General features: G+C 36.6%; 3 protein-coding genes across 9 annotated transcripts; 2 read left to right on the top strand and 1 right to left on the bottom strand.

Moving 5' to 3' along the window:
* The first annotated feature begins 12,238 nt into the window (after positions 1-12,238).
* LOC131956961 (uncharacterized) lies at positions 12,239-44,625 on the top strand. 2 transcript variants are annotated; one of them, XM_059321615.1, is made up of 7 exons: positions 12,239-12,455; positions 18,187-18,527; positions 29,778-32,160; positions 38,199-39,272; positions 40,698-40,858; positions 41,065-41,275; positions 44,292-44,625. In XM_059321615.1, the coding sequence occupies exons 2-7, from the start codon at positions 18,462-18,464 to the stop codon at positions 44,441-44,443; spliced, it is 4,047 nt and encodes a 1,348-aa protein (XP_059177598.1). In that variant the 5' UTR covers positions 12,239-12,455; positions 18,187-18,461; the 3' UTR covers positions 44,444-44,625. The 2 variants fall into 2 exon arrangements, with proteins under 2 accessions (XP_059177598.1, XP_059177597.1); XM_059321614.1 differs by lacking the exon at positions 12,239-12,455 and having other exon boundaries at positions 18,032-18,527.
* Positions 44,626-67,356: 22,731 nt separating this feature from the next.
* LOC131956966 (UV excision repair protein RAD23 homolog B) lies at positions 67,357-92,468 on the bottom strand. Of its 2 annotated transcripts, none has more exons than XM_059321629.1 (9): positions 92,241-92,468; positions 83,431-83,509; positions 82,242-82,321; positions 81,950-82,095; positions 76,130-76,349; positions 72,997-73,117; positions 69,813-69,940; positions 69,113-69,268; positions 67,357-68,395 (listed from the first exon to the last, which is right to left on the bottom strand). In XM_059321629.1, the coding sequence occupies exons 1-9, from the start codon at positions 92,304-92,306 to the stop codon at positions 68,270-68,272; spliced, it is 1,122 nt and encodes a 373-aa protein (XP_059177612.1). In that variant the 5' UTR covers positions 92,307-92,468; the 3' UTR covers positions 67,357-68,269. The 2 variants fall into 2 exon arrangements, with proteins under 2 accessions (XP_059177612.1, XP_059177613.1); XM_059321630.1 differs by having other exon boundaries at positions 69,813-69,937.
* Positions 92,469-93,444: 976 nt separating this feature from the next.
* On the top strand, positions 93,445-142,157 carry LOC131956965 (tRNA:m(4)X modification enzyme TRM13 homolog; the record flags this gene model as incomplete). 5 transcript variants are annotated; one of them, XM_059321623.1, is given in 14 exon segments in its annotated part: positions 93,448-93,649; positions 101,550-101,629; positions 102,281-102,413; positions 103,906-103,952; positions 115,421-115,499; positions 116,717-116,779; positions 116,890-116,959; positions 118,142-118,275; positions 124,477-124,555; positions 125,054-125,142; positions 132,950-133,028; positions 136,897-137,113; positions 140,885-141,042; positions 142,034-142,157. In XM_059321623.1, coding segments are annotated over 13 exon segments (1,274 nt in total), but the record flags the coding sequence as incomplete, so codon positions are not given.
* Positions 142,158-144,179: the final 2,022 nt, after the last annotated feature.

Genomic DNA, 144,179 nt, shown 5'->3' with positions numbered 1-144,179 from the left:
CATAATAAATATCCGATAATATATAAACGAATATGGGCATAATTGCTGTAATTATATAAATACAAACGTGAATACAAGTAAATTACTTTAAAGTTGCCCTGACGATATATAAAATGAATGCGGGCATAATTACTGTTTGGATGCCCTTCAAAAGTATTATGATGAATATAAGCAAATTACATTAAAGATGCTCCTACAGTGTGTAAATTATAATCATGGGCTTTAGTACTCTATGGATGACCACAAAGTATAAAATGATTATGGGCGTGTTCTCTAAAAGATGCCCCTACCGTGTGTAAATTATAATCATGTGCTTTAATACTCTATGGATGACCACAAGTGTATCAAATGATTATGGGCGTGTTCTCTAAAAGATGCCCCTACCGTGTGTAAATTATAATCATGGGCTTTAATACTCTATGGATGACCACAAGTGTATAAAATGATTATGGGCGTGTTCTCTAAAAGATGCCCCTACCTACACAAGTATCAGATACTCTATTAATTGAAAGACTGCATACATTTATTCGGGGAATATCAATGACTACTACACCACTACCCTTCACCGATGCCCCTTTCTCCCTGAAGGTTGTACGACACGAACAGTACGATGACTATATCAGTGCCATGTGTTGATTGTATATACACATTTCGGTGAATTCGGCAAATTGTGATAATTTGATAATTCTGCCTAGGTAGACAAACCTTAGTAGACATTTAGCTTTCCTAAAAAAAAAAAAAAAAAAAAAAAAAAAAAAAAAAAAAAAAATTAAAATTAAAAAAAAATTTGATGTGGCTGCCCGGGGCCTGGGCCCCCTCCGCCCCCCCCCCTCTGCACGCCACTGGGCGTAGCTAGGATTTTCGGGCCCCTATGCAAGAATTATCAGTGGGCCCTTCGTCAGTTGTTAGGCTACAACGGGGCAGCAAAGAAATCGACTGCTATGACGGGGGGGGGGGTAAATAATATAAATATTCTATACATTTTTGTATTTTGTACTTCCTGATTGTGTAGTTATACTACATTATTATGTAGACCTTCTACCCGGTAGTTTTATTTAAAACACAAAACAAAACAAATTAACTGTAAGCCTGTAAAATTTAAGGTGACCGGAAAGAAGCGCAACGGAAAAAAGCGCAAAGAGAAATAAGCGCAAACAGAAAAAAGCGCAAACGGAAAAAAGCGCAAAGAGAAAAAAAGCGCAAACGGAAAAAAGCGCAAACAGAAAAAAGCGCAAACAGAAAAATACGCAACCAGAAAAAACAGAACGAAAAATGTGCAAAAGAGAAATTTAGCACAAAGACCTATATTGAATAGATGACACATTTATACATGACTGTTAGGGCTGTGTAATATAGTGAGACTTGTGAAGTCAAGGGAACTCACTCTTCTTGTATTAGTATTATATTTGTACTGTTATCTTGAGTGATGTCCCTTATATGTATATAAATATTTGTCTCTCGTCACTTCCGTCCTCTCTCTCGTTTCCATCATGTCGTTGAGGCCAATAAACGTTTTATATACAGCCACATGCTTCTATCGTCAATCTATTACATCTGGCGACGAGGATAAATAATCCACTAGAAAGAGCATATGCTTACTTAAAAAGGAGCTTGCTAAAGCATATTGGCTAAGTATTTCTAGGATAATGGCGCTGTATGGCCAAATAAATGAATTTGATTCGAATGATGAAACCATTCATGATTATCTAGATAGGTTAAGCTTTTACCTTGAAGCTAACGACGTGATGATAGAAGCCAAAAAGAGAGCTGTTTTGTTAACAGTCATAGGGCCTCAACAATTTAGGCTACTAAAGAACTTATGCGCACCAGCTAGTCTAACTACCAAGAGCTTTAACGAGCTGAGCAAATTGCTAACAGACCACCATGCGCCTGTACCATCAAAGTTTCTATGTAGAGCTAGATTTGACGGTAGGACTCGTCAACCAAACGAGTCAATATCAGAATATGTTGCTGCTTTACGTCATTTAAGTGAATTTTGTGAATTCGGAGACACGCTGTCTGACAGACTATGTGAAAAGTTTGTGACAGGTGTAAACAGCCCTGATGTTCAAAGAAAGTTGCTGCTCGAGTCAGATCTAACATTAGAAAAAGCAATACAACTTGCGACTTCATTCCAGCAGTCATCCGATGCGGCGAGATCTCTAGCACCCTCAGGGATCCATGCAGTAAACAGCAGGTTAGTCAACAAACACCAACCCCATCAGAGCATTCCGACTTATGCTAAACAGCCTGCACGTTCAAATCTTAGATCTAAATCTAGTAATAATTATAAAAAATGTCATCGATGCAAAGGTCCCCATGCATCTCATCGATGCAAGTTCAAGTCTGCAACTTGTTATAAGTGCAGTAAGCAAGGTCACATTGCCAAGGCCTGCTTTGCAAAGTCTTCGTCTGTTGCTAAATCTAGCCAGTCAAGACAGTACCGCAACCAAAGGCAGTACTATGTTAACTCTCACCAAGACTACCTAACCCAACCAATGAACCACTCTACCTGTGAAAATGCTCAAACTGATTTGCAGCCGGAGTTCAACCTGTTCTCTGCGAAGTCAGCAAGTCATGCTCCCATCAATGTACTAGTTAATATCAACGGTAAGAGCATCAGCTTCCAACTTGACACTGGAGCATCTCTAACAGTTATCACAAAGAAGGACTTTGACGCTGTCACAGGAGGATCAGTGCCTCTACAACCATGTCACAAGTGTCTAACAACATACACTGGTGACTATGTTCCGGTGATAGGAGAGTGTATGGTTCATGTAAGTTATAATGGTCAAAGTGTTAAACTTCCTCTTCTTGTGGTTGAAGGAAATGGACCACCATTACTAGGTAGGAACTGGTTAAGTGATCTTAAGTTAAATTGGGAGAGTATATTTTCAGTGATCAAAGCAAGAGAATCTAGTTTTACTTCAATAGATAAAGTTATATCTGAAAATGAAAGTGTTTTTGGTAATTCAGGATTACTAAATGATAGAACAGTGAAGATAAGCATTAAAGACACAAATCCAAGATACTGCAAAGCTAGAGTTCCACCTTATGCAATGAGGAATAAAATTGAAAATGAGCTAAGTAGATTGGAATCTAATGGCATCATAAAGAAGGTAGACTATTCCGATTGGGCAACGCCAATTGTGCCAGTGTTAAAGAAGGATGGTTCTGTAAGAATTTGTGAAGACTATAAAGCCACACTGAATAAGCAAATAGAGCTAAATAGGTACCCTATTCCTAACATTGAGGAAATTTCTTTGAATTTGGCAGGAGGAGACAAATTCACTGAATTAGACTTTAGTCATGCTTACACTCAACTAGAACTGCATCCAGATTCAAAAGTCTATACGACAATAAACACACATAAAGGACTCTACCAATATGAAAGACTATGTTTTGGCATATCATCCAGCCCTGGAATTTTCCAAGCTGTCATGGACAGTATTTTTAAGGATATTCCAAATGTTTGTGTTTACTTTGACAATGTGTACATAACTGGTAAGAATGACACTGAACATCTTAAAACACTTGATAAAGTCTTGAAAATAGTTGGTGAAAAAGGTTTAAAGATAAACAAAGAGAAATGTCAATTCATGCTGACAGAAATTAGTTTTCTTGGTTATAATTTAAGCAAGCAAGGTATCAGACCTCAACCTGAGAAAACAAAAGCCATTAAAGAAGCACCCAAACCTGAAAATACCCAACAACTAAGAGCTTTTTTGGGCTTGATAAATTACTATGCAAAGTTCATAGGGAATCTGTCTGGTAAACTATCACCACTGTACAAGCTGCTACAGAAAAATGCAACTTGGCACTGGGGTAAACATCAAGATGCTGCTTTTAATGCAGCAAAAGAAGCTTTGTCTTCTGACACCTTACTAACTCACTATGACCCAGGGAAAAGACTTATATTAACATGTGATGCTTCACCAGATGGTGTAGGAGCAGTCTTGTCCCACATGGATGAAAAGGGTGACAGACCCATTGCTTTTGCCAGTAGATCTTTGAACCAGGCTGAGAAAAATTATTCTCAGTTAGACAGGGAAGGCTTAGGCATCATTTTTGGTGTTAAGAAATTTCATAAGTTTCTGTTTGGTAGGAAGTTCACCATCTTTACAGATCATAAACCATTGCTAGGTTTATTTGGAGAAAACAAACCCCTACCTGAGCATGCCTCACCAAGAATTCAAAGATGGGCTATCACACTAGCCGCATACAATTATGAATTGAGATACAAACCTGGATCTGAGAATAGTGCAGATAGTCTTAGTCGATTACCTTTAAAAAACCAAAGCCTTAATTATGTACCAGAGGATGTATTTGTTCTTTTCATTATCATGGATAACTCCAATATAAATGTGAATGATGTCAAGAGAGAAACACGAAAAGATGAGTGCTTAATAAAAGTATATGAGTACTGTAAGAATGGTTGGCCTGAAGAGTCTGTGAATGATGACTTAAGGCCATGTAAAATAAGAAAAATGGAATTAAGTCTAAAAGATGGAGAAGATGCAGTCCATTATCAGTCAGAGTTGCCTAAACAAAGTATTTGTAACTTAATAAATGATTATGGTGATATGGCAATTTCAAATGCTTTAAATAAGAAGGAATGTGATAATCAAATAACTTTCCTAACATCATTAGCACTTACAGAAACTAAAAGGGTAACATCAAAAGAAAAAAAGATTTTTGCCATTTAATACACCCACTTCAAATACTGGATCACAGTTGCAAAGTGATATGGTCCAGGATATTACTTTTAAACAGTATTTTTGGTTACTAAAAAGCACTATCGGATTACCTGAGAAAATTGATCAATCAAAGAAATCTATGTCAGTTAAGGATCTGAATAATAGCATAATACTTTCAGATGCCAATTCAAAAATAGTTCCATTAAATCATGACAAGACATCCATTAAAAGAGAATTTGGAGTTAATGAGAATGTGTATCTAAGAAATTATGGGAGAAGGGAAAAATGGATACCAGGTCAAATTGTTCAATGTACAGGACCTGTGTCTTATAAAGTAAAAACAAATGATGGACTTATTGTCCGTAGACACGCAGACCAGTTAAAAATAACTTGTGCAGATAATAAGTGTGAATCTATCAATCCCACCAAATCTGATCAGTTCACACCAACTCAGTTTGTTCCACAACCGAGTTCTGTTGATATGAGTGAACCAAGTTGTCTAGAGTCAGAAAATGTAAATTCTAGAATTAATGATTTAGATCCTAGACCTCCTGAGATAGAGAATCCATATGGTCAGAATCTTGAGTCACCAAATCAAAAGCCACTGAGAAGGTCAAGCAGGACAATCAAAGTCCCAAATAAGTTAGACCTATGATTTTAAAGGTCAAAAGGACTTTGACATCATTGTTTTGTATTTTAATTATGTTGTAACATATTGTGCATTGTTTGTAAGGATGTAATCTACCATAGTGTTCATGTTACAATATAATTGGTGATTTTAGGATACTGTAAATTGTTCTATTGAGAGATTGTTGTGTTTACTAAGGGTAAAGGGATGTAATATAGTGAGACTTGTGAAGTCAAGGGAACTCACTCTTCTTGTATTAGTATTATATTTGTACTGTTATCTTGAGTGATGTCCCTTATATGTATATAAATATTTGTCTCTCGTCACTTCCGTCCTCTCTCTCGTTTCCATCATGTCGTTGAGGCCAATAAACGTTTTATATACAGCCACATGCTTCTATCGTCAATCTATTACAGGCTCCTGTGAGAGTGTCGTGTTTGATCACGTGATCTACTACCATTTAAAGCGTACCACTACCATGTGCATTCCCATCACCACGATACAGGCGATAATCGCTTTACACAATGCCTATTATTTTCTTGGTCAATAATTATTCAACTACTATTCTCGTATAAATAAACATAAAACTATCGACATTACACGAAGTATCTTTCACATTCTCCTTAGTACGAACTACCTAGCTTGCATACCATAACAACCCGTTCCTATGGCAAAACTTCACTCTCTTTCATCCGTGTCATCAAACATGCATTCGTCATATCTCTCGTAACAACATTCATTCGCACCAAAATAAAAATTATGTAGGCCCTATTTAATATTTTTTTTCACATCATGATGCACCTACCTACCTACCTACTACCCACTTACCCACCTACCTACCTACCCACCTACACACTTACCTATCTACCCACCTACCCACCTACCTACCCACCTACCCACTTACCCACCTACCCGCCTAGCCACTTACCCACCAAAAAAGTATCGGCGAAGTTCGTTAGTTTCGTTAACTGTACTAGACATCTTTTTTTTTTAAATGGAAATTTATTGACATCATTGACATTTGTTACATATATGTTACATTTTGCGACAGCCATAATTAGTGCGTTGGGCTTGTATGAAAACTCACTTCGAACTAACTCAATTACATGCTATTTATTTTAACATTACACGGTAAGCGTCACCCAACTGTTGTGATGTGAGGTGAGGACAGGTTCGACAATAAACCAACACGAAAGTACGAAAGAGACATAGACTGCCTATTAGAGAATGGACCCCTTAACTTTCCTAACCCCACCATTTATTATACCCTACCTAACCTCTAAATTTCCTGCGCTAAATGTCACTTCCCTCCCAATCGTTCCTATTCTACAGAATTGTGTGTACTATTTATTTACATTCTTTAATCTCAATATAACTAAAATAGACTTTTGTTTGAAGGGTAATGAAAACATGTAAACAAAAGGGACGCTACTCTAAATCTATGCGAATACTTAAATGTAACAAGTTACAATCCTAACCCCAACCAAAACATGTACTGAACAGCATAATGGGTTGCATGTAGCCAGGGGCGGAACTAGAGTGCCGCCAGACCCCGCATTGCGGGGGGGGGGGGGGGGCACGCCATTTAGGGGCCCACAGCCGACAATAATATTTTTTTATAGTTAAAAAAATATATAATTTTCTTGCATTTTTATCTTGATGGTTGTTTTGTAAAAAAAAGATTACTGTAGCTGCGATTGGATTATCTGTATTCTATAGACACCACCCCACGCTCTTGTATATTCTTTTTACCTTTGATTTTAAACCATTGTGAAAGCCGAGTCCTCTTTCTCCTACAATCAAACTTATCAAAGATAAGCAGACTTTCAAACAACTTCCATGACTTATTTCCCTTTTTTAAATAGTCAAATCGGGGTGCTCAAAAGCTACTTTTAATAGATTTATACTAAACATATTAAAAAAAGCAATGACTTCTCTGATTTTTTTTTAAAGTACTTACTAAAGAATAGCATTGAATAAAAAGGAAAAGTATTTAAAAATTTATAATATAAATACAAACAAACATAAAAATAAACATAGCACGAGACACCATTACTTATACAAAGCTTTCATGGTTTATATTCTTTTGACCGACCAGAGGTTTTAAGGTCTTAAAGTAGAGATAAAGACTGACGACAGACAGAATGACGAGGAAGTGAGTTAAATAAAAGCTTGTAAAAAGAAACTGATTTTCACAAAACACACAAAAGCGCTAACACACATGACATGATGTTGTAATTTGTTTTAATTTTAAAAAAACAAACATTTTTTTTGTTCATAACCCGAACAGGCCAGCAATGAGTATCATATGTTCGGATTTCGTGTTTGTATATATATATATATATATATATATATATATATATATATATATATATATATATATATATATATATATATATATATATATAATATATATATATATATATATATACATATATATATATATATATATACAAACACGAAATCCGTTTGTATATATATATATATATATATATATATATATATATATATATATATATATATATATATATATATATATATATGTACATTTAGAAATATAGGCCTATATATATGTATATAGGGGGGGCTAAAAATTTTTTTTGCGGGGTGGTCCTGTTTTTCTAGTTCCGCCACTGCATGTAGCCAGAGTTTCTTCCAGGCATCTCACCGCACCCCCCCCCCCCCGAACGAACGAAATGGAATTTATAAAGTAAACATACACTTTTACTAGTGTCCCCCCCCCCCCGAAAAAAATGTTGACCCCCCACCGAAAATCCCCCCCCCCTCTCCCCCGGAAAAAAGTCTGGAAGAAACACTGCATGTAGCCTATATAACCGAACAGCTATGGTTGTTTATATCATTTTGCATTCGGTTAAATTTTCAGTAAAATACCTTAAATAAACCGGGAGTGATCTCCCCTAAAGTTTCTCGAATATTCTTATATAAAATAACAGGGAATGGGAACTCGGGCTATAGACATGATTTTTAATCCATTTTAAATACTTAAAGTTTTAAAAATAGAATAAAATCTCGTAGACAAATTAATTGCACACCAAGTGAACGCGAAATAAAAAAGCGCATAATAGTGCGCAATATTATTATTACTTTTAAAATTTACATTAGTTTTTTGAGAAATCGGAAGTAGCGTAAAGTACTACTTCCAGTCAACGGAAATGACTCAAAATTTAATAGAAGGTAGAGAATTAGATCTTTTACTTACGTATGAAATTTCATTTATCTATCTGAAATAGTACTCAAGTTATAGGCTTTTGAAAAATTCAAAGTAGAAAAAGTACCACTTCCGGTTATCGGAAATCGCTCAAAAGTTGATACGGATCTACGATTTTGATTAAATACTTATATATGAAATTTCATCAACCTAGCTGTAACGGTACTCAAGTTATCGTGTTTACACACGGACACACACACACACACAGACACACAGACATACGGACAAGATTGCAAAATTATGTTTTTCCGTATCAGTGAGATGCAAAACGTCGAGATTTGCAAAAATCTCGATTTTTTTTTTTTGCACGATTACAAGACTTTCTCTATACTTCGTATATACGAGAAAGTAAAAACATTCCATAACCTTTTTGTAAAGAAACATAGAGAGATGAAGTTATATAATAACATCAGGCTTTGACTTACACCTACTCCAATGGCATCTACATTGTTAAACTGATTAACTATGTAATGTAGGGCTCAACAGGATCAATGAACTAACTTTACGCCAAACCAGTTTGAAATTTCGAGGTTTGTAACACTGTTACTAAGCTAGAAAAATGGAAATGTGCATAATCTATATCATCTACACAAATACCCAACCACCTACCTAACTACCCACCAGACAGGCAGGCAGGTAGGCAAACAGGTAGGCAGGTAGGTAGGCAGGTAGGCAGGTAGGTAGGTAGGCAGGTAGACAGGTAGGTAGGCAGGTAGGTAGGTAGGTAGGTAGGTTGGTTGGTAGGTAGGTAGGTTGGTAGATAGGTAGGTAGGTAGGTTTTTTTCTGGTTGCGCATTTTTCTGTTTGCGCTTTATTCTGTTTGCGCTTTTTTCTGTATGCTCTTTTTTCTGTTTGCGCTTTTTTCCGTTTGCGCTTTTTTTCTGTTTGCGCTTTTTTCTGTGTGTGCTTTTTTCTGTTTGCGCTTTTTTCCGTGTGCGCTTTTTTCTCTTTGCGCTTTTTTCTGTTTGCGCTTATTTCTCTTTGCGCTTTTCTGTTTGCGCTTTTTTTCTCTTTGCGCTTATTTCCGTTTGCACTTTTTTTCCGTTGCGCTTTTTTTCCGTGTGCCCTTTTTTTTTGTTTGCGCTTTTTTTCCGTTGCGCTTTTTGTTTTGCGCTTTTTTCCGTTGCGCTTTTTTCCGTTGCGGTTCTTTCTGGGAACTAAAATTTAAGTAACCAAGCGCAGTAGTGTCACAAGGCGGGGGGGGGGGGGCAGTCCGCATCTCATGACAACATTTAGGCGTGACACAATGACGAAACATTGTAAAATTAACTTTCAAAACTATGTTTTATCCTGTTAAAATAAAAAAAAAAGATTAGGGAGCGAGGGGTGACACCCCACCAAATTGCAAAAAAAGAGATTTCTGGATTGTTTTTTTTTTTCATGATTTCGATTTTGAAAAATGATTATTAAGTTTCTTTTAAATCCATTTTAGCTGCATCTGTATGTTCGATACTTAGGATGGTCAAGTAACTGACCTAAATAGCATATCTACAATTTGTTTTATAACATATTGACATCATCATAATGATAACATCAAACAATGAGATTTTAAAAATCCATCATATACATCAATATCTCCTCCCCGATCACGTAAACAACGCCGCTGCTATTTGTTCGGAACTTTGTTGCTGGGGCGCGGGTTTGTCTACCCTACCGCTCAGACACTCTTGGGGGTACTGTATGAAAGCATTAAGTGTACGTTAATCTACCTCCATAACAGTGAGGTTGAACACCTTTCGGCGACCGCCTAGATGTCAGGGGCGATTACACGGTGCAAACCCCTAGTTCGGTTTTAATCATCGAACGTAGAGGTCTGTGTCCCCAGTGTAGAATACTCTTGTGTGTCGGTGTCATTCTTACGTCGAAAGCCGCCCCTTTTGCTGTTTGATCGTTAAATAAGTAGTACCCCTGACTGCAGGGCGCGCAATAAACGGATCCTTTGACTCTGGAAGGCCACTGAGTATCACGTGCCGGCCAACCGTTACTACTGCTGATGCGCTGGAGGACACCCCTTATTCGATTTAGTAATCGATTTTAGTAACCCTCCGTATCCGTAGTGTATGGCGCTCATTAAAACGAATATAGTTTGTTTATAGGCTAATTTTCTCAACGTTTTGCACGACAATGTAATCACGCATGTTATGACAGTAATGTTCCCAAGCTAATACGATGGGCTCTGTTCTGTTTTTTTCCCCTGGGCCCCCATGCCTTGCTTACGCTAGGTTTACGGTAGCTACGCCACTGGATATAGCCCGAAACACCACATTTCAAACTTGTTTACTTTATTATTAAGTATATAAGAATATTGGCCATTATTATTATTTCTGTTTCAACGCTAATTGAATTTTACACTATTTTTTTTTAGAAAAGCCTACATATTTAATATTTTTCACATTCTATGGAAGAAATGCGGGCTACATCTCCCGTATCCGCTTCTCTAACGCCCATCTCCCATAGGTAAGAAGGCCAGCAACCTAGATAATGACCAAAAGTAAGATTTTCGAATTACTTGTTTAAAAAAAAAAGGATTATAGATACTCGCACTCTCAGAAAGCAGTGTTAACATGCTATTACGTATGCTATTGGGCTGCTGATTTCTAATCCGGTGTGAACTCACAGTGAACCTTGAACTAAGCCGGAATTCCCCCCCCCCCCCAACTAGAAAACCTGAGTGGGTGATCATTGGAGCAAGGACATTTAGATCTTAATCTACATTTAAAAACAAAGGCCTGCCACACTCGTGATCGATCTATACAAGTTTAGTTGAAAACTTTTCTTCTTGCAAATCTAGAAAAACAAAAAGAACCAAAAAAGAATTAAACGAAAATTTGTATCGCAAATTGGGTCTCACTGTTTGTCGCATTTTTCTCAGCACCATTTCGCGTTTCGCGTATCGCATTTTACGAAGATTGCATGGCCGTCTTAAAAAAAATTTTTAGTGGAGATCTCAATGTTAAAAAAATAATTTAATAAAAAACGTTTTAATAACAAGCTCTTATGTAATAATGCACTAAAAAGTAGAAAATAAATTATACTCTACTATTTAAATTACTATAAAGAAAAGAGTGGATCTCTTCCTAAATATTAGTAAAGGTATCCGATAGATACTAAAGTGACCAACGCTCTTCTTTATAGTTATTTACATAGTAGTGTATAATTAATTTTCTCTTTCTTAGTGCAATATTACATAAAAACTAGTTATTAAAACGTTTTTATTGAAAAAAAAAATATGAATTTTTTTTTACAAGCTTTTATTTAACTTGCTTCCTCTGTCATCAGTCTAGATCGAAACGCCTAAGCGAAATTACGGGCACTTCTAAATGACAGGAACGGTTTTTAATGAATTTTTTTCTCAGTACTTTAGTTTTTAATTACAATAGAGTTTCATGACTAAAAATTATTGTGCACCAAAATAAACATGATAATGCGCGTATAATAGTGCGTAACAAAAGTATAAAAACGGCCTAATAATTTCAGAAAATGTTAATTAATTCATAAAAAAATTTGCTGCTTGTAGCGTGTGTGCTGGGTTAGAGTTAGGTGTGTTGCTTAGCGCGCGTGTATTGGAACCAACCAGTCGCCTGTCGCAGAATATTGTCGCAGCCCTCACTGTTTGCGTTCGATCCGATCCTCACGGCCTAGTTTAGATAGAACTCTCTCCCAGTGTGTCGCCCTCTCCCAGTGTGTCGCTCTCTCCCAGTGTGCTCCCAGGATCATTCGATGGGAGAAGGGAGAGAGCCAGAGAGAAGTGACATATATCGGGTTGTCAAGTTGACTGGGTTATCAGGTTGGTGGGCTGAATGTCAAGCCTGAACTGCTAGCTGCAGGAATTCACATTCATCAACATTCGTCATTTTCAAGTGGATAATTTGCTGAGATCTGAAAGTCATCCCCGATTCAGGTAATTCTAACAGGCTTTCATGGCTTAACCAACTCTTGAAAGTGTGTAGCCTTGTGCCAGAGCTAATGGAACATTCAACCCATGGATGTAACAGAAGCAATTTTCGCAGCTGTTCACAGACTGTCAACCACAGGTTCGAATTATGTGACAACCGTTACATATTACAGGGCAAGTACTAGCTTAAACATTCACATATGATGACGTAATTACAGCAGGGGTTCATGCTTTTGTTAATTAACATTCAGAGAGTCCTGTGAAAGTAATCATTTTGTTGCATTTTTGTTGTGAAATGACATCTGATTCGACATGTGATGAGATAAATGATGGCACATGTAATATCACATGTTACGTGTTGTGACATGTGATGTCACATGTGATTTGATAAGTGATGTGACGTATTATGTGAGATGTGTTTTGATTTGTGCTGTATCAAGTGATGTATCATGTGATGTGTCATGTGATGTATCATGTGATGTCACATGTGATTTGATAAGTGATGTGACGTATTATGTGACATGTGTTTTGATTTGTGATGTATCATGTGATGTATCATGTGATGTGTCATGTGATGTATCGTGTGATGTATCGTGTGATGTATCATATGATGTATCATGTGATGTATCATGTGATGTATCATGTGATGTATCATGTGATGTATCATGTGATGTATCATGTGATATATCGTGTGATGTATCGTGTGATGCATCATGTGATGTATCATGTGATGTATCATGAGATGTATCATGTGATGTATCATGTGTTGTATCGTGTGATGTATCGTATGATGTATCATGTGATGTGAAGTATGATTAAATAGATGTGTGACTTACCTGACCACCTTACTTAGCCACTCCAACCCACCAGAGGCGTAGCGATGCGGGGGGGGGGAGGGGGCACGGGGGACATATGTCCCGTGGCGCCGACATTAGGGGGCGCCAAAATAGGTTGGAAAATCGAAAGTTTGAAGGGGGGGTGCAAATCTAAAGTTTGTCACCGGGCGCCCGGAAGGGTCGCTATGCCTCTGCAACCCACCTGACCACCTCACTTAGCCAACCCAACCCACCCCACGTGACCACCTCACTTAGCCACCCCACCTGACCACCTCACTTAGCCACCTCAACTCACCTGACCACCTCACTTTGCCACCCCACCTGACAACCTCACTTAGCCACCCCACCCCAACCCACCTGAACCACCTCACTTAGCCAACCCAACCCACCCCACGTGACCACCTCACTTAGCCACCCCACCTGACCACCCCACTTAGCCACCTCAACTCAACTGACCACCTCACTTAGCCACCCCACCTGACCACCTCACTTAGCCACCCCACCTGACCACCTCACTTAGCCACCCCACCTGACCACCTCACTTAGCCACCAGAACCCACCTGACCACCTCACTTAGCCACCCCAACTCACCTGACCACCTCACTTAGCCACCTCAACTCACCTGACCACCTCACTTAGCCACCTCAACTCAACTGACCACCTCACTTAGCCACCTCAACTCACCTGACCACCTCACTTAGCCACCCCAACTCAACTGACCACCTCACTTAGCCACCTCAACTCACCTGACCACCTCACTTAGCTACCCCAACCCAACTGACCACCTCACTTAGCCACCTCAACTCAACTGACCACCTCACTTAGCCACCAGAACCCACCTGACCACCTCACTTAGCCACCCCACCTGACACCTCACTTAGCCACCCCACCTGACCACCTCACTTAGCCACCCCACCTGACCACCTCACTTAGCCACCTCAACTCAACTGACCACCTCACTTAGCCACCTCAACTCACCTGACCACCTCACTTAGCCACCCCAACCCAACTGACCACCTCACTTAGCCACCCCAACCCAACTGACCACCTCACTTAGCCACCTCAACTCAACTGACCACCTCACTTAGCCACCTCAACTCACCTGACCACCTCACTTAGCCACCCCAACCCAACTGACCACCTCACTTAGCCACCCCAACCCACCTGACCACCTCACTTAGCCACCCCACCTGACCACCTCACTTAGCCACCCCAACCCATCTGACCACCACACTTAGCCAACACACCCCAACCCACCTGACCACCTCACTTAGCCACCTCAACTCAACTGACCACATCACTTAGCCACCTCAACTCAACTGACCACCTCACTTAGCCACCTCAACTCAACTGACCACCTCACTTAGCCACATCAACTCAACTGACCACCTCACTTAGCCACCAGAACCCACCTGACCACCTCACTTAGCCACCCCATCTGACCACCTCACTTAGCCACCCCAACTCACCTGACCACCTCACTTAGCCACCCCACCTGACCACCTCACTTAGCCACCTCAACTCAACTGACCACCTCACTTAGCCACCCCACCTGACCACCTCACTTAGCCACCTCAACTCACCTGACCACCTCACTTAGCCACCAGAACCCACCTGACCACCTCACTTAGCCACCTCAACTCAACTGACCACCTCACTTAGCCACCTCAACTCAACTGACCACCTCACTTAGCCACCTCAAGTCAACTGACCACCTCACTTAGCCACCTCAACTCAACTGACCACCTCACTTAGCCACCAGAACCCACCTGACCACCTGACTTAGCCACCCCACCTGACCACCTCACTTAGCCACCCCACCTGACCACCTCACTTAGCCAACCCACCTGACCACCTCAATTAGCCACCAGAACCCACCTGACCACCTCACTTAGCCACCCCACCTGACCACCTCACTTAGCCACCCCACCTGACCACCTCACTTAGCCACCCCACCTGACCACCTCACTTAGCCACCCCAACTCACCTGACCACCTCACTTAGCCACCCCATCTGACCACCTCACTTAGCCAACCCACCTGACCACCTCACTTAGCCACCCCACCTGACCACCTCACTTAGCCAACCCACCTGACCACCTCACTTAGCCACCCCACCTGACCACCTCACTTAGCCACCAGAACCCACCTGACCACCTCACTTAGCCACCAGAACCCACCTGACCACCTCACTTAGCCAACCCACCTGACCACCTCACTTAGCCACCCCACCTGACCACCTCACTTAGCCACCCCAACCCACCTGACCACCTCACTTAGCCACCAGAACCCACCTGACCACCTCACTTAGCCACCTCAACTCAACTGACCACCTCACTTAGCCACCTCAACCCAACTGACCACCTCACTTAGCCACCTCAACTCAACTGACCACCTCACTTAGCCACCTCAACCCAACTGACCACCTCACTTAGCCACCTCAACTCAACTGACCACCTCACTTAGCCACCTCAACCCAACTGACCACCTCACTTAGCCACCTCAACCCAACTGACCACCTCACTTAGCCACCTCAACCCAACTGACCACCTCACTTAGCCACCTCAACCCAACTGACCACCTCACTTAGCCACCTCAACTCAACTGACCACCTCACTTAGCCACCTCAACCCAACTGACCACCTCACTTAGCCACCTCAACCCAACTGACCACCTCACTTAGCCACCTCAACTCAACTGACCACCTCACTTAGCCACCTCAACTCAACTGACCACCTCACTTAGCCACCTCAACCCAACTGACCACCTCACTTAGCCACCTCAACTCAACTGACCAACTCACTTAGCCACCCCACCTGACCACCTCACTTAGCCACCCCACCTGACTACCTCACTTAGCCACCTCAACTCAACTGACCACCTCACTTAGCCACCTCAACTCACCTGACCACCTCACTTAGCCACCTCAACCCAACTGACCACCTCACTTAGCCACCTCAACCCAACTGACCACCTCACTTAGCCACCTCAACTCAACTGACCACCTCACTTAGCCACCCCACCTGACCACCTCACTTAGCCACCTCAACTCACCTGACCACCTCACTTAGTCACCCACCCCACCTGACCACCTCACTTAGCCACCCCAACCCACTTGAACCCCTCACTTAGCCACCCCATCTGACCACCTCACTTAGCCACCCCAACTCACCTGACCACCTCACTTAGCCACCCCAACTCACCTGACCACCTCACTTAGCCACCCCACCTGACCACCTCACTTAGCCACCCCACCTGACCACCTCACTTAGCCACCTCAACTCACCTCACCACCTCACTTAGCCACCCCACCTGACCACCTCACTTAGCCACCTCAACTCACCTCACTTAGCCACCTCAACTCACCTCACCACCTCACTTAGCCACCCCACCTGACCACCTCACTTAGCCACCCCAACCCACCTGACCACCTCACTTAGCCACCCCACCTGACCACCTCACTTAGCCACCCCACCTGACCACCTCACTTAGCCACCCCAACTCACCTCACCAACTCACTTAGCCACCCCACCTGACCACCTCACTTAGCCACCTCAACTCACCTCACCAACTCACTTAGCCACCCCAACTCACTTAGCCACCCCACCTCACCAACTCACTTAGCAACCCCACCTCACCAACTCACTTAGCCACCTCAACTCACCTCACCAACTCACTTAGCCACCCCACCTCACCAACTCACTTAGCCACCCCACCTCACCAACTCACTTAGCCACCCCACCTCACCAACTCACTTAGCCACCCCACCTCACCAACTCACTTAGCCACACAATCTGCCACTTTAAATTACCACATTCATTTTTACCCTCAGATATGGTTCACAAGGTTAGAGCTGGTGACACAAGGTTAGAGCTGGTGACACAAAGTTGTAGCTGGTGATACAAATTTGTAGCTGGTGATACAAATTTGTAGCTGGTGACACAAGGTTAGAGCTGGTGATACAAGGTTAGAGCTGGTGACACAAAGTTGTAGCTGGTGATACAAATTTGTAGCTGGTGACACAAAGTTGTAGCTGGTGATACAAAGTTGTAGCTGGTGATACAAATTTGTAGCTGGTGATACAAATTTGTAGCTGGTGACACAAGGTTAGAGCTGGTGACACAAGGTTAAAGCTGGTGACACAAAGTTGTAGCTGGTGACACAAGGTTAGAGCTGGTGACACAAGGTTAGAGCTGGTGACACAAGGTTAGAGCTGGTGACACAAGGTTAGAGCTGGTGACACAAAGTTGTAGCTGGTGACACAAGGTTAGAGCTGGTGACACAAAGTTGTAGCTGGTGACACAAGGTTAGAGCTGGTGACACAAAGTTGTAGCTGGTGACACAAGGTTAGAGCTGGTGACACAAAGTTAGAGCTGGTGACACAAAGTTGTAGCTGGTGACACAAGGTTAGAGCTGGTGACACAAGGTTAGAGCTGGTGACACAAAGTTAGAGCTGGTGACACAAAGTTGTAGCTGGTGACACAAGGTTAGAGCTGGTGACACAAGGTTAGAGCTGGTGACACAAAGAGCTCGTGATACAAGGTTAGAATTGGTGACACAAGGTTAGAGCTGGTGACACAAAGAGCTGGTGATACAAGGTTAGAACTGGTGACACAAGGTTAGAGCTGGTGACACAAAGTTAGAGCTGGTGACACAAAGTTAGAGCTGGTGATACAAGTTTTAAGCTGGTGACACAAAGTTGTAGCTGGTGACACAAAGTTGTAGCTGGTGACACAAAGAGCTGGTGACACAAAGTTAGAGCTGGTGATACAAGTTTTAAGCTGGTGACACAAGGTTGTAGCTTGTGACACAAGTTTTAAGCTGGTGACACAAGGTTAGAGCTGGTGATACAAAGTTAAAGTTATGATACATCTTTAAACCATCTTTTTCCTTTTTTCTCAGATCCTATGAGTATATGATTCAATTTTGTATCAGTTATCGTTTATTTTGAAATTTAATTTCATTATAAAATCAAGACAATGGAAACCCTTTTCAATTTAAGATGAATTTTGTTGGCGACTTGTTAGTGTTGGATCAAACTCGGACAGTTCTCTCATAGTTGCCAGTGAGCAGCGACATGGACCATCTGAGAAACCTATGGCCTCCATATTGGTTTGGAGTAAATAACGCAATGCTCAATTCTAAACTATGTAGACACCCTACATCTACGTAGTCCCATGCACTGGCGGATCTACCTCAAATTTCTAGCGCAAACCGGAATGTTCTGTTGTGGAAGATTAAAGGTAAGTAAATAAGATGACAGCCAGTCTGTACCGTGCTGTACCGTACCTACCGTACTGTACCGTACTGTACTGTTTTTATGTGCTATCATATAACGCTAGTTTCATCTATCACCAGTGTTTCTTTCAGACTTTTTTCTCTGGGGGCACTTGAAATTTTCGGTGGGGGGGGGGGGGGGGGCGGACACTATTAAAAATATATTTTCTATATAAATTTCATTTCGTTCGGGGGAGGGGGGGAGGGCGGTAGACTTTCTTGGGCGGGGGCTAAGTTCCCCCCCCCCCCCCCCCCCGAAGAGATGCCTGGAAGAAACTCTGTCGATCACTGTGTGTCATACATTGTTTGGTGTCATACGTTAATGGCATTCGATATAGATTTTTTCTATTACAAGCGTTTATTTAACTTTTTTCCTCGTCATCTCTCTCTCTATCTTTCTAACTGTCGGGATAGAAACGGGCGAGCGAAATTTCAGCACTTATAACAGACGAATTTCTCTGAAATTGGGCACGTGGGTTAAGACCTGATGAAAATGCAATTTTGTCATCTAATTTGATTTAATGGGATGAATAATATTTTTTTATGAATGAGTTAAAATTTTCTGAGGGTTGTCTTATACTATTCCGCACTATTATACGCGTATTATCATGTTCATTTGGTGCGCTATTGTTTTTAATCATGAAACACTATTGTGTTAAAAAATTTAAAGTATTGAACAAATGCATAAAAATGCTTTAATATCAATGTTTAATATATAATTATGCACTACAAAGGAGATAAAAATGATTGTCTTTAAAGAAATAATAATACACTACTATTTAAAATATAGCTCTAAAGAATAGCGTGAGTCACTATGTTATCTATTAGATACCTTCAGTAATATTTAGGAATAGACCAACGCTTTTCTTTATAATTATTTAAATAGTAGTCTATAATTATATATTTAAAGAAAATCATTTATGTCCTACTTTTTAATGCATTATTACATAAAAGCTTGTTATTAAAACGTTTTTATGTATTGTTTTTTCCTTGAAAACTTCTCAAATTAAACGTTGACATGACGTGTGAAGCTCAATCTTTCAGCCCGCTACAAACTCAGACATCCTTGTTTCTTTCAATCCACCATTTTGTCTGCAGGAACCCTGGCCTCTCGTAATGCCTAATAGATCCCTAGATTGTTCTCTACCTGATCCCTAGATTGTTCTCTACCTAATAGATCCCTAGATTGTTTTCTGCCTGATCCCTAGATTGTTCTCTACCTGATCCCTAGATTGTTCTCTACCTAATAGATCCCTAGATTGTTCTCTGCCTAATAGATCCCTAGATTGTTCTCTACCTAATAGATCCCTAGATTGTTTTCTACCTGATCCCTAGATTGTTCTCTGCCTGATCCCTAGATTGTTCTCTGCCTGATCCCTAGATTGTTCTCTACCTAATAGATCCCTAGATTGTTCTCTGCCTGATCCCTAGATTGTTCTCTGCCTGATCCCTAGATTGTTCTCTACCTAATAGATCCCTAGATTGTTCTCTGCCTGATCCCTAGATTGTTCTCTACCTGATCCCTAGATTGTTCTCTGCCTGATCCCTAGATTGTTCTCTACCTGATCCCTAGATTGTTTTCTGCCTGATCCCTAGATTGTTCTCTGCCTGATCCCTAGATTGTTCTCTGCCTGATCCCTAGATTGTTTTCTGCCTGATCCCTAGATTGTTCTCTACCCGATCCCTAGATTGTTTTCTGCCTGATCCCTAGATTGTTCTCTACCTGATCCCTAGATTGTTCTCTGCCTGATAGATCCCTAGATTGTTCTCTACCTAATAGATCCCTAGATTGTTTTCTGCCTGATCCCTAGATTGTTTTCTGCCTGATAGATCCCTAGATTGTTCTCTGCCTGATCCCTAGATTGTTCTCTACCCGATCCCTAGATTGTTTTCTGCCTGATAGATCCCTAGATTGTTCTCTGCCTAATAGATCCCTAGATTGTTCTCTACCTAATAGATCCCTAGATTGTTTTCTGCCTGATCCCTAGATTGTTCTCTACCTGATCCCTAGATTGTTTTCTGCCTGATCCCTAGATTGTTCTCTGCCCGATCCCTAGATTGTTTTCTGCCTGATCCCTAGATTGTTCTCTACCTGATCCCTAGATTGTTCTCTACCCGATCCCTAGATTGTTTTCTGCCTGATCCCTAGATTGTTCTCTGCCTGATCCCTAGATTGTTCTCTACCCGATCCCTAGATTGTTTTCTGCCTGATCCCTAGATTGTTCTCTGCCTGATAGATCACTAGATTGTTCTCTGCCTGATCCCTAGATTGTTCTCTGCCTAATAGATCCCTAGATCGTTCTCTGTCCGATCCCTAGATTGTTCTCTGTCTGATCCCGCCTCCATTTTTTTCTCTGCTAGACCCCTGGTCCCTATTCAGCTGCGCATGCGCCATGCCATAGCCGGTAGAAACACCTTCCTGGCCGTATTGATTAGCTGTTCTGTCTGATTCAAAATATCTGACCTTGTTAACGGTGTGCTTTCTAGAGTTTGGATGTTCATACAATACGGAGATTGTGTACTAAAGGCCGACTTAGAGATTGTGTACTAGAGGCCGACTTAGAGATTGTGTACTAGAGGCCGACTTAGAGATTGTGTACTGGAGGCTGAGTTAGAGATTGTGTACTAGAGGCTGAGTTAGATATGCGTTTACTAAGAAATACGTCACATAGACGTAATTACTACAGACCAAAATATATTCTAGTTGATGTTGAGTAGACATACTACTTCTACTACAGAACAATTAAACTCTAGATATCTCATCCAGTCCATAAAGTAAGTTTGTGTTTAAATTTGAGAATTTTTCCCCCGTTATAAGTTTTGTTTTTCCTATTCTAACCTGCGTGTTTAATTAAAGCATAACACCAAATCTAGTCTATTCGATGTGACAACCCACCATACAACGTGACAACCCACCATACAACGTGACAACCCACCATACAACGTGACAACCCACCATACAACGTGACAACCCGCCATACAACGTGACAACACGCGCCACAAACTTGTAGGTCGGGTTATCTGTGTACCATACGAGGAGCTGTCTTATGTTGCATTCGATGAGTCATCAGCCACACGCACACACACCTAGCACTCAGTGGGCCATTCAATCGCTCACTCCGGCAAAATATCGATCCTCTATCAGTTCTTGCTCTGAGCGTGTCACTGCCCCCCCCCCCCCCTTCTCCTCGCCAAGTTATCTCTCACATTTGAGTGGTTATTTTATCTGTTGGACAAACGTAAACCCTACACAATCAGTTTTACGTTTGGACAAACGTAAACCATACACCATCATTTTTACGTTTGGACAAACGTAAACCATACACCATCAGTTTTACGTTTGGACAAACGTAAACCATACAACATCATTTTTACGTTTGGACAAAAGTAAACCATACACCATCATTTTTACGCTTGGACAAACGTAAACCATACAACATCATTTTTACGTTTGGACAAAAGTAAACCATACACCATCAGTTTTACGTTTGGACAAACATAAACCCAACACCATCAGTTTTACTATTAGATCGTTATACTATTCACTTCTTTGTCAAGGCTAGACTGTGTTTTTGAATTGAACATAAATCTATCCAAGAAAAATAATATACAAAATTTGAAAACATTTGAATGCTGCTTAAACCTTAAGAACAATGTATGACATTTTTTTTATCTTTTATCTGTACATTCTGAATACAAGGACAGAGTTCTAACATGTACTCACACACACGCTGATAGAGTTCTGGCTTCTATTCACTAACATTGTTCTAACCACACTCTCACCTCACTCTCACCACACTCCCACCACACTCCCACCACACTCCCAAATACCTTCGTGCGGGTGTCGCAGAGGAAAATTACAATAAATTCTAAAAATAGACTTACTACGAGCATTGTACGATTTAAGCGTATCGATTAGTTGCCAACACAACACGATTGTGACGTAAATACAAGCTGTTCTCCATATATATATATATATATATATATATATATATATATATATATATATATATATATATATATATATATATATATATATATATATATATATATATATATATATATATATAATAGTTTCGCTGTCTATCTATCTATCTGTCAATCTATCTATCTATCTGTCAAGAACGCTATAGAGAAAACACAAGCAGAGAAAAAACATGCATAGTAATTCGAAAAATGAAACGTGACGTCACATGTAGCATATAGTAGAAAATAGTCTACAGCCGGAGAGTGCACACAGTAATATGACGTCATTGATTCTCGAGTAAACATTGATTTAACAAGCCAATTTTGTCTAATCTTAAAAGCGGTTTGCGTGCAGAGTTTCTTTCATGCTATTCTTCGGGTAAGGGGAGAAGCCCCCGCCCGCCGGCAAGTGCGAATAGTGTTTCTTTCAGACTTTTTCCTCCCCTGAGGAAGGGTACTTGAAGCTTTCTATTCTAAAAAGTGTTTTACGTGCACAGTTTCTTTCATGCATCTCTTCGGCGGATAGGGGCGAAGCCCCTCCCAAGCTCTAACTTTAGTTTGTATGATCTACTAATGCGACCAGTGTTTCTTTCAGACATTTTCCTCTCCGGAGAGGGAGTTCCCAACCCACAAGTAGAGTCGCCTGAAGGAAACTCTAAATGCGACTTTTGTCATGATTTAGATTAGGTGCACGGTTTAGGGTATGGCTACGACAATATTCAGTATCAATTTGCGGTAACTACGTGTAGATTAAGCTTAAATCCGATTAAAATGCCGACTCTGAATTAAAATCCGTTTTCAATGTAATTTTTCGTCTTCGGTTCAATTTGAAATTAAGGTGGTGATTTTGGATTTGGTTTTAGTTTAGAGAAAAGAGACAACTCTACCAACCTAGCGCCCGTTGTATCCTTCCTCAACGGGCCATTTATCTCGTATAAAATACTTTCGCTGTCTATGTATGTATCTATCTGACAAGAACGCTATAGAGAAAACACAAGCGAAATAAAAACTTTCATAGTAAAACGAAAACGAAACATGATGTCACATTGAGCATATAGTAGGAAATAGTCAAAAGCCGGGAGAGTGCACACAATAAATCTGACGTCATTGCTTCTCGAGTAAACATTGAAATAAAAAAAACATTTTTTTCTAATCTTAAAAGTGGTTTGCGTGAAGAGTTTCTTTCATATAATTCTTCGGGTAGGGGCGAAGCCCATTCCCCGCGTAAGAGCGTCTAAGCCGCCCCCCCCCCAACTCAAAAGAAATATCGTCATTGATACTCTATAATAAAATTACCGCCTAATTAATGTGTCTAATCTGAAAAGTGGTTTGCTTGCTGAGTTTCTTTCATGCGAAGCCCATTTAACCCACCACCCCCCCCCCCCCCCCCGGTAGAACGGATAATTCCTCCCCCTAAAAAAACGAATTATAATTTATATAGGAAATCTATATATATAATTCTCTTCTGGGAGACGCTAGAAAACAAGCTGTAAACGCGCTCCCTACCACCCCTACATGGTCTGGTGAGCTGTGGTTCACTCTAACTGTTTACAAACAGAGCCGGGTTTAGTGACGACTATTAGGGGCAGATAATTTCGTTTGAAACGATTTTAAACGTAGGGGGGGGGGGGTAACTAGAGTTTACTTTAACGGAGGGGGGGAAGGAGGGGGGGGGGTTAGGGCTACTTATAATGTTTTAGAGCTACTTATAATGTTTTAAAGAAATATTTTCAGTGGCAGCGTTGGTAGTGTCGAATTCACAAATTATGAATAGTGTCTCTCCCGACCCGTACAAGTTTATTCACCCCTGCAAAAATTCTAGTGCCCCACCCCCGGGGGAAAAAAAAGCCTGAAACGAACACTGCGAAGAGCCGCAACGGGTGATACCCGACCTATTGTCGCCACTGGGGCGATAGACGTTCTTCTGGTGGATCCCCACCCTTTCCCTGAAGAGACGCCTGAAAGAAATTGTGAATGCGACTTTTATTAAGTTTGAGCGTAGGTGCAAGGTTTAGAGGTATGATCTACGACTATATTTAGTAGTGAATGTAGTGAACGTGTAGATCAAGGTTACCAGTAAAGTATTGTGGTAAAGTCTACATTTAAAAGGACAGCACTTTCCACCTAACGTCCGTTGTATTTCTTCATACACGGGCCATTTATCTAGTATATATATAATTATAAATAGAGATAATAATAAATTAAAATATGTCTGTGGCTGGCTGACTTCCTTTTTTTTGTTTTTGTTTTTATTTATTGAAACACAAAAGCCTGAACGGATCGGCTTCATTTTGGGACAGCAGGACTATTTAAATCGTTTTCAGTTTTTCAACTGTTTGTCCAGGGGTCGGCAACCTGCGGCTCGCGAGCCGCATGCGGCTCTTTTGATATCAAGATGAGGCTCTCCAGCTCCTTGAACAAATACTAATAATCTTAATAAAAAAATAAAATATTTTAAATTAAAAAATGTCAGTGGCTCTTTAAAACCAGGGAAATTTTGAAAATTGTAACTTTTGGCTCTTCAGCTTCAAAAGGTTGCCGACCCCTGGTATAGACCATATAGCCGTTCTCATTTTCGCGATTTTTAGATCTTCATGTATAATAATAGTTTCGCTGTATGTATTTGTTTGTATTTAGAGAGTGTATGTATCTACTTAAAGACCAAAATGCAGAACAGTTTTCCGACTCAGGGAGTTAAAAACGTCCAGATTACAATACTCTATATACACTTTGTAAGCAAGAAAGTAATAAACCCCCAAAAAAATACAACCACCTAAATTTTAGAAGTATATAGATAGATGGACGATCTTTACTTAATGTCTATTTTAGCAAGGGGTTACACCACCAGCAGTCTACATGTACACACCACCAGCAGTCTACATGTACACACCACCACCAGTCTACATGTACACACCACCATCAGTCTACATGTACACACCACCACCAATCTACATGTACACACCAGCACCAGTCTAACTGTACACACCACCACTAGTCTACATGTACACACCACCACCAATCTACATGTACACACCACCATCACTCTACATGTACACACCACCACCAGTCTACATGTACACACCACCACCAGTCTACATGTACACACCACCATCAGTCTACATGTACACACCACCACCAGTCTACATGTACACACCACCATCAGTCTACATGTACACACCACCACCAGTCTACATGTACACACCACCAGCAGTCTACATGTACACACCACCACCAATCTACATGTACACACCAGCACCAGTCTACATGTACACACCACCACCAGTCTAACTGTACACACCACCACTAGTCTACATGTACACACCACCACCAGTCTACATGTACACACCACCACTAGTCTACATGTACACACCACCACCAATCTACATGTACACACCACCATCAGTCTACATGTACACACCACCACCAATCTACATGTACACACCACCATCACTCTACATGTACACACCACCACCAGTCTACATGTACACACCACCACCAATCTACATGTACACACCACCACCAATCTACATGTACACACCACCATGACTCTACATGTACACACCACCACCAGTCTACATGTACACACCACCACCAGTCTACATGTACACACCACCACCAGTCTACATGTACACACCACCACCAATCTACATGTACACACCACCGCTAGTCTACATGTACACACCACCACCAGTCTACATGTACACACCACCACTAGTCTACATGTACACACCACCATCAGTCTACATGTACACACCACCACTAGTCTACATGTACACACCACCACCAATCTACATGTACACACCACCAATCTACATGTACACACCACCACCAATCTACATGTACACACCACCGCTAGTCTACATGTACACACCACCACCAGTCTACATGTACACACCACCACCAGTCTACATGTACACACCACCACTAGTCTACATGTACACACCACCATCAGTCTAACTGTACACACCACCAGCAGTCTACATGTACACACCACCATCAGTCTAACTGTACACACCACCACCAATCTACATGACTGTACACACCACCAGTCTACATGTACACACCACCACCAATCTATACGTACACACAACGACACAAGTATTTATGTATCCTCAGTTTTAATCAGAACCCCTGCCTTTCCCTTTAAGTGTTCCTATGAAAGAAATGACATAATCATTTCATTTACATACTACTCCCATCTGTGCTCACAACTTGTCGGTCCGTGGAACTTGTAGTCGGTAAAGATTAAAAGTCTAAAAAAAACTCTTTATACCCATGTTTTCATAACATACATTTTTTGCAGAGTAGCTATTGAGGACAGATGGCTATGGCATGTACGGTTAGGCTATATTGAAATCTTCTCATCTCAGTCTTAGCGAATGAGTTCCATTCCACAACATAGACACTCGGCCTCAAAGGCGTCGCGAGGCGGGGTCGGGGGTTGCGGACCGCACCGAGTGACACCATTTAGGGGGATGACACCAAGACAAAATAAACCGGGAGTGATCTCCCCTAAACTTTCTCGAATATTCTTATATGACTTGGAATATAGACATGATTTTTAATTACTTAAACTTTTAAAAATAGAATAGAATCTCATAGAAAAAGGTATTGCACACCAAGCGAACGCCAAAACAAAATGTGCATAATAGTGCGCAATATTATTAGTACTTTATAAATTTACATGCGTTTTTTGAGAAATCGGAAATAGCGTAAATTAGTACTTCGGGTCAACGGAAACTACTCAAAATTTGACAGAAGGTAGAGAATTAGATCTTTTACTTACGTGTAAAATTTCATTTATCTATCCGAAATAGTACTCAAGTTATAGGCTTTTGATAAATTCAAAGTAAAAAAAGTACCACTTCCGGTTATCGGAAATCGCTCAAAAGTTGATCAGGATCTACGATTTTGATAAAATACTTAGATATGAAATTTCATCAACCTAGCTGTAATGGTACTCAAGTTATCGTGTTTACAAACAGACAGACACACAGACAGACACACAGACATACGGACAAGATTGCAAAATTATGTTTTTCCGTTCAGTGAGGTGTAAAACGTCCAGATTTGTAAAATTCTCGATTTTTTTTTGCACGATTACAAGACTTTCTCTATACTTCGTATATACGAGAAAGTAAAAAGTTGATAAATATATAGAATAAATAAGCTTTTTGCTAGTTCAATGAAAGGCTAATTAGCGGTAAAAAAATTTTAAGTTAAAATTGACGATCCATGCAACATTTTTAGGTGGATTAAAATAATGTGTGCACAAATTGCCAACATTTGGCAAAATCGGAGGGAGTTGTCACCAACTGCATATATATATATATATATATATATATATATATATATATATATATATATATATATATATATATATATATATATATATATATATATATATATATATATATATATACATATATATATATATACATATATATATATACATATATATATATATACATATATATATATATACATGTATATATATATACATGTATATATATATATATATATATATATATATATATATATATATATATATATATATATATATATATATATATATATAGCCTATACTTTTTTCCTTTGGCGGTTGGGGTATAGGGGGGGTGGCTACACCATTAGGTGCCGCACCTGGTGACACCTGACCTAGCGACGCCACTGCTCGGCCTAACGTTTTAAATATTTGTTACTGTTTATGACAGTCTCTCTATTCACTCGATCTAATGAATAGCCTGGTTTTGTTTTGAAACGTGTTCAATCAAAGACTCATGTGTCAGAATAGCGTTTTTGTATGTGTTATTTTTTTTAACTAGCTTATACAAGTAACACACAGACGTATGTTCAGGCTGTATTATTTTAGGGAGCGTCGGTTTTTGGTAAAAAAAACTAGATACCCGTTATTTTTTAATAACTGTGACGTCTGTTTGATAATTTTCATCTTTCCCCTTCCATTACCACTGTCACACATCTTCACAAAAAGCCAACCCCCACTCGGCTGAGTGAGGGTATGACCACACTATCTCTTCATATGCTGAGCTCACAGAAACTGGTGAACTCTACTTGCCACTTGTCTCGGAAAGTCCCGATAGGCAACTTTATCATTCATATCTAAAAAGAAATTGAACATTGGCATGATTTGCCTCGAACCAGTACCACCTGCATCTTAACTGTTAAACTATCACCTCAGCCAGCTGGGCACTTACAATTGAGTGTAAATTGACTGGGGTAATATATTTAGCATCGTACATTATTAATAAAGTTAAATCACGCATAGATTATTTAATAATAATTAATTATGTCATAATTTAGCCAATTCCATTGTTTAACAAAGATTTAAATAAAATTATTATGGCCTAAAAAATTAAAAAAACTCATTATTGATATATATCTAGAATCTACATAGAGCTTGATCTAGATCAAGATTATATATCTAGATTATAGATCTACAATCTATGGCTTTGTTTATTTTTAATAAAGCGTTAAACGTTTGAATGGGCAACATGGTCTTCCATGGAAGCCGCCATCTTTCATTGTTTATTGTGAAATGTAAGTAAATGAATCAAGTGACGTCACTATAAAGTAATTGTTCCGAAATTTTATAATTAAAGTGGTGTTTTTTACCAATGAATATATCAATAAATTAATTAACGTCTTTAAATAAATTTGTTCTTAAAAGTTTGATTAAAAAGAATATTATTCTCTACATATATACATATTTTAGAGTTCTACACATAGTTCAGATTCAATGAGAACAAACTTTAAAATATTGTTTGTTTTTAACAGTAAAACATTCACTTTTCTAGTAAAACTGACTGTCTGCGAAAAAGCGCAATTACGAAAATTTATGGTATTTAGAGTAAATTCAGTAAATCGGGAACTGCGGGCCGCTTTTATATCACCCCTTCCCTAGAAGCACTATCCATAAGTTAACATTTATCGTAGATCTACACAGCCAATATTTTAAAATTTGAAATTCTTATTTTGATCTATTTAAAAATGGTGAATTATATACTTTAATTTGAGCAAATTAACTACCTCATTTCATTTTAATAAATTAATTACCATGTTAATGACATGCTTTCACTTCTGCAAAACCCTGGCTTTCATTTACACACTCTCGAATATCATAATTTTTTAACTGTATGAGTTGATAGCATCAAATTTATTTCATTCATGCTCTGCTGTATTTTGTCTTGTTTTTTTAATTATCTGAGGTTACCATTATATTTTTATCTTAGGGAGAAGAAGACCCACGGACTTTGGATGACCGCACCCAATCTAATATTCGCCCTAACGAAGAGAGTCCAGATTGCCTTAATAGTCGTAGCAAGCTTCTTAAAAAGATTGACAAAAGAAACTCACCCCAACTCGAACAAGAAACCCGTCTGCTAACTAAACCAGAAGAAGAATTCATTGGCGCTTCAGAACAGAATTCTAAAGACGATAAGCGACAGTCAGGGTCGGGTGGGGGACTGTTGACAGCAGGCACAAGAGAAACTGTTGTAACGGAAAAAGAGAATTTTGAGAAGAACTGCATAGGATCGTCTGTTGAAACTAGACAGCACTTACCATGTGATGAAATAGGAGATAGTCCAGTCAAGTCAGATGTCAAAATAACCAGCAAGTCTGTGAATTACGATGAAGTGCTGAAGGATCTTGTGCTTCACCCTCGTTTGCAATCATCTGAACAACGAATTCAGTTTCATTCTCAAATATCGCATGAACCGCGTTTGCATCAGCAATATCCAACTTCTCGTCAACAAACTAGTCAAAAGATTCAATGTCATGAACCTGTGTCTAGCCAATGCGCAGATCAGTCGCTTCAAGTTTACCGTCATTTTGTTAGCCTACCACAGCAAACGTCATTAGTGCAGTTTCCTCTTCAGCACCTTCAACAACAACAGCAGCACCACCAACGTAAACACGAACATCAGCAGCATATCAATTCACAGCAGGAGCAACAACTTCACCTTCAGCAGCAATTTATAGTACAACAGCAAAGAAATCTAGAATCTCATCGAGGTCATGAACCTAACCATAACCTTAATATACAGGAAAGGATTCCCAATCGGCAGCAGGGTGGCTGCCAGCGGGCAGCGCCCTATTCAGTATTTTCTTCAACTTCTCCAAGCGCAGCCATTAGTTTAACTAGTCATGTCTATGCAAACGTGCGCGGGCCAAACGGTGGTGCGGGTCTGGAGATGGGCATAAAGAGCATGGAGGTTGAAGACGACAGCTTTGTAGTCGAGACTGTTGAGATCATTAAACGACCAGGCCAGACTCTGGGTTTTTATATTCGTGAGGGCAATGGCTTTGACCGCTCAGATGGAGTCTTTATTTCCCGTATACAGATGGGAACAGTCGCTCAAAGCAACGGACTCCTTCATGTCGGTGATGAGATAGTAACAGTAAATAATGTCAAGGTGGGAAATATGTCTCTCGACGATGTGGTCATCCTTATGTCAATCCCGAAAAAGCTTGTACTGACCATTAGGACTCGTAGAAATAGCAGCAAAAATAAATCATGCCCTTCGCTGCCCATGGCAGAACAGCCCGACCCTCCTGTTGTTGTGCTCAAGAAAGGAAGGTCATCGTCTGCCTCAGCGTTGGAGATGACAGAGAAATGCCCAGACATGTACGAGCCTGGTCAGACCTACGCTCAATATCCCTTCCAGACTGCTGACTACATACCACGACAAGAACGGCCTGCGTCCAGATATGCCAGTATTTTTATAAGCCCCCACCGAGCAGAGGCCAAGCTGATCAGCGATGACGGCATGGAAAGCAGCAACTCCAGTGAAGGCTCCTTGCCACGAAGCGTCGATTCTAAAGACAGAACATATTTAGGTCACGAAGTTCTGGAGTCGCCTCATAGTAGCTATATAAGTGTAACAAATCCGATTTACGATCACTTTTCTAGTTTGCCTGATTACAAACTTCATATGGTGGCCGACACGCTGGGCAGAAAGTCGTCTGTACTACCAAAATCTCCATCTAAGCAAAGTCCGCTCGGAACGCATCTATACAGAAACAGACCCAACTCTGATGCCAGTCCAGGCTTTCCAGAACCTCCTTATATGAACGTTGGTGCTTTAAGAGACGGAGGAATGCAGCCTCAATCGTCGCACTATCATCACACATCTCCTCATTTTCACCAACCCCCACTTCCAACGCAGCAGTTTTCTAGCCACTACCAGTACCAGTCCTCCTATCCCTTATCCACATCAAGTCAGGGGCCATATGCGGCCCCTGGACAGCAGTACAGAGGCGCCGTATCTCAGGAGGACAGACGGCGGCAAGAGAGAATTCGAAGTCTTCTCAATTCAAAATCCAAATACGGCAGGCTGTTACGTAGCAGATCCCCGGAGTGCTACAACTCGGACTCGGAGATCGTCTTTACTCACCAGGCCCATACCGATGGGAGAGGATTCGCCTCAGATTACGAGGCTTATGGAGGGGCGTTTAGTGACGATGAGCCGGTGTACTCCATACCCAGAATACCATCCAGTTCCTCTTCTGAACTTGAAATGCTTCTTAAAAAATTTACCACACTCTCACAGGAACTCCAACAAGAGCAGAGCAAGCTCCAGAGACAGCTCAGCACCAGAGACAAAGTTCCACGTAAGTTTTTATCTGACCTTCAGGTTATGGCTAGTCACGTGTCAATTTAAAATCAGTCAGGAATTGAACGCAGGTTTGTCCACACTTCGGTTTAGATCCCCCCCCCCTCTTACTGGGCGTACTGTATGGTAGCCTTGAGTGTGCGTTTATTACCCTCCATTTAATGAGGTAGAACGCATCTCAGCGCAGGTCTCAGTTACACTACCGTAACGGCGCCGAGTACTGCCCGTGGTTCGGTTTAATCATCCAATTTTGTTTGCCGCCTTGTCACTATTGTAGGGTGCTCTTTAAAACGAAGTCTGAGGCACCAAAACGCACACCGACGAAGCGCCTTAGGACACACTTGATTTGATTTAGACAACGATTACAGTGGCCGATTTTATCCATAGTGTATAGAAGTCTTCAAAACGAACACTGGCGCCAGTTCCATAGCAATCGGATAAAGTTGTAATAAGACATACTTTATATATATATATATATATATATATATATATATATATATATATATATATATATATATATATATATATATATATAAGGCCCTATATATATATATATATATATATATATATATATATATATATATATATATATATATAAAGTATGTCGCTGGTAGTGTGTCAGCGCCTGGCGATTGCGTGACCCGAAGCACCCCGTGCTTTCATATTAGCACTATGGCGCCTACATTCATTTTTAAAAAAGGCTATGCACTACTAAAGACACAAAAGGCAACAATAATCGTTGAATATATTGAATCAGGCATGTTCTGTGGCCCCCCCCGGTAGGGGAGATTTGGCACCCCAGGCTCACCCGTAGCACTATGGGGCCTACGTTAGTTTTAAAGAGTGCAATAGGCTATGGATACAATGGGTTGCTATAGTCGCTCACTAAATCGAACCGGGCGCGTTTTCAGACGACCTAAAGGATGTTCTATGATTCCCCGGGTTACCCCGTGAGCGTCATGGCGCATTCTTTTGTTTTAAAGAATACTATAGAATATGGATTAGATGGGGTTTTATAGTTGTTCACTAAATTGAATCAGGTGCGTCCACTAGCATCCCGGCGGGGTACTATTTGACGCCCGGGGCTATCCTGTGTCCAAGATAGGATTGGTAACACATTAATGAAACGCTTTAAAAATAATTAATCCGATTTTCTTCTGAGACCCCTGCAAAATTGTAACCTTAGGTTTTTCCGACGGGGGTATGTGTAAAGTGTCGAGGTTTGTCAAAATGACTACAATACTTCGCCCATGCTCCCTATACAAGAATTAACACAAAGCTACTTTCTTTAATAAAAACTATGCTGAAGGAATATTCGCCCCAAATACAGGTAAACTCTAAGGTAATATCCATATCCACACCGTGGCGAAGCACGGGTATACGCGCAGCGCGGTGCGCTGAAGGAATAAAACTGCTACCGACACCCGCGCGCAGCGCGGTGCGCTGAAGATATTCCGTCCCAATAAGGGGTAATACCCTTAGCTTCATTTTCGTGAATATCCATATTCACACCAAAGTGTTACCGATACCGATACCCGCGCGCAGCGTGGTGCGCTGAAGGAATATCCGCCCCAATAAGTTTAGCTTAAGTGCAAGGTTTAGAGGTATGACTACGACTATATTTAGTATGAATGTGCAGTAACTACGTGCTGATCAAGGTTAAATCCGGTTAAAATGCCGATTACGGATAAAAATCCGATTTCAATTACATATATGTTTCCGGTTAAATTTTAAGATGAAGTGGTGATTTTGGTTTCGGTTTAGAGAAAAAGAAAACACTAATTTTGTGAATATCCATATTCGAAATAGGGTCGAAAAAAAATAATTAATCAAAATATTTGATAATTCTGCCAGGGGAGGTAATTTAAAAAGAAATTCGACTCACGCTAATTTTTAAACAAATGTGACTGCAAATTAGTTTTTTCGACCCTACTGATATTAAAATTTATCCATTTTTTAGGAATATAAGCAGTAATATTATTTGACATCGATCTGTTTAATATTTTTTACGAAAGAGTAGAAACTGTGACAACTATAAAATAAATTTAAGTCGTTTTATAAACGAATTCTACCATAATACTTATGATATGACAATGCGATGCAGTTTAAACGCACTGCATGTTTCGTTGTTTACTTTTATGGCTGCAACATCTGCCACGGTAAATCATTTTTAAATGTACCAACTTGGGAACAGAACAAAACTAAACACAAATACAAAAGAAAACACAAACACAAACACAAAAGAAAACACAAACACAACACAAACACAACACAAACACAACACAAACACAACACAAACACAACACAAACACAACACAAACACAACACAAACACAACACAAACACAACACAAACACAACACAAACACAACACGAACACAACACAAACACAACACAAACACGAACACAACACGAACACAACACGAACACAACACAACACAAACGCAACACAAATGCAACACAAACACAACACAAACACAACACAAACACAACACAAACACAACACAAACACAACACAAACACAACACAAACACAACACAAACACAACACAAACACAACACAAACACAACACACAAGAAAACGCAAACACAAAAACAAAAGAAAAAACAAGCACAACATAAACACAATGCAAACGCAAACGCCAAAAACACACAAACGCAACACGCAAACACAAAAGGAAAAAAAACCACAAACACAATGCAAACACAAATGCAAATAAAAAAACGCAAACGCATAACACGAACACAACTTAAATTAAAACATAAGCACATAGTGCTCACAGTCTAGCCCGGGGGTAAATCGCACCCGGCTGGGGCGCCGGCGGAACCGCCTGATTAAACTTAGTATACGACTAACAGAACACAACTGGGAACAGAACAGAACAAAACTAAACACAACACAAACACAACACAACGCAAATACAACACAAACACAACACAAACACAACACAACACAAACACAACACAAACAACACAAACACAACACAAACACAACATAAACACCACATTAACCCAACACAACACAAACACATCATAAACACAACATAAATACAACACAAACACAACACAAACAAAACACAAACTCAGCACAAACACAAAAGAAAACATACCGCCGGCGGACGCTCTTGATTCAGTAAATGTCTATAAAACCCCCAGCTGGTCCGCAAACCCAAAGATAGAATAATAATTAGTAAACAGTACGTTCAGTGTATAAAATAAATAGAAGCAGTATTAAAAATATCTGTGTTGTACCTACCATATAGCACTTTATCAATTCATTTTGTTTTCAGTTCTTTAAATTAAAAAAAAAAATACAATAGAGTTTCATGACTTAAACCATTGCGCACCTAATGAACGTGATGACGCGTGTTTAATGATGCGGAATAGTTGATAAAAAATTATCATTAGTAAACAGTACGTTCAGTGAATAAAATAAAGAAAAGATAGCCTTTAATCAATCCATGCTAGTTATAATATTCCAACAATAATGTCCTCTTACACATCTACAGAACATTCACATTTTGCTTATTAGATAATTCCAACAATAATTTACTCTTGGAGATTTTTTTATTAGCGTGAGTTGAATTTATTTTTAAATTATCTCCTTTGGCAAAATTACAAAACAGATTAATAAATTAGCTTTTTTGACCCTATTATTATTAAAATGTATCCATTTTTTCTAGGAATCAAAACAAAAATTGTATTTGACATTGATCCGTTCAATATGTTTTAGCAATTTCCGTGTATTTAATATTTTCTTTATGTTGTCGAAAGAGTAAAAACAGTAGCAACAATAAAATAAAGTTAAGTCGTTAAAAAAAAATTCATAAAAAACGTTTTAATAACAAGCTTTTATGTAATAATGCACTAAAAAGTAGAAAAAATTAAATTATACACTATTATTTAAATTACTATAAAGAAAAGCGTGGGTCACTTTAGTACCGATTGGATACCTTTACTAATATTTGAGAAGAGACCCACGCTTTTCTTTATAGTAATTTAAATAATAGTGTATAATTTATTTTCTACTTTTTAGTGCATTATTACATAAAAGCTTGTTATTAAAACGTTTTTTATGAATTTTTTTTCAGTACTTTACATGTTTTATTTACAATAGAGTTACATGACTAAAAACCATTTCGCGCCTACTGAACGTGATGACGCAGCTATTGAACGTACCGTGATGGCGCAGCTATTGAACGTGATGACGCGTGTGGTGTGGTTGGCAAGACATGTCTACTAATTCGGTCCAAATTTTAATTAATTCATAAAAAATTAATTAGGCATCCAATTAAGTCAAATTTAATTTCAGATTGCATTGTCTTCATGTCTTGACCCACGTGTCAAATGTGAAACGTATCGGTCAAGTAGAAGTTTCCGAATTTTCACTCCTGCGTTTCGGTCTAGACAGACTGACGACTGACGACTGACGAGGAAGTGAGTTAAATAAAAGCTTGTAATAAAAACAAACCCTACTCTATTACTTATAATAAGACACTGCATATCAAGTAAAAAAACACGACACGTGGTGTGTTTACTTTTATTGCGCGATGACGGAAGGAAGGAAGGACTGACACACTACCAGCAGCGTTATATTATAGATTTAAAGTAATTATAGATCAGGATGAATTTTATAATCTATATACTACTAAAACTAAAGTTTGTTTACATGTTTGAATATTTATTTTTTGTGTTTGTTTGTCCGTTTGGTTACAGGAGAGAATCTGCACTATATGTAAAATAGTAATTAGGTAGAGAACAATTTTTGTTTTTAGACAGACTGTTAATCACGAATTAATCTAAAGACGTTATTAAATTTATTGACTTATTCATTGGTAGATTAAGCTCATTAATTATAAAAGTTGAGAACAATGACTTTACTTATAGTGAATAGTGACGTCACATTATTAATTTACTTTTACAACAACAATGGCGGCTTCCATCGAAGATTTTGTTGCCTCTATTCAGAAGTGTAACGCATTACATAGCTAATTTTCTGTCGGCTATAGCTTTAACGATACGTCCGTTTGCTATTTTTATTACGTTCCAACACTTATAATCAATTTCCAACAGTCCTTTTCATTTAAGTATACAATACATTTCTCTAGAGCTAAATATCAGCTGTCGAAGAAAGTTATTTATAGAACTAGAATCTAGGTCAAACCAAAATTAATTAGTTAAAATTAAAATCCATTTTTAAATTAAAATAAAATATTGAGTTTCTTTATTAAACTATCCTAGTCCTTAAATATTTGATATAAATCTTTGCTTTTTAGCTTCACGGATCATCTAATTCAAGAATACAAGTGCTTTATCTATCTAGGTTCTAGAGTTACGGCGATAAGTCGGCTTAACCAACCCCGTCGTAGAATCTAGATAATTCTATCTAGATCTAGATAATAATGAGTTTCTATACTAAACTATTTCAGACCTTAAGTAATAATTAAACAGCAAAAAAGTTTTGAAAACAATTTGGGTTGTTATGGAAACCCAAAAAAAACCTACGCCATTTTGAATTTTTCGGTAGTTTTAAAAACGCAAAGGCGTTTTTATTTATGCACTTATAACAATCTAATTTAAACGGCTTATATTTCATTATATATTTAAACTTTTATCTGGACAACTTTTCAAAAGAGCCAGTTGTCACGTTTCCGTTGAACGTGATTCTGGTCACCGTATGCTGGTCGTTCATTGATAACCGTCAAAAATTCTTTGAGATCAATTTTTGTCTGTTGGTGATTTCCTTTGACTTGTTTCAATACATTTATTTCAATATAAGCACCCTTTTAATACCCACTATTTACCAGAAGGAAAAAAAATACATTATTTAATTAAGATGAAAGTCCTAGAATTTTTGTGAATCCAAAACGGTTCAGGTAGGCGCTTCTTAATTTATATGGGCCCAGACGTACTATTCGTTTAACAGGCCTAGACGGTGCTGTTAGTTTTACATGCCCATACGAGGCTGTTAAACACTTCTAAATAGGTTTACAGATTGGCATACAATGAAAAAGTATTCAATAATTCTTTCTTTTACAGGCCCAGGACAAATTCCTCTCTCAAGAGCAGAGAGTTTGTCCGGAGACGAATATGGATGCCAGCCTTTGTCCGGTCAAGCCTCACCTGTGCCGGTCCGTAGGGCAGCTTCCACTCAAACTCCGGCGCTTCCACCCCGTCTGTCCCGGCTCCCTAGCGCCGACACGCCTCCTTTCCTTTACAGCACATATCAGCACGAGTCTCATCCGGATCTATCCGGCCGATCAGGGTCTGCTGGTGTAGGAGGAGCGATGTCAATAGCGGGTGGTTTGCCCATGTCCAGCTCCCAGACCTCCATTCAGCTGGCCAAAGATCCGGCACGTCATACTGCATCCCGACTGCGAGACCTACAGCTAACCAGAAAACCTCTGCATATTCCCTACAGTGAGTTTGAACCCTACAAAGCAGACATGCGTAAGCGAGTTGAATTGACCCGATCTGGCGGTCTAGATGGCTTATTAAGTATTCATATCATGTCGGGCCAAGGACTTAAATCCTCTAAAACAAGCTTACGCGATTTGTATTGTGTAGTGGCCGTAGACTCCCTCAACAAAGCCAGGACAATGATTAGGACAGGGGCGATTAACTTCGACTGGGATGAAGCATTTGATATTGATTTGGAAGACTCGAAAGAAGTTTCTTTTCTCGTGTACCACTGGGACCCAAACTACAAGCACCGTCTGTGTTTTCATGGCTCCCTTCTGCTCCCCAGCTACGTGCACAGCGGCACCAAGCGGTACGTGGCCATCAAGCTGGAACCAAAGGGGATCCTGTTCGTCACCTTGTTGTACAAAGAGCCCGCAGTCTCTCTGCAGCGTTTACCTTCCATCAAGAAAAACGCTCTGTTTGGGGCGGAACTGGAGACAATTATATTGAGAGAAAACTCGGGCTTAAATGTCCCTTTGTTGGTGAGTAAATGTGTCCATGAAGTGGAGAGGCGAGGTCTAGAGACTGTCGGCATTTACCGTCTATGTGGGAGTGCTAGGCGTAAGGCAATGCTGAGAGAAGCGTTTGAGAGCAATGCCCAAGCCGTGGATTTATCACCTGAAAATGTTTCCGATATCCACGTCATAACAGGTAAGACGACCATCAGATTCTTTCAGTTTCTCTATCTTAAAGTGCTGTCCCATTTCCAAATCAAACACTTTGCCGCATGTTTATGAGAATTTATTTGCTATAATAATACAAACGATAACCCTTGGTCGTAGTCTTTATTTGTCTTCGTCTGCCAAGCCAGCAATTGTATGGCTCCGTCGTTTAAAGGAGCATTGGATGATTTCGCATTGGAAATCCAATCAATTATTATAGCGTAAACGACACACCACAAATGGTAGTGTAAACTACACACCGCATACGGTAGCGTAAACTTCACACTACTGTAACGGACGCCGTCTGTCAGACGCAGAATCGGCGAACGTCCCCAGGTTCGTTTAAAGTAGTCAGACAGAAACCTTCTGGACAGTATGAGCACACCTACATCTACGTGGGCTTGTATCAAAAGTCTAGGGGTATTGACACGTAGGATAGATGAAACTCAACTTAGGTTAAACTGACAACTACTATTTTAATTTATGCACAAGTATGTACAATAGTCATTAAGTCAACTCCAAAGTAAACTTCATTAACAGCAATAAATAAACCATAAAAATATCACTCACAGATAACTCAATGATACTGAAATATCTCTAACAATTAGATATTAAAGTTCACAGGAAAAGCCTTGGTGTAATACCACGCCTAAATACAATATCATAAACCTGGAATGACCATACAACTTGGTGAAATAACACACCTAAGCAACATCTCATAATCATTTGAATAATCACACAACTTGGTGAAATATCACACTTAAACAATATCATAAGTACTGGAATGACCATATACTTGGTGAAATAACACACCTAAGCAATAGCTCATAAACACTGGAATAATCACACAACTTGGTGAAATATGACACCTAAACAATGTATCTTAAACACTGGAGTGATAAACAACTCCTATGGTGAGGAACTAATATATATCACCACGAACTGAAACATTCAAATAAAACCACACACACACACACACACCGCACTGTTGCCTCCCCGAGTCTAGGTCAAAAAAGTCTTCTATAGAAGTCGTGTCTCGACCTTTTATCTGAGACCAAACCCAAGGGAGGCTACTATAATGTTGCAAGGCCATTGGTCGAGGATCGGTTAAGGATCTTCAATACTAAACAACCATTGGCCGAGGTTCTGATAAGGATTAAAATCCAAGTCACATGCCGTGACTGAGTTCAGTTGACCGATGCGTACCAGGGAACTGACAATTCTCCCAAGGTCAATAATAAAACTCAGGAGACTAAATAATAAAAAGAAATAAAAAGACCTAAGTAGGTCACACTACTTTGGTCTACTGATGTTGACCACCTGATGTTGGCCACCTTATGTTGGCCACATCATTAACTAAAAACTCCACAAGTTTCTCCCGTAACCTATGGCTACTGTTGATCTCATCAACCAGGTGTTTTGAAAGATTACCTACGGGAGCTACCAGAACCATTGTTTACTAATTCCCTCTATCAGATGCTATTGGACGCTTTAAGTGTCAGGCTACCGTGTGACCCAGAAGGCAGTGCCAAACTTATGCTGAGTATTCTAGAGTGCCTTCCTTCGGCCAATCAGGTAGAAACTGAAACTTTACAATTTTCGTTAGAACAATTAACTCAATTCATAACTTTAACAATTAACTCAATTCATAACTTTAACAATTAACTCAATTCATAACTTTAACAATTAACTCAATTCATAACTTTAACAATTAACTCAATTCATAACTTTAACAATTAACTCAATTCATAACTTGAACCAAAACAATTCTCGTCGCCTAGGATACAATGGCCCTACTCTTGAATCATCTACGCCGTGTGGCCTCTCACTGTGATAAAAATAAGATGCCCATAGACAACCTGGCCATTTGTTTTGGACCTGTTCTGCTTTGTCCGGCCCCAAGCTCCACCCCCGATCCACTCCTTGATTTTAGAAAACACATCGAAGTCCTGCGCTATCTTCTTGAGATATGGGACTATGAAGGTAGTAACAGTAAGTAGACTTGTTTTTTTTTTTAAATCAAAACTTGTTTGCTATCATTTGTCACAGTATGTTTGAAAACCGAAGCAATAAAAAACAGACAACACTAAAGTAGGCACATTTGTAATTCTTAATTATCGTCTTTTAGTGGTTGGCATAGTGTTAGGGCTGTTTCCATACATACACACACACACAAACACACACATACACACACAAACACACACGCACGCGCGCACATATGTCAGGGTGGGTAGTGAGCTAAATCTGTATGTCAGTTTAAATTTACCCATAGCTATACACTAACAATATTTTAGCAACAAATGCATATTGCATCTAGAAAAAAAACCTAGACCTAAAATGGACGTCAATGATCCTCCGCGAGGGTGAGGTAGAACATCTCGCTTCGGCCACCCTATTGAGTAAGGTAGAACACCTCGACAGGTGAAGTAGAACACCTGTACATGAGAGGTAGAACACCTCGACAGGTGAGGTACAATACTCGAGAGGTTTTAGCTAGAACACCTAGACAGGTGAGGTAGTACACCTCGACAGGTTTTTTAAAAAATGACAGACTAAATTCAGTTGAGATTCTTTGTGGACAATTGTCAACTCATCACTTGTTTTATCAAAAGAAGGGGCAGCAGATGTGTCAAAAAATTGTGTCTCATGTAATAATCGTCATGTCAACAGTTCAACAATATTGCATTTGCACTATTATATATATATATATATATATATATATATATATATATATATATATATATATATATATATATATATATATATATATATATATATATATATATATATATATATAATCATGACTTAGTAAAAAAAACAATTTTTGCAACTTTTTACTTTCTCGTATACGAAATATAGAAGAAGTATTGTAATCGTACAAAAATAAACCGGGAGTGATCTCCCCTTAACTTTATCGAATATTCTTATATAAAACAACAGGGGATGGGAACTAGGAATAAAGACATGATTTTTAATACATTTTAAATACTTAAACTTTTTAAAACAGAATAAAATCTCGTGGAAAAAGAGTTGCACACTAAGTGAACGCCAAATGAAATGTGCATAATTGCGCGGAATATTATAAGTACTTTACAAATTTACATTAGTTTTTTGAGAAATCGGAAATAACGTAAATTACTACTTCCGGTCAACGGAAATTACTCAAAATTTGACAGAAAGTAGAGAATTACATCTTTTACTTACATTTGAAATTTCATTTATCTATCTGAAATAGTACTCAAGTTTTAGGTTTTTGAAAAATTCAAAGTAGAAAAAGTACCACTTCCGGTTATCGGAAACCGCTCAAAAGCTGATACGGATCTACGATTTTGATAAAATACTTATATATGAAATTTCCTCAACCTAGCTGTAACGGTACTCAAGTTATCGTGTTTACACACACACATACACACACACACACACACATACGGACAAGATTGCAAAACTATGTTTTTCCGACTCAAGGAGGTGTAAAACGTCGAGATTTGCAAAAATCACGATTTTTTTTTTTGCACAATTTCAAGACTTTCTCTACTCTTTGATTATACGAGAAAGTAAAAATCGAGACTTTAACAGATCTCGACGTTTTACACTTCCCTGAGTCGGAAAAACATAGTTCTAAAATTTAGTCCGTATGTCTCTCTCTCTCTCTCTCCCTCAGTGTGTCTGTAAACAAGATAACTTGAATACCATTAAAGCTAGGTTGATGGAAATTCTTATATAAGTATTCTATCAAGTTTGTAGTTCTGGATCATCTTTTCAGCGATTTCCGATAACCGGAAGTGGAACTTATTCTACTTTCAATTTTCAAAAGCCTATAACTTGAGCACCGTTTCAAATAGGTAAACGAAATTTCACATAAAATTAAAATTTTGATTAATTTCCGATGACCGGAAGTGGTACTTTACGCTATTTCCGATTTCTCAAAAAACGCATATGAATTTATAAAGTACTATTAATATTCCGCACTATAATACACATATTGTTTGTCGTTCACTTGGTGTGCAATTCTTTTTCCTCGAGATTCTATTCTATTTTTAACAGTTTACGTAATTAATAAACCGGGAGTGATCTCCCCTAAAATTTCTCGGATATTCTTATATGAAACAACAGGGGAGGGTAACTCGGGATATAGACAATATTTTAAATCAATTTTAAATACTTAAACTTTTTAAAATAGAATAAAATCTTTTAGAATAAACCGGGAGTGATCTCCCCTAAACTTTCTCGAATATTCTTATATAACACTACGGGGATGGCAACTCGGGATATAGACAGTATTTTAAACCATTTTAAATTACTTAAACGTTTTAAAATAGAATAGAATCTCGTAGAAAAAAGAATTGCACACCAAGTGAACACCAAACAAAATTATAAATTCACATGTATTTTGAGAAATCGGAAATAGCGTAAATTACTACATCCGGTCAACAGAAATAACTCAAAATTTGATAGGACAGAGAATTACATCTTTTACTTGTATGTGAAATTTCATATATCTATCTGAAAAAGTACTCAAGTTATAAGTTTTTGAAAAATTCAAAGTAGAAAAAGTTCCATTTTCGGTTATTGGAAATCGCTGAAAAGTTGATACAGATCTACAAATTTGATATAATAATTATATATGAAATTTCATCAACGGTTCTCAAGTTATCGTGTTTACACACAGAGACACACATCCACACATCCACACATCCGGACAGAATTGCAAAGTCCAGTTTTTCAGACTCAATTACGCGTAAAACGCCGATATTTTAATAAATCTGGATTTAGAATTTTTGCCCTATTAAAATAAGTCCCCTATACTCCGTTTATGATGAAGTACTGAGAAGTAAAACGGTGAAAACTAAAAATTTCACGTGATTTTTTTTGCACGATTACAATACTTTCTCTATACTCTGTACAGGAGAAAGTAAAAATGGATTAAAAATCATGTCTGAATCCCGAGTTGCCTCCCCGTAGTGTTATATAAGACTAGGTAACTATGAAAATTTCCATTTTATTCAAGGTACAGGGACATCCAAATCTCCTACGGCAGAAACAATTATTTCTGCAGGCACAGGGGACTCGCCCAACCCAGCTGGTCCCGTGGATCAGGCTCGTAGCTCAAGGGATGAAGTGACTGGTCACAACACGGATGGGCCATCCAACAGGCAATGACGCTGGTTGATCACTAGATTCTTATCCAATTTTTAGTTGCACCGTTTCATCTCATTATCTCTAACTATATTCACACTCTAAATCTAGTTTTTAACTGCAATTTTTTATAACATGAATTTTTTGTGTGTAAATATAGCATTATGTAAATATTTGTCATTTTAAAGAAATGTATAACATTTATAAATTATAGGCCTTTATATATATATATATATATATATATATATATATATATATATATATATATATATATATATATATATGTAAAAACTGACATTCTATAGGATACCTAGGTAATGTATATAAGACGGATCGTCTAAGTTTGAAAAACATCATATTTCTATCACATTTCATACATTTCCTAGTCATTATGTAGAATATTAAATAATGTAGGCCTACAGGCAGGGTGTAGGATACGCTTTCTCACCAGAACCTTCCTTTATCTTTGTTGGTTGAGGGTAAAAAAAAGAAAATTACAATTTAAAATGTCATTCTAGCCTTCCGTCCTGCAGCAAGTAGTAAGTGATAGCACTCACTTCTCATTTCTTACTTCTCTCAGTGAAGATTTCCTGTTGTTCATTTGTATTTTTTCTTTCATTTTTTTACTCTTGTTACTAAACACGTTTACAATCTGGGCATCTGACACTTCGCCTGAACAGTGCTTGTCATCTATATATATATATATATATATATATATATATATATATATATATATATATATATATATATATATATATATATATATATCTTCTTGGATACCATAGAAAACACCAAGCTGTAAGCGCTCTTAGCAGGCCCCTCTCTTCCTCTCTAGGCATATCCCTACCACCCACACCCCCACATGGTCTGGTGAGCTGTGGTTCACGCTGAATGTTTACAATCGTAGAGCCGGGTTTAGTGACGGCTATTAGGGGCAGATAATTTAGTTTGAAATGATTTTAAAGTTAGGGGAGGTAGCTAAGAGGAGGCTGCTTTCAAGGGGGGGGGGTGTAGGGTAGGGGTTGGGGGAAAGGAGGGTGGGGGTATCTCTTTAACACCTACTGATAGTGTTTTAAAGCAAATATTTTCACTGGAAGCATTGGTACTGTCGAATTCACAAATTATGAATTACTGAAAAGTAGAAAATAATACAACTAAATAGCAGCGTATGACACGCCGCGGGTCGGCTTATTCTTTATAAATCCTTGGTATTTTGTTATATTTGATACCTTACCTGAAAACGTTATCTAGGTATTCTGTAGAATGTAGGTTTTTCCTACATTGCTAGTAATATATATACACAAACACACACACACACTCACACACACACATATATATATATATATATATATATATATATATATATATATATATATATATATATATATATATATATATATATATATATATATATATATATATATATATATATATATATATATATATATATATATTATATATGGTGTATGTATTGAGCGTCAATATAACTTCCAAAAAACATAAACCTGTCATTTGAATCCCAATAAAAAGGTTATCAACTAAGAGCTCCAGCCATTAGGGCTGTCGACAAAAGGGCCCCATTAATACGACTTCTTACTATAAGTTTCCTCACAAAACGACCTCAAAGGAACCCTTCAAAGCTTAGCGAACACCCTTTAAAAAAGATGTATGTAGTCGACATGTTTTTTTTACAAGGTTTTTTTAGTTCTTATATATCTATATAGCAGTGCTTTATTTTTAAAATTATTTATTATTTCTTGTTTTAACTGTATAATTTTATAGAAATATTTTTAAATTAACCATTTACATAATTTTACCTTTTATAAGAAAAAGTTGTTTATTTTTTGTTTTTTAAATAATCACCGGTTATGATGTCTTAGGGGTTGGGTAAAACAACAAAGTGTATAGTCTAGGATTAAGGTAAAACAAAGTGTATAGTCTAGGATTAAGGTAAAACAAAGTGTATAGTCTAGTATTAAGGTAAAACAAAGTGTATAGTCTAGTATTAAGGTAAAACAAAGTGTGCAGATTACATCAAACCTTTTGTGCTATGGTTAAAGCAAGGTTTTACCGGTGTTGATATTACATTATCCGATTTCTAGGGATTTTGCTTTTTGCTCGATTTGGCCAAATTGTCCACTAATTGCCGTTGGTTTATGAAACAGTTCTTTTTTAAATTTTAATATTAGCATTTGAGTGTTTATGTTTTAGATAATATATTAACAAACTAATCGGCATTATATGTGTATAGCTTGGACATTTTATCGTTTTAATAAACTAATGTGTATGAGAATTCAATTTTTCACAACTTTATTGTTTATATCATTTAGTTAACAGAAAGATGTTATGGTGGTAGTAGGGTAGTAACTACGTGTGGCTGGTCGGCAAATTGGTTGCAGCTGTGTGGCTGGTCGGCAAATTGGTTGCAGCTGTGTGGCTGGTCGGCAAATTGGTTGCAGCTGTGTGGCTGGTCGGCAAATTGGTTGCAGCTGTGTGGCTGGTCGGCAAATTGGTTGCAGCTGTGTGGCTGGTCGGCAAATTGGTTGCAGCTGTGTGGCTGGTCGGCAAATTGGCTGCAGCCGTGTGGCTGGTCGGCAAATTGGTTGCAGCTGTGTGGCTGGTCGGCAAATTGGTTGCAGCTGTGTGGCTGGTCGGCAAATTGGCTGCAGCCGTGTGGCTGGTCGGCAAATTGGCTGCAGCCGTGTGGCTGGTCGGCAAATTGGCTGCAGCCGTGTGGCTGGTCGGCAAATTGGCTGCAGCCGTGTGGCTGGTCGGCAAATTGGTTGCAGCCGTGTGGCTGGTCGGCAAATTGGTTGCAGCTGCACTGAAAGTAGTCAGGAACCGAAGCGTCGGGAATTTTATTTTGTCGTGAGCCCATTTGTCTGGAGCTAATACGGGGGGGGGGGTGCTATTTGTTGGGACCGTTTAGACGGTGCACCACACACACACACACACACACACATATATATATATATATATATATATATATATATATATATATATATATATATATATATATATATAAGTGGTCCTTTAAAGCTAAATACATAATTTTTTATTCAATTATCAAGCAAACATCCATATTTTTTATTGTCTTAGTGTAAAAACTTGTTATTATTATGAAACAAATTATACAACGGGTACAGTTCTTCTAGTTTAGTGTTTTTTAAGTGAAAGTAAGATATTCAAAACACAGTTTAAGTATAGCTGATAACAAATTAGGACATCTCTTATAGTGCCCATTCTGCTGATATCGATCTACCGAAGAGATTGATTTGGTTCAAAATTTCAATTTTTTACAATATTGTTTGCATCCGTTATTTATAATTTATAACCAATAACACTAGCACAATTATAACCCATCATATTTGCAGATAGTTTTTTTTTCAAAACTAGTTCACTTATAGCAGCAAAATTTGTGGTATGAACGCTGCATGATTCAACGTTTTTTATTTTTTTTATTTTGAGGTTTAAAGCGCTAGTTGTGCGTGGACAGGCTAAGTTCTTCATTTCAAATGTACCAAATATGTCTAAAATATTTACAATGAAATCTTTTAGCCAGCTTATTTTTTTAAGTTCACAGTGTCTGTTTGTTGTTGTTATTGTTGTTTACAGTATCTGTTTGTTGTTGTTATTGTTGTTTACAGTGTCTGTCTGTTGTTGTTATTGTTGTTCACAGTGTCTGTTTGTTGTTGTTATTGTTGTGTTTGTTTGATCGTGGGTTGTGGCAAATTTTGTAACGCAATTTAAACCCACCTTTACAACGAACGAAGGGGAGGGAGCGGGGTTTAACGTAAACATATTTTTAGTCCTAGCGTATGTAGTGTGAAATTTATTTAGTAGGAATTACATTTTTAAAAAGATTAAAAATAAACTCTTTATGATAATAAGCTTTTTTTAAAAAAATTCAATGATAATAAGAAAATGAAAGAAAATTGCATCGTTTAATGGAAGCTCTACTCACTACAACATGTAGGAGATCTCATGAGCATTCAAGAAAGAAAGTATTTTCTTTTCTTTCTTTCAGTTAATTAAAAAGCGGATTATTATTCTTGTGTTTTATATTTATTTTTTGTTAGTTTTTTTTTTGTTAATTTTTTTTTCTTCTTTTTTTGTTTCTTTGAAGGCTGTGTTAAATCCTATATCTCAGTCATGACCTACTTCTGATGCAGGCTTTCGTTCAAACTTTCCAGATAATTCCCGATAACAAAGTAAAATTATATAAATTTTAATATAATTAGCCATTAGGTTAGTCATTAAAATCTAATTTAGAAATAAGAAAATTCGATATTAAAAGGGAGGGTATAGAGATTAGATACTAGTGTTCGCTTCATCATACTAACAACAGTGACATTTTTCTCACGGTTCGTTGACTTCTTGCTCTAGAGTCAACAGTGGACTAAAAAGTTGCAGATGTCCTTTAGGGATTGTCATCTACTGGTTGGCTTTGAAGGCAATCATTTTTAGACAAACGACAGCGATCTGCCCCATCTTATTTATCGACCGAAGCTCAGGCAACTGGGCATAGCCGATTTCAACAATAATCTTTTAATAAATCAGACTGCAAGAGGATCGTGAATGTTTATTGCACCTGCGGTTCACCCCATTGTATTTTGTCTGTTTCCATCAGGATTTTCTTTTCTTACCGCTGCGGGTCATACAAAGCTTCCAGCCCTGGGCCAACTTAACGGATTCTTTTCAAAATGCTGACCAACGCTTCAACCATTAGAGTAGATTCACTTTCTAAAAGCACGACAACCCTAACAAAACAACATTTATACAAGAATAGTTGTCTATGCTTTGTCTTGTACAATTTTAAAATAGTTTTTAATGTTATGTTTCGATTTTCTTTCTTTTGGCGCCATAGTGTTTTACTCATTTACTTCCCATTTTAACTTATTTCTACAACTTTCGCTACAAAAAAAAAGTTTTTGGGTTCCGCCTTTAGCCGAATAATGATCATGGACAATAATGGCATATAAAATGTTGTTTGACAATGGCTGTCCTAGCAGTTGCTTGTAAATAATAACATGAGTATAAAACTAACGGTGTTGAACAAAAATATTATTTGGCTATAGTAATTAGCAAGAAAATGTATTTCTTCTCTGCTTGTAAGTTTTGAAAATGAAAAGCGAAAATCGTAAATGTTAAAAAATAAGTTAGAGTTAGAAATGAAAATGCCATTCAGGTAGAATAAAAAGAAATTCATAGTATTTTTACCTTTTATTTCTAAAAATAGAATTTGACATAAAACTAGCTAAGCATGTTTTTGGTCTACATTTAGTCTTGTTTTATTATTTTATACTACCCTTATGTTTTCATTCTAACTTAGCGGTGTTAAAAAAATAAATGAGTTGATCTGCATGTTTTATAATACTATAAGAAAAATCTTATAAAAGATTTTGTTTTTATAGCGGGTAATAATTTTTTGTTTTGTTTTATTAATTTTTCTCTGTAGCGACCCATAATCAGAACTTGATCTGAGAAATATTTTTAATGCATTTTTTTTTCAATTCAAAGCTCATTTGTGGTAACTCCGTTGAAGAATATATAATAAATTCGAGAAATATATATATATATATATATATATATATATATATATATATATATATATATATATATATATATATATATATGCCTATCCTTAACAAATGTGGAAGACTTATTAATTTATTATAAAATATTTAGTGTTTTTTAAATTAAAAATAAATGTGTACCTTATACCCTACTGCTACACATTAAGCTTTGTGTGAAAGTTGTTTATTAAATGCAGTATTGGCAAAATGTTATGTTACCCGAATAAAATAGCAAAGAGGAATCCACGTGCTCAGTGGTTTGTCAGAATATTCTGTTGCATTATTATCTTCAGTAGACTTGTCATCTGGTAATACATTTTTTATAATAGTTGTTTATAAACTACGGAAATGTACTTTTGTGTATCCAAAAAAAAACTTTGTGGGGAGAAGATTCACCCTTAAATAAAGTTCAATACATTTGAATATATTATTAGTACTATGTTTATAGTTTTAGTTTTTTTGATATATGTTACTATAGTAAATTAATTATATTCCCACAAACCCCCCTCTCCCCACACCCTGCTAACCATTATCCGTTACTGTATAAAATTGGTCTTTATATTTGGTTGAATAAACTATAAAAAGTTTTTTTCTTCTTTAAGGGCAAACTTCTCTCATTGTATTAATTATGGACACCGTTAATTAGTTAACGTTTAATAAACAGCAAGAAAATGAAACCATATTCAATTTGTTTTTGCAATATTTCTTGAGATATTTACTTGGGTGAGTTCAAATAGAAAACCAATTGGTAGAAAAGTAGGCTAGAATAATGAGTTCTTGGGCATATTCAAAGATGCCATTCTTACATCTTGTTAACGCTGTGTGACTTATTTCACCACACTTTAAAATGCCTTTTTATTTCTTTTGAAATATTAATGCATTGATGTCTCAAGGCTATTTACTAATCATATTTTATAATGTGTTTTGACATTTATTCTTTCTTATGTAGGCAGAAAACAATCTAGACTCATTTTTTATTTTGCTCAATAAATCCGAAAATTTTAAAACAATTTAGAATATGTTCTTATACACTAAATTATTATTTTTTATATTTGTATTGCTATAATTGTGCAAAGAAAATCCATTACATAGCTCACACGGCATAGGAAGTTCATTTAAAAGTTGAATTAGGTTTTAGGTAGAACAAAACCTTGGGCAGTCCACATATATAATTATATATCCAGAGTATTTACAATTATGAATTAAATTATTATCTGCAGTTAAGAGTTGTTTATTCAAATGCAGATGAAATTTCTTTAGAAATATGACTTGAATATAAAACTGGTATGTAAATATTAGAATAAAATATCAATGTTTTCTTTATCTAAATAAATCTTTTCATAGTGCTGAATCTGTTTTCTTGAAGTATGTGTGTTGTGATATCACACATTCAGACAAGTCATTACTGCTTTAATTGTTAGAAAACTATAGATGTGTTGTTATTTTATTTTAGTTGTACAATTTGTCTCATTGCTTTCTATATCAAAGAAGAGTTGTGACTTCCTGACTGTGATTTAATTTCCTTAATCTCTTTGTCTAATTCACCTGATATCAATATCAATTGTTTCCAACATTATATATTTTTAAAAAAGGTTACATATTTCTATGTTACAAGATGGATATTATTCTATTTAAATGGATATGTTTGCATTATTTTGTGTTTTTTTTTGTTTACATTTGCAACTTGAATATTTTTTTAAAAAATGAACAGCTTAAATTATAGAGTATTCGTATATACTCTGCATAGGTATCATATTCATTAACAAAAAAAGTTTTGCACACAAGCTAATAAGAACCTAATGGATCGTGTACATATTATATAACATTTATACAACACCATGTGAAACATATATCAACATAATATAAAACATATTCTATAACACAACATAAAAGCGTGTTATATAACATTTATAACAACATATTAATAACAAAATATTATATAGCATTGTATAACAAAAATATGTAACATTGTATAACAATATATTATTTAACTTAAAATAGGATGGGAAAAAGCGTCGATCTCCACATAAACGACCTCCCCTGATGTACCCACTGTTTTATATTGGGTCCAAATACGTTAGGGTTAGGTTAAGGCCAGAATAGGCTAGGATGAGACCCCATACACCCCATACAGCCCATACTAAGAATCACCCCCACTCTCACATGTACACGCACACCACACACACACATACACATCACTGTCCTAAAATGTTTTTCTGTGATAGCAAAAATCATAGATTAACGTTTTGCCTAAATTCAACAATGCAATATAAATCTATTAATAATAAGGTACATTACAAGTGGAAGCCTTAACCTAACCCTAACATATACGGTCAAATAAGCTTTTAGTTAAAGCTACCAACGCCTTACATCATAGAATAAAATGCTGATGTTGGAATTTTAAAAATATAAAAGTAAGTTGATGTTTACCATGTTAATCTATTTTATCATATTTATTCTCTCCGTTCCGAATTTTCTTAACTAAGTAATTTTAAAGCTTGCGATTTGTGATGTATAATTATTTTATGTATATTTATTTACTTAATTTTTGTAATTATTTTTGCATCTTTAAATTAATTTGTGATGAATAATTTAACATCAAATTTGATGAAAATTTAGACATTCATCAAAAATACTTGAATATATATACAAAATACGAAAGAGATTGCTGTAGGCATATATGTAGTTGATAAAAATGGAATTACAATGAAAATGGAATTACAATGAACGCAAACTAACAGACTTTGTGGCTGAAGAAAAAACTTGCTAATATTATAAATACTCGAAATCCTCATTGCGTTATATATTATGTGCACGATCCCTGATAATATTTCACATTTCTATATTTAAAAAAAAAGCACATTTACTGTTAAAGGGTCATCCATAAATGGCGGCACGTTTCTTTTAAAGACTTTTACCCCCCCCCCCCCCCCCACACACACACACGCAACTGCACATCCTTGAAAATAGCTTTAACTGAGCTGGGTTATTATTTAGGTTAGGGACGGCTGGGCATAGAGTTCACAACACTATCCCTTCATATGCCTAGTTCATATTCGCAGGTGACATCTACTGCTACCTTATCTGCTCTATAGACTAACGGCTTCTAAAGGATAAATTTTGATAAAAAGTCAGGCATATTATTAAAAGATTAACAAACCCCGTTTGAAAATTTACTTTCAAATGCAAAACTGTGACATCAATCTTTATAAACCTCCAACTTACCCCCACCCCACCCCCATACTTTTTATGCAATAGTCCGAACTCGTATTTCTAACAGTTGAGTGTGACGTCATTTATGGACAACGCCTTACATATTATGTCTATAATTGTACATTTCGTAATTCAACTGGATAAAACGCCTCGAGTACATGGACACCTGCTTAAGAATTAAAACAGTGTCCTATTTCTATTGACATTTTGTTCTCTTGTCCTTTGTGATTTTTGAACGGTTGTGACCATGTATAGTATTTGTAACATATTATCTTTTTAATGATTTACGAAAAAATTTAATATTTGCTTAGATTTATAAAATGAGTAGTTTTTTTTTCTATTACAATTTTTATCAATGTACACACTATCAAACTCTCTTTTTTACCATTTGCATATCTAAAATCTTATAGAATTGAATTGTGATCGATATTCATTGTACTAGATTTAGACCTATACCAATTTTTTTACTCAGAGACACATATTATTCATGCTCGTAGATCAAAGGGTACCAACCTAAAAACGTTGGTTTTAAAATGTTGATTTCGTAGAGCCAATGTAATTCGATTTTCAATAAGCATTAAATAGTGGTGAAGGTTCAACTTGTTTTACAATTAGTACTATGAGTATTCTAAAGGGTTTTGTGGCATATTTTTTAAAATATTGTCTTTTAATATAGATCTATTCCTGCCCCGGCCCATGACTAAAGTTGACAATTTCAAAATACAAACTTACAATTTTTTTTTCTGCCTGCAGTAACTAGATTTCAACAATAACAATGTGACCTAAAATATCAGTCTTAGTATCGACCAAAAATTATAAAGAGGTGGCAACTTTGCATTGTCAATTTAGCTTGATGAAGAAATCAACATCTTGAAAACGCACTGCGACCATTATTTGTCACGCAAATATGACAGCTTTTAGTGACCATTATTTAATTTTGTATCAGGAATCTGCAATGTTTTGTGACAATTATTTGTATCGCGAATCACACACCTTGGAGGAGTGGCTCCTGACTTTGGTAAAGATCTGTAACAAGGGGTAAGGTGGGGAGCGGAGGGGATAAGAAAGTTCGATCAAACTTTTAAAATGAAGTTTTAAAAATGAAAACATGTTCATTTTCACTAAAACTGTATTTATTTTAGGGAGGATGTGCATAGGTTTATGGGGGAGGGGGGGGGGGGGGAGAGGGATGAAAATTTGTGTTTTAGTTTGAGAGAAAAATTTCTCTCATTTTATGGCGACGTGTGGCGATAGGGGTGGGGTAAACTTTGCTTTGCAGTATGATGTCATTTACCGACGACCCTTAAATTAACGTAACAACCGCGCCCCCTATACAAAATAAGAGTAAAACAATAACTATCAGTCAAACGATATATAATATATACTGTATCATTTAGTAAAGCCATAAACCTCAGCCCACCCTATACTTATTGACTACACAGGGGTAGTTCTTGATTAAAACGTCAAACTGCACCAGGCGCATCCACTTTATCCCGGTCTTCCCCTTTAGCACTATGGGCTCACACCAAACGCTCCTCATGTAGTGTAACCGGTGGCTCCAGATACCGCCCCACGACGCTCCTAACGCTTTCACCGAGGAAATTTCTAAAAACCATCCCCCCTCCCCCCCCTCCCCCCCCCCTCTCCCCTCCCCCCCCCCCAAGAAAAAAACACATTTTATGAAACAAATCCCCAACTAAGTTACATTTTGGTACATCAACCCCTACCCCTCCAACATGCGATTATGCTAACCCCGCCCCCCTCCCCCCACCTCCCAGGTACAATTTAATAATTCAAAGTAGCGAATAATTCGAGCACTAAATAGAAATAAAGACAACAAGAGGAAATGTTTTATGGTTACCACTCAGCACTCAAATTATCGACTTCTTCTTTCTTTTATGTATGAATAGTTGTATAATAATAATAATAATAATAATAATAATAATAATAATAATAATAATAATAATAGTAATAATAATAACAATAGTAATAATAATAATAATAATAATAATAGTAATAATAATAATAATAATAATAATAATAATAATAATAATAATAATAATAATAATAATAGTAATAGTAATAATAATACCAATATTAATGCAGGTAACATTGGTTTTATCACTATTGTTTTTCTAGTTGTCTAGCATCATTCAATATATTATGCAAGTTTTAATAATGAATAATATTATGACATTTATTTACATCAAGATATTTTGTATTGTTTATAATAGGATGTAGATATGTAAAAAAAAATCTTGGTCATTGTTTTGTGTTCAGTTTTTATTTTTATTTTTAATAATACATAAAATTACATCATTAGGATGCATAATAAATAGCAAAACATGTGTTTGAATTGTACATGAACAGAAGTGTCTCGCCCGAACATAACAGTAGATCAACTGCTTTTATGAACGATGACTGGTTTTTGCTTTATGTACATGATTTGTGTAGGTCAACTATTATTTGTGTAGATTATCTCTTATTTGATAATATAAAGCCTAATACGGGTGTGGGTAGGGTTAACTAATCTACCTATTAAAACTATGGTAACTCCTAGCCTTATGTAATATTTTTGAAAAGATAATCAACTAATCATAAATTGTATTATTTTTAAAAATACCAACAAGTTCACAAATCTAATCTGCACCTTATAAAACAAGCTTACTAAACATAACAACACAACGCTCAGTCAAGTTACAACGTAATCTGAGAGAGAGAAAAAAGGAATTTTTTTTTAAAGTGTGGGCAATCTTACGATATAGTCGATATAGCGTCAGTTATTATTCCGGAATAGTACAGCAGTAAAAAAAAAACAGTAAAGACATGGCGTAGTCTGTCAAACGGTCATGGAAACTGAAGTGGATTGAGATCTTATAATTCTAGACAGATAATACAACAGACGAGGAAGCCATTTTATGTACGCCTTGTTTATTCTGTATCGGAAACAACATGCAAGGGACATCACTCAACATTATAAGACTAATACAAGAAGAATGAGTTCCCCCCAACATAAAGCTTAATATATTACATCCCTTTACCCTTAGTAAATAATAACATAGCTTTCAAGAGAATAAATGATAGTATCTTAAAATCACCTTGCTATTTCCTTCTTTAGTTTAAAACATTAGAATTGCCAAGCAATAATAAAAGAAAGATTGAACAATGATCCCTTTTCAATTTATAACACTTCAAAAGTCAATACAAAACATATGCATTCCTTCCGAAATGTTAAACAATTTAATAAATCACTAAATATATTGTAACATGAACATTATATGATTTGAATCATTTGGTAGATTAAATCCTTACAAACAAATGCAAAATATGCTACAAACATAATTAAAATACAAAACAATGATGTCAAAGTACTCTTAAGCTTTAAAATCAAAGGTCTAACTTATCTGGGACTTTGATTGTCCTGTTTGACCTTCTCAGTGGCTGTTGATTTGGTGACTCAAGATTCTGACCATCTGGACTCTCTAGCTCAGGAAGTCCAGGATCTAAATCATTAATTCCAGAATTTACATTTTCTGACTCTAGAATACTTGGTTCACTCATATCAACAGACTTTGGTTGTGGAACAAACTGAATTGGTGTGAACCGGTCAGATCTGGCGGGATTGATAGACTCACACTTATTATCTGCACAAGTTATTTTTAACTGGTCTGCATGTCTACGGACAATAAGTCCATTATTTGTTTTTACTTTATAAGACACAGGTCCTGTACATTGAACAATTTGACCTGGCATCCATTTTTCCCCTCTCCCATAATTTCTCAGATACACATTATCATTAACCCCAAATTATCTCTCAATTGATGTTTTGTCATGATTTAATTTTTGTGTATGTTGATGTTGGGAAACAGACCTTTGAACAGTTGGATGTAGTAGGTCAAGGTGAGTTTTAATTTTCCTACCACACAGCAATTCGCATGGTGCAACACCTGTTGTTATATGAGGAGTTGTGTTGTATTTGGCTAAGAACCTGTTTACTCTTTCCCTGAAAGAAAATTTGTTACCGGTACCCATTTTTACCATAGCGGTTTTGAATATGCCTACCGCTCTTTCAGCCAAACCATTCCCAGGATGGTGTTAGGGTGATGTGGTTATATGCTCAATACCATTTGCTACACAAAACAGTTTAAATTCATGAGCAGTGAAACTAGGCCCATTATTTGAAACAATTTGATCAGGTAATCCATGAGTTGAAAATATTTCCTTAAGTTCTATAATGGTATCACTTGCAGTGATTGTGTTCATGATTTTAACTTCTAACCACTTAGAATGTGAATCAATAACAATTAAGAACATTTTGTCCATGAAGAGTCCTGCAAAATCTATATGGATACGTCTCCATGGTTCGATTGGCCAATCCCAGTTTTGCAAAGGTGCTGTAGCTGGTTGATTTGAATGTTGTGCACAGCTTGAACAAAGCTTTACATATTTTTCAATATCAGCATCCATATGTGGCCACCATAACCACGATCGTGCAAGACTCTTCATTTTGGAAGAACCAAGATGAGTATCATGTAAGGTTCTTAAAACTTCTTTTTGTAACATTTTAGGGATAATAACCCTTGACCCCCATAGCACACATCCATCTTCTAGACTTAACTCTATTTTTCTTATTTTATATGGCCTTAAATCATCATTCACTGACTCTTCAGGCCAACCATTCTTACATTACTCATATACTTTTATCAAGCACTCGTCTTTTTGTGTTTCTCTCTTAACATCATTCACATTTATATTGGAGTTATCCATGATAGTGAAAAGAACAAATACATCTTCTGGTACATAACTAAGGCTTTGGTTTTTTAAAGGTAAACGACTAAGACTATCTGCACTATTCTCAGATCCAGGTTTGTATTTCAATTCATAATTGTATGCGGCTAGTGTGATAACCCACCTTTGAACCCTTGGTGAGGCATGCTCAGGCAGGGGTTTGTTTTCCCCAAACAAACCCAGCAATGGCTTATGATCTGTAAAGATGGTGAACTCCCTACCAAACAGAAACTTGTGAAAATGATGCCTAAGCCTTCCCTATCTAACTGAGAATAATTTTTCTCAGCCTGGTTCAAAGATCTACTGGCAAAAGCAATGGGTCTGTCACCATTTTCATCTATGTGGGATAAAACTGCTCCTACACCATCTGGTGAAGCATCACATGTTAGGATAAGTCTTTTCCCTGGGTCATAGTGAGTTAACAAAGTGTCAGAAGACAAAGCTTCTTTTGCTGCATTAAAAGCAGCATCTTGTTGTTTACCCCAGTGCCAAGTTGCATTTTTCTGCAGCAGCTTGTACAGTGGTGATAGTTTACCAGACAGATTCCCTATGAACTTCGCATAGCAATTTATCAAGCCCAAAAAAGCTCTTAGCTGTTGGGTATTTTCAGGTTTGGGTGCTTCTTTAATGGCTTTTGTTTTCTCAGGTTGAGGTCTGAGACCCTGCTTGCTCAAACTATAACCCAGAAAACTAATATCTGTCAGCATGAATTGACATTTATCTTTGTTTATCTTTAAACCCTTTTCACCAACTATTTTCAAGACTTTATCAAGTGTTTTAAGATGTTCATTGTCATTCTTACCAGTTATGTATACATTGTCAAAGTAAATGCAAATATTTGGAATGTCCTGAAAAATACTGTCCATGACAGCCTGGAAAATTCCAGGGCTAAATGATATACCAAAACATAGTCTTTCATATTGGTAGTGTCCCTTATGTGTGTTTATTGTCGTATAGACTTTTGAATCTGGATGAAGTTCTAGTTGAGTGTAAGCATGACTAAAGTCTAATTCATTGAATTTGTCTCCTCCTGCTAAATTCAAAGAAATTTCCTCAATGTTAGGAATAGGGTACCTATTTAGCTCTATTTGCTTATTCAGTGTAGCTTTATAGTTCCCACAAATTCTTACAGAACCATCCTTCTTTAACACTGGCACAATGGGCGTTGCCCAATCGGAATAGTCTACCTTCTTTATGATGCCATTAGATCTCAATCCACTTCATTGGCGACGAGGATTAATCATCCACCAAAAAGAGCACATGCTTACTTAAGAAGAAGCTTGCTAGAGCATTTTTGCTAAGTATTTGTAGGATAATGGCGCGGTATGGCCAGATAAAAGAATTTAATTCGAATGAAGAAACCATTCATGATTATCTAGATAGGTTAAGCTTTTACCTTGAAGCTAACGACGTGACGATAGAAGCCAAAAAGAGAGCTGTTTTGTTAACAGTCATAGGGCCTCAACAATTTAGGCTATTAAAGGACTTATGCGCACCAGCTAGTCCAGCTACCAAGAGCTTTCACGAGCTGAGCAAACTCGTAACAGACCATCATGCGCCTGCACCACCAAAGTTCCTGTGTAGAACCAGATTTGACGGTAGGACTCGTCAACCAAACGAATCAATATCAGAATATGTTGTTGCTTTACGTCATCTAAGTGAATTCTGTGAATTCGGTGACACGCTGTCCGACAGACTATGTGAAAAGTTTGTGACAGGTGTAAACAGCCCTGATGTTCAAAGAAAGTTGCTTCTCGAGTCAGATCTAACATTGGAAAAAGCAATACAACTTGCAACTTCATTCCAGCAGTCATCCGATGCGGCCAGATCTCTGGCGCCTTCAGAGATCCATGCAGTAGACAGCAGGTTAGTCAACAAACACCAACCCCATCAGAGCAGCTCAACTTATGCTAAACAGCCTGCAAGTTCAAATCCTAGATCTAAATCTAGTAATAATTATCAAAAATGTCTTCGATGCAACGGTCCCCATGCATCTCATCAATGCAAGTTCAAGTCAGCAACTTGCTATAAGTGCATAGCGCCCCCCCCCCCCATCTATGAATGCTGGAAAGCGTTTTTTTTCAATCACTGTTTCTTAAGGATATACGTTTTACAGTTACACAATCAAGGTAGAAAACAGTTAAATCAGTATGCAAAGGCTCTCAGCCTTTAAATTTCTTTACTTTGACTGTTTATAATTCAAAACTGCAGCTTAAAATGAGCTTTTAAAATTATGTTATACCCCAATTGGCACCCCCCTAGGGTCGGCGCCCGGGGCGGCCGCCCTCCCCTAGCTACGCCTCTGCCTAAGGGTGCAGTAACTAAAACTGCTTCTTGTTGTAAATTCTCTCGAATTCTTTCAACTATGTCATTGGGGTTAACTGCAGGCGGAATGACGGTATGCTTCTCCCTATACAGATAAACAAAATCGTCCTTAAGAAGCCAATTTCTCATGAGCCTTCGTCCTTTGTAAGTTTCTGTGACGTAGAACTGTCCAAGCCTTAAGAGGCCCAGGACCATAGCGTCAACAGGCGCTTCCTCCCAGTTATGAGTTCTTTTAAGTACAGCATTAAACGATTCACTTTGGTTCGCTGAGATTTCGGAAAGGCCGTAATCTGCTAAGACCCAAGAGCCCAGTTTGTTCATTGATGGGTGAACATTTTTGCTGAAATACTCTGTAAAATGTAAGCTCCATCTGGAAATAAGAGATATGAAGTTATCCTTGTATTCTTCTTCACTTGTTGCCTGCAGAGGGGATTTTACAGTGTCAATATAATATGCCATTTCATCAGAGGACTGTACTCCATGGGACCTAAGCCATCGCTTGCAGTCCTGCAGTACATGGTTCCAACACATAAAACGCTGCAGATTTGGAAAACTGCCCTGGATTGCAATTATAGACTTTTCCTGGTCTGTGACTATAATGACTTGCTTAGAGGTATTCAGCTCTGGGCAAACAGACTTGATGTGTTGCCAAAAAATTTCATGAGTCTTTGTTGTTTTCCTTTCATGAATCATGAAGGCAAGTGGTATAACTGGTTCATTCGTGAATTCCGTTTTACGAAACAAAAGCACTGAGACGTAAAAATCCCCTAGGCAGAATGTCGTGACATATGACAACTGTTCGTTTTCTTTAAAGTGTCCCGAAATACTTGAATGGTCTCATCCATCCACATTACAAGAGTTAGGTCTGGGTGGGACGTGATGTGGCGTACAAAATTGGTATCCAAGGCAATTTCATGCAAATTACACAAGACATCCCTTGATAGTCTAAATTTTCTGCTACTTGCCTTCAATGCACAACGGACTTGCTCTTGATCACGAGGGACTGATGTAGAGCTTGAGGGGTTTCCTTCCTCTACCAGCGTTTGATAGACCTTACGAGCTGTTCAACTACCCCAGCTTTCTTTGATTTTGTTCAGAACGCCAGGTTGTGTTCTAACATAATTTTTGGTCGATTTGCTGGCATTGCCATGTGCAAAGTCCCTAGCCACTGTTTCGTCGCCCAAGTACTGTATCAGAACAGCTTTTGGATGGTCAGGGTGAAAATGGGCTATTCTAGTGAAGCCTTTGCTCCATTGACCCGGACCGGTGTATATCTTGAAATATTTTTTGGTTATAGTGCTTCGAGTACACGAGCCACCTTGTCTCCATCTGTAACCATCGGCTCTCCAGTCATCTGACAATTACAAGAAATTTATAAGTTAGATACGACAAATAGGTAAGTTAATTTGATACACGGGTGTGTGAAATGGAGGAGTAGGTGTTCTATTTTGGACGTCATGAATGAATGTTGTCTGGGATTTAATACATAGATTGCTCACCTTTGTTTTTACAAGCTTTTATTTAACTCGCTTCCTCTGTCGTCAGTCGACAGTCGACAGTCTGTCTGTCTAGATAGAAACGCAGGAGTGAAAATTCGGAAACTTCTACTTGACCGATACGATTCACACTTGGCACGTGGGTCAAGACATGAAGACAATGCAATCTGAAACTAAATTTGACTTAATTGGATGCCTAATTAATTTTTTATGAATTAATTAAAATTTGGACCGAATTAGTAGGCATGTCTAGCCAACCACACCACACGCGTCATCACCTTCAATAGCTGCGCCATCACGTAATGGCTGCGTTCAAAAACCATTGCGCGCCTACTGAACGTGATGTTCAGTAGGCGCGCAATGGTTTTTAGTCATGTAACTCTATTGTAAATAAAACATGTAAAGTACTGAAAAAAAAATTCATAAAAAACGTTTTAATAACAAGCTTTTATGTAATGATGCACTAAAAAGTAGAAAATAAATTATAGACTACTATTTAAATAACTATAAAGAAAAGCGTTGGTGTCTTCCTTAACATTAGTAAAGGTATCCAATAGATACTAAAGTGACCCACGCTTTTCTTTATAGTTATTTAAATAGTAGTCTATAATTTATTTTCTACTTTTTAGTGCATCATTACATAAAAGCTTGTTATTAAAACGTTTTTTATGAATTTTTTTACAAGCTTTTATTTAACTCACTTCCTCTGTCGTCAGTCTGTCTAGACGGAAACGCAGGAGTGAAAATTCGGAAACTTCTACTTGACCGATACGATTCACACTTGGCACGTGGGTCAAGACATGAAGACAATGCAATCTGAAACTAAATTTGACTTAATTGGATGCCTAATTAATTTTTTATTAATTAATTAAAATTTGGACCGAATTAGTAGGCATGTCTAGCCAACCACACCACACGCGTCATCACCTTCAATAGCTGCGCCATCACGTAATGGCTGCGTTCAAAAACCATTGCGCGCCTACTGAACGTGATGTTCAGTAGGCGCGCAATGGTTTTTAGTCATGTAACTCTATTGTAAATAAAGCATGTAAAGTACTAAAACAAAAATTCATAAAAAACGTTTTAATAACAAGCTTTTATGTAATGATGCACTAAAAAGTAGAAAATAAATTATAGACTACTATTTAAATAACTATAAAGAAAAGCGTGGGTGTCTTCCTTAACATTAGTAAAGGTATCCAATAGATACTAAAGTGACCCACGCTTTTCTTTATAGTTATTTAAATAGTAGTCTATAATTTATTTTCTACTTTTTAGTGCATCATTACATAAAAGCTTGTTATTAAAACGTTTTTTATGAATTTTTTTACAAGCTTTTATTTAACTCACTTCCTCTGTTGTCAGTCTGTCTAGACGGAAACGCAGGAGTGAAAATTCGGAAACTTCTACTTGACCGATACGATTCACACTTGGCACGTGGGTCAAGACATGAAGACAATGCAATCTGAAACTAAATTTGACTTAATTGGATGCCTAATTAATTTTTTATGAATTAATTAAAATTTGGACCGAATTAGTAGGCATGTCTAGCCAACCACACCACACGCGTCATCACCTTCAATAGCTGCGCCATCACGTAATGGCTGCGTTCAAAAACCATTGCGCGCCTACTGAACGTGATGTTCAGTAGGCGCGCAATGGTTTTTAGTCATGTAACTCTATTGTAAATAAAGCATGTAAAGTACTGAAACAAAAATTCATAAAAAACGTTTTAATAACAAGCTTTTATGTAATGATGCACTAAAAAGTAGAAAATAAATTATAGACTACTATTTAAATAACTATAAAGAAAAGCGTGGGTGTCTTCCTTAACATTAGTAAAGGTATCCAATAGATACTAAAGTGACCCACGCTTTTCTTTATAGTTATTTAAATAGTAGTCTATAATTTATTTTCTACTTTTTAGTGCATCATTACATAAAAGCTTGTTATTAAAACGTTTTTAATGAATTTTTTTATCTTCTGTCCACGTATAAATATAGGTGGTTCCACTTGGGGGTTTATGTCTTAACAAAAAGTCAACAGGTAATGAGTTAAATAACTCTTCCATTTTTCTGAGGAAAAAGATAAACTAAGTTACTGATGTTAATTTATATCTGTGCTAACACAGAACACGAATATGAACAGAATGAAAAAAAAAGTGCGTCTGTAGATAATCTGAATAAGGTCCGCTATCGACAAAACTACCATTTAATAGCTAAAAGGGGTAATCTATAAATGACGTCACGCTTTTTTGACGATTTTTTACCCCCCCCCCCCCCACATCCGTCACACATCATCACAAAAATCCTGACCCCCCTCCCCCCACTAAAATGACACCTCAGCCGACAACCCCTCTCAAAATTGCAGTTGAATTTTTTAAAACATCGATATTTTCCCAAAATCTTGTCTAATTTCGATCGAAATATAGTATTTTAATAAATTCCTATTACAACTTATCAAAACAGTTTTCTAAAACGCAAAAAAAACGTCTACAATTCTTTTTCTAACATTGCTTTTTTATAGTGTGACTTAACAACATCTACCCCCCCCCCCCCCCTCATCACACTTCGTCATAAAATTACAGACCCCCCTTCCCCCCTACGAGTGTGACGTCATTTATGGAAGACCCCAAATAACACCACCACCAAAACAAAAAATTCAGATAAGTTCAAATTGGTTTTAAAAATATTTGAAGTAGGCCCATAGCTTTCGGCATAGCACAAGCAACTGATAATATCGGTGACGTCACTTTATTTTTTCCCCAAACAGCAAGTAAGAGAAAAAAACTGGGGGCATTGAGAGTTCATAAATGCTTAGGATAAGCAACACATAAGGGAGGGTTAATCTAGTCCTCACCTTCACATAGAGCAGTAATCGCATACTTAATTTGAGGTTATTTTTTCTGACTTATTTATGGAAATAATACATTTTTATATATAGGCCTATTTACAATTAATTAATAAATAATAATATAACATTTATAGGAAATTAGTGAAAAGGAACATTGGAAGGGAAAACACACAGTAAGTAGTTCTTACCTCAAGAATAGTTGTATCCAAATGATGTAGGCATTTCCTTGTGCTTATATTTATATGGTAAAAAAAGCTAGAAAAAAATCGTAGGCGGCAGCTATAACACAAAATTTCTATGCAACAATAGAAAATATGTTTGCGGCGGCAGCGGATCCGGTGATCTTCAAAGACGGTAAATCAGGCGACCTGGGCGTTCCTCACAAAAGACAGAAGTTGATCTATCGTCGGCGGTACTTCCGTCGGTTTCGAACAAGGTGGTATTCTAAGTCGACACAAAAGATGGGGGGGGGGGGGGGGGGGGGGAGTTGACAAATCCTCACTATGTCTAGCGACGGAAAAATAGGAAGTTTTAACAATGTAAACGAAACGTCTTTGAAGTCTGGACCAAATACCACTGAAAATCGGGTGCGTTAAATTTTTCGCAGAAATCTTCGCATTTAAACACCACCCAGCGTAAGTATCGGGTTGTGGTAAAATGCGAGACAAAAAGTCACGTGACCGACCGTTTTCGCGCCCTTCTTGCATTTTCCCGCCTCGCCATTTCGCAATTTCCCCACACCCCCTAGATAAAAGATAAACAAAAGATATACAAAACAATATTCACCAAACACGACTAAACAAAACACAACGGGACAAAACACGACTAAAAACACCCAATTTCAGTCTACGTCCAGGCTACAAGGAACAAATTCACTAAACTTTGACAATTTGATGGTGCTGCCTCAACCTTACAATTTTACATGCAACGGATGGTGCAGGCTCTGACACACAGCAACCTCCCTTCTTCCGTTCTCCGCATCAAAATTCAAATGTGTTCTACTTCTACCTTCCCTCACGGAACTGACTTTCACACACCTCGCACACTACACGTAAACAAATAGTTCCTAACTCACGGTTAACAAACAAAACGCCACGAAACATACGACAGAATTTTACAAAAAGACAATATAAACAGTGACAACAATCTAGACAAAATATATACAAACTAGCCGTAGACAGTGACAAACAGTAACACAGCGGCGCCATAATACGGGACTACACAACTAAAAAGTACGAACAGTTTACGACATGAAACGGAACGATACATTCGCCTTCTAAGTTACAAATAATAATAATTACAACGCTCCAGCCGTTCACATAAATCATAATGCTTTTAACGTCAATGGTATACAACCCACAACAAAAAAAATTCATAAAAAACGTTTTAATAACAAGCTTTTATGTAATGATGCACTAAAAAGTAGAAAAATTATAGACTACTATTTAAATAACTATAAAGAAAAGCGTGGGTCATTTTAGTATCTATTGGATACCTTTACTAATGTTAAGGAAGACACCCACGCTTTTCTTTATAGTTATTTAAATAGTAGTCTATAATTTATTTTCTACTTTTTAGTGCATCATTACATAAAAGCTTGTTATTAAAACGTTTTTTATGAATTTTTTTTCAGTACTTTACATGTTTTATTTACAATAGAGTTACATGACTAAAAACCATTGCGCGCCTACTGAACATCACGTTCAGTAGGCGCGCAATGGTTTTTGAACGCAGCCATTACGTGATGGCGCAGCTATTGAAGGTGATGACGCGTGTGGTGTGGTTGGCTAGACATGCCTACTAATTCGGTCCAAATTTTAATTAATTCATAAAAAATTAATTAGGCATCCAATTAAGTCAAATTTAGTTTCAGATTGCATTGTCTTCATGTCTTGACCCACGTGCCAACTGTGAATCGTATCGGTCAAGTAGAACTGTCCGAATTTTCACTCCTGCGTTTCCGTCTAGACAGACAGACAGAGGAAGTGAGTTAAATAAAAGCTTGTAATAAACATACAAAATTTTATAATTTTCAACAAATAAATCAAAATATTTCTGTAGAGATTTTTGTGACTTTTTTCAGATAAAATTTTTCCGTTGTGACTTTTTTTCATAGCAAAAATTGACTTTTTTCCGTTCACCGTAGCCTACACGTAGTATTTCCAAGTGATGTAACCTATTAGTATTTACATTTGTGCTAGTTTTTCTGTGTACTACGGTTCTACACAGTATATTTGGTCATCAGTAGTTTGTCTGTTTTCTAATGTCATACATCGCCGTTTATGGCTTGATGTTTATGTAAATAAAGCTTTATTATATATATATATATATATATATATATATATATATATACATCCATCAAATTTCTTTAGGTATTGAGAATACTCAAGTGAAGGTTTCTGGGGTAAAAATCTACAATACTACAAGTGAACATCAGAAGTGTCAATGCCACAGTCACTGAACATCAGAAGTGCTTACTACACTTTGACAAAATGCATTGCTTTTTTTGGTGGTGAAATCCATTTAATAAAATGTGTGGTACTGCTTTTCTCAGGTCCATCTGTTTTACTAGTATTAAGTATTACATAAAATTTGCTAGAGTCATAAATTTATTCATTTTTATAACTAAATCAGACATTTTTTGGCGCAAAAATGTGAACAGATAAATAAAAACAAAGTCATTGAAGCCTTTCTGTTTTTGTATTATTATTATGGCATTTAAAGCAAGAGGAAAACTGAAGAGCCATCAGCAGCACAGTTCTGCTGTTGAGCAGAGCATAGTAGCACTAGCAAACAAGGGACAGGCAAGTTGGTGTCAATCCAAGGAAAAAAATCCAGAACTCAAGCATAAGACAAATACACACAAACAACCATGCTGAAAATGGGTTCATCTATTAAGTTATTGAAATCTGCTTCAGATAATCAATTAACATATAAATTATCCAACTGTGCAAGAAATCAGTACACATTTTGAATGCTGATTTCATAATGTCAATGTAAGTGTCCTAGTGTTGAATTCAAATGAAAAAATGGAATGGCTTGATGAAGTGATGACAATACTGAAACTAGTCTTAATAAAGACACATTGTCAAAGACTCAATCAAAGGCAGCTATCAACATTTGTACACATTCATCAAGTTAAGCCAACAGAACAGGTATGAACAAGAATTTAATTCAAACAAACTCAGCTTTTAAATGAATAACATTATCAAATACACTTTCACCCATCAGCTTTTAAGGTGAAAATCTTACAAGAAGATCAATTAGACACATTGATAAAGTAAGTGACTATTCAAATTTAATTGCAACTATATTTTTTATAGAAGATAATGAACATGAGTAGAAAAATTTCATCCCATGAGTCCACTCTCCTCATTAGCTGTAAAAGTCAATAAAACACCAGAACTAAAAGATGAGTTTTAAAAACTTGTATGGACATTTATTATAATAGAGTTTGGCAAGTATTTAAACAAAAATTCAATAAGTTGAGTCAATTAAAAAAAAACCAAATAACATTCCAATGACATCATCACATAAGAATTTTTTTTCTTTCTAAATGCCAATGTAGGAGCAATTGTTTTATTTTCCAGGAAAGGAAATCAACTAGGCAATTCATCATCATCAAAGTTTTGTGACAATAAAAAGTTAGCAGCTAAATCTTCATTCTTATCACATGCGAAGTAAGCTTGAATGCACATGGCTTCCGAGAACCCTAATGCTTTTAACTGGAAAAAACAACAACAAAAAAAGTCAAGTTTTTATCACAAGCTTTATCAAGGGAAAAAGCTTGAGCAGGTTAGACAAAAAGTTAGTGTAATGAGAGCAGAGTTTCTTCCAGGCATCTCTTCGGGGGGGCGAAGCCCCCCCGAAAAATTTTTACCGCCCCCCCGAACGAAATGAAATTTATATCATTTATATAGAAAATATATACTTTTAACAGTGTCCGCCCCCCCGAAGAAAGTTTACCGCCCCCCCGAAGATTTCAAGTGCCCCCCCGGAGAAAAAAGTCTGGAAGAAACACTGAATGAGAGAGGTTTAAGATATTGCTAAAACAAAAAAACTGATTATGAACTAACACAAAGCAAGATATAAGAGAACCAATCATTTTAGTAAGGAGGAAATTATGTCACTTATGAACCTTAAAATTAAAATAGGTAACATGAGATTTTTTTCAATGGATGTTGGAAAAATAAACATTTTTAAATAAAAATGAAAATGTAACATTACTCAGTAATAATGTAAAGAATACCATGTGATGACTGAAAACATTGGTTGGACATGCAGCAATTAGGTGAATGTTGTGACAAAATATAAATGTGTTTCTTTAGCTTAGTTTTAAAGATTTGTTTATAATTTTTTTAGAAATTGTAAAAGTAAACAAACTTTTGGTATGAACAGCCTTGTCCATTAAGACTAAAACTAAAACAAAGCAAAAAACTAACCCTGTCAATAGCTTGCTTTTCTTCAGGTGTAACAGAGATGTAACCAGAGCCAGGTGGGGGGGTTGTGCCCCCAGCTCCTTGACCTACATCTTGCTCTGATCCATCATCAGGTTCATTTAACATTTGCACAAACCGTTCCTGGTTTTGACTGATCATCTGAAAAACAATAAGCATAGTAAATCCTGAAAGCTTAGAGTAGAACTTTCTACATAGAAGAACTTTGTACACAATGCTTCTCAATACAAACCAATCATGCAATTAATACATCAATGCCTTAGAACAAGTTTCCACAAGAACAAAGTAATCTCCTGTTCCTACAGTTGGCCATTCTAGATCTTCACACAACTACTTCCACCTTAAGCACCACAAAACCCTCACACAATGATATAATGATAACATAGATTTTTTTCATTAGAAAATATAAAATATATTTGATACACATTTCTTCCACTTTTCATGGAAATATTTATAGCTGACATATTAGCATAGGGCTGATACTTATCCCCACTTCAGGCCTTTGTTCTACTCAACATCAGCATGAGGTTACTGAATGAGATTTATTCAGAAGCTTCCGTGCTACACAATGGAGCATATCACAGTGACATGACTTCTTATAAGCAGTGGAAATCTATTACAGGTGTTGTTGCTACTCCCCCATTTTATAATGAAGCAATAACTAGACATTGACTAATGATTCTACCTGTAACAGTGGGGGGTTATTCTGACCAATCTGCTGCAGTAGAGGGGGCAGAAGGTGTGGATTTTCTTGAATAGCTTGCCTCATCATTTGAAACTGTGGTTGGGATCTCAGGAAGGCCAAAGGGTCTTCTGAAAGCAAGGGGAGAAATCATCAATTACCAGAACAAAACATAGCCACCTTTTCAGTAAAACAAATTCTCTCAACAGCCAATAATGGTAATATACATTTGTTTGACCCACACAATATAAATACAAACAGAAACAATTCTCTGTAAGAAGCTTGAAACTAAAATTTGAATCAACCTAGGTCTAGGGTTAGGTAAGTAACAAGTCAAAAGCCCACCTAAGAGGAGGGGGTGGAGGTGGAGGAGAGGGCAGTGACTAATTTTCTCATGCTATTTACTTTAAAATAAATAATTGGGCTCTAATAAATCTAATAAACCAAATTATATAGTCTTCTTAGTTTGTTAGCCTTACAATAAGCAGGGTTCGTACTGCTTTTTGAAAATGAAATTCCAGACTTTTTCCAGACATTTTCCAGACTTTTTTGGAAAAATTCCAGACTTTAGACAGATAATGTGTGAATAATTTTTTTAAAATGATGCACTATTTGTACTGTCATTTTAATTACTTATACTAAATTGACATTTATTTTAGGCAATTGAGCTATATTCATAGTGAACTTTCTCTAGCCAAATTGACAGAAAATCACTTTTTCTTAAGTTTGCCTACTCCACCCTACCTAAAATTGTAACAATTGAAAAATTGATTAAAATGATGAAACTATTGTTTCCAACATTAGACTTATGTAATCTGTTCCTGATCTAATTGCTTATGTTTTCAATTAAACTATCATTAAAATGGTATTGTATAATAGTGAGAGTTAATTACTTTAAACAATAATAATGTAATGTATTAATTTAGGTCTGCTCTTGTTAAGTAGCCTCATATAGGCTACGTGTAAAGAAAAAAAGTTGGAGCAAAAAAAAAAATTAGTAATAGCTGAGAAACGGGTCTGCTATAAAAAAAATTGCCGGTATCCTTTCCTCCCATCCCCCCCCCCCCCCCTCACATACACACGACACGATGAAGGGTTCACTCTGAGGTCATAGTAGCCTAGACTTCAGTATGCCTGTTTAATACGTCATAACATGAACTGTGCTGTGACTTATACCCCCTCCCCTCCTTACCAGGCAGTACCCACTACGCACTTGGGTTCACGGTGAGTTCACACAAGTGACCGTGGTTACAAGGAGGGGCGGGGTAGTTTAACTTTAATCGTCAGCGTTTGCAATGATTTCAAAAACAGTTTAATGGAAGGTGAATTAAAATTAAAGGGGTCATCCTTTATGACGTACACATGGAGGGGGGAAGGGGTCGGAAGATTTTGTGTCTACATTCTAAAACAAATATAAAACTTGTATCTTGCGAGTAGAAAGTAAAATTAAGACGACTGTGCTGGTGTTTAAAAAACCACCACAGCGTGTAAATAAAACACGGTATTTATATCTGCCCTAACATTATTGCAAGAGCGAGTGTGACGTCATTTATGGACAACTCCTAAATAAAAATAGTACCTCTTTGATAAGCTGAAGCAAACAAAAATACAGGTATGAACCCTAGGAGGCCTTGCGACTTATTAATCTTAAAAATGTTAATATAAATCCATAGTAAGTCAACGCGTGCGGACAGAGGGCGGAGGGAGTGGGGAAGGGGGGGGGGGTCTAAAATCCGAAAAATTGTATGTCATAAATGGATGACGCCTTACAGACTGATAAATTATATCTAAAATACCACTCACACATCTCCCCCATAACTTTTGTTATGACTGCCTGCATGCAAACTCAAACGATGAAAAAATAGCGGGTAAAATCGAGAGCCTAACAATTCTGAGGGCGATCATTCTTTCATTAAATGACAATTGTAAGTACTTGTAACACATTCACACGGTCAGTCGTGCCACAAAATATCTCTTCCCTCCCTTCCCCTCTTCTCCCAATGACGTAGTAACTGAGCATTTTTTTCTGCGAACCAGCGAAAAAACGCCACAACATAGTGTAAACCCGCGCGATAGCGCGGGGAAAAAATTGGACTAAAGTCACTTAAAAATCGCAATTTTCTAAGTTGGAAAATATGGACTACGAAGTTTTGTTTCTAAAACTAGATTCCAGACTTTTTCCAGACTTTTAAAAAATCCTGCCCAAAAACTAGCGATTTTCCAGACTTTTTTAAGTCTTAAATTCACTTTTCTAAATTCAAGACTTTTTCCAGACTTTCCAGACTGCGTACGAACCCTGAATAAGCCTCTTTTAACCTTCATCATACAATCCATGCTTCCAAATGTGTCAAACCCATGACAATACTTCATACAATCCATGCCTCCAAATGTGTCAAACCCATGACAATACTTCATCATACAATCCATGCCTCCAAATGTGTCAAACCCATGACAATACTTCATCATACAATCCATGCCTCCAAATGTGTCAAACCCATGACAATACTTCATCATACAATCCATGCCTCCAAATGTGTCAAACCCATGACAATACTTCATACAATCCATGCCTCCAAATGTGTCAAACCCATGACAATACTTCATCATACAATCCATGCCTCCAAATGTGTCAAACCCATGACAATACTTCATACAATCCATGCCTCCAAATGTGTCAAACCCATGACAATACTTCATCATACAATCCATGCCTCCAAATGTGTCAAACCCATGACAATGTAAGTTTTCATAAACTTAAAATGACCTAGATCTATATTATAATTATAGTACTGGCAGAACTGAGTCAGCTGAGCTTTTGTGGTCATGTGTCATTGGCCTCATCTTCAAATCTACCACATCTGACTGGGAAAGATGAATTGCAAATCTACCACATCTGACTGGGAAAGATGAATTGCAAATCTACCACATCTGACAGGGAAAGATGAATTGAAAATCTACCACATCTGACAGGGAAAGATGAATTGCAAATCTACCACATCTGACAGGGAAAGATGAATTGCAAATCTACCTCATCTGACAGGGAAAGATGAATTGCAAATCTACCACATCTGACAGGGAAAGATGAATTGCAAATCTACCTCATCTGACTGGGAAAGATGAATTGAGCATAGCTAAACAGTAAAACTGCTGACAATTTGTACCTGCTTACTGCATAAAAAGAACCTACCGCTGGTTTGAGAAGATCCAGTGTTCTCAGAAGTTGGGTTGGATGCCATAGAAACATTGGACTCACTTCCTTCTGTTGGACGACTAGGTTGGTTGCCTTCATCAGCTCCATGGGGGATTCCCTACAAATAAAGATCAATCACTTGAAAACTGCTAAACTAGTTGGGCTACTTATTGACATAGCTGTAGTTTAATTAATAGAATTAATAATTAAGATATATCTGTAGGTAAACTGACAGAAGAATTTTAAATATAGATATTATTTTGATTAAACACTGGACAAATCTATGAACCCAATAGAGCAGGATGTATATTTTAAAGAGGAACATTCACACACATTTTTATGGTGCTGATTGCAATCAAATATTTTTCCGTGGACAATTAGTGTTATTTGCTCATTCAATGATTCATTTCACAAATTTTCTATAGTCAATTTAGATCAAAGGATTCTTTCAGAGATGCGATCAGCCCATGGGTAAAATAGACCATTTTTAGGGATAGACACAATCTGATTTATGCAACTCAGTGAATCCCAGGTGCACCCTAACATCATTGTTGTACTAAGTGATAGTTTAATAGAACATTAAATTAATACTAAAAGTAGTTTTAATTGCATTTTTCTCTTATAAACAGCTTTAGTTGATTTTAACAAAGCTGAAAATGAAAACATTTTTTTCCACAGTTAAACTATACCATTATAATCTAATTGTACTCTAGTTTCAACAGACCTAAATAGTGTTTGGAGATAATAATTAAAAAGAACAAAATATTTAAAAAAAAAAACAACATTTTAATAATAGCCACATCACTGCTTAGGTATTACAATAGCTTCTAAGTAAATTGACCAATACCCCCCCCCCCCCCCCAAACGAGACATGGTCGAGGGGGTCTTGGTGAGTTCACTTTAACTGAAAGCAGCAGGAAATGGGAATACTGGTGGTTTAATGAACACTGAGCTAAACATAGGTAGATAAGTATACCTAGACTTAAAGGCAAGCAAGATTACAGACCCCCCCCCCCCCCCTTCCCAGGCTCAGGAGATATTCATTAGCTTTAAAGAATGACAACAGTTTAGATTACATCTTCCCTTTTTCTTCTACAATTATTTAACTAAGATATCAGCAGGATAATTAGGACTGAGAATTCAAATTCTTAAAAATTCAGCAATCCACCTAAATTAGGACATCCCTGTTTTTTGTTTTCTACATGTCATTATCATTCATTCCTTTGAGATTTGTGTACTTAGCAAAATCATCTCTGGGTAAAAGGTAACTTATTGTTAAATAATGTCTAGGCAGGGGGGAATTGAATGTAAAATCCTTTGCAGGGCTGAGAGAATGAAGGTAAAAAGTCAGTATTGTAAGGGTTAAAAAGCACTAGGAAAAATTGAGTGAAATATGCATGCCACAGCTACAGCAGCATAGCTTTTAAAACAAACAGGTCTCATACAACAAATCACATAGCAGAAAATAGTGTGGGAAAAGGGAAAAACTCCAACAATGTTGTTCCTTTAGCATTCTTCAGTTTATGGGGCATAATATTATTATCTCCAACTATTGCCAAGCAAGAAGCCCTGCACAGCTGAAGAACAGTCCAGTTCTTCCATTCCAGGTTAGTCAACCAACAGAAAGTCCAATTCAGGTCTGGGCTACACCAAGAACACTGTATAAAATTAACAGTGATCCCATCTTGATCTCATCCCATCAAGGCCTCCTCAACAAACATGATACTTGATATTAGTCCCTGTTTTAGTATTTTCACATACATAGGAGTAAATTGTCTTTTTTTTAATTGAATGATTTAAAAACAAACCCCCTCAATCAAAGATAAATTAAATGACATGTCTATAGAACATTGTTTTTCATAGATTTAAAAACAAACCCACTCAATCTAAGAAATAATTAAATGACGCCTATAGAAATTTTTTTTTCATTTTTGAAAATGAAATTCCAGACTTTTCCAAAAAATTCCACTTTATAACAGATAATGCTTTAGCTACTCATTTATAAAATGATGCAAAATTTGTACTCTTAATTTCTTACAGTATAATGACATATATTTTAGGCAATTTAGCTAATGTTTATAATGAACTTTCTCTAGGCAAATAGACAGATAATAACTTTACTAAGGCTGCCTACCCCCAAAATTTTAATAGTTAAAATAATTATTTAAAAGGATGAAACTAATTTGTTTCCAACATTAAACTTATGTAATCTGTTCATGATCTAATTGACTTATTCAAACTAGATAGAGTAAATAATGTTTTGGAAAAAATAGGCTACTTGAAAAGAAAAACTGGGGAAAAAATACAAAATTCTGCAGGCCATGTAACAACATGATTTCTTGTTTATGCTTATAGCTGAAAAACTTAAGTCTAAAATAAAAAATTGCCTGGATTTCCCCACCCCCAACAAGACATGGTGAAGGGGTCATTATGAGGTCATAGTAGTCCAGATTTTAGTAGACCTGTTAAATACTTCATGGCATGAACTGTGTTGTGACTTCCACCTACCCCCCCCCCAGCAGTAACAACTATGTACTTGGGGTCATGGTGAGTTGACGTAAGTGACTAGTCACATGGAGGGGTGGGTTAGTCTAGCCCTGTTTGTCAGCATTAATAAAGATTTAAAAAAAAGTTGAATGAAAAATGGATTAAAAGTAAATGGATAAATTATACTACCACTGACACGCCTCCCCCATAATTGTTTGTTATGACTGCCTGCCTACAAACTTAATGAAAAATAGAGGGTAAACTCGAGAGCCTAACATTTCTGAGTGCGATAATTCTTTCATTGAATGACAATTTTAAATTCTCGCAACACATTCACAAGGTCAGACGCACAACAAAATATCTCTTCCCTCCCCCTTCCCCTCCGGATAAATGTGGACTGTGGACAAGTTTTGTTTCTAACTAGATTCCAGACTTATTTCAGGCTTTTTCCAGACTTTAAAAAACTCCAGCCCAAAAACTAGCAATTTTCCAATCTGAAATTCACTTTTCTAAATTCCAGACTAAAACAGGCCGCCAAAATAAATGATATTTTTGAGAGAAAAGAAATTTATCAGAGTGAAGCTAAAGAAGATTAGTCTTCTATCCTGAATTCTACTGCTTGGAAAATGGCCTAAAAAATTACCCCAAGTAAATATTCTACAGCTCTATCTGGATTATTAAAGCTGGCACGAAGAGCTCGGACAACATTTTCTCTCTCAAAACCCATCATCATTAGTTGCTGCACCATGTTTTCATAAGCCTGACCAGTAACTAGATTACTCTCAGCATATTGCAAACTGTCTCCTCTAACTTCACCAGTTGCTGTCGATGCACCTGTAATTGTTTCTGGGGTCGGTGCAGAGCTAGAAGAAATAAAGAAAGAAATCTTGCCTATTCATATATATGTATTATATATATATATATATATATATTTATTTATTTATTTATTTATATATTTATATATATATGTTACAGTCAAAGCCCGAAGTGCGGCCAAAGCGCGGATTGGCCGGCCAATGCCGGCTCTCTTGGCCAAAGCCCAAATAACTTAGCAATAAGAGCGTATTTCGTACATTAACCGGCCAATGCGCGCACTAGCCAAGACGTACTGGCCAAAGTCCGAAACGCTTAAAAATGACAGAGTATTTTGTACATTGACTGGCCAATGCGCGCACTGGCCGGGATGTCCTGGCTAATGTTCTATCTAGACTAAGTTGTGATCGCGTTTTCATTATTCTGGGGGCGGTTTCATTGTAACGTATTGTTTAGCTCTTGTTTGTATAGCATTCTATATGCAAGGCGACATGGAACAAAAGGGCCATCAGACCATGAGACAGACATAGCAGATGGCTGTCAAAAGAAAAAAAATGTAAATCCATGTTAGTTTCCATATATGGGCTACAACTGTATGTGATAGCCTCCTCCATGATGACAAGGTGAGACAATCATCAAAGAACAAAATCAAAGACAGTCGGCATCACCGACCACGTGCAACAAGACGGAACGTTCAAAAGACTTTGCCGCGTTCCTTGTAAGTTGAACAATAGTGTCCAAGCGACTTGAGATGGCGTGGGCGTCAGAAACCATATTTCCCCAACTAAAGGGGAATACCAAATAAAGCAGACCCATCACCGCGCCTTGACTGGACTGCATGATAAATATCTTCACGACTATTGATGCCCCAAGTGTGCTTCAATCAGATAATGGAAGAGAATTTGTGAATCAAGTTATTTCGGAAATAAAGAACATGTGGCCTGAACTTAAACTAGTTCACAGAAAACCAAGGTATAGCCAAAGCCAAGGTTCAGTCGAACGTGCCAACCAAGATGTTCAAAACATGATGACATAGATGCAAACAAATGAATCAGCTCATTGGGTTGAGAGTCTCAAATTCATTCAATTTATGAAAAATCGTTCTTTTCATCAAGGAATCCAACAATTGCCATACGAAGCCTTGTTTGGATGCAAAGCAAAAGTGGGACTTAGCACTTCAAATCTACCAAGAGAGGTTCTCGATAAAATAGTTACTGAGGAAGATCTTGAGAACATTGAACAAGAAATGGAGGTTGCCATAAATGCAACGACATCCTCAGCCAACACATCTGCTGCCGTGGCGGAACGTCCAGACCAGCTGCGTAACAATAATAAGGCCAGCATATTCTGTGTAGTTTGTAAAAATTTTTGTAGTGCAGCCCATTCTTGTGGATCCTGTGACAACGATGTCCATGCTATTTGTGGAATACCCAATGAAGCAGACGAATGGTATTGAGGGAACATTACCTGCAGATTGTGTCACAACAAACAAGACATCATGGAACACAGGTCAGCAGCTTATACTGGCTTGCAAACTCAAGGTGCTAAGATGCTTAAAACATCAAATACAAAATTTAAAGATGGTGAAGTGGGTGACAATGTACGCATCCGCGGTCCAGATGTTGACAGAGGTTGCGGTGATCCCCGAAGTGTGATTGCAGTTGTCATGAGCGTCGAGGGCGGTTTCTAAAAATTAGGAACGGAACATGGTGTTCTAAAACAACTGTATGCTAGAAGTGAGTTTTCAATTCTTCACGAAAAACTGCTCTTATTGTCGTCAGTTGGCACTGAGGAAAAATCACTACGAACCATCGCATCTTCACAAGGGGCCAAGGCTACACTTGATGTAATTGCACAACTAAGTGCTCAACAAATTGCTGCAAGTGTAAAAATAACAAGCTGCTATGTAATTCTAAATGCCATAAATTTTCAACTTGTTGTAACAAATGATGATATTGATAGATTGAGACTATAGTACAATAAACAATTTGAATGTTTCTGTCATTTACTTTAATTAATAATCAATAAAGACTTAATTTCATGATCCTTACGGCATTAAAAAAACCCAAAATCTGCTCATGATCTTCTAATTCGGACTTTGGCCGGTCGTCCCTAGCCAGATGATCTTCTAATTAAGACCTTGGCCGGTCCACGCGGACCTATGGGAGGCGATATTGGCTTTGACCGTAATATATATATATATATATATATATATATATATATATATATATATATATACTAGCTGCATACAGGTGCTCCGCCATGGTGATTCTTTTTAAATGTACTAATACCAACTTATCCATAGTCTACTGCATTCACTTAAACAAACTTAGGCGCTGTAGCACTCACAGGAAAGGCTGGGGCGTCAAACAGCACCCTATCCGGGTGCTCGAGGACACCCTGGTTTTGATTTAGTGAACCACTATAGTAACCCTTTTTTAAGATATATATGTATATAATATACATATATATATATATATCTATATCTATATATATATTATATATATATATATATATATATATATATATATATATATATATATATATATATATATATATATATTAATATATCTGTATATATACCTTACCTAATTATATATCTGTCTCTCTCTTTCTCTTTATATATATATATATATCTATCTATCTGTATCTATATATCCATCTATCCCTATATATATATCTGTATATATATATCTATGTATATACTTTTATATATATATATCTTGATTTATATATGTATATATCTATACATATCAATATATCTATATCAATATATCTCTATCTTTATCTATATCTATCTGTCTGCCTGTCTGTCTATCTATCTATCTATCTATAGGCCTATATATACATATATCTATTTTATTTATCTATAGATATATAATCAGATTGGATTAAATGGACAATCATGCACCCTCTGACACACAAACAGCAAGTCGATTAAGAGGCTAATAACCCAATACTGGCTAGCGCAGTGCTGGTTTATGTTTTTTATTTCATGTGTTAGTCTAAAAAAGGCTGCCTGACTTTAAAAGCACTTACTTATTCTTACTAATATAAATAATACTAATACTAAAAATGTGTTATCTATCTGTCTTGCCTATCGATCTATCTATCTATCTGTTTGTCTGTCTGTCTGTCTATCTATCTATCTAATCATCTATCTATCTATCTAGTCATCTATCTATCTATCTAGTCACCTATTTATCTATATATATACATATATCTATATATATATATACCTATATATATATATATACATATACCTATATATATATATACATATACCTATATATATATATATACATATATATATATATATATACATATATCTATATATATACATATCTATCTCTATTAGGGGTCTAATAACAGGCCAGCGGGCCGAATGCGGCCTGCTAGGCCCTCTCGTGCGGCCCGTGGAGATCTTTTTGTCCACGAAAAGAAAAGATTGGTGGAAGTGTCTAAGGAATTTTGCGCAGAAAAGTCACAACAATTTGAACAAGTAGCTTTCGGTGCAAATGCCATTGCCCGCTGTGTTGCAGACACTCGTATGCTTGTTTTCATTAGAGGTGTGGATGAAGACATGAACATAAGACAAGAGCTGGCTTCCCTACATCAATGTATGGCACTGTTACCTGAGAGGATATATTCAATGAGTTGAATTTAAGCCTATACTTATTTTCAAGTTTTACCGGAATTATTTTTTTTCCACTCATTTTTTTCAGTACCCCTGTGGCTAAACGACCAACATCTTTTTACAGTTAATTTAAACTCCACACTTTATTAATAAAAATTTTAAGGAATTATTTATTTATTGAAGAAAGATAATAAGTAAATTACTTAGTTTTAAAGAAGAAAAAAAAGAGTTGAATTTTTCGTGCAAAAATTATGCTTCTGTCAGGAAAATTAATAATAAGAATTACTTTTCATGAGTTCTTATTCATAGAAAGCGAAAGTATGTCCATTTTTCTACAAAAATCATGGATCGGATTAGCCTGAGTGTAAATACTTTAATTTTGGTTAATTTTATAATGCGGCGACTTAAGCATATAGACGCGGCTGCTGAACAGCATTCCACAGTGTTAAAAAAATGCAGTTTTTCGAGTTGTTTTACAAAAAAAATTCCATAAAATACAAAATCAATCTAACGAGAAAACTACAAGAAGTAAATACAACGAAAAATGGCCGCTCTAGCGGTATCATGACCTAGATTTACGATTAAAAACCTGGATTCCGAAAAATAACGAATTAAATAGAGAACAGTTTATCGGACCTTGGGAGCGTCGTTACGGTATGGCAGGCCGGTGGACCGACCGCTGGGAGCGTCGTTACGGACTTAAAGAGTTATAACATGGACTGGACTAACCTCAGTTGCCTGAGTGTTGGTGGAGGAAAAAAACATGAGTGGCATAAAGAAAGGCTTGTTTGGACAAGTGAAGCACATGCGTAATGAGAAAAACTTCCTACAACCAATGTTCCTGCACTGTATTGTTCACCAGCAAACTTACTGTAATACATATGTGGACAATAGCAGTGTACTGAAAAAGTTAAGAGACATGTTGAAAGATACAGACACAGAATTGCAAGATTTACCATATTTCACAGCAGTAAGGTGGCTAAGTTGCCAGAAAGTTCTGAACAGAGTATTTAAGATAAGAAAGGAAATAAGGGATTTCCTGAAAAGTAAAGGCAAGCCACAGCCATTAATGTCTGATGAAGAATGGGTATGGAAAATGGCCTTTGCTGCAGATATAACTAGTCATTTAAATTTTCTGAACCTAAAACTACAAGGAGAGGAAAATTTAGTTTCTGATCTATACACCCACCTAAAGGCCTACAGATCCAAACTTGTAATGTTTTTGAAACAAATACAGGCCAGCAACTTGACGCACTTTCAGCAGTGCAAGGTCTTCATGGCTGAAGAAAAAGATGAGTTCCCCACGTCATTTGCATGCGAGATCATCAAAGCCCTTCAGCTGCAGCTTCAGCAGCTGTTTTCTGACTAGGATTCAAAGGCAAAAGAAGTGAGTGTTTCAAAACCATTTGAAACAAATGTGGCCAGTTGCCCAGATGAACTGCAGCTGGAGGTTATTGGGTTGCAAGCAAATGACCTCCTCATGGACAAGTTCAAAAAAGGACTGGTGGCTTTTTACAAGACTTTGCCAGATGAAGACTTTCTTAAAGTCAAAATTTTGCACCTAGGTACCTTTCAATTTTTGGAACAACATACTTGTGTGAACAAACATTTTCAAGAATAAAATACGTTAAGAACAATTTGAGAACAAACTTGGACCTTGAGTGTGTTGTTGGCCCCCAAACTGCTATTTATAGTTAATGCGGCCCTCTCGCTGAAAAGTTTGGAGACCCCTGATCTATAGATATATATAGTTATATTTGTAACAATAAGTAAGTGCTTTTTAAATCAGGCAGCCTTTTTTAGACTTACTCATGTAATAAAACACATAAACCAGCATTGTACTAGCCAGTATTGGGTTATTAGCCTCTTAATCGACTTGTTTCTCTGTGTGTGTGTGTGTATGTGTGGGGGTGGGGGTGCATGATTTTCTATTTAATCCAATCTGATTATCTTTTTATCTGATTATCTATCCTTCCCATCATCCATCCATACTTCAAGTGAAACTATCCTCACCTAGGAGCAGGAGTACTAGTTGTTTCACCTGACTTCTCACTGGGTGCTGCTACAGAAGTCTGTAAAGCTGCTGCTGCACCTGCTCCTGGAGCTTCTGATGAAGCTGGAGTCTCTACAGCTTTTACAGATACTGTGGCTGGCTTGGGCTGAGAAAAAATGTTTTGAATTTTGGGACCTTTGTTGGAATGTTAGTCATGGGGCTTGAAATTAATATTTATTTGGGATAAAAAAAGAGAAAAGAGAAAAGAAAACTACGATTCTGACAGACCAAAAAAAAAAACCATGTTATTACCTTAGTCACCATTACTACTACAAAGTTTTTTTCTTCAATTCTGTACTCTTCCACCTTCTTTGCATCATCTAAAATTTTTCCTGGAAATAATTAATTAAGGAAGGTTCAACCAAATAATCTTCTAAACTTATTTATTTTAGAGTGTAGGCATCTTGTAGATTTAGATATATGAAATTGATATCTAAATTTAGCCCAAGCAGCATTGATAGAAAAAATTAAATCACAAATGGGCTAATTTACCAAAAACTAATGACACTTCAAAATTTTTTTTAAATGAGCCATCAAGAGCAGATTAAAATCCTTTACAATTTCACTTTACTCAACTCAGTAATTACTACTTAATGAGGTGGACTTTTGGTCGCTATCGTGATGAGACACAGCGTTCAGATGTGGTGTTTAGCTGGTGTGGTTTGTGAGATGCAGGCTTCAGATATAGTGCAGGTATGTGACCAGACCATGGAAAAAAAATTGTAAGCTAAGTGTGGTACGGGATTAAAAATAGGAATGTATAGAGGTCATTTCCATTTTTCTTCAGAACTTTTAAAACTTTAAAAAATCAGCAACGATAAAAAGTTGACAAAAAATTTGGAGAGATTTAGCGTGGGAAAACTGCAGGTCAAACAGAAAAATAAAGGGTCATGGTGCGATGCCATTAAATGTGAAATCAGTAGACCAATAGCATACATCATAATAGAAACAGGAACACAGCTATTTGAAACTGTGATATCAATTTTTTCACCCAAGCAAGCAGTATCAAACATAAATTCAGGTTCACAGTGAGTTCACTTAAGCATTGGCATCTGTGACCACTGAGAGCGAGGGGCTGGTTTGTCAAGTCCTCATATTTATCCTTTACAGGAAATTTCATAATCAATTTTAGGTTCCGAAATTAAACGGAAACTGAAAAAGTAGAGGTGGTAGCTCTAAAAACAGAGTGAATTTAAAATACCAGTAGATAAATTAAAGCTAGACTAAAGCATATGCTGTAATTAACAGTAAAGAAACCGAGCTAGGGAGATCTTTTCGTTTAAGAACTCAGCCAAAATATGGAAAAATCACTATCCTAAAATATAGAATTGTCAGACCTATAAATCATCCAATAGAAAATTTTCTCCCCTGAAAATTTTTTAAAGCATATGAAACAAAAATAGCTTTAAAAGTGTCTTGAGAAAATGTATATATTCTTCACCTGCATAGATAAGTTTCTGCCCTGCTGCTGGATATTCTTTTCCTTTTTCTGCTTCAATTTTTTCTTTTAGTTCCTTCACCTTATGAAGTACAAAATGAAATAAATTAAAGTTAATTAAGTGAAGTAAGTTCTAATAAAATTGAAATTCTAAAATGTACGCAATTTTATATCTTAATTATAATAACACTGAAATAAGACTTCCATTCTGAAAAATGAAACTTGTTTCCAATGCTGTATTATGATGAATGACCGTAACAACTTCAATGACCTAACGATGCTAAAAAAAAATGGCATTCCGTTGACATAAAAATGGCTGCCCACATTTAGCTTTGCTTTAAAATTCCTCATATCCCTCTGTGTGGTAGCTAGATGCATATAATTATTTTTATTTTTTTTATTAAAATTAGATATGATAGAAGACATAAAATGCTTCAAAATTATACAAAATACAAGACTGCAGCTCAAATACAAGCAGGGATGTTGAATTCTAAAAATGTATTTTTCAGTCATTTTGCTCCAACACTTATTAAGGACAATGGGAATTCCCCAAAAGGAGGTTTATTTAGTGGCTGTTTTTATTAAAATCAGAACAATCATTTGATGTTTCCCCAAAGAATATAATTATTGAAAGTAAAATGAAAGTAGTGATATGTCTAGAATATAATATTAGTATGCATTTGTATTGTAAGTAGAAAAAAAATGTGTTCCACTTTGACTTCATATGTCTACATACATAAATCAATCCCATACCTCCACCCGGCTTTTCTTGGTCTTATGAAAAGATGCCTATGTCATGAAGTGACAGTTTCATAAACCACCAGGCTTTCTTGGTAAGCCATATATGGTTGTAAGATCTACTAGGTTTTTTAGCGCAATTTCCATACGGACAATTGCGATTATTAACTCGTCATTTATGGATGGATGGATGGATGGATGAATGAATGGATGGATGGATGGATGTGTGTCCGCAGCTTTAAGTGGTATCTCCTCAACGAAGCAATATCGAGGAGCAGTTCCAAAAGCAAATATGTTAAGCAAGTTCCAAGGATGATTGTGGGCAAAAAAAATTCCCGGAATTCCTTCCTGGATTTCCCGGAAAAGCAAAAAAAAAACCTCGAACAAATGCAGTTTTTGGTCCATATCTCGGCAACCAGACCCCACTTAGCGACTTGAAACATTTACAAATCGATTCCTGCCATAATTTAGAACAATATTGCAGAAGAAAGTTTTCAAAAATATCCTTTCGTTCTGTCACAAAAAATTAATTAAGAATTTTTAAACTGAGCATTGTGTAGGCCTAGGATGATATTTTTAATTTAAACTGAGCATCGTGTAGGTTTTTAGCGAAAAAAAATATCCTTTCGTTCGGTCACAAAAAATTAAAAATTGTTATGGATAACATAAGGAAATTGCGCTTAAATTGTCACTAGACTTTTTATTAACTTGTTTTTTAATAAAAAAAGTCTACACCCCATCATCACATAAATCCAGAATTCACCACCTCTACAGTCATTTATGGATGACCCCTTAGTTCTGAAACTGTTCAATTAATTTTAATGACTAATTAAACAATTAATTTAATTAAAAAATAGTTGTATTATCGTCAAAGTGCAAAGTATCTGGAAAGTTTTAACGAAATCGCTGCAATAGAAGTGGGTCAAAATTGAGTTACAAAATTTGCCACAAACCCACAAACAAACGTTGTGAACTAAATAAATGCTTGTAAATAATTAACATATTTGGCTATATATGAATTTTGTTGCTATTAAGGAATTCTAAAAAGTAAAAATAAATTGCACCAGACAATTACATGACAAGCAAAATGCAAGATGACTACACTCACTCAACTGAAAAATATATTTACATATCAATGCTGAGGTCTAAAAACTCACAATATTAACAGTACAATTTCACAGAAGTGTCATCAAAGAATACACTGATTTATACTAATATATATCATATAACTATAATAATTAACTTTACAAAATATAACAGTTTATACTATTTATAGCCTTTCTATAAATTCTTAAAAATAAAAATCGCCTTTTCCCTACTCCCTGCATGCTCAAGACTAATCTTTTCATGCTTTAATTGGTTTATATCAACGTGTTATAGATCATTCTTTAAAATGTAAAGGTTTTATTTCAGTATTATTTCAGGCGAAGAAATCACAGATTAAATAGCTTTTTTTAACATTCCCACAGCAAGTTCAAAGTAAGTTCAAATAAGCCTTAAAAAATCATGTGTGGCCATGATCAAGATGTCCACTTGATGTAGGGTAGATGAAATGAGAGACGCATTCAGAAATGCTTAGCTTAAATGGTACCCTGCTATAAAAATAACTGTCTATTGGGGGTGTAGGACAAAAGGCCGACATCCAAAAGGCTGACAGCCATAAGGCAGACACCCAAAAGGCCGACAGACCATAAGGCCGACAAGCATAAAAAATTCTAATATCGCAAAATATGTGTTTCTGCACAGCTCATATCTTGACAACCATCGAAATAAGGCATGAAATAAGGTGAAACGTTCAAGAGAAGAGACAATGCTAGTTGCTATCCTTATTTATAAGGTGAACCATCGGTTCCAAGCGACTGAAGATTACAGGAGTGTCTTAAACACAAAGGATCAACACCTAAATATTGCGAAATGTGGTCACTACTGTCTTTTATAGCTCCTTCTATGTCAACGAGGTGAGACAATCATCAAAGAACCAAGTCAAAAGCCGTCCCATCATCGCCCACATACAATAAGGCGGAACGCCAGGAGACAATGCTAGACAATGGATATTGCTTGTTAAGCCATCAAAAAAACGAAAATATTTACAGAAAGAGGACAGGATAACAAATGTCATTGCAGAAAGTGAAAGGGAAAACAGAACTACACTTGAATTTTTACATGGCATAGCATACAATTTGTCATACTAGGCCCCATTTTTTTCTATTTTGTTACTTTTCTATTTTGTTATATACTTTTAACAATATGTAACTGATTTTCAATAAAAATGAAACATGTCTCTTATTGTAGTTAGTTGTTTTATAAAACTTGTCAGCCTTTTTTCTTGTCTGCCTTTTAGCAGTCGGCCTTTTGTCCGGATCCCGTCTATTGGGCAAATACTATTGCATTCAAACCAAATTTTATACCAATCTGTTTCTCTATTTGTGTTTATTTACATTAGTGTCTGAAAAGAAAAGGAATATTAATAATATTATGGTGAAAAAATGACATCACATCAATGTTGAGTAACCCTAAGCCCTAGGCTAGCATAGCAAAGGAAGTTGTACCATGTACACTTGAGTGACTGGCAGAAAATAGATCAATGGTAGAAAGGCTCCAGAGTCTTAATAATAAAATGATTCTTAAATGTCTAAACAGTCTTGTTTTATTATGCAACTTCACATCCGGACATTTTTAAACTCAAATTTTGTTAACCTGGAAAGGGATAATTCGGAAAAGTGGCAGCCCTGACAAAAATCAGAAGCTGTAGCAACCATCGGAAATCATTGGGAAATAACATTTTTCATAGTTTGCACCAATACAGCAAGACTAGTTTTGTGCACCTTAAATCTAGACTAACAATGAGGCAACTTTCTTTGACATTACTAGCCACGCACCTAGAACGATAGATGACCAAATTATGTATCTCTGTAAAGCTTAACTTCAACACCAAGTAGCTAACAGGTCTATAAGGTATAAAACTCACTAATTCTACTCTTATGCTACTACCTAATCTAGATTCTACTTGAAACTAGTAGCAATAGTCACAAACCTAAAGGAGTGGTTGGTTGCTAACCTGGCACACGACTGGATGGTTATTTTGGCTAAATTTATGTGACAATCTCAATATTAAGTTTATAAATAATTACCAAGTGAAAAGTGTCATTTCCCAGTGTGTTTTTAGACAATAGTCGATTATAGTGCTGTGCATACCAGCTAAAATGTTAAAAATTGCTTTTCGGTAGTAAAGGTCAAACGTAAAAGTTGGTGAAGTTTGGACGATTTAAAAACTTTTAATATTTGTGAGACTGTTGTCAAAATTGACACAAGGGTGTATCAAGATTGACCTATATGTGAAAAAAAAGTGTTAAAAGACTTAGTATTAGCTGGCTTATTACTACATTTACTTATTATTTAATTATTTATCATGCTTTCAAATATGATATAGCCTAATAGATTTTTGTTAGGCCTAATTCTTATTGATGAATTTTCATTAGGCTAATTATAATATTACTAGGCATGCTGCCCAGCTTCGCTTAGGCTTTCGAAAACATTGAGAATTTGAATGCTTAATTAATTCGCCCGAGGGTCAGTCTACGACCTCAAGAGTTATGAAGAGGTTCCTCCGTGGACATTTTTTTTTCGATTTATAGCTCATATAAGGTACCGGTCAGTCGAGGTCAGTTGTGACCCCCTCATCGTAGACTTTTCGGCCAACCGTGTTCTGTCGCCCCAAGTCAAGATCCTGCCAAATTTGAAGCGCCTGCGGCGCCGAGAAGTGCTCTATCGGACACCCGACAATCTAGATCTAGATTCCTAAAAGAATTTTTTTTAAAGTTTAGCCCGAGAATAATAAAAAAAAAATACATTAACGAAGTTGACTTGGTGTGTCTCGAACCCGCACCACCTGCATGGTTTAATGTACACTAGCATCTTCGCTATTTAGGCACCTTATAAAATACGGAGAATGAAACACGTATTTTAAAATCTTAACTTACGCGAATATGCCTATTCTTTCAAATTAATTTTTTTATCCCAAATTAGCCAGTTCCAAACAAAGATTTTGTATAAAATAAATAAGTCTTGAATTAGTTTAGTCCTAATATAGAAATTTATTTTTGGAATTGATTTTTAGAGAAGTTAGAGTCTAAATCTAGATCTTAGCGTCTACGTCTAGATCTAGTTATTGCGTAGATTTAGATTTAGTCTAGATCTAGAATCTCTATATCTAGAATCCAAATACATAAAATTTTATGAGTTTAGGCCGGAAAAATTGTATTGTATACATTTCATAGTGTACGTAGATCTAAATCAAATTTGAATGAAATAGTTCATTCTAAACACGGCAGATGACGTCATTGGTTAATGTATAAGCAATAGTGACGTCACAGTTTTATGCGTTCTTTTTCACATTTATTAATGCTTTTCCGGTTGCATAAATAATACTGTTTCTCTACATTCGAATACGCCTTTAATTTTTATTTTTCTTCTTTAAATAAAATTGTGGTTATACATTTAAAACATCTAACATATTATTTTCAACAAAAGTCCGTATAAAGGTATCCATATATCGCTGCCGATTCTGACGTGATGTCCGGCGAAAATATTTTGCGGACAGACAGAGAGAGAGAGAGAGAGAGAGAGAGATGTGCGAACGTGGGGTTTTATATATTAGGATTTTTACAGTACTTTGTTCAAATATTTATATTAGGCTAACTCATGTTTTTATTGATAAAATTTAATAGGCCTTATAAGTTTAATGTTATAAACCTTGGGGCTAGGCTTATGTTACTAATTACCACTTAGTAAATAAAGTACACATGGACTAGGACGTGTGAGCTGTGCTAGCGATGCTTCTCTCGTTGACAAAACAGCGCGAGCATGCGTGGCCTGTGACGATATTTGGAATGCATATTACTTGCTCACGACTGATCAGTTTCAATGCGCTGACATTTTTAGGGGGGAGGGGGCTCTATTGTTACGGAAGATGCTTGAAACTATAGAACTAGATAACACAGGAATTTACCACAAGAAAAAAAATGTCAACGCTAAATCGATTGTGATGTTTACTGTAGGCATAATTCCGTAACATGGACGTCAAAATCGAAAAATTACGGACAAAACAGTAGGCCCTACAAGTAGGCAACACTGAATCTAGATCTAGAATCTAGTGACACGGTCATAAACGGAGATACCCGAAAAACCATGCTAAATTTAGCCTCTTTTACAAAGTTTACGCAGACTCACGGCAACAATAAAAAAAAAGCCAGAAAAATAAATTTTAGGTCCATCGGAAATGATTTAAAAAGAAATTTGATTTACACACGTTTATCAAGGTTTACCTATAAAACTCAAGGTTTTTGCTCATTTTGGGGAAATTCAAGGTTTTTTTTTCAATGCCTTGAAATGTTTTTCTTAATTCAAGGGTTTTCCAAGGATTCAAGGTCCACTACAGACCCTGATTAAAAGCATGTATTTTAGCCCCTAAGGCCTAATGAGCTAGAACCATCAAATGTAGTGCCAGGTTGGTTAGAGATATAGATCTATTTCTAGTTTTCATTGGCATTACTTAAATAGATCTAGACTAGATCTAGAAAAATAACTAAAACTAAGATATGAGAATATCTAGATTCTAGATCTAGACCTAGCCTACTTGAACTACTTCTTATAGGCCTAATAATAGGTACTAGGATTTGCCTCCCGTTTTATGATGTGCTGCAAGATTTCCCCCCGTTACCCAAATATCAAGAGTTGGCGCTATAAGTTTACAATAAAAAATAATAAACAAGATGGCTGCTATAGTAAATGAGCATGGTTGCATCTGTTGTCTTCATTTATTACTGAAAGTTTTAATTCCATTTTTTAAAAACAGTAGGTTGAATTATGGATTTTTTAAAATAAAATATTCTGTTATTTTAAATACACCATTAACTTCCTTACCCCTTAAGAGAACATTTGACACCACATTTAAATATCTAGCTTACTCGGTTGACGAGAAAAGAGAGAATTTGATAATTAATCAAAAATGGAAAATGAATGACAAAACAGCGTTCTTGGCCCTCGACCGGCATAACATGACGTCGTCGACTTGTGTACACGAGCTTTTAATTCCCGCCATGGTAATTGCGTCAGCTTAGGTAATTTACTCACCGGATAATAACAAAAAGCAACTGGTTGATTTGATAATAAAACTAGATCTAGTTATTTTATTATTTATTAAATTCTACTCTACATGTTATTCATACCATTTTATGCAATAATGAACACCTGCATAAATCAAATGACAATAATAAATATTTTTATTTCAAATTCTAATTTTAAATAATAAATATGCTTAAAATGATATTATAGTTTATAAATACAAATACATTTTACACTCAATTCACATTATATTGAGTCAACAGTGTGGCAGCTGAAGTTCATACATGGTATTAGTGTCTTTTTTTTTTTACATTACATTTTTTTTTCATCTTGAAAACATGACGTATGTGATTTTTTTTTAAAATAAAATCTCCAAACATCGTAACTCGCGTGATTGCTTGCTTGCGTTTACTATCCTGTTGATGAAAAATCCCACCACGGTCGCGGGGTCACCGTGACTTCAGCAGGCCTATAGTGCACGTCATAGAATGAACACGTGTACACGAGATGGTCGGTGTCTTCACTTCTCTCCCCCCCCCCCCTTCTTCAAGCAAATTGAAAAACAGACATACTTCCCTACTTCTGATCATTTTTTTAAAAGTTCGGTAATTATTTTTTTTTAAAGTTCTCATATCAGGCATGCTAGGTTATTTTTTTAACTAGATCTACATCTAGCTTAAAAAAATAAATAAATTAACGCTTAAAATGCCCGTAAACAGATTATTTAGCGCCAAAAAAAAAAAGGCCGCTGAACGAGCATTTTTTAAAATACGCAGCAATGAAAAAGGCTAACGGCCGATCAATTAAGTCTAAAAATTGCCCGTAATTAGGCCTAGCTCTGAAAAAGGCCACTGAACAAGCATCACTAATTAATTTATATAAACGAATAGGCCACGCAGCGTTGACGAGGTTAACCACCGGTCACGAATGCAGCAACTGTCGGCCCACAGAGAAGAAAAAAATCAATATACAAATAAAATTACTAATACAATAATAATATCCATAATTTTACTTTTTCCGCACATGCTACAATTGAATTATAATTAAAATACTAGACTTAACAGTTCATTCCGCAAAAAACTAGTTGTTTCTGTCTGGCAACTAGCGTAACAATGATGCAACGTTACTAAAAATAGCAGAGAGAAATTGTCGCATGGTTACTTACGGGGTAATTGGATTTTTGGTAAAGATCATCCATAATACTGTAAATATACATGGTAAATATCTCAATTATATATTTATCTACTGTTATATGGGCCGTTTTCCCCGTTATACAGTCGTTTTTGGCCGCAGTTCGGTTTATACGGAGAGTGCTCCACTAGAAATCCTCTCATTATTTACAACTACAATGCTAGCGATTTTTTCTGGCATTCTAAGGCATATTATCCATTTTATTAGCATCTTGTGTTAAAATAATGATAAGAATTTACGAGATTAACAGTTTTTTCATTTGTCGTGGATAGGACCCCTAAAATAAACGTAAAAACCGTCAGAAAACGACGCGTGACGTTTTCAGGGTCAGAGGTCAATCAAGCCATCTAAGCAACAAGACGGACTAAACAGGAACAAGGAAACATTTTTGTATTTTTCAAAACATAAATCCTCCTCAAAATGTGAAATAATTATTAAAATTTAAGGAGTCACCTGTTTTTCACACTACTAGTCGTGGGTGATTTTACGTAGGCCTACCTAAAATGATAGATTACCACCGTTTGAGCTACATCAAAAAGGTAAAGTGTTCTGTTATTGTAATTTTCTGCTCCATTTATTAACTGTAGATCTCGTAGTTTTTTCCCAGTTATACCAATTTTAAAAATGTATTCTAGATCTAGATCTAGTACCTACCTAATAATCTTAGTTAATTTAAGTAAGTTAATCTTAGAATTAGGCCCTAAATCTTTAATTATTTTATTTATTATTTATTTAATATTTAATTTTAAATCTTTGCTTACAGAAATATCAGGAGACACTTCCATTTTGAAAGTCTGCTGTTGTAGTGTTTTAAGTGTAATAATCATTTCTGGTCTTTTACTGCTCTTAAACCAGGTCTGAGAAATTTAGGCTATTAAGAAGAAAAGTAGAGAATCTAGATCTAGAATCTAGAGGTTTATTAATTACGATGATTCCCTTGTTGGATAGTCGCCATGAATAATCATCCAGCAGCAAATTTTTTTTCTTTTTAAGAAAAAACGTTTATGGCCTATTTATTCCTAGGCCGAAGTTTAGGCTGTATGCATTAGATCAGCCTATTTTTAAATAAATAAATTAGAATTGTTCACATAAATAGTTTTTTTTTATCGTTGTTCAGGTATAGCATTGGCCTAAAGTAGGATTTGAAAATTTGTCAGAAAATATAGGCCTATATAATAATATATCTAAGGCTAGATTTGTACTAGCTTTACAAAGAGTTTACATTTGCGACATGTATACTATAGATTATACATGTCTCGGTAAAAAAACTTCGCAATAAGTTGCATAAATGAGTAGATCTAGGGTCCCCAATACATGTTCTGACCAAGTTACTTTTCTTCTCTAGGCCTAGGATCTAGATCAGGGGTTCCCGACCTTTTTTTTTTTTTACTCTAGAGCACATTCTAAAATATAGGTAGGGTGGCGGGCACAACCTATTTTAAATCGACAAACTCCTTCCATAACTTGTCATGTTCCCATAATTTATTTTCTTATTTTCTTACATGGGGCCCAAAAAATGTTTTTGCGGGGTGGCCCATTTTTTCTAGCTCCGCCACTGGGAGTGTATGACGATAATCCTGTTAGCAGACAATCATAAAGATGCTCATCGGTGAGTCGAGATCAATATCTTGATTTTATTAAGTTCATGTTTGAAAACAATGATTCGCATAAATATGCCGAACCGAAAAATGATTCAAACGGCACCAGCCGTTCCAGGCTAGCGCAAATAGTGCAGTCTGGCTCGCCGCTAGACAAGTTGGGACAAGTATCGAACATATTTAATAAACCTAGGCAGTCAAAAAAAAATTAAAACTGTAACAAATGAATAAAAATAAATCATATTTTAAAATAATGTTTATGAAAAAAATTCTGTCTCTGTCGAATAGTGAGAGGCGGGCACATACGAATCGTTCAGCGGGCGCCATGGCGCCCGCGGGCACAGGATTGGGAACCCCTGATCTAGATTCTAGTTCTAGAATCTAGATATAGATCTAGATCTGATGTCGCAGGTGTAAACGCGGTATCAAGCACAATTTATTTGGTTCGAGACAGTTGTTACTTTCGATTTTGCCACCTAGCCCATAGAAAATTTACAAAGTGGACGCAGATTTATTTGATCTAGAATCTAAATCTAGCTAGAGTCTAGACTCTAGAATAGATCTAACTCTTAGTAAGTTATAATTTTCTATAGATCTAGTTTAGAATATATTTTCAGTATATTTATATATTTAGAAGGGTGTGGGGAAATTGCGAGACGCGAAAAGCGAAATGGCGAGGCGGGAAAATGCGAGAAGGTAATGCGAGACATACCTGCGGAATTAAGGGTAAATAGCGAGACACTTTTTGCGAAAAAAAGTTTTTTTCTTTTTTTGTTCCATCTTTATTCATTTAAATTATTTTTTTTTGTTTTAAAATAAACAAGCATTTTTAGCCATACTCCATACCCTTTAACACGAGTGTTGTATGTTGTTATCTTTTATCTAGATACTAAGAAGATAGATAGATCTATATCTAGATCTATCTATTTAAAAATCCTAACATCGTTTCTGTGCTACTGTCATCGTCCCGCTCTTGTTAGCGAGAGGAAAATCCCGTCTCAGTCGGCATTAATTTAAAAATCTAGCCCGCTCATGTTAATACAAACGTGAGCTGTGTCATTGTGAATAGGTATAGTCTTGTCAGCAGGAGAGATATTTTGCAACATATATTTATGGATTTTTGTACTTGCAAAAAGTGTAAAAGTATAAACAATTCTAAAAAGTGCAATTATTTTTTTTATTAAGTAATTTTAATTACAAACAAAATTTACAAACAAAATCTTCTGAAACAGTCATCAAACACACCTCGTGACACCATCTTTCACACATAGTACACCCAACCCAGTTCAAGTTCATTAGACTCCCATTTATATATTTTTCTTTTGCTACTTCTTCCAATCCACATTCACAACATTTCACATTCTCATCACAGTTGACCTCCTCGTTCATCCCACAAACAACACTGGCACCCATGTTCTTATCATCATCATGCACACGCTCAACATCTGTTTTCCGTTTTTTATAATTTGCGCTTTTTATCATTTCTGTAATTTTGGAAATGTCTTGCTCATTGTTGTCACCAGCAGTTGAGTTTTTTTAAAACATCGATATTTTCCCAAAATCTTGTCTAATTTCCGTCAAAATAGAGTATTTTAATCAATTCCTATTACAATGTATTAAAACAGTTTTCTAAAACGTGAAAAAACGTCTAAAATTCTTTTTCTAACATTGCTTTTTTATAGTGTGACTTCACATCTACCCCCCCCCCCCCCTCCCCCTCCTCAACACACATCGTCATAAAATTACAGACCCCCCCTACGAGAGTGACGTCATTTATGGAAGACCCCAAATAACACCACCACCAAAACCAAAAAATTCAGATAAGTTCAACTTGGTTTTAAAAATATTTGAAGTAGGCCCATAGCTTACGATATAGCATGAGCAACTGATAATATCGGTGACGTCACTTTATTTTGTTGTATCCAAATGATGTAGGCATTTCCTTGTGCTTAGATTTATATGGTAAAAAAAGCTAGAAAAAAAATCGTAGGCGGCGGCTATAATACAAAATTTCTATGCAACAATAGAAAATATGTTTGCGGCGATCTTCAAAGACGGTAAATCAGGCGGCCTCGGCGTTCCACACAAAAGACAGAAGTTGATCTATCGTCGGCGGTATTTCCGTCGGTTTCGAACAAGGTGGTATTCTAAGTCGACACAAAAGATGGGGGGAGTTGACAAATCATCAGTATGTCTAGCGACGGAAAAATCGGAAGTTTTAACAATGTAAACGAAACGTCTTTGAAGTCTGGACCAAGTACCACTGAAAATCGGGTGCGGTAAATTTTTCGCAGAAATCTTCGCATTTCAACACCACCCAGCGTAGGTATCGACTTGTGGTAAAATGCGAGACAAACAGTCACGTGACCGGCCGTTTTCGCGCCCTTCTCGCATTTTTCCGCCTCGCCATTTCGCTTTTTGCCCACACCCTATTTAGAACAATTATTAAATAAGGTAATCTATCGTTTTAGGTACGTAAAATCGCCCGCGACTTGTAATGTGAAAAACAGGTGACTCCTTAAATTTTAATAATTATTTCACATTTTGAGGAGGATTTATGTTTTTTAAAATACAAAAATGTTTCCTAGTTTCATTTATGTAGATCTACCTGTTTTCAAACAATTGAATTAAAACTTTTCCGTAATAAGTAAAGACTAGCGATGTTTCCAACAGATGCAACCATGTTCATTTACTATAGCAGCCATCTTGTCTAAGTTTTATTTTTATAAGCTTATAGCGCCAGATTCAGGGGGAAGCCACTCTATTTTACAAATGGCTGCTGTTTATATATAGCAAATCTTGCTCTCAGACACTGCTGTTTAAAGTTAATTTCTGGCCTATATCGATATATTAAATATATTATTAATTATATATTTAGCCATTGATTTAGGTTTATTATTCATTTATCTATAATATTTGACACAAACATATGACAATATAGACATCTATTAAAGCCTTGACAATGAGGTAACGTTTTCGTACATTAATAGCCGCGGGCGATTTTACGTACCCAAAACGATAGATTATCTTAAATAAAGCAATTCACATTCTGCTTACTTTAATAATTAGGCTATTAATTAGATCTATGTCTATGTTGCGCTCGATATTCTCAGCCATTAGACCAAAAAAATGTACAAAGTCTAGAATCTAGTCTAGTTAGTCTCATAAAAATTCAAATTTCTTCAAATTATAAAAAGAATAGCATATAGGGTAAAGGAGGGCACTAAGAGCCACACTTTTAGCACCTGTACATCAATACTAATAGTTTCGCTGTCTGTTTACTGTCTATCTATCTATCTATCTATGTATCTGACAAGAACGCTAAAGAGAAAACACAAGCAAAATAAAAAATTTCATAGTAAAACGAAATATGACGTCACATTGAGCATATAAAGCCAGGAGAGTGCACACAATAATATGACATCATTGATTCTCGAGTAAACATTGAATTAAAAAAAACATTTTTTTCTAATCTTAAAAGTGGTTTGCGTGAAGTTTCTTTCATATAATTCTTCGGTAGGGGCGAAGCCCCACCCCCGCGTAAGAATGTCTAAGCCCCCCCCCCAACTCAAAAGAAATGTCGTTATCGATACTCTATAATAGAAACACTGACATTACCGCCTAATTCATGTGTATAATCTTCAAAGTGGTTTGCGTTCAGAGTTTCTTTCATGCTATTCTTCAGGTAAGGGGAGAAGCCCCCGCCCGCCGGCAAGTGCGACCAGTGTTTCTTTCAGACTTTGTTCTGCCAGGAGGGAGTGTACTTGAAATTTTCTATTCTAAAAAGTGTTTTGCTTGCACAGTTTCTTTCATGCATCTCTTCGGATAGGGGCGAAGCCCCTCCCCGGCTCTAACTTTAGTTTGTATGATCTACTAATGCGACAAGTGTCCAAGTGTTTCTTTCAGAATTTTCCCTCCCCGGAGTGGGGGTTACTTGAAATTCTTGCTGGCAGGGGTGGAATTTTCTACAACCTAGCGCCCGTTGTATCCTTCCTCAACGGGCCATTTTTCTGGGAGGGGGTTGACATTGGAAAAGGTATATAATTATATTTCGTTGTATTGGACAGTAGATGTGCTTTGGCGGGTGGGGGGGTGATGTGGAGCCCCCTACCCGCAAGTAGAATCGCCTGAAGGAAACTCTAAATGCGACTTTTGTCATGATTTAGATTAGGTGCACGGTTTGGGGTATATTTAGTATTGATGTGCGGTAACTATGTGTAGATTAAGCTTAAAATCCGATTTAAATGCCGATTCTGAATTAAAATCCGCTTTCAATGTAAGTTTTCGTCTTCGGTTCAATTTGAAGTTAATGTGGTGATTTTGGTTTTGGTTTTAGTTTAGAGAAAAAAGACAACACTATCAACCTAGCGCCAAGTCTATTAAATATACTTTAATTAAATGATAAATGGGTTTAATTGAACATTTATTGTCATACCCCCAAAATCAGCATTTGGGGTATATGGAGCCGGGCAATGGGGCAATAAGTATTATCTCCTAGTTAACTCCACAATAAAAATAATTAATTTCTAACCCCAAAATAGTTAATGCTGTGTACACACACTTAAACTGCTACTAGCTATCACTAGGCCCCAATGGGCCCGTTCTACAATTGATACAATTGCAGGTGTACATAGGGCATACAGTCTAGTAGTTTAAAGTAGGCACATTAGTATGCCTAGTGTGTAGCTAGTATACTAGTGTGTAGCTGTCCAGAGTTAACATTTTTAGATGTAAAAAGGGGTGGTACTAACTAGGGTAGTATACTATATTAGAAGCAATATATAACATGTACCCACAATGACCCCAAAAACGTTTTTCATCTTGCTGGGTTGGGGAGGGGGGGAAGACACCAACGACACCCTACACTATTCATAACTTAAACAAATCAAACTCACAGTGACCCTAGCTAGATCGTGTCAATATTTTTCTCCCACTGACAAAGAAAAAGTGAGCAAGCGATCATATAAGCAACAGCATTTAGAATTGGCATGTTTCAAGATCTAAATCTAGAAAAGATATTAAAAACAAAACAACAATACAAATAAGTGATCGAGACAAAACTAGAAACTGACTGTTTAAGATGTGTCCCAGGAACAAGCAAAGGGAAAGCTTTGTTTAGTTAGGTTCTGAACTGGTAACTTCATAGATTTGGAAGGCACAATGTTCTCCACTCGGCCAAGACATCTTACATTATCTTACGTTATTTGTCCAATAATTATTTTGTTTATAAAGGATAATTATTTTGTTTATAAAGCTGAATATAGGGTATTTAAATATAGAAGTACCTAACGCTAGCAAATCGACAGAACTATTTAAAAAACACAATAAAACACAACAAAATACGAGCAAATCCACAAGAAAAATCAAATAAACATGAGATAAGTATAATTTAAATACAGGTTATACTAGTGTGAAACATTTACTTTTGTAGGGAAACTCACTAGGCCCTGAATTTTAATTATTTTTTAATTTTAACTACACCGATAAAAACTAAAGATCTGTTTCTAACTAATCAGGCACTATATTTGATAGTTCTAGCTCAGTTGGTGTTACACTATACAACAATACTGTAGGTATTTTTATGAAAATTTCAAAATCATTTTTTTATAAAAAAGGTATCATTAGTAGCCAGCACACTAGTAAACTAAGCGAATTTAGCATATAGACCTATTAACTTTCTGTGCAGTCATTATTGCTGAAAAAAACTCCAAAGTGAGGTCAGCCTGAGCCTGTGGCGCCCTCCACGTTAAGGAAAAGGTGCTTGACCTGTGACCTTTTTCTTTATTATAAATAAAAATGTGCTTTATCTTACCCAAACAAGTAATAAAAATCTGAAAATTAATGTTAATTACTGTTGATAAGTGAGATAAACAGCTAAGTAAAAACATGCTTTTGGGGGGGGGGGGGGGGCACATCGTAATTGAAACTTTATATTACTGTGTTTTATTACTATATTTATCCACAATCAGCATGCTTTGCTTTTTAAACTGATAAAGGGTTAGTATACCAAGTTACAAAACCTACAATCTAACCTATTAATTCATACTTTCACTACTTTCAGTTTAAAAAATAAAGACTATCAATACTATCATCAATTTAAAAAAAGGGTAAACATTCTATTTTTTGGTATGACATCATAAATAGTTATAAATCTAGCCAAATGATTGGATTCTTGCGCAGCACACTTTTTCCCTTGCCTTGTTTTTACCAAAAAGATTATAATAAAATTGCATTGAGTGATGATCATTTAGGCGTAACACATCTCATAAACACAATAAATTATTACTAGTTAATTTTAATGTGTGTAAAATTAATGCTTTCATGTTTAGTATTCACATAGGTTGTTCTGAAATCAAAGCGTTATTTTAGAGTTATTTAATTTGAAAGACAAGAATACATAGAGCTACTTTCACTACAGTGCAGCTTGCAAGCCAAAGAAATTAGGTCAAAAGTACACCTGACAATTCTTAAATAACAGACTTAAATAGAAACGGTTAGTTCCAATTTCTAAAATGGCTTCATAATTATTAATTTTAGCCCTCTACTACTTAGTGTAAGTGAAACTGGTCGTCCAGGGTCCTTGAGATGGCATCAAAACAAACAAACCCAGAAGCTGTAAATCGAACGGCCTATATAGATTTCTACAGCATTTTCATTGTTGATGCTTATCAGCCTATCCCAGAAAGTTTTTTCGATGACGACACTGAAGTTATCAGTTGACAAGGTGAAGGCTTGAAAGGGTCAACTGCGTGCTTGTTAAATTATGCAGCAGTAAAACATAATCGAAAGGATATTCATAATTTGGTTATTTAATGTATTTACTAAATTAGTAGTTTTTAGTATGAGCCAAATGAATGAACCAAGAATAATCCCGTTTAGACCTGTTTAAAAAAAATAGATCTAAACTTTTAAAGATATTCATATTCACATTTTAATCAGTTTTGATTAATCAGTGCAAGTATTTTAGCATTGTTTAATTAGGACAATTATAAAAGATTGAGATTTCAATGTAAGCAGAATCTAACCCTCCTCCCTTACCGAGCAGGTGACTGGAGTTAATGTACACATAGCTTTGTCCAGGCTGAATTAATAAAAATGTTTTTTTTATTTGTAGGCCTATCTATTTGGGTTTTTTGTAAACAGTCGTCGCATTAAAGTTAATCACGTCAGCGAGAAATGCATTCCAAACATCTTCACTGCGTCAGAAATATTAGATTTCTAGTCAAATACGTCAGGGACCTCGACAGCATATTTTCTTTGTAAAAATTTTCATGATCGCGAGTGAGGTGTATTGTGTTTTGCCATTTGCGCAAAGTTTGATATTTTAGAGATATTTTCACATCTAAATAGAATAAACCAGGAGTCATCTCCCCTAAACTTTCTCGAATATTCTTATATAAAACAACAGGGGATGGGAACTCGGGATATAGACATGATTTTTAATCCCTTTTAAATACTTAAACTTTTTAAAATAGAATAAAATCTCGTAGAAAAAAGAATTGCACACCAAGTGAACGGCAAATAAAATGTGCATAATAGTGTGCAATATTATTAGTACTTTATAAATTTACATTAGTTTTTTGAGAAATCGGAAATAGCGAAAATTACTACTTCCGGTCAACGGAAACTACTCAAAATTTGATAGAAGGTAGAGAATTAGATCTTTTACTTACAATACATGTGAAATTTCATTTATCTATGTGAAATAGTACTCAAGTTATAGGCTTTTGAAAAATTCAAAGTGGAAAAAGTTCCACTTCCGGTTATCGGAAATCGCTCATAAGTTGATACAGATCTACGATTTTGATATAAAATATATATATGAAATTTCATCAACCTAGCTGTAACGGTGTTTACACACACACATGCACAGACAGACATACGGACAAGATTGCAAAACTGATTTTCTGCTCGATTTTTTTTTTGCACGATTACAAGACTCTCTTTATACTTTGTATATACGAGAAAGTAAAAATGGAAGATCTTTTTAATCATATTTGTAGAAAATTTTTTTAGTGGAAATTTATGAGAATTCAATTTTTCAGAGAAGATTTGACAACTAAACCATTTTTACTAAAATAATTTGTATAAATTTTATACAAGACTAAAGGTCATTTAGTCCTGCATATTTTAAGCTAAGTTTAGTCAGTTTAACTTTTGTCAGTATGCATTCACATAAGCTTACTACCCGCATGCTACTTCAGTGTTAAGAAAGTAAACTCAAGAGGTGAAACAGCTGACGGCACAGCTTTCAAATTACACAGAAAAAAATGCTTCGCTATGATTGGTCAGTGTATGAAAAGCCTACTGAAAGTTAATGCTGTTACACAATACAGATTTCTTAAATTTAAATATGTCCTGAAATTTATGTAAAAGGCTTGGAAAACTCCTGGAATTTGTTTTTAATGTTTGTGCATGAACCCTGGCCATGTAAAAAACAAAATTTTTTTTTAAATTTTTTTTTTGTTACAGAAAATTACTGAAACTTAGAGTCAGAGAAATACCAAACAGTCCAGTTGATGAACTATTGGTGTCCAAAAAAACTCATAAATGTAATATTTAGGCTTCAATTTTTAGGAATCAGTGTTATAAATTAACATAAAAGTTTTGAATGTAGAGAGTACATATATATTTATTATCATCAAGCCAAAGTTTAATTTTAGTACAACAAACTTTGAGTGGGTTATACTTATAGAACTTCTGTGATTGTATTTCTGAAAACCCCACTTTGTTGTAATTTGCACAACAAACTTTGCTGATAATTATTTTTATTAAGTTACACATTATCTAACCGCATCAAGCCAAGGTTATTTACATTTTCAGTGTGAAAATAAAAATGGTTTTGGCTTTTATAAAATTATGTTTAGTGACAGAAAATACTAAAACATCAAGTTGTTATAACCACATTTCTTTTTAAGTACTTGGCACATAATTTTAAAAATATTTGATGGTACTATGGAGATTCTCCTCCGGGATTAAATAGTAGAGATCTATTTTTATTCAATACTGTTAATGAATTAATTATAATTTTAGTCATTATTAGTCTTAGTAACTATTAGAGTTTAGTCTTAACTCTTGAAGTCTTAGAATAAGAAATACAAGCATTCTAAAATCAAGAAATTTAGCCTTTACTTATAGGTAATAGGGCTGTGTGATTGTGTTTGAACACAGTATAATTGAGTGTATGTTTTGTAATTTTACAGGCAAATGAGCAGATCTGATATTGAAGACCGATTGGAACAATGTCTTTTTTATCTCCCCAAAAAAAAACGCCTGTGTAGATTCCAGCCAAAACCAGGGCGCAAATATTGCCCTGAACATGAATGCATCACTGGCGTAAGTAAATGAGATAAACTAATCTACGGCTTCATTCCAGATTAGGCCTTTAATCATTATGTTACTGTCAAAGCTTGAAGTCAGCCAGTGGGTTCATTGGCCAATATCACATTCTATTGACTATTTTGTTTGGTCATTGGCCAGTCAGTTTTGCTGACTGGCTTGGGGAGACTGGCCTAAGTCGGAATTAGTTAAAGTAAATAACAAACACTTAAACTATTCTACTGTACTAAAGGTTAATCTATATTCGTTTTTTTGTCACTAGAAGATGTACATTTATGGCATTTAGAATTCCATAGTAGTTTGTAATTTTGACACTCACTCACAGCCATTTATTGTACACTTGGCTGTGTTATTGCAGCGATTGTAGCTTTGGCCACCAGTCAGTTATTGGTTAGTGATTTGTCTACAGTGCCCACTGTTGTCAATGTTCTGGAATACAGTTGTTTGAAATACTGTTTCTTACTTGATGGTCATGAGATCACTGGGATCACTTAGAATTCTGTCAACATTTGTAAACTAGCATGACCTACTGACCTCTTGTTCTACTTCAGTTGGTATTTTATTGGTCAAATCTGGTTTTAAACCCCCACTTGATCTCCAGTGGCCTGGATCCTATTGCTCACCATGTAAGGGCAGCAGCAACAACCACTGCATTGTCTTTTGAACATTCAGTCTTGTTGCACATGGACAGAGTTTGTTCTTTCATTATTGCTTCACCCAGTCATTATAGAGGAGGCTATCACATACATTATTAGAGTAGCTCATATTTCCAATATTTGTAAATGAACAAGGTTTTTTTCTGCGGTAGCCTTACTATGTGTTGGTCTTTTACAAACACATATGCAGAGACAAGCATATATCTTTCTCCTTTGCTTACAATACACATTTTCTATAAAGGGGTAAAAAAGTTCTTCTTTAGTGTCCATTGAGCAGAGTAAGTAGAGTACATCTTTTACCTGACCTCTGCATATGCAGGGGTAGTGTAGTCACCAATATGTGTAGCTGCCTTTACCCAAGGTAAGTCAGGTACTTATCAGGGCTGGGTGGACTCATGGACATAACCCTACAGTCACATGTCCAAACAGAGATTTGAATCCGAGACCTTTGGGCTAGCTGCCAAACCATTAAGGGGGTAACTGACGTGTAATATCTAAGACCCTTTCTGCCATACACTTTTTAAACACCATCCGACACATACAAACAGTATTAACACACATACACCGGCCAATGTACGATGTGCATTGTCAATATATATATATATACTTCAATAGATATACCTTTAATTAAAGAAAGCAAGTAGTTTTAAAAGCTTATTATTAGAAAGTTATTTGTAATATTTGTTTTATTCAAAGAACAAAAATGATAAACAATCAAGGACATATTACATATTCTTGTCTGGGATCTCAGCGTGAGACCTTAGCACTTGTATGCTCTAATGTCTCACCCCACAAGCCAATACAATATTATGATTATGCCTGTATATTTTCAGGTTTCTATTGATCGCAAAAGGATACCATGTCCATTAAATTCCAGTCAGTGAGTACTTTTTAAATGTCAATCTGTGTACTGCTGTAATTCACTGAGATTGTGTGGTGTGCCCTGTCCTCTGAAAAACCTATCTGTAAAGTACTGTGACTTGTGTGTTTATCAAGCAGTATATACCCAACATGGCCCGGGTTTAAGAAATAATTACTTTTCCAAAATAAATGTCTATAAGTAAATGTGGATGTTTAAGAAAATAACACAAAACCCTAAACCTAACTGTAACTCTAATTTTAACCCTAACCACAAACAACCAAAACTAAAACCTAAACTTAACATAAACATACACACAAACAAAAACACAAACGCAAATTAAACACAAAACACAAAGGTTAATATAAACGCAAACAATAACGCAAAGGGAAACAGAATCATCAACATAGAGCACATTTAGAGACGGTTTCTAAACTGTTATTGATTTGTGTAGCTTTAGCAAATGACGCAATCTGTATCATTGTTTCAGGATGCATGTGGCGCTCTAGGTTATCCTGTGAGTACTATGGCGCCTCTGCGGTAGTGTAATCGGGGGCTCCAGAGAGCACTCCTGTACGTCACTGACACATTATTTCTGTTAGTGATTAACGTACACTCAAAATTTTCATGTGGTAGTGTAGGTAAACCCGTGTCCTGATATTTATGATTCAAGCGCAGGCATTGTTTACATTTAAATAACTCACTTTTACAAAACAAGGTCAGGCATCTGGTATGATTGGTAACGCATTGATGAAACCCTTCTTATGTATTTCGACAGACTTTCTTCTATTCCCACGGCAACGCTGGCAGACGGGTACGCTAGTATATATATATATATATATATATATATATATATATATATATATATATATATATATGTAACCAATGAAGAATGAAGCAACACGCTTTCTTCTACACAATGGTAGGTTCGATGATTTCATTGCGTACAATAAAAAGCCAAAAAACTAAAAACCCAACAGACCTCCAAAGTCCCTAAGTCCGGTCACAGTAAACACGTCCGTACTGGTTTCTTCTAACTTGGTCTGGATTTACTTTGTACCAGAACCAGAGTCTAGTCATCGTTTCTTGTGTACTATCTGGTCGTACTGTCGGGTCGTGTTTCTTTGAGTCTGTATTTATTGGCTACCCCTGGAATCTGCCAATATTCTCGAGTGTCGATCAATCATGTCCTGTCTACCAGTCCGTCTTTCCCCCACTGTCAACCTCGCCCCGTGCGACGTAAATTACCTGTTGATACTACTCACTGCCCCGCCTCCCGTGGTCAGTTCCAGACTTTTTATGGGCGATGGCCGGTGGTTCGCTATTAAACGCCTCAGGTGTCAAGATCTAATCGGTGCCTGACCTGCGTTTCCGGTATAGTTATGGTGTATATACCCATCACCATATAATCAGCATATACCCCGCATTGCCCACCCTAACCACAACCTTCCAAAACCAAAACACGAAAAAACTGCAAACATAATACAAACACAAATATAAACTTAAACACAAACATAAAATTAAAATAGCAAACAAAAGCAAACCAAATTCAAACACAAACTCAATCACAAATGCAACCCAAACACAAAAAAACGACAGACGCAAACCTAAACGCAAAGTGCTCAGTCTAGTCCTGGGCGCCAAATCTCAACATTCTGGGGCCCCGGCGGCACCACCTGTTTCAGCTTAGTAAACGAATATAGTACCCCAACTTATTCATAGTCTTTTGCACTCACTTAAATGAACATAGGCACCATATCTTACACTGGAAGGCCTAGGGCACTAAATAGCACAGAGACTATAGTAACCTTTCTTATCCATAGTCTATTGCACTGTTTAAAACAAAATTATGCACCATGGCGATAGGATAGCCCAGGGCGCCAAATTGAACCCTGCCAGGGCGCGGCGGGCTCGTCTGCTTCAATTTAGTGAACAATTATAACACCGCAAGCTTATCCTCAAACAGAAAGAAGTAAATATAGAGGACATTTAGCAGCTGGCTTCTTAACTGTTTTGATTTTAAAAAATAATTAGTAAACAGTATGTTCCGCGTATAAAATTAATAAAACGCAGTATTTAAAATACCTACCACATTGCACTTGATTAATCCCTGCTAATTATGTAATTATTTTTTTCCCAACACCAAAACAAAGCCCCCCCCCCCATGTAATGTTTCTTTATAAAGGGAAGTAATTGTGTGTTCCTAATTTATCAAGGGACATAATAAGTGCTAAAGAACTAAATGTAAATATTTTCAGACTCAATTCGAATTTTTGTGAATGGTGATACTTTTTAAAAAAATTTTGTTTGATGGACATGCTGACAATTATCACTCCAAGTTTGAAAAATGAAAATTGTTTTACAACACCTTCAATATTAATTTTTATTTTCTCGTATATACGAAGTTTAGAGAAAGTCTTGACGTTTTACACATCCCTGAGTCGGAAAAACATAATTTTGCAATCTTGTCTGTATGTATGTATGTGTGTGTGTAAACACGATAACTTGAGCACAATTACAGCTACGTTGAAAAAATTTCATATATAAGTATTATATCAAAATCGTAGATCCGTATCAACTTTTCAGCGCTTTCAGATAACCGGAATTTCTACTTTGAATTTTTCAAAAGCCTGAAACTTGAGTACTATTTCAGATAGATAAATGCAATTTCACATGTAAATAAAAGATATAATTCTCTGCCTTCTATCAAATTTTGAGTAATTTCTTTTGACCGGAAGTAGTAATTTTCGCTATTTCCAATTTCTCATGTGAATTTATAAAGTACTAATAATATTGCACACTATTATGCACATTTTATTTGGCGTTCACTTGGTGTGCGATTCTTTTTTCTGCGCGATTTTATTCTATTTAAAAAAGCTTAAGTAATTAAAAATCATGTCTATATCCCGAGTTGCCATCCCCTGTTGTTTCATATAAGAATATTCGAGAAAGTTTAGGGGAGATTACTCCCGGTTTATATACATCATGAATTTAGACGAAGAGCTTTTTAGATGTTTAACACTATGACGATGAAGTCTATTAATTTCTTATATTCCTTTCGTGTCAAGGCTCCGCCCGCCACTTACAGAATTGAACTTTATATACTAGATATATATCTATATATATAATTCTCTTCTGGGAGCCGTTAGAAAACAAGCAATCTCCTCTCTTCCTCTCTGTCGCTACCACCCCCACCTCCACCCCTCTCACATGATCTGGTGAGCTGTGGTTCACGCTAAATAAATGTTTACATTTTACAATCGTAGAGCTAGGTTTGGTGACGGCTATTAGGGGCAGATAATTTAGTTTGAAACGATTTTAAACTTACAGGAGGTAACTAAGAGGAGGTTGCTTTCACGGAAGGGGGGGGGTGTAGGGTCGGGGTTAGGTGAGAGGGGGGGGGTAGTGTTTTAAAGCAAATATTTTCAGTGGCAGCATTCGTATTGTCGAATTCACAAATTATGAATTACTGAAAAGTAGAAAATAAAAAAAACTAAATAGCGGCGTATGATACGCTGCGGGTCGGCTCGTATATATATATTAGACTACCAGTTATCCTTTGATAACAGTTGGTTTCTAGGAGTCTTCCATAAATGACGTCACGTTTGTTTGACACCATTTAGCTTTCCCCTTCACACTGTCACACATCGCCACAGAAAGCTAGACCCCACAGTTTTGAATGAAAGTGTCACACCTCAGACATCTATTTATATATATAATTCTCAACAGACCATATCGCTACCACCCCCACCCCCACCAGCCTGGTGAGATGTTTACAATCGTAGTGCCGGGTCGAATTAGTGACAGCTTTAGGTGCAGATAATTTAGTTTTTAAACTATTTGAAACTAAGGGGAGGTAAAAACAACTTCTGCTTGATCTTTTCATTGTCGTCTGTAAGCTGTCGTCAAGGATGGCTGTTTCACTGGGGGGGGGAGGGGGGGGGGGGGAGTGGAAAGTGAGGGTGAGGATAGTCGTCCTTCACGAGCTACCCATGGTGTTTTAAAGGAAAATATTTTCAGTCGCAGCATCGGTAGTGTCGAATTCACAGATTATGAATTACTGAAAACTAGAAAATAAAACATCTAAATAGCAGCATATGCTACATCGTGTCTGAGCATGGCTCTGACCACACTATCCCTTCATAAGCTGAGGTCTCAAAAACAGGTGAACTGAACTCTACTTCACCTTCCCTGTGTCCCGCAAGTCCCAATTAACAAACGAATTAATTATTAAAGCTAACGGCAAACTTATTATAATGAATTTGAATTAGAACCATTTGTGTATGTTGTGATTTCCCACTGTGCATTTTCTTTGAGGGAAAATGAAAACAAAAAATGTAATATTAAGTTGATGTGTTTTAAATTATTCATACCACCTACATGGTATTGCACTATTATCTCGGCTAGTTAGACACATACCATTGAGTGAAAATTGAGAGACCACTCTTCTCCATAAAGTAAAATTAAGTTTTAACTAACTTAAATTATATCCTAATTTAGCCAAATCCATTGCTAAAATAAACCGGGAGTGATCTCCTCTAAACTTTCTCGAATATTCTTATATAAAATAACAGGGGATGGGAACTCGGGCTATAGACATGATTTTTAATCCATTTTAAATACTTAAAGTTTTAAAAATAGAATAAAATCTCGTAGAAAAAAGATTGCACACCAAGTGAACGCCAAAAAAAAAAGTGCATAATAGTGCGCAATATTATTAGTACTTTAAAAATTTACATTAGTTTTTTGAGAAATCGGAAGTAGCGTAAATTAGTACTTCCGGGCAACGGAAATTACTCAAAATTTGACAGAAGGTAGAGAATTAGATCTTATACTTACATGTGAAATTTCATTTATCTATCTGAAATAGTACTCAAGTTATATGCTTTTGAAAAATTCAAAGTAGAAAAAGTACCACTTCCAGTTATCGGAAATCGCTCAAAAGTTGATACGGATCTACGATTTTGATAAAATACTTATATATGAAATTTCATCAACCTAGCTGTAACGGTACTCAAGTTATCGTGTTTACACACGGACAGACACACACACACACACAGACATACGGACAGAATTGCAAAGCCCAGTTTTTCAGACTGGATTACGCATAAAACCTCTTAATTTTAATAAATCTGGATTGATAATTTTTGCCCGATTAAAATAAGTCCTCTATCCTTCGGATGTGTAATACGGTAAAAATTGTTAAAATTTCAATTGATTTTTGTGCACGATTACAATACTTTCTCTATACTTCGTATATACGAGAAAGTAAAAAAGCAAAGATTTATATAAAATATTTCAAGCCTGCGATAGTTTATTCAAGAAACTCCATTATTCATTGTGTGATTACACTAGATTGGCCTAGATTCTAAATGTTTCAATAGGTAGGAACAGTTGGTTCCAAATGGTTCCATTTAGTTGTTGCCAGAAAGCATATTTTTTAACCAAAATAGAATATTTTATAACATTTGTGAAATAAGTACAAAATCACTACGGTTTTACTAAGGCTAGAAATATTTAAACACAAAATTACTAATAATATAATAGTAATTTACCAAACGTTTTTATTTTAATTTGGATTAGTATAGTCAGGGTGTTGTGGTGAAAGGGGATGTTATTTTATTTAATATAAACTACTAGGCTATATTCCTTTGTAATAATACGTAAAGCGTAATTAATATCAACATTTTAATATTGGCCTAGGGTTAGGAGTCATCTGTTAACGATGTCACGTTTTGTCCTGTCCCAGCACACTCTCTAGCGTTACCAAAAGCCTGACCTCCCCCCCTCCCTCTTGCAAAATGTTAGGGTAGATATGTGCTTTATTTACATGCTATGATGGTTTTTTAAATATGAGCACTGTCGTCTTAATTTTACTTTTTACATGCAGGATACGAGTTTTATGTATTTTACTTTCTTGTATACAGAAGAGGAAGTATTGTCATTGTGCTCAAAAATCACATGGAACTTTGACAGTTTTCACCGTTTTACATCCAGTACTTCATCACATATGGAATCTAGAGGACTGTTTTTAATCAGGCAAAAATTGTAAATCCAGATTTATCAAAATTTCGGCGTTTCCTACATAATCGAGTCCGAAAAACTGGGCTTTGCAATTCTGTCCATATGTCTGTGTGTGTGTATGTGTGTCTTTGAACACGATAACTTGATTACCGTTACATCTAGGTAGATGAAATTTCATATGTAAGTATTGTATCAAATTTGTAGTTCTGTATCTACTTTTCAGCGATTTCCAATAACCAGAAGTGGGACTTACTCTACTTTTAGTTTTTCAAAAGCCTATAACTTGAGTACTGTTCCAGATAGATAAACAAAATTTCACATATAAGTAAAAGATCTAATTCTCTGCCTTATTGTCAAATTTTGAGTAATTTCCATTGACTGGAAGTAATAATTTAAGCTATTTCCGATTTCTCAAAAAAATGAAAATGAATTTATAAAGTACTAATAATATTCCGCACTATTTTACACATATTGTTTGCCAATCACTTGGTGCACAATTCTTTTTTTCTACAAGATTCTATACCATTTTAAAAAGTTGAAGTAATTGGATTTAAAAATGGATTTAAAATCATGTCTATATCCCGAGTTGCCATCCCCTATTGTGTTATGAAAGAATAGTCGAGAAAGTTTAGGGGAGATCACTCTGGGTTTTTTAGAATATAAGCACATCAATGTTAAATGTAACATGTGTAAGTCAGCATAGACGCAACACCTCTCCCCCCAACCCCATCCGTCCACAAAAGTCCTCCCTCCGTGTGGACATCATAAATGGATGACCCCTAACTTCTATAACATAATGGGGGAAAAAACATTTTCTCTACATAAAGATGTATTTTACAGTTCAGCACATAGTGCAGATGCTCTAATCTAGTGGAACAGAGAAACAGAAAAAAAAAAAAAAATTTGTAAACAAAGTTGAGTTTCAGTGGAATATAGATATACTCATTCTTTTGGGCTCTCTAATCTTGTAAGACTATATTATTAGTTTAGATCAGTCTTGGTGGAGCTGTGAATCTTCAGGTATTTTCATTTTATTTTTTGTCAAGGAAAGCAGGCTTATGCTTTCTTTACCTTTTTAGTGTCCTTGGCAGTTTTCTCCATGGTCATCTCTAGAGCATTGAGGTCACGTTTACATACATCTTGTATCCAAGTTGCTCACATTTTTTGTCTTGATGGTTAGCATTTTGTTGTCCCAAATGAAATGATAGTCTAGACCAGTGGTTCTTTACCAGGACTAGACCTGTGGTTCTTTACCAGGACTAGACCTGTGGTTCTTTACCAGGACTAGACCAGTGGTTCTTTACCAGGACTAGACCAGTGGTTCTTTACCAGGACTAGACCAGTGGTTCTTTACCAGGACTAGACCAGTGGTTCTTTACCAGGACTTGACCAGTGGTTCTTTACCAGGACTAGACCAGTGGTTCTTTACCAGGACTAGACCAGTGGTTCTTTACCAGGACTAGACCAGTGGTTCTTTACCAGGACTAGACCAGTGGTTCTTTACCAGGACTTGACCAGTGGTTCTTTACCAGGACTAGACCAGTGGTTCTTTACCAGGACTAGACCAGTGGTTCTTTACCAGGACTAGACCAGTGGTTCTTTACCAGGACTAGACCAGTGGTTCTTTACCAGGACTAGACCAGTGGTTCTTTACCAGGACTAGACCAGTGGTTCTTTACCAGGACTAGACCAGTGGTTCTTTACCAGGACTTGACCAGTGGTTCTTTACCAGGACTAGACCAGTGGTTCTTTACCAGGACTAGACCAGTGGTTCTTTACCAGGACTAGACCAGTGGTTCTTTACCAGGACTAGACCAGTGGTTCTTTACCAGGACTAGACCAGTGGTTCTTTACCAGGACTAGACCAGTGGTTCTTTACCAGGACTAGACCAGTGGTTCTTTACCAGGACTAGACCAGTGGTTCTTTACCAGGACTTGACCAGTGGTTCTTTACCAGGACTAGACCAGTGGTTCTTTACCAGGACTAGACCAGTGGTTCTTTACCAGGACTAGACCAGTGGTTCTTTACCAGGACTAGACCAGTGGTTCTTTACCAGGACTTGACCAGTGGTTCTTTACCAGGACTTGACCAGTGGTTCTTTACCAGGACTAGACCAGTGGTTCTTTACCAGGACTAGACCAGTGGTTCTTTACCAGGACTAGACCAGTGGTTCTTTACCAGGACTAGACCAGTGGTTCTTTACCAGGACTTGACCAGTGGTTCTTTACCAGGACTAGACCAGTGGTTCTTTACCAGGACTAGACCAGTGGTTCTTTACCAGGACTAGACCAGTGGTTCTTTACCAGGACTAGACCAGTGGTTCTTTACCAGGACTAGACCAGTGGTTCTTTACCAGGACTAGACCAGTGGTTCTTTACCAGGACTTGACCAGTGGTTCTTTACCAGGACTAGACCAGTGGTTCTTTACCAGGACTAGACCAGTGGTTCTTTACCAGGACTAGACCAGTGGTTCTTTACCAGGACTAGACCAGTGGTTCTTTACCAGGACTAGACCAGTGGTTCTTTACCAGGACTAGACCAGTGGTTCTTTACCAGGACTAGACCAGTGGTTCTTTACCAGGACTAGACCAGTGGTTCTTTACCAGGACTTGACCAGTGGTTCTTTACCAGGACTAGACCAGTGGTTCTTTACCAGGACTAGACCAGTGGTTCTTTACCAGGACTAGACCAGTGGTTCTTTACCAGGACTAGACCAGTGGTTCTTTACCAGGACTAGACCAGTGGTTCTTTACCAGGACTTGACCAGTGGTTCTTTACCAGGACTTGACCAGTGGTTCTTTACCAGGACTAGACCAGTGGTTCTTTACCAGGACTAGACCAGTGGTTCTTTACCAGGACTTGACCAGTGGTTCTTTACCAGGACTTGACCAGTGGTTCTTTACCAGGACTAGACCAGTGGTTCTTTACCAGGACTAGACCAGTGGTTCTTTACCAGGACTTGGGAGAGTTCAAGACACATACCCGACTGATGGTCTGCGATGGGACTTGGTCAATGCTGACAATAGAACTAGTGACCACAGTTACGACTTGGTCAATGCTGACAATAGAACTAGTGACCACAGTTAATGACAGTTCAAATACGACAGTGCAATAGCACAACATATTATAAATAGTGCCCCAGAGCCGGATAACAATGAATTTGTATCTTGATATTTCTGTATCATCACACACACACATACAGGCGCACATTAATCGTTTATATATGTGCTGTAATGAATATAGTTTTTATTTTCATGTGTTTGACTTGTGGCTGTCATGATGGTACATTGTGTGATTTATTTTAAACCCTTCATACTGTTTTGAGCTCAAAAAGGTGTTGGATAAATATGTACAATATGGATTCACATGTATCACAGAACTTGATGGAAATCATCTTCCTAACTGCATCTTTTCTAGTCTTAGTACCAGCTAACAGAACACTTCCTTAAGCTACATGCTGATGGAAAATACAACATAACGCTTGGTGATATTGAGAAGCCACACATTTCTAAACTGGTGTCTTAAAAAAAAAAATGTATTATGTTTTTGTTTGAATGAGAAAATTATCTCCATGTGGAAGAAACTCAGCAAGGCGTTTCTCACTCACTGAGAGATCCTATGATTTTTAACAGTTAGGTCTTGTCTCTGCTTGCAACGGTAGCAGTAATCTTGTGTAGAGTGAAACATACTGGTTTACATCATTTACACATATAGGGCATGATGTTTCTGCTTCATCATTTACACTTATAGGGCATGATGTTTCTGCTTCATCATTTACACTTATAGGGCATGATGTTTCTGCTTCATCATTTACACATATAGGGCATGATGTTTCTGCTTCATCATTTACACATATAGGGCATGATGTTTCTGCTTCATCATTTACACATATAGGGCATGATGTTTCTGCTTCATCATTTACACATATAGGGCATGATGTTTCTGCTTCATCATTTACACATATAGGGCATGATGTTTCTGCTTCATCATTTACACATAGGGCATGATGTTTCTACTTCCATCAAGTGTTTTGTTAGGAAAAAAAATCCTGCTGGATTTTTTCCAAATTCTGGAAAAAGTCTGGCTTTTTTTCTAAAAAGGTAATACAAACCCTGATTATCTTAGGTAATACAAACCCTGATTATCTTAGGTAATACAAACCCTGATTATCTTAGGTAATACAAACCCTGATTATCTTAGGTAATACAAACCCTGATTATCTTAGGTAATACAAACCCTGATTATCTTAGAAGTTGTGTTGAGATTGATGGACATTTATTTCTCTACCTTGTTCAAAAAACAAGAGGAGCACCTGATTGTATTGTAGCTACTGTGACTACTTTAGAGATTTCAACTTATTTTGTATTGTATTGTAGCTACTGTGACTACATTAGAGATTTCAACTTATTTTGTATTGTATTGTAGCTACTGTGACTACCTTAGAGATTTCAACTTATTTTGTATTGTATTGTAGCTACTGTGACTACATTAGAGATTTCAACTTATTTTGTATTGTATTGTAGCTACTGTGACTACCTTAGAGATTTCAACTTATTTTGTATTGTATTGTAGCTACTGTGACTACTTTAGAGATTTCAACTTATTTTGTATTGTATTGTAGCTACTGTGACTACCTTAGAGATTTCAACTTATTTTGTATTGTATTGTAGCTACTGTGACTACTTTAGAGATTTCAACTTATTTTGTATTGTATTGTAGCTACTGTGACTACTTTAGAGATTTCAACTTATTTTGTATTGTATTGTAGCTACTGTGACTACTTTAGAGATTTCAACTTATTTTGTATTGTATTGTAGCTACTGTGACTACTTTAGAGATTTCAACTTATTTTGTATTGTATTGTAGCTACTGTGACTACCTTAGAGATTTCAACTTATTTTGTATTGTATTGTAGCTACTGTGACTACTTTAGAGATTTCAACTTATTTTGTATGGTATTGTAGCTACTGTGACTACTTTAGAGATTTCAACTTATTTTGTATTGTATTGTAGCTACTGTGACTACTTTAGAGATTTCAACTTATTTTGTATTGTATTGTAGCTACTGTGACTACCTTAGAGATTTCAACTTATTTTGTATTGTATTGTAGCTACTGTGACTACTTTAGAGATTTCAACTTATTTTGTATTGTATTGTAGCTACTGTGACTACTTTAGAGATTTCAACTTATTTTGTATTGTATTGTAGCTACTGTGACTACTTTAGAGATTTCAACTTATTTTGTATTGTATTGTAGCTACTGTGACTACTTTAGAGATTTCAACTTATTTTGTATTGTATTGTAGCTACTGTGACTACTTTAGAGATTTCAACTTATTTTGTATTGTATTGTAGCTACTGTGACTACTTTAGAGATTTCAACTTATTTTGTATTGTATTGTAGCTACTGTGACTACTTTAGAGATTTCAACTTATTTTACCTTCTTATCCATTTTTATCTAGTAATTGTTATGAAGATAACTTGGAAAAACATTTGAAAAAATGCAATGTTGCAAAAATTCAAACCGCAACACAGCAAGAGGTTAGTTATTTTTTTTTTTAAATTTTTTTTACTTTTCTTTTAGCTAAGGTGTGATTTATTTATGACGCCCACAAAATTTTGGAATTTTAGACACCACCCCTCCCCCTTCCACCCCCACCACTGTGCACATCCACAGTAACTGATAATGTAATATAGGGATTTGATATTTTCGGTAACATCTATTACTAGGTCTAAATAATAATTGGGAGTTAAACTTTTCCAAGATATACTTAAGTCTACTTCATGTAAACTTACCATGTGAACTTTCTAAGACTTTCTAAAATTGTTCTTTAATAGAAGAGCGATTGCGCTGGGACACTATACCCTGCCTCTTGAAAGGCTTTTTCCATAACAAACTTCTCCCCTTTTTTGTGGTCACGCTGACTGTGGGCCCTACACACCTGACCAAACATTTACACACATTTAAATAGCTAATTGTAACATGGTTATTTTGATTTTTTGTTCACTTGAAAAAAATTCATCATCATCTTAGGCTTTGACACAAAATAATGTTGTAGACATACTATGATTTAGTTACAATTGTTTGCAATGGTTAAAATGAACTTGAATTGTTTTAGAAAATTGCAGCAATCACTGCCCCATCCCCTCCTGCTTGTAAAAAAAATCACTTTTTTTTTTTGGCGGGTGGAATACAGCTATATTACTAATACATTTACCACCAGAACTGCAGATTTAATGTATAATCTACATTTTATATGCATTTTTTAAATAATTTATTTTTTAAATTATCAAATGTAAGGATTTTGTGGTTTAATAGTAGATGTCCACATTGACACCCCCCCCCCCCCCACGCCACCACATAAGTTGATTTTTTATTCCTGAAACCCCACACCCACCATATTCTCATTTGGACCTCATAAATGGATGACCTCTAAAGCTAACCCTGCAGCTATGTACTTTTTATTTAGATGTATACTTTTTAAAAAAAATTAATATTCATTGTATAACACTTTGTAAACAAATGCCAAGCTTGTCAGAATACCTCGTAATAGTAAAAGCTTTGATTTTAAAGGTTTGATTCTACTTTTTTATTTAGCTAATTCTTCAGTTTTTACTTTCTTTTGCTAAATATAAGGAGTTAATATTGTTTAGATGGGTTATAGAATATTTACTAATCTATGAATTATTTTTTTTAAATGTGTTGACTGATTGCAAAAAAAATGGTAACGCATCTAATACTTTTAGCAATTTTTCAGACTTACTATGTGAAAGGGATAAATCAGGGAGTGGATGACAACTCATCAAGTACAGTAGAGAAAGTAAACCTGGTTTCATAATGACAATCTGCTTTCCAAATTTATGTCTTTAATCTATGCCATTTTGGGGTCATTTGTTTGCCAATAAATAATCAAATATTGTACTGTTGTAGGTTTGTGTCAAAGATTTGACTCCTGAAAGCTTGTTCTTGCTGATAGACAAAGTTAATGAGCTGTATAAAGGTAATTTTTTTTTTTTGCATTACCCAAATATCTAGCTAACCCTAACCCAAATACCAAAATATCTAGCTGTCATGAGCTATGGCTGTAAAGACACGTTCACATATCTAGCTGTCATGTGCTATGGCTGTAAAGACACATTCACATATCTAGCTGTCATGAGCTATGGCTGTAAAGACACACGTTTCTAGTATCTGTGCTGTAAATGAGAGATGAAAGAAGAGGTGGCCTTACAATTATTGTATTATTTTGTGTTACTTCAGAAAAAAGACAACCAAAATTTAGCTTGAAAATATTGAAAAAATTTCTTTATTTAAAAAACAAAGTGCTGATTATAAATATTTCCTTCAGCATTCTGTTCAACACATTCTAAATCCAGGGCATAAGTAGTAAGTCTTAAATTCTGATTTCTGTGTGTGGATGTCATTAATAAACCAGACCTAATTATCAGGGTGAGCTTCTTATGCCTGATCCCTAAGTTATCAGGGTGAAGTTCTATTGGACTGAAGACAATTTGTCTCGGCATTGTCAATACATATGATATTTTGTCACTTCATATAACATCCCATCACTTCATACGACATTTTGTCACTTCATATGACAGTTTGTCACTTCATATGACATCCCATCACTTCAAATAACAACCCATCACTTCATATGACATTCCATCACTTCATTTGACAATCCATCACTTCATATGACATTCCATCACTTCACATGACATCCCATCACTTCATATGACATTCCATCACTTCATATAACATCCCATCACTTCATACGACATTTTGTCACTTCATATGACATTTTGTCACTTCATATGACATCCTATCACTTCATATGACATCCCATCACTTCATATGACATCCCATCACTTCATATGACATTTTGTCACTTCATATGACATTTTGTCCTTTCATATGACATTCCATCACTTCATATAACAACCCATCACTTCATATGACATTTTGTCACTTCATATGACATTTTGTCACTTCATATGACATTTTGTCACTTCATATGACATTTTGTCACTTCATATGACATTTTGTCACTTCATATGACATTTTGTCACTTCATATGACATCCCATCACTTCATATAACAACCCATCACTTCATATGACATTTTGTCACTTCATATGATTAAGTATCACCAATAGTGATAGGTTATTTTGATCTGATGTTAGTGCATGTAGGAACTGCTATTGAGACAACTATATTGAAGCACCCATGTGTATGTGAAGAACTTGGTCCATCAGATGAAGACATAGAAAATACTTTAGCTCAACACAAAGCACTGGGCAAAGAACTGCTCCAGCAGGTTGCTATTTTATCTAGTTGAAATATTTAGTAATGTTGGCATAGTGTGTGGGCAATGTTGACATGTTGTGTGGGTAATGTTGACATGTTGTGTGGGTAATGTTGGCATGTTATGTGGGTAATGTTGACATGTTATGTGGGTAATGTTGACATGTTGTGTGGGTAATGTTGGCATGTTGTGTGGGTAATGTTGGCATGTTATGTGGGTAATGTTGGCATGTTGTGTGGGTAATGTTGACATGTTGTGTGGGTAATGTTGACATGTTGTGTGGGTAAAGTTGGCATGTTATGTGGGTAATGTTGGCATGTTGTGTGGGTAATGTTGGCATGTTGTGTGGGTAAAGTTGGCATGTTGTGTGGGTAAAGTTGGCATGTTATGTGGGTAATGTTGACATGTTGTGTGGGTAAAGTTGGCATGTTGTGTGGGTAAAGTTGGCATGTTGTGTGGGTAAAGTTGGCATGTTATGTGGGTAATGTTGACATGTTGTGTGGGTAAAGTTGGCATGTTGTGTGGGTAAAGTTGGCATGTTATGTGGGTAATGTTGACATGTTGTGTGGGTAAAGTTGGCATGTTGTGTGGGTAATGTTGGCATGTTGTGTGGGTAAAGTTGGCATGTTATGTGGGTAATGTTGACATGTTGTGTGGGTAAAGTTGGCATGTTGTGTGGGTAATGTTGGCATGTTGTGTGGGTAATGTTGACATGTTATGTGGGTAATGTTGACATATGTGGGTAATGTTGGCATGGTGTGTGGGTAATGTTGGCATGTGTGGGTAATGTTGGCATGTTGTGTGGGTAATGTTGACATGTTATGTGGGTAATGTTGGCATGGTATGTGGGTAATGTTGGCATGGTGTGTGGGTAATGTTGGCATATGTGGGTAATGTTGACATGTGTGGGTAATGTTGGCATGTTATGTGGGTAATGTTGGCATAGTGTGTGGGTAATGTTGGCATGTTATGTGGGTAATGTTGGCATGGTATGTGGGTAATGTTGGCATGGTGTGTGGGTAATGTTGGCATATGTGGGTAATGTTGACATGTGTGGGTAAAGTTGACATGGTGTGTGGGTAATGTTGACATGTTATGTGGGTAATGTTGACATATGTGGGTAATGTTGACATGTTATGTGGGTAATGTTGGCATGTTATGTGGGTAATGTTGACATGTTGTGTGGGTAATGTTGACATGTTATGTGGGTAATGTTGGCATGTTATGTGGGTAATGTTGGCATGGTGTGTGGGTAATGTTGGCATGTTATGTGGGTAATGTTGGCATGGTATGTGGGTAATGTTGGCATGGTGTGTGGGTAATGTTGGCATATGTGGGTAATGTTGACATGTGTGGGTAAAGTTGACATGGTGTGTGGGTAATGTTGACATGTTATGTGGGTAATGTTGACATATGTGGGTAATGTTGACATGTTATGTGGGTAATGTTGGCATGTTATGTGGGTAATGTTGACATGTTGTGTGGGTAATGTTGACATGTTATGTGGGTAATGTTGACATGTTGTGTGGGTAATGTGTGGGTAATGTTGGCATAGTGTGTGGGTAATGTTGGCATATGTGGGTAATGTTGGCATGGTGTGTGGGTAATGTTGACATGTTATGTGGGTAATGTTGACATGTTATGTGGGTAATGTTGACATGTTATGTGGGTAATGTTGACATGTTATGTGGGTAATGTTGACATGTGTGGGTAATGTTGGCATGTTGTGTGGGTAATGTTGACATGTTATGTGGGTAATGTGTGGGTAATGTTGACATGTTGTGTGGGTCGTGTTGGCATCTTATGTGGGTAATGTTGACATGTTTTGTGGGTAATGTTGGCATGTTATGTGGGTAATGTTGACATATGTGGGTAATGTTGACATGTTATGTGGGTCGTGTTGGCATGTTGTGTGGGTAATGTTGGCATATGTGGGTAATGTTGACATGTTATGTGGGTAATGTTGACATGTTATGTGGGTAATGTTGACATGTTATGTGGGTAATGTTGACATGTTATGTGGGTAATGTTGACATGTTATGTGGGTAATGTTGACATGTTATGTGGGTAATGTTGACATGTTATGTGGGTAATGTGTGGGTAATGTTGACATGTTATGTGGGTAATGTGTGGGTAATGTTGACATGTTATGTGGGTAATGTGTGGGTAATGTTGACATGTTATGTGGGTAATGTTGACATGTTATGTGGGTAATGTGTGGGTAATGTTGACATGTTATGTGGGTAATGTTGACATGTTATGTGGGTAATGTTGACATGTTATGTGGGTAATGTTGACATGTTATGTGGGTAATGTTGACATGTTATGTGGGTAATGTTGACATAATGTGTGGGTAATGTTGACATGTTATGTGGGTAATGTTGACATGTTATGTGGGTAATGTTGACATGTTATGTGGGTAATGTGTGGGTAATGTTGACATGTTATGTGGATAATGTTGACATGTTATGTGGGTAATGTTGGCATGTTATGTGGGTCATGTTGACATGTTATGTGGGTAATGTTGGCATGTTGTGTGGGTAATGTTGACATATGTAGGTCATGTTGACATATAATGTTGGTCATGTGTGGGTAATGTTGACATGTTATGTGGGTAATGTTGACATGTGTGGGTAATGTTGGCATGGTGTGTGGGTAATGTTGACATGTTGTGTGGGAAATGTTGGCATGTTGTGTGGGTAATGTTGACATGTTGTGTGGGTAATGTTGGCATATGTGGGTAATGTTGGCATAGTGTGTGGGTAATGTTGACATATGTGGGTAATGTTGGCATGTTGTGTGGGTAATGTTGACATGTTATGTGGGTCATGTTGGCATAGTGTGTGGGTAATGTTGGCATGGTGTGTGGGTAATGTTGGCATGTTATGTGGGTAATGTTGGCATGTTGTGTGGGTAATGTTGGCATGTTGTGTGGGTAATGTTGACATGTTGTGTGGGTAATGTTGGCATGTTATGTGGGTAATGTTGGCATGTTGTGTGGGTAATGTTGACATGTTATGTGGGTAATGTTGACATATGTGGGTAATGTTGGCATGGTGTGTGGGTAATGTTGGCATGTGTGGGTAATGTTGGCATGTTGTGTGGGTAATGTTGACATGTTATGTGGGTAATGTTGGCATGTTGTGTGGGTAATGTTGACATATGTAGGTCATGTTGACATATAATGTGGGTCATGTGTGGGTAATGTTGGCATATGTAGGTCATGTTGACATATAATGTGGGTCATGTGTGGGTAATGTTGACATGTTGTGTGGGTAATGTTGGCATGTTGTGTGGGTAATGTTGGCATGTTGTGTGGGTAATGTTGACATGTTATGTGGGTCATGTTGGCATAGTGTGTGGGTAATGTTGACATATGTGGGTAATGTTGGCATGGTGTGTGGGTAATGTTGACATGTTATGTGGGTCATGTTAGCATAGTGTGTGGGTAATGTTGGCATGGTGTGTGGGTAATGTTGACATGTTATGTGGGTAATGTTGACATATGTGGATAATGTTGACATGTTATGTGGGTAATGTTGACATATGTGGATAATGTTGGCATGTTATGTGGGTCATGTTGGCATAGTGTGTGGGTAATGTTGACATATGTGGGCAATGTTGACATGTTATGTGGGTCATGTTGGCATGGTGTGTGGGTAATGTTGGCATGGTGTGTGGGTAAAGTTGGCATGTTGTGTGGGTAAAGTTGGCATGTTGTGTGGGTAATGTGTGGGTAATGTTGACATGTTATGTGGGTAATGTTGACATGTTGTGTGGGTAATGTTGACATATGTGGGTAATGTTGGCATGGTGTGTGGGTAATGTTGGCATGTTATGTGGGTAATGTGTGGGTAATGTTGACATGTTATGTGGGTAATGTTGACATGTTGTGTGGGTAATGTTGACATATGTGGGTAATGTTGGCATGGTGTGTGGGTAATGTTGGCATGGTATGTGGGTAATGTTGGCATGGTGTGTGGGTAATGTTGGCATGGTATGTGGGTAATGTTGGCATGGTGTGTGGGTAATGTTGGCATGTTGTGTGGGTAATGTTGACATGTTATGTGGGTAATGTTGGCATAGTGTGTGGGTAATGTTGGCATGTTGTGTGGGTAATGTTGACATATGTGGGTAATGTTGGCATGTTGTGTGGGTAATGTTGGCATGTTGTGTGGGTAATGTTGGCATGTTGTGTGGGTAATGTTGACATATGTGGATAATGTTGGCATGTTATGTGGGTCATGTTGGCATAGTGTGTGGGTAATGTTGACATATGTGGGTAATGTTGACATGTTATGTGGGTCATGTTGGCATGGTGTGTGGGTAATGTTGGCATGGTGTGTGGGTAAAGTTGGCATGTTGTGTGGGTAAAGTTGGCATGTTGTGTGGGTAATGTGTGGGTAATGTTGACATGTTATGTGGGTAATGTTGACATGTTGTGTGGGTAATGTTGACATATGTGGGTAATGTTGGCATGGTGTGTGGGTAATGTTGGCATGTTATGTGGGTAATGTGTGGGTAATGTTGACATGTTATGTGGGTAATGTTGACATGTTGTGTGGGTAATGTTGACATATGTGGATAAAGTTGGCATGTTGTGTGGGTAATGTTGGCATGGTGTGTGGGTAATGTTGACATATGTAGGTCATGTTGACATATAATGTGGGTCATGTGTGGGTAATGTTGGCATGTTATGTGGGTAATGTTGACATATTATGTGGGTAATGTTGGCATGTTGTGTGGGTAATGTTGACATGTAATGTGGGTAATGTTGACATGTTATGTGGGTAATGTTGACATATGTAGGTCATGTTGACATATAATGTGGGTCATGTGTGGGTAATGTTGGCATAGTGTGTGGGTAATGTTGACATATGTGGGTAATGTTGGCATGGTGTGTGGGTAATGTTGACATATGTAGGTCATGTTGACATATAATGTGGGTCATGTGTGGGTAATGTTGGCATAGTGTGTGGGTAATGTTGACATATGTGGGTAATGTTGGCATGGTGTGTGGGTAATGTTGGCATGTTGTGTGGGTAATGTGTGGGTAATGTTGACATGTTATGTGGGTAATGTTGACATATTATGTGGGTAATGTGTGGGTAATGTTGACATGTTATGTGGGTAATGTTGACATGTTATGTGGGTAATGTTAACATATGTAGGTCATGTTGACATATAATGTGGGTCATGTGTGGGTAATGTTGGCATAGTGTGTGGGTAATGTTGACATATGTGGATAATGTTGACATGTTATGTGGGTAATGTTGACATATGTGGGTAATGTTGGCATGGTGTGTGGGTAATGTTGACATGTTGTGTGGGTAATGTTGGCATGTTATGTGGGTAATGTTGGCATAGTGTGTGGGTAATGTTGACATGTTATGTGGGTAATGTTGGCATGTTGTGTGGGTAATGTTGACATGGTATGTGGATAATGTTGGCATGGTGTGTGGGTAATGTTGACATGTTATGTGGGTAATGTTGGCATGTTGTGTGGGTAATGTTGGCATGTTGTGTGGGTAATGTTGACATGTTATGTGGGTAATGTTGACATGTTGTGTGGGTAATGTTGGCATGTTGTGTGGGTAATGTTGGCATGTTATGTGGGTAATGTTGGCATGTTGTGTGGGTAATGTTGGCATGTTGTGTGGGTAATGTTGACATGTTATGTGGGTAATGTTGGCATGTTGTGTGGGTAATGTTGGCATGTTATGTGGGTAATGTTGGCATGGTGTGTGGGTAATGTTGGCATGGTGTGTGGGTAATGTTGGCATGGTGTGTGGGTAATGTTGGCATGGTGTGTGGGTAATGTTGGCATGTTGTGTGGGTAAAGTTGGCATGTTATGTGGGTAATGTTGACATGTTGTGTGGGTAAAGTTGGCATGTTGTGTGGGTAATGTTGGCATAGTGTGTGGGTAATGTTGGCATGGTGTGTGGGTAATGTGTGGGTAATGTTGACATGTTGTGTGGGTAAAGTTGGCATGTTATGTGGGTAAAGTTGGCATGTTATGTGGGTAATGTTGACATGTTGTGTGGGTAATGTTGGCATGTTGTGTGGGTAATGTTGGCATGTTATGTGGGTAATGTTGGCATGTTGTGTGGATAATGTTGGCATGTTATGACATTATCTGACTAGGTTATGTTAGGTATGTGCAGGTAATATGATAAAGCAAAATTGTAATGAAGACATCTCATCTTTATCAGGCATCCTTGGTTGGTCAGCTTGACCAGTTGGGTCTTCTCTGTAGCAGCACCTGTTTTGTAGAGCTTGGAGCTGGCAAAGGTTGTTTTTTCTGTGTCCCATGTTGTGCTTGTATGTTAAGTTGTAGTTTCTGTGTCCCATGTGCTTGTATGTTGTGTTCTAGTTTCTATGTCCCATGTGCTTGTATGTTGTGTTTTAGTTTCTGTGTCCCATGTGCTTGTATGTTGTGTTTTAGTTTCTATGTCCCATGTGCTTGTATGTTGTGTTTTAGTTTCTGTGTCCCATGTGCTTGTATGTTGTGTTTTAGTTTCTGTGTCCCATGTGCTTGTATGTTGTGTTTTAGCTTCTATGTTCCATGTGCTTGTATGTTGTGTTGTAGTTTCTGTGTCCCATGTGCTTGTATGTTGTGTTTTAGTTTCTGTGTCCCATGTGCTTGTATGTTGTGTTCTAGTTTCTGTGTCCCATGTGCTTGTGTTGTATGTTGTGTTCTTGGTTATCTAATGTGTTATCTAATGTGTTTGCAATCTGTGTGGTTTGTGTTCTGAGTTGTGTATGTTTTATCAAGTATTTTATCTTTAGGTAAACTCTCCCACTGGATACAGAAAGCAACCAAAAAAGTGGTGGACAATTCATTTGTGCTTGTCGAACGTGGAAGTGTGAGGTACAAGGTTAGTAACATATAGCACAGCTAGTTGCGCTAGTAAATAAATTATGAGGATGATAATCCATACCCTTCCCCCCTTATAGTTGCCACTGTTTTTATTCTTTCGCATAACATCAAGAAAATATTAAATACACACACACTGCTAAGACATATTTAAAGGATCAATGTCAAATAACATTTTCGTTTAGATTCTCAGAAAAAGTGGATACATTTTAATAACATAATAACAGTAGGGTAGAAAAATCTAATTAATTAAACTCTTTTATTTTTTCTAATTTTGACAAGTGAGTTAATTTAAAAATAAATCCAACTTGCGCTAAATAATTAAATAATTAAAACCTACAGAATGGCTAAAGTTAAATTAAATGTATGTGGTTTAATACATGTACGTCGGCGGTTTACATTACACCACGGGGAAGGGGAGAAGAGAAATCTCGGCAGACATCAGTTAGAGTGTTGCGCCGTTTTTTAAAATGTTATATTGTTTGATATATAAAATTAAATTTTAGAGAGGTTTATGAGTTACGGTTTTGGTTGCTATATCAGCATAAAAAACATAGATGCAGCCGTTTGGATAATACAGTGATGTATGAGTTGTGCTTGCGGGTTGATATGGCTAGGACGGGTCGGCAACCTGCAGCTCGCGAGCTGCATGCGGCTCTTTTGACGTCCAGATGTGGCTCTCCAGCTCCTTGCACAAATATTAATAGTTATATAATTTCATTTTTACTAGACGGTGGGGTACGATTTTACCCTGCATTCAGTGGGATGGAAGTGAAGATAAGCCTTATGAGAACCAAAGGATAAAAGCGTACGATGCAAGTTATTCAAACTGATATCCAAGCCAGTTAGTCGGCGTTTGCCGTGTTGAGGCCTGACTGGCTAATGGGAGACACCTACTGAGTCGGTGATATCCGTAAAGAAAAAATAAAATAAAAATTAACAGCTTCTAAAGTGGATTGAGATAGTCCTAGAATAATATTATTATTTGATTACTAATTTTACTATTCTGGCGAAACCCGTCTATGTTTTTATATGAATAAATATTATTTCATATTTAAAGCTATTTATTTTAAATTGCAACTTTTGGCTCTTGCGTATCAAAAGGTTGCCGACCCCTGGGCTAGGAGAATGACGGTGAGTTAGGTGTGGGTCGATTTTTTTTTCAGATTGCTGTTCATGTGTCGTAAGGTCTATTTTATGGTGGTTGGCGCTGTTATTTTAATGTATTGAATTCTCATTAATTCAACTATGTCTCTCTTAGAACCCTTCTAAAAAAACATAAAGATTACAATTGCGCCAATTTTTTTACACACTTATACACACTCTTTATAGAAAGATAATGATGCAGTCAGATGCTTATTCATTTTGCTTTATTTGCTTTAAGGGGATATGCAAGTGTAGCACTATAGTATAACAAATAATTAAATTTCTGTTCACAAGTTGGTACATTTAAAAAAGATTTACAGTGGCTAAGTACGGGTATGCAGCTAGTCTATATCACTATAGCTTTTGGGACTATACAAGTAAACATTGCACCATGCAGTGCTTTTCAGTGCATCACATTTTCTTATTGTAAGTAATAGAGTAGGGTTTGTTTATATAACAACATAAAGTTATTTTATAGTTGCCACTGTTTTTACTCTTTTGCGTAACGTAAAGAAAATATTAAATACATGCACATTGCTAAAACATATTAAAAGGATCAATGTCAAATATCATTTTCGTTTATATTCCTAGAAAAAGTGGGTACATTTTTATAACAGTAGGTCAAAAATACGAATTAATTCAACTTTTTTTTTGTAATTTTTATTTTTGCAAGGGAGGTAATTTAAAAATAAATTTAACTCATCAATAATTGAAGTTAATTATTTTTTTATTACTACCGCATTTATTATTATACTAGCCGTCCCGGCCAGGCCCTGCTCTGGCTTCTGTGAAAAACCTTTTTGTTAAAGACCATTACCTGGGTGTTTAGTAATCATCATAAACCCGGCATTGCCCACCCAAACCACAACCCACCAAAACAACAAAACGCAAACATAACGCTAACACAATTACAAATACAAACGAAAACAAAAACCTAACAACAAACCCAACCACAACCACAAACACCATATGAACACAAAGAAAAAAAAACAAAAAAAGCAAACAAAAACAAACCAAATCCAAACGCAAAACCAACCACAAACACAAATACAAACACAAACCCAAAGAAAAAAACACAAAGGAAAACGAAAAAAGAAAGAACAAAAACGAACCAAATCAAAACGCAACCACTAACGCAAATCCAACCTAAACACAAAGAAAACACTAACGCGAACATAAACGCAAAGTGCTCACAGTCTAGCCCGGGGCAGAATCGCCTGTGTCAGCTTAATAATCGACTATAGTACCCCAACTTATTCATAGTCTTTTGCAATCACTTAAACGAACGTAGGTGCCAAACCAAACCAAATGAACAATTATAATACTCCAAGCTTATTCGTAAAATACCTACAACATTTGCACTTGATCAATCCCCGCTAATTATGTAATTATTTTTTTCCCAACACCAAAACAAAGCAATAAAAAGTAAATTCTTTTCCACTAATGCAATGTTTTATAAAGGGAAGTAATTGTGTTTTCCTAATTTATCAAAGGGAAGTAAGTGCTAAAGGACTAAATATAAATAATTTTCAGACATAATTAGAATTTTTGTCATTTTTTAAAAATTGTGTTTAATGAACATGCCGACAATTATCACTATCAGTTTGTAAAATTAAAATTATTTCCCAACACTTTCAATAGTAATTTTTTAACTCTTAAATTTAGACTATGAGCACGATAATAGTCTAACACTTAAATCCATAGAAGTATGTCAACGACAAACAAACTTATTTTTACATACAGAATTGAGCTTTATATTTTAGATGTTAAGGTTCATAATTAAAATAGAAAAATGTTAAGATTATTTATATTATTTTCTAATTAGACTATGATCTCTCAAAATCACTATTTTTTGTTTATCAGTGTTAACAGATGGTGACATTTTAGAATTATAGTATAGAGAATGCTGGAAAGGCTCTCTCTGGGCGCGGACACCTCGGAAAGCGTGTTTTTTTGTGTGGTGATTCTAATTGCATTGCCAAGGTGTTTTCTTAGAACCATAAAAGTAAACACCACTTGCCATACATTTATTTGCATCGCATTCTTTTATTGTAAGTTATGGAGTAGGATCTATTTATGTGACTTAAATTTTTTATGCTGGAAAGGCTCTCTTTGGGCGCGGAAGCCTAGAAAAGTGTGTTGTTCAGTGGTGATTCTAATGTTGTGGTTGTGTTTGTTTTGTGTTTTTCTTTGTTTTGTTCTGTTCCCAAGTTGGTACACGGGTATGCAGCTAGTTATATATAGATGACCCTTTTGATAATGGTGAAAATTGTGTAAATTGAGCTAATATGATGTGGCCTGTGCTTGTGCTTCTAAAGACTAAATTAGGCACACAATAAGTCAGACGACATTATCCACATAACATGCCAACATTACCAACAGAATTTTTAACTACAAAAATTTTAATGCATTATTGTAGGAAAGCTGTATTAATATTGTTTTGTTGCTTTCTCTCTTGGTATTTATGTCAATGAAAATAAGAAAGCATTCAGACTTAATATGATTTTAGTGGGACGGTAAATTTTTCATGTTATTTTCACCTATCTTTTTTCACCAATATTTATTTATTTATTTATTTTTATATTCAAATATAGGCTTTATAGTTATTTATTTCTTTATCCAAATATGTATATATACGTATATATTTATATGTATTTATATATATATATATATGTGTATTTATATATTAGCTAGTTGCACAAGTAAATAAAATATGTCACAGGCTCTAAACCTTTTCTGAACAAAAAAATCTAATTGGAATTTAGTGTTTCGCATTGCTATGTTAACCGTTTAAAAACAGATAGAACGCGATTATGATTCCAGTTATATATGCCCTCTCTATTAACAGCATATGATGACCGTTACTGCCGTATAATTTTTATTTTAACTTTTTGCTTGTTTTTGTGAATCTCATAATGGGTTTAAAAACGTGAATTTTCAAAAAATTATTTAAAATAGTAAAAGGTTGAGACTAACTTTGTTTTTTGTGGGATTATTTTTGTTATTTATTAAACTTTCTGACTAGCATAGTTATTTTAGGTTTATCAGTTTAGCAGACTATGCAAAATGTCTCACAAACTAGGTATTGGCGGTATCGATACCGCATTTTCCTGTTCCTTCGTTTTATAGGAATTAGGTCATCATAATTAATACTTTTTTTTTCTCAAAGAATTTTAATAATAAACCTACTAAATGGGTATATTCATGATAATAAATTGACCTTTTTAAAATAGTAGAAACAGTGTGAATTGAGCTAATATGAGGTGGCATGGGCTACATGCTACTAATAATTGAATTAGGTATACTATCTATAACTCAACACAAAGTTGAAATTAAGTTATAAAAAGAATGTTTTAAAACTAAAAATAATGACACTAGCTTTGATTAGAGTAAGACTATACAGTTTTCATTTTAATTTTTTAATTAGCTCTGTCATACCGCATTATAGTAGGGGCATAAATCTAAAAATCGAGGAAAGCAATATCGCTACTGTTTTGTCGCTATATCTGTTGGTACTTATATCAATAAAAATAAGAAAACATTCAGACTTAATTTGAATTTATTGTGAGTCTGTACATTTTTAATGTTATTTTCACCAATGTTTTGACTTTTGACAAGCTGTAAAACCCAAGTAATAAAATAGACCCTGTAGGCCTAAGTATAAGCGATATCAATACTCCACTATTGTTTCAGTGATATTTGTATTCTATTATTAGGCCATTAGGGCTATTCAAAATGTAAAATAAAATGTATCGAAACTGTCTTAAACATTATAAACCAAAGGTGAAAATTATAAATTGAACAGTGGTTGATTAAATTCACCAAGTAGACTATGTGGGATCGATATCTTATTAATATAAGAAATATTAGTTTAAAACACATTTTTCAAGTGTGTTTATTCTGTTGTAACAAGCTGTACACTGATAGTCATCATTTATTTCATATCCTATTAGTTTATCTTGCTAAAGAATAAAAACATACCCTTGTAAACAAAGGCCTATTCTATTTTTATTTGCTTGATACCCACTCACACTCGGATAATGATTGCATAGGGGGGGGGGGGGGCTTTCTGGTGCTAATTGAGTTGCTTTTGTTAAGTTAGTGTGTTTGATCTTTTCAAAAGCTACATTTAAGAATGAAGAAGAAAGTATGTAAAGTATAATTGATAAGTTTGCTTGTAGTCCTGGGGTACCTCTTGTTTTCTAAACATGATACTGGATTGAGTCTGCCTTCATCTTCCACAAATAGTCATGCTTTTTTACAAACAACCCCCCCCCCCCCCACACAATAGCTTATCTTCATTGTTGCCAGACGTTTTCTCCAGACCCTGTATCCCCAACCTTTTGTAAAATGCTATTACAACTGAATAGTGTGGTCCAGTATGTAGTAGGCATGCTTACTAAACTGAATAGTGTGGTCCAGTGTGTAGTAGGCATGCTTACTAAACTGAATAGTGTGGTCCAGTGTGTAGTAGGCATGCTTACTAAACTGAATAGTGTGGTCCAGTGTGTAGTAGGCATGCTTACTAAACTGAATAGTGTGGTCCAGTGTGTAGTAGGCATGCTTACTAAACTGAATAGTGTGGTCCAGTGTGTAGTAGGCATGGTTAATAAACTGAATAGTGTGGTCCAGTGTGTAGTAGGCATGCTTACTAAACTGAATAGTGTGGTCCAGTGTGTAGTAGGCATGCTTACTAAACCGAAGGTCATCCCACGACCAAACTGTCCATCACGTTCAAAACCAGATGGCCAGATATCATTTTTAAAACTACAGGCAAAAGTTGGGCAGAAACCCACGAGTCTTGCGTCTGTCTTTGTAGCTGCGTAAAATGCTTGATTCTTGATAACGTTGCTGTTTGCTTCGCGCCAGCTATGTTCAGTTATCTAACGACACCTAAAGATTATCTCTTAACTGACATGCTTCCAATAATTCAAAAACACTCATATATGTTGCATTGTACTGATCTGTCTATGATACAGTTTACTTAGAAATTAGGGTTAGGGTTACTCTGCCAGTTTCTTTTTATTTTTACTATGATTATGATGTTTGAGTTAAATGATTGAATCGAGCCAGTGGTCTACCTTTATTAAAATAATTTTTTATAGACCACTTTTAAATTAAATTAAATAATTTATTAATATCTAGGTAGAGATACTCAATGCAGTTGTAAATGCATTAAAAAATACTTATTTGAAAATTTATAATTGTGCGCCTACGCAGAGTTGTCTTTTTTCTACACTCTCGACAGGACCAATTTTTGTTTTCATTCTCCATAGACTTAGTTGTCCCCGCATTTTTTACACTAAAACCGTCATATCTAGAGAACAAACCGTTTATCCTATAAACATAAAATTGGTATCATTTTGTAGCATTTAGTCCGTTTGATACAACCCTATCGTTATTTTGTCATTTTAATTACTTTAAAAATTTCGCTCAACTAGCTATTGTATATATGTATATGTAAATATATACTAGACTACCCGTTATCATTAGATAACTGTGGGTTTTGGGGGTCTCCATAAATGACATCCCGTCTGTCACTTATCATCACAAAATAACCAGACCGCACATTCAAAAAGACGACACACCTCAGATGTTTTTGTCTTTTAAAAACACTGATTTTGACTGAGCATGGGCCAGACCACACTATCCCTTCATATGCTGACGTCACAGGTAAACTCTAAATCTACCCAATTCTACTTCACCTGCCCAGTGTCCCGCAAAGTCTCAGACATGTTTTTATCGTTTAAAAAAAATTTCCGGCCGAGCATGGCTCTGACCACACTATCCCTTCATATGCTGAGGACACAGAAACAGGTAAACTCTACTTCACCTGCCCTGTATCTCTGCCATAGTTGAGTAGAAAAATTTGATGATGCTGATGAGATGTCTTATTATATGGCCTCACATGTTTGGTTGACCTCTTGAAGTGATGAGTACTTGCATCGTAGGTGAGGCTGTTACAGATGAATAAAGGTCTGGACATTCTTTTTCGGGTAGATCAAGAGTTAATGTTGTTGACGGCTGCAGCTGTAAAGGGTGGGGCCCAAGATTTCATTAAGCCACGCGAACCATAGTCCAAGTGGCTGCTTTCCAAGACTCTTGCCCTAGAGCAGGGGTCTCCAAACTTTTCAGTCCGAGGGCTGCATTAACTATCAAATTTCAGTTCGGGGGCCAATTTCTTCCAGGCACGTCTTTGATTTTTCTGGGCAAAGTTTCTCAACCATCACTAACAAACGATTTTTCCTTGGACTAAAAGATCTCCACGGGCCGGATGAGAGGACTTCGCGGGCTGCATCCGGTCCGTGGGCCGTAGTTTGGAGATCCCTGCCCTAGAGGAACCAGGAATGGGCGCAACCCCATTGTTTTTTTTTTGGTAGTAGTTGCTTAGTCCATTTCTAGTATATAGAGCTGAGGACTTGTGCATTTCAAACACAATAAAATAGTAGCCTTCGAGAAACTTACCACCTTTAGAAATGATCCCTAAAAGTATGATCACCACTAATACTGCTTTGCTTGCATGCACACTATGACAAACTGGTCTTAATGACTGTTGTCATTTAAATAAGCATTTCTCACCTGATCACTAAGGTGTGTTTGTGTGTTTATTTATATAAGCCACCTGCTGAACTGTATTTGTTATGAATTTTTGTTCATTACAGATGGATTCCTTTCACAAGCTAGGAGGAGAAGAATCTAAATTCATCCGCATCAAAACGGACATAGAGAATTTACATTTAGGTATAGTATGATTTATCCAAAATCATCAGAATTGTTTAGGTTTGCCAGGTTTTTTGGACAGCATTTTAAAAGACCATGATCTACTAGATGAATATACAGGCTACAAACCAGATCTACTAGATGAATATACAGGCTACAAACCAGATCTACTAGATGAATATACAGGCTTCAAACCATATCTACTAGATGAATATACAGGCTACAAACCAGATCTACTAGATGAATATACAGGCTACAAACCAGTCTACTAGATGAATATACAGGCTACAAACCAGATCTACTAGATGAATATACAGGCTACAAACCAGTCTACTAGATGAATATACAGGCTACAAACCAGATCTACTAGATGAATATACAGGCTACAAACCAGATCTAATAGATGAATATACAGGCTACAAACCAGATCTACTAGATGAATATACAGGCTACAAACCAGATCTAATAGATGAATATACAGGCTACAAACCAGATCTACTAGATGAATATACAGGCTACAAACCAGATCTAATAGATGAATATACAGGCTACAAACCAGATCTACTAGATGAATATACAGGCTTCAAACCAGATCTACTAGATGAATATACAGGCTACAAACCAGTCTACTAGATGAATATACAGGCTACAAACCAGATCTACTAGATGAATATACAGGCTACAAACCAGTCTACTAGATGAATATACAGGCTACAAACCAGATCTACTAGATGAATATACAGGCTACAAACCAGATCTACTAGATGAATATACAGGCTACAAACCAGATCTACTAGATGAATATACAGGCTACAAACCAGTCTACTAGATGAATATACAGGCTACAAACCAGATCTACTAGATGAATATACAGGCTACAAACCAGTCTACTAGATGAATATACAGGCTTCAAACCAGATCTACTAGATGAATATACAGGCTACAAACCAGATCTACTAGATGAATATACAGGCTTCAAACCATATCTACTAGAAGAATATACAGGCTACAAACCAGATCTACTAGATGAATATACAGGCTTCAAACCAGATCTACTAGAAGAATATACAGGCTTCAAACCAGATCTACTAGATGAATATACAGGCTACAAACCAGATCTACTAGATGAATATACAGGCTTCAAACCATATCTACTAGAAGAATATACAGGCTTCAAACCAGATCTACTAGATGAATATACAGGCTTCAAACCAGATCTACTAGATGAATATACAGGCTACAAACCAGTCTACTAGATGAATATACAGGCTTTAAACCAGATCTACTAGATGAATATACAGGCTACAAACCAGATCCTGTGTTAACAAAATTGCTTCTCTCTAAATGATAATAGAACAATCTGTTCAATAAAAGGCTAGCCTGTGCATAATGTAGAGGAAATATTGGGAAGCTATTGCAGCAGACAATAGTAGATACAGCAGCATTCACTAAAGAAAACAGAGTCATTAGGGATTTACTTTAGGGTACAACAGCCATGCCTTTTGTTTCATATGGAATTCAATGAACACTTTCAACTGCTAGAAGATTTGGACTTAAAAGATGACATAGAATTAGGAATTCAATGAACGAGCTACCCACAACGTAGTAGACCCTGCCATCTAGTTGTTTTATTTTCTGCTTACCAGCAATTCATAATTTGTGAATTCAACAGCATGGTGTTTTCCATGGTCTCCATGAAGAGAATTATATATATAGACTCTTTCAACTGCTAGAACATGGGTTTCGAAACTGGCCGCGAAGGGCTTTCTAATAGACTAAACCCTTGCAATGAAAAATAAAACATAAATATTAGGCTTTACTAACATCATAATGGAAATGGAATAGAGAAGATACAATTCGCACTGTGCAAAGTTGTTCTCAGTCAGAATTTTTTTTAAAGATTTAGCTCCCTAACCAAGGGGAATCCACTGCATGATTCACTTGTGTGCCCTCGCCGGCAAGACTCTTCAGACTCCACTGCTAATAAGTTGTAAATTTGTAATAAATCTGGAGGCCTAAACACCCGTTTGTTTAAATAACTGTGTGAAGACATGAATATACATCACGAGGCTCTGCTTTTCTACACTACAGTATGTTGTCAAAAGGAAATGTGAATCCTGTTTTTGAAAGGAAAGATGAAATCAAGCTGTTCTTGGAAGTGCAAGGGAAACAAGACCTTTTGATATACTTTCACAGCATAGAGTGGTTGGAGAGAGGAGCATACCGAGCAAATATATTCAAACGTCACCATAAGCCTAACCTGAAGCTTCAGGGAAAATGAACGAATAGTATCTCTTTTCATGATAATTGGGTATCTTGAATATCTTGAAAACAAACTGCGGCGTTATTTTCCTGGGCTGAAAGAAGAAGAATCTGCATTGACTCGTTACCCCTTCTCTGCTTCCCTTGATGTTGCATGCATTCCCGATAAATTACAAGATGAATTCTTAAATTTGCTGAATGATTCAGCATTAGGTACTGTGTTAAATGAAAACTGCTCACACAATTCATACTCAAACGTGAAATTTATTGAACGTAACAGATGACATAGCATTAGGAATTCAATGAACACTTTCAACTGCTTGAAGATTTGAACTTAACAGATGACTTAGCATTATTATCCCAAAGCCAGAAACAAACGCAACACAAACCTTTCAAATTAGACTTAGAATAAAAAATATAATTTAAAAAATAGAAATTTAAAAACAATGAGAAAATTGGCTATTAGTAATACTGGAAAAGTCACATGGAAGCCAAAAGGATCAAGAAAAAATGAGACCCAATAACCCCTGGCATAAAGAAATTAAAAGACATGGAAATTATCGGAAAGAAATTGAGAAAATGGCAACAGACAGAAAGATTTTGGAACTTAAAAAAGGCAAAGAAGAAAAAAAGAAGAATCCCTGATACAAAGAAATGGCATTACCTTTCTGTTGGTTAGTTTAGCTAGTTTTCTTTTCTGCAGCCTAGAAATCTACCAACATTGTAGAATTAAAGCCTATTCTCTCAAAGTTTTGAATGTCCTTTTTACTTTCTCGTATATACGAAGTATAGAGAAAGTTTGTAATCATGCTAGAAAAAAATCGAGATTTTTAGAAATCTCGACGTTTTACACCTCACTGATACGGAAAAACATAATTTTGCTATCTTGTCCGTGTGTCTGTCTGTGTGTCTGTCTGTTCGTGTCTGTGTGTCTGTCTGTTCATGTGTAAACACGATAACTTGAGTACCGTTACAGCTAGGTTGATGAAATTTCATATATAAGTATTTAACAAAATCGTAGTTCCTGATCAACTTATGAGCGATTTCCGATAACCGGAAGTGATACTTTTTCTACTTTGAATTTTTCAAAAGCCTATAACTTGAGTACTATTTCAGATAGATAAATGAAAATTCACATGTAAGTAAAAGATCTAATTCTCTACCTTCTGTCAAATTTTGAGTAATTTCCGTTGACCGGAAGTACTAATTTATGCTATTTCCGCTTTCTCAAAAAACGCATGTAAATTTAAAAAGTACTAATAATATTGCGCATTATTATGCACATTTTGTTTTGGCGTTTGCTTGGTGCGCAATTATTTTTTCTATGAGATTTTATATTATTTTTAAAAGTTTAAGTAGGGCCTAATTAAAAATCATGTCTATATTCCAAGTTATATAAGAATATTCGAGAAAGTTTAGGGGAGATCACTCCCGCTTTATTTTATTTCTGCTCAGCAACAGTTTTGCTGATACGAACTTGGTTTATGCCTCTTTCCCCCCACCTTCTCTTTTTCTCCCCCCCCCCATTACTTTGGTTAGGTTATATAAATTGTGCACCAAACAATGAAGAATTGCATAAGCTTTTCTTTGAATAATGAAGGTCATCTGAAGATTTTCTTTTGAACAGGTTCAGTTGAGGCTGTGAGAGATCCTGTTGTGGTTGTGGGCAAACATCTGTGTGGGGGGGCCACAGACATGGGCTTGCGCTGTGCACTCAACACATTGAACCAAAGCCCATCAAGCACAACAGCACAGAGCCACACATTGCATACAAAAACCAACAAGTCAGAGCAAGAAGATCTAAATATAAAAACTGAGAAGCTGAAGGAAGATTTTGTTCATAGGTAAGTCATATCTTTCTTGCAAGGGTTAGGCTGGTGACTAACTTCAGCCAAAGGTCCCAGAGAAGGGTTAGTGACTAACTTCACCCAAAGGTCCTAGAGAAGGGCTAGTGGCTAACTTCAGCCAAAGGTCCCAGAGAAGGGCTAGTGACTAACTTCAGCCAAAGGTCGTAGAGGAGGTCTAGTGACTAACTTCAGCCAAAGGTCCCAGAGAAGGGCTAGTGACTAACCAGCCAAAGGTCCCAGAGAAGGGCTAGTGACTAACTTCACCCAAAGGTCGTAGAGGAGGTCTAGTGACTAACTTCACCCAAAGGTCCCAGAGAAGGGCTAGTGACTAACTTCACCCAAAGGTCCCAGAGAAGGGCTAGTGACTAACTTTACCCAAAGGTCCCAGAGAAGGGCTAGTGACTAACTTCACCCAAAGGTCCCAGAGAAGGGCTAGTGACTAACTTCACCCAAAGGTCCCAGAGAAGGGCTAGTGACTAACTTCAACCAAAGGTCCCAGAGAAGGGCTAGTGACTAACTTCAACCAAAGGTCCCAGAGAAGGGCTAGTGACTAACTTCAACCAAAGGTCCCAGAGAAGGGCTAGTGACTAACTTCACCCAAAGGTCCCAGAGAAGGGCTAGTGGCTAACTTCACCCAAAGGTCCCAGAGAAGGGCTAGTGACTAACTTCAACCAAAGGTCCCAGAGAAGGGCTAGTGACTAACTTCAACCAAAGGTCCCAGAGAAGGGCTAGTGACTAACTTCAACCAAAGGTCCCAGAGAAGGGCTAGTGACTAACTTCACCCAAAGGTCCCAGAGAAGGGCTAGTGACTAACTTCAACCAAAGGTCCCAGAGAAGGGCTAGTGACTAACTTCACCCAAAGGTCCCAGAGAAGGGCTAGTGACTAACTTCAACCAAAGGTCCCAGAGAAGGGCTAGTGACTAACTTCAACCAAAGGTCCCAGAGAAGGGCTAGTGACTAACTTCAACCAAAGGTCCCAGAGAAGGGCTAGTGACTAACTTCACCCAAAGGTCCCAGAGAAGGGCTAGTGACTAACCAACCAAAGGTCCCAGAGAAGGGTTACATACCTAGAAAACACCTAAATTCTTTTTTTCTAACATCAAAAACAAGCATGTTATTGAAATTGGTTGCAATGAATTTGCCTTTTCCCACTTTTTCATTAAGTTAAAAAGGAAAGTAAAAAAAAAACAACCACAAATACTGCTCATTTTAAAAAATCTCAAAAAATTTTCTGATAAAATAACATACAAGATAATTATATAAAATGTAGGGGAACAATGATTCTTGAATTTTAGTTCTATGCATGCCTAAAACATGTATGCCTAAAATATGTATGCCTAAAACATGTATGCCTAAAACATGTATGCCTAAAACATGTATGTCTAAAACATGTATGCCTAAAACATGTATGTTTAATCAGAAGAGTTCGGGGATTCCCAATCTGATAAAAATACATCTTTTTAAAAAATGTAAGCAAAAAAATAATAATAATAAATACATACAGAAGATTTGACTTTATCAAAATACAAAATAACCATAGCTCTTATCAGTTCTATGATTTTTGTGTCAATAACTTATGTGATCCAGTGGGGGCTTGAACAATGTATGTAAGGGTCACATACAGAAAATGTCTGTTTGTCGAATTAACTATTAGTTGAACAATGTATGTAAGGGTCACATACAGAAAATGTTTGTTTGTCGAATTAACTATTAGTTGAACAATGTATGTAAGGGTCACATACAGAAAATGTTTGTTTGTCGAATTAACTATTAGTTGAACAATGTATGTAAGGGTCACATACAGAAAATGTCTGTTTGTCGAATTAACTATTAGTTGAACAATGTATGTAAGGGTCACATACAGAAAATGTCTGTTTGTCGAATTAACTATTAGTTGAACAATGTATGTAAGGGTCACATACAGAAAATGTCTGTTTGTCGAATTAACTATTAGTTGAACAATGTATGTAAGGGTCACATACAGAAAATGTTTGTTTGTCGAATTAACTATTAGTCTCTAGAACCACTAGCACAATTAAAAGTAACAAATTGAATAGAATTCGCAGTTGGTATACATATAAAAGTGTGGGTCTGGGGTAGTGCCTTAATGCATTACTATTCATTTCATCCCTTCACCGTTAAACTTTGGGAAATGTTGAGAATGCTCCTTGAAAGGTTTTTGGAGGAAAACAAATTAATTTTGGTCCAAATGGGCTCACAAAAGGCCATCAAGGGCCACAGAATAAAAATAACTAACCAGGCTTAGATTATTTTGCAAATATTAACTTGGTTGTTTCCATTTTGTCTTATGGGCCTACATTTGTAAAATTAATGATTAGTAATACCTTAAGTGTAACTAGAGTTTCATCAGAAAAGTTACATTTCTAAAAATAGCTATTGGTAATCTATCTATGCCTATAAAAAAGAAAAGTGTGTGTTTGTCTTTTATGCGTTACTCAGCATTTGGGAAGCTATTAAAAATACTTCTTGGAAGGTTTCTGCAGGAAATTTTTTTTGAAGGGGCGGCACCTCAGTAGGGTGCAATTTGGCGCACGGGGTTCCCTGCGTTTGTTTTAAACAGCACAATACGACAGGGACATGGTGGTACATGCCATTCAATGGCCAAACCAGGGACCGTACTCGCCCATGCCGTAGTGTAACCGGTGGCTCCCCAGACCACTGACACATGGGTGCTCGTGACGGCTGTCTACCTCACTAGTTTCATACAGCACACAAGTCTGGGTGGTAACATTGACACATGGGTGCTCGTGAAGGCTGTCTACCTCATTATTTTCATACAGCACACAAGTCTGGGTGGTAACATTGACACATGGGTGCTCGTGACGGCTGTCTACCTCACTATTTTCATACAGCACACAAGTTTTATCATCATCTCCTTAAAGTTTTATAGCACTCGGATGAAAGTTGTCAAATGACATTCGACTTTTATTTTTTATATACCGTATATAGAGAAAAATCACACACTCCCGTGACGCCGCCCTTGTAAAATTAAAAAAGGATTTTTTTTTTTTACAGAACCCTTCCCTGAATTGTTCTAATCAACTCCCCCAAAGTCTCATGGCTATCGGATAAAGGTGACACACCAAAATCGACTTTTATTTTTATATACCGTATATAGAGAAAAATCGCACCCTCCCATGGCGCCGCCCTTGCGAAATTAAAAATGATTTTTTACAGAACCCTTCCCTGGAGTTTTATAATGAACTCCCCAAAGTTTCATGCCTATCGGATGAATGGTGTCACTGCAATTCACTTTTATTATTTTTATATACCGTATATAGAGAAAAATCGACCCTCCCGTGGTGCCGCCCTTGCGAAATTAAAAATTATTTTTTTACAGAACCCTTCCCTAGAGTGGTATAATGAACTCCCCAAAGTCTCATGGCTATCGAATGAACGATGCCAAACCAAAATCGACTTATATTTTTATATACCGTATATAGAAAAAAACAAATCGCGCCCTGTCGGGGCGCCACCCCTGCGAATTTGAAATATTTTTTTTTCACAGAAACCTCCCCAGAAATATTCTCAACAACTTCCCAAAGTTTCACGGCGATGTGATGAGAGGTGTAGTAATGCATAAAAGACAGACAGACTTATATATATATAGATAGATGGATGGATCGATCGATCGATTGACTGACAGACAGACAGATAGATAGATAGAAGATTAAGCAGCATAATTTTTTTTTTCTCTAGAACCAAGCTCTTTACTCATTAAGTCACCAATATCTACCCATGGAACAGGTTGCCTAAAGGAATTATGATAGCTCTGTGTTGCCATCACCAGTGCAGCTGGAGCACTTATGTTGGCAAGGATTTTATGCTCAATATTGGGCTTTCACCAGCCGAGTTTGATCTTCTCACACGCTTGAGCAGCTGGGCAACATGTGCCAAAGTTACATGTAAGTTCCTTACTTGTATTACATTCCATAACATTGTTTCAATGGAATGTCCTGTTGATGCAGCAAGTAACTAATTGCTAACCCTATGTCCCAAACCTTAAGATAAACAGCAAACACAATTTTACATAGGGGGCTACGATTCACAACTAATACATTTTATCACAGACCAATACATTTAATTATTTCATCCATTCTTAAATATAAAGGTAACGAGCCAACCCGCGGCATATCATACGCCGCTATTTAGTTGTTTTATTTTCTACTTTTCAGTAATTCATAATTTGTGAATTCGACAGTACCAATGCTGCCACTGAATATATTTGCTTTAAAACACTATCAGTAGGTCGTTAAGGACGATACTACCCCCACCCTCCTTTCCCCCAAACCCTACCCTACACCCCCCCCCCCCCCCCCCCCCGTGAAAGCAGCCTCCTCTTAGTTACCTCCCCTAAGTTTAAAATCTTTTCAAACTAAATTATTTGCCCCTAATAGCTGTCACTAAACCTGCCTCTACGATTGTAAACTTTAACGTTAACCACAGCTCACAAGACCATGCAGGAGTGGGGTGTTAGGGAGTGCGCTTACAGCTTGTTTTCTAGCGTCTCCAAGAAGAGAATTATATATATACATACGCCGCTATTTAGTTGTTTCTAATTTTCAATAATTCATAATTTGTGAATTCGACAGTACCAACGCTGACACTGAAAATATTTCTTTAAAACACTATAAGTAGCTCGTTAAGGACCATAACCCACCCCCCCCCCCCCTTCCTTTCCCCCCCCCCCCCCCCCCCCCCTACGTTTAAAATCGTTGGCTCTGCTTGTAAACATTTAGAGTGAACACAGCTCACTAAAACCATGTAGGGGTGGGGAGGTAGGGAGAGCGTTTGCAGCTTGTTTTCTAACGGCTCGAAGAGGAGAATTATATATATAGATATAGATACTTTAGCACCACTTAATTTAATTCTATAACAATTTTTTATTTAATTTAGCAAAGTCCCTTCGTCATGCAGACCTTCACTCACAGTCAGCGCATCAAGTATCAACTGACGATAATCTCCTACAAGCAGAATTAATTGAACCTAATCTTGAAGACCTAGTCAGCTTCTCCAGTAGGTGAGTGTGTTAAATTAACTTGTTAGTGTTCATTGTTATATTAGATTAAGTAATTTATGTTTTGCATGCTCCTAGGTAAATGGCTTGACCTTTAGGGAAAACTGTCGGTTTGACTCAAAGCCCTTGACGAGGGCTAAAACATAAACGCGAGTGAAAATCTCCTTATTTGAGCTATATAACGAAAAAAATTTCTTGCCGAACGACCTCCCTTGATATTTTGTGAGGTGGTAGAAGAACGCCTTGGGGTGTCACAAAAAACTCGCCATGTCCGGGAAAAATCGGTAAATGGGTCAAAACTGACCAGTCGTATTTCCCTATATAATCTTTGTATTTTATGGGAAAAACAGAGGGTCATTTCAACGCGGATTTTAGGGTACTTAAACTCAGTATATCTGGCTAATTTTTTGCATATTCTTAGGTGAATGGCTTGACCTTTAGGGAAAACTGTCGGTTTTACTCAAAGCCCTCGACGAGGGCTAAAAAGTGACCGCGAGTGAAATTCTCTTTATATGAGCTCTATTACGAAAAAAAATTTCCTCCGACGACCCCCCTTGAAATTTTGTGAGGTGGTAGAAGAACGCCTTGGGGTGTCACAAAAAACTCGCCATGTCCTGGAAAAATCGGGAAACGGGTCAAAACTGACCAGTCGTATTTCCCTATATAATCTTTGTATTTTATGGCAAAAACAGGGAAATTTTAACACAATTTTTAGGTTACTTAACTGCTAAGTTTTTGCATACACTACTATAGATGACTATGCCGTATGGAAAAACTGTTGGTCAGACTCAAAGCCCTCGACGAGGGCTAAAAGATGATCGTGAGTGAAGTTCTCCTTATATGAGATATATATAAATAAATTGACGAACAATCCCCTTAATATTATATGACGTCGTAGACCAACCCTGGAGGGTAACAAAAAAATGTATTCCCCTCGGAAACAGCCATTATAGTCGTTAAATATGTTCATATACCGTAATTTCTTATATAAGCATAGCAACTGTTTGTAAAAAAAAAAAGGTAAACGAAGACATACGCCATACGTTCAGTTTTCAAGGGAGGTATCGTTTATAAAATTATTATTTTTCAAATAATTGTATACTATTTTAAACAGAAACAGAAAATGACGAAGTATAGCATTTGTTTTAGTACAAAATGAAGTTGTTAATTTAGTTACGTATCCTAATTAAATAAATAAATAAATTTAAAAGGGCAATGTAATATAAACTATGGAACCTGTGTAGTTCTAATTCCATTTTAGTTATACATTGCGTACTTTCCAATATATTTCTGAGTACGGAATTTAAATGACAAATAAAAACATTTTTTCTAAAGTTAGCATTACTGTTTAAATTAAAGCACTCCACACCCAATTCATCGCTAAATAATTAAGTATTCAAATTCTCAAATGCTTTTTAAAAACCTAAGCGAAGCTAGGCAGTATGCCTAGTATATATATATATATATATATATATATATATAATATATATATATATATATATATATATATATATATATATATATATATATATATATATATATATATATATATATATATATATATATATATATATATATATATATACACACATATATATATGTGTGAGTGTGTATATGTGCGTGTGTATATGTGAGTGTGTATATATATATCAGTGAATATATGTGTGTGTATATATATATATTATATGTTGATGTATATATGTGTATGTATATATGTGTATGTATATATGTGTATGTATATATGTGTATGTATATGTGTGTATGTATATGTGTGTATGTATATGTGTGTATGTGTGTGATGTATGTGTGTTGTATTGTGTGTGTATGTGTGTGTGTATATATATGTGTATATATATATATATGTGTGTATATATAGTGCGTATTGTATATGTATGTATGTATATGTATGTATATGTATGTTTGTATGTGTATATGTTATATGTGTATGTGTATATTTGGGGTGTTGGTTATTTATATTTGAGTATATGTATATTTGTGTATATGTATATTTGTGTATTATGATCA

The sequence above is a fragment of the Physella acuta genome, unplaced genomic scaffold (genome assembly GCF_028476545.2).
Source record: "Physella acuta isolate Inbredline_101_S28 unplaced genomic scaffold, ASM2847654v3 ptg001190l, whole genome shotgun sequence".
Classification (NCBI taxonomy): domain Eukaryota; kingdom Metazoa; phylum Mollusca; class Gastropoda; family Physidae; genus Physella; species Physella acuta.
The sequence above is the reverse complement of the archived record's forward strand: the minus strand, read 5'-3'. Positions and strand labels throughout refer to the sequence as shown.

Excerpts from the sequence above, each read along its gene's own strand:
- LOC131956961 (XM_059321615.1), top strand. The coding sequence starts at position 18,462 with ATGCACTGGCGGATCTACCTCAAATTTCTAGCGCAAACCGGAATGTTC. Across the intron at positions 40,859-41,064 it reads GCCTTCCTTCGGCCAATCAG|GATACAATGGCCCTACTCTT; the intron begins GTAGAAACTGAA and ends CTCGTCGCCTAG. Across the intron at positions 41,276-44,291 it reads GGACTATGAAGGTAGTAACA|GTACAGGGACATCCAAATCT; the intron begins GTAAGTAGACTT and ends ATTTTATTCAAG.
- LOC131956966 (XM_059321629.1), bottom strand. The coding sequence starts at position 92,306 with ATGATTATTACACTTAAAACACTACAACAGCAGACTTTCAAAATGGAA. Across the intron at positions 69,941-72,996 it reads TGGATCTTCTCAAACCAGCG|AAGACCCTTTGGCCTTCCTG; the intron begins GTAGGTTCTTTT and ends CCTTGCTTTCAG. Across the intron at positions 68,396-69,112 it reads AAAAGCAAGCTATTGACAGG|TTAAAAGCATTAGGGTTCTC; the intron begins GTTAGTTTTTTG and ends TGTTTTTTCCAG.